The following is a 144179-nucleotide window of genomic DNA, read 5'->3' on the forward strand; positions in this document are numbered from 1 at the left end:
AAGGAGTACACAGTGCTCACAAACAAGGCTCTTTCATGTTCACATAGGCAGAACAAAAACAACAAAAAAAGAATCCCTGCAGCAACTAATTCTCTGTTCTCTCATGTTGAAACTTAGAAAAAGCAGAGTCAATATCAGAGAAGTCAATTCATAAAGAAATCTCCAAGTGTCCAGTGCTGCTCTTTGTTCATGGAGCTGATCAAAGCCCTTGGATGGAAGAGGGAGCAGGAGCTGTCAGGAAGCAATGCCCTGTTTCTCTGCTTTAACAGCAAAATAAATGAGCATATTCCACTTGTCCTGTCCAACAGCCATCCAGGTTCTCTTGTGTGACCCAGGGAGGCTCCTAAAAACCCACAATGGAAAGTTTTGTGTAGTGATTCCGTTTAGGTTTGGGTTTCCACTGTTAAAATCTGCTGGAATTGTACTGCATGGCACAACATAAATAAGTTCTGGTTCCCTTGCTGGACTGTGGTTCAACATGAAGAGGACACATTCACACTTGGCTCTGAAGAGCCTTTGCTTAATCAAAATTTCCTGTAAATAGATATTTCTTGTTTATTTATTTCATTTACAAATAAATAAATGAATAAATAAATATTTAAGTTTTCCTGTAACTGAAATTCCTGCATTGTTGGAGACTGCTCAGCCATTACAGATTTATTTAAGATCACTCATGTTTGTAATCTTATGTTTAAAACTCATCTTTTTCTCTGTATATCTTCTCCTTGACTTGCATGGAATCTACTTGTTTGTTGTTGCTCTGATTTCCCCTCCCAAATCAGAATGAGCAAGCCTTTAGAAGTTTATCACTGAGTAACAAACCACCTGTAAAATTTATACTCATGCTTTACATCTATGAATGGGCATATAAATGTAAAATATAAACTTATATTTTACATATTTATATATGTATGCATATATATGTATATATATGTATGCATATATATGTATATATGTGAATATATTAGATAGATAGATAGATAGATAGATAGATAAATAGATAGATAGATAGATAGATAGATAGATAGATAGATAGATACACATATTCATAAGGGTCTTGCCTAACACATTTTTAATAAATATTGTCTCCTTATAAAGAAAAAGACAAAAGGAAATACAAGAATATCCTCAAATTATTCTACCCAGCAAAGCGGCCACAAAATCATTAATATCCACCACAGGAACTATAAAAGCTGTTGCAATACCTCTGTCCACCAGACTGCCCTTAATTCCTGGGTGAAGTTTAGGAAAGAGGAATAAATGGAAAAAAAAAATCAAATTGGACAATATTGTTCATTAAGAGCGTGCTGGAGATAAAAACAAAATAACTTTTACACTGAGCTTTTCTTAGATAATGTTAAGCCTAGGCTTAGAATTAATTCTAGACCAGGTTCATAATTTTTTCTACAGTGTTTCACAATTACAGACACCTTTAAACATTAATAGATGACAGAGCCCCAGTGAGACATAAGAAATAGGCTTTTGGCTGTGCTGCTTGACACAGGCAGCCTGGCTCACTAAACAGGAAGCTGGGACAAAATGCCAGCCTCGCAGGGACATATGCAAGGAACAGCAACTGAGAGAACCAAAAGTTCTTCCTAATAAGATAAATAAAATAAAATTTAAAAAGTAAAATTAAATAAAATAAATAGTATTCCAATTTGTTTTTTGTTTTTTAATTTTATCAATTATTACTTTGCATGTCTGCAGCCCTGCATGAACTCTAAGGGCTCAGGGTGAAGGAAAATGTGCAATGTACAATCTCCTTGACTTTCCTCTCAAAGCTGAGATCTGAGCACCTGATTTAGGTACGTACATGAATCAGGGACAGAAAAAAAAAAAAAAAAAAAAAAACAACTTTGCAGTTTGGAATAATTTTTTGTGCTCTTATGGATCTGTTTTAAAAAACTTTCACGAACATCTGCCTAAGACATATGAAATGTATTTAATTGTACCAGCTGGGCTCTTTTCAATAAGAAATTGGAGCTAATCAAGTCTGCCATTATCTGCTGAAGATGCCAGAGGCTTCCTTGTTCTTTTATTCTTCCTTCTAAACTGGGAGAGGGTGACTGAATCTCCTTTGTATAATTTTCTGTTGCTGCCAGAATGTTTACAATTTATCCTTAATTAACCACAAAATGATTCTGTAATCAGTGGCAAAGTTCAAAACTGTAATAAGTAGGCTTTTTTGTGAGTGTATTTTTAAATTAATTCATTGTGGTTTGTTCTCAAGCCTTCTATGGTTTGCAGAAGTGGAAAAGCTGATAAATTTCAGCATAATCTGGAAGGGATGATGTACCAAATTACAGGGTCAGGGAATCATAGGATGGTTTGTGTTTCCCTGGAATTATTCCAAGCCAGGTTGGACAGGGCTTGGAGCAACCTGGGACAGTGGAAGGTGTCCCTGCCCATGGCAGAGGTGGCACTGGATAGCCTTTAAGGTCCCTCCCAACCCCAAACAATTCTGGGATTCTGTGATATTTCAAAGCATCAAGGGCATGTTTCTAAATCCATCAGAAATGCCCTAAATCTGTACACAGATATTTTAAATAGGGAACATTGTGGTCAGTGTTGAGAGCTCTGGCCAACAGCTGAGCACTGGGAAAAACAGAAAAGATGCACTATAGTGAAAACAGGACATTTTTGACAGATGCCAGGAATTAAACCTCCTGAACAGCTTTTTTTCATTCTCTGTATGAAGGTCTCTGGGCAGTGGATTAGTCAGGCTAGGACACAGCACCTGGAATTGGCTGACAATCATCCAGGTTGCTTTAAAACTAAAGCAAGCAATTATCAGATGTCTGTGTCAGTGTGAGTTTATATGAAAAATACTCAACATTTATTTCCTGAGATATAGTAATACATTTTGGCTGAACTAAACCATGATTGGTGCATTTTTTTTCTTACAGTTTTCTGTACTGTCAGAATGTTGAGTTTTATCTTCTTTTTGCCAGGGTTGGGATTAAATGCTCGAGATGGAATTTCTTGTTTGGTCTCAGATGTTTATTAGTTCTTATCTATGTTAGAGTCTCACAAACCATGAGTTCTATAGCACTTCACTCTAACAAACTAAAAATGGAGACCTATTTCTCTCTCTACAAGGCCTTTTAAGCATAAACTGTTCAGTTAAGAAATGACACCTAAATTATTTTTACTTTTAACCCAATAACCAACCACCCATGGCCCTCAGTGTGGACTTTTTTATCCAATTACACAAAACCACCCAAACCCATGGAGAAGAAGGTGAAGAAGAAGGTGAAGAAGAACGACCAGCCTTCACCCTAAGATCTCCATCTTGCTTTGTATATATTACTATATTCTAAAACCTTAAACTCCAAGTTTTTATGGGATATTACACACTTCTATTCAAACTCCACACCCATAATCCCAGTTCTATCCAATTTTGGAAGTCCTCTCCACGGCCTCATGTCAAATGCAGTTTTCTCTTGGAGGTCAGTGCCTGTCAGCACAGAAAGTCCAAAATTCTCAGCAATCAGGGTTCCAACATCAGAATCCTACAAACCAGTTATTATTCATAAGAGTCTAGGCAAATTCAGAGGATACAAAGCTGAGAGGTGCAGTCTATACAGTAGATGGAAGGGACAACATCCAGAGGGACCCTGACAGGATCCTGGGAAGTGGGTCTGTGCAAATGTAATGAAATTAGAAAGGTCTGGAGGCAGGTCCTGCATCTGGGCAATGACAGGGAAGGCTGAGGGATGCCAGGATTGGGAGCAGGTGGGCTGAGAGGGACTGGGGGTATTGGGGGGTGAAAAAGTGGCCACAACCCAGCAATATTCTCAGAACCCTCCTGCCCTGGGCTGAGCCCCCAGTGTGGGCAGCAGAAAAGGGGGAATTCTGCCTCTGTGCCCTACTCAGGTGAGACCCCACCTGCAGAGCTGCCCCAGCCCTCAAGCCCAGCACAGGAAGGATGTGGAGCTACTAAAGCATGCCCAGAGCAGGCCCACAGAAAGTGATCAGAGGGCTGGAATAGCTCTCCACAGGCTTTGAGCATCCTGATCCTGTGATAGATGTCCCTGCCCACGATAGGAGGGCTGGATTAGATGAACTTTGAAGCTTCCTTCCAACCCAACCATTCTGAAATTCTGTGATTCTAAACTTCTTCATTACTTGTGGTACTTTGTGCCATGACTTTTCTACCAAACTGCTGTGATGCTGCCCTTACTGAGCCCTATTTTCTCTCCCAGAACCCCAGAGTTCTTTCTTCCCTCACTTACACTAAATTTTATAGTGTCACAAACTCCAGCAAGGAATGTGGAACCACATGCAAGAAGTTTCAGATCTAAGTGTCTTTTTTTCTGTCTTGTTTCTATCTTTTTAAATATTTTTTCTCAGCAAGTTCTCCACAGCACCCAGCTGGTGTTGCCAGTGGCTTAGAAAACTGGAACTGTCTATGTATTCAAATGGGAATTGACAGGGGTAAATACTGAAGCAATCCAAATACATTCTTGAGACATATGGCATTATCAGCAAGCTTAATAAAAATAAAAGCATATTTTGAAAAAAACACCCAAACTGAAAGGACTGGCACATTAATAAAAAGGATAGCCCTTGGCAAGGGCAAGGTGTCTGATGCAACTCAGTAATGATATTCATGGGGTGTTTAATGAACCCTATGTTATTGTGATATAAGGAAAAAAGTACAGAAGTGTTAAATGGAGCTTGGGGCTGTTTTTCAGTTTTCTCCAAGCTTCAATTATTAGGAGTCTGGAAGGCTGAGGGGAGGAACAGCTAAAGGAGAAAGAGTTTAAACACTAAATGTAACAGAGTCAGCTGCAAAAAAAACCCCATAGTCTTGCACTGCCAAGATTTGGTTAGTGAACAGCTTGTTTTCTGTGGTTGCATTTCTAAAACTTCTCATAAACTATAAGGAATGGAATGTTGGAAAAACAGGATCACACTGGATGACACTTCCCAGATTACTCAGCACCATGACCAGTGCTTGGATGTGGGGAGTGCATGAAAAGTGCAGTGACACTCAGAGGACAGTTTTCCATGCCATGGGTAAGCACCTTCTCTTTAGAGACTATCCCAAGCTGGAAGGGCCCCCAAGGATCATGGAAGTGCAGCAGCCCTTCCCAGCACACACAAAAGCACAGCTGGCTGGGCTGTGCTGCTCCTGGTTAACCTCACTGCCTGGGTTCATATCCCTGCTCACACCCACAGCTTCCTCAGCCCCTGGAGCTGACTTTGATCCTGTCCAACATCAAATATCTATAAACTGGGCTCCTTTTCATCCAGTCTTCAACTTCAAATTTGAATATCTCCATATTCTGGTTCCCTCCTCCGCTAGTCCAGCCAGCTGGTGCAGTTGGGAGTTTGCTGATGAATCACACACATGGATGAACAGAGTGTGAACTTTCAAGAAATATTTAAAACTTGGAGTAGTTTCTCAAGTGTTGGAGGAGGTTTTCCTGGATATTAGGAAAAGGTTCTTCCCCACAGAGTGCTGGGCACTGCTCAGGCTCCCCAGGGAATGGGCAGAGTCAGAGCTCCAGGAGGGTTTGGACAATGCTCCCAGGAATGCACAGGGTGGGATTGTTGTGGGGTCTGTGCAGGGCCAGGAGCTGAACTGGATGAACTTGGTGGATCCCTTCCCACTCAGGAGATTCTGTTATTCTATGTCATTAACCAGAAATTCTCCCAAAGCAGATGTCCCTCCACATACCCTTTCATCCACATTTCCTTAGACAAGCACCTCTCTGTGCTGACAACTTCCAATTCCTTCAGCAGGAGCATCCTCCCTCTGCAGGCTCATCATATTTAATGTATTACACCTGCTATTCATAAATATTTTACTCTGTAGTAAACATCGGGAAGAAGAAAGCCCAGAGGAATCCTCTCCCAACCTGCAACTGCAAAAATTGCCATCTTTGCCTTGCTGCTGTGCCCTTATAGCTGGAACTCCATCCTGGAGTTAATAAGGGGGTTAAAATGTACAATTATTTCTAAACCTTTCTGTCCAGGTTACCAGCATATGCATTGTGTGTGCTGGTGTGGTTCTTTTCAGGAAAAAAATATACATACAATTTGTATTCTCTACAAATAAAATGCCACATTGTTGGGTAATAAAAAAGGATGCAGGGCCATTGAATTGAGCAGAGAGGTGTTGGCTCATGAGAACATGAGGACTCTGCTTTCCATTTTTTATACTGAAATAATGTTCAGAGGTCTGTTATAACAGATTATTTTCCATGATATTCCTCTGTGCTGTGCCTTGGGGGGGGAACTATCCAAACATGACTGTCTACTGTGGTTAATCTCCAGCCACTCTGCGCCTTAATCCTATTATTTTTCTACATGTTTTTCCCATTCATCCCATAATTTTGCATAAAGCACATTTGTCAGTTTATATGTCCATATGGAGTGTAAGGTTCAGTTTATGAAGAGGTTTCATTTTGAGATTTGCACATTACCCAACTTATCATGAAAGTATTTTTTCTTCCTGACAAATGTTAGATTGGAAAGATACATTATGCAGTGAAGTCCAGGGAAAAATGCCAAATCTGCGGGAATTTAGCATCATGAACATATAAAAGTGACTAAAAAATAACTGCAACATTTATAGTCCCAACTTGGAAGCAGGGAAATAAACTTTAACTTAGAACCAAACAGCTTCTGCCTTCAAGGAGCCTGACATTTGCATCCCTAATAGTCCCAAGATTTCTAACAGCAAATCCAAGCAGCCCTATCTGCACCCTGAAAAGTGAAGATATAAATACAGATACATACAGAAATATGTTTATATATTCATTACTCAGAAACAATTTTAACTGCTCAGAGCCCATGGCAAGATGAAATTTTTCCATGAGTATTTTAAAAGAGCTGCAAAATGTGGCATCACCGATGTAATGCTGACCTGTTTCATGCCTAATAATCAAATTTAAATAACCAGGCATTTCCTAAAAAGTATTTTCCTTAGAGCCTCTTAAATGCAGTAATGTGTCCAGCAGCAATAGAGATTATTACCCAGAAGAACTTGTGAAATATAGAAGGAAAATAAACCCCCAAATATTAAACTTTGGCAACAGCACCATAACTATCCAATTGATTTCACTAAGTATTTTTTAAAGTCTTGTTGCAATGATTTTTTTCAAAGATTTTTTTCCTGCTATTTTACTATGGAGACCCATTTTGTAAAATGAAGTGATGAAATTCTATGTTCATTTCCAATAAATTTTGGAGGGTAAATGATCTCAACTAAAATGAAGATTTGCTGTTTGTTTCAGGGTTCATTCTTGATGCAGTCCCTAGATGAGCTGAGGTTATATAATGTACATTTTACAGACAATCTCAGAATCACTGAGGCTGGAAAAACTCTCCAAGGCAACTGAGCCCAAGCTGTACGTGATCCCCACCGTGTCCCCAGCCCAGAGCTCTGAGTGCCACATCCAGGCCTTCCTGGGACACCTCCAGGGATGGGGACTCCAACACCTCCCTGGGCAGCCCCTGCCAAGGCCTGACCACCCTTTCCATGCAGAAATTCCTCCTGATGTCCAACCTGAGCCTCCCTGGCCCAGCCTGAGGGGAATTTCTCTGGGAAAAAATGCAGAGCTCTGAGCTGTGGGATCACATACCCCAGAATAATGGAATCATTAATATTGAGAAAAAAGCCTTCCAGATCATCAGGTGCAACCTTTGACCACATACACCCATGCCCACTAAACCATAACACAAAGTGCTATGTATACATGTTTTCTGGACACCTCCAGGCATGAGGACTCCAGCACTGCCCTGGGCAGTCCCTGACAATGCCTGATTTCTCCCTTCCATGCAGAAATGCCTCCTGATGTCCACCCTGAGCCTGCCCTGGCCCAGCCTGAGGCCGTTCCCTCTCCTCCTGTCCCTGTTCCTGGGAGCAGAACCCGATCCCCCGGCTGTCCCCTCCTGTCAGGAGCTGTGCAGAGCCACAAGGTCCCCCCTGAGCCTCCTTTGCTCCAGGCTGAGCCCCTTCCCAGCTCCCTCAGCCCCTCCTGGCGCTCCAGACCCTTCCCCAGCTCTGTTCCCTTCCCTGGACACGCTCCAGCCCCTCAAGGTCTCTCTGGCCACGAGGGCCAGAACTGGACCCAGCACTCGAGGGCCCTCAGCAGGGCCAGCACAGGGCACAGACACTGCCCTGGGCCCGTGCCCACACCAGGGCTGGCACAGCCCAGGGGCCACAGGCCTCTGCTCCACCTGGGCACACCTGGGCTCCTCTGTCCCCAACACCTCAGGCATTTCCAGCCACATTAAACATGTCCTCATTAGAAACACTCCAATTAGCCTTCAATGGGGATTAACACTGACTTTGGAGAAACACACAACCTGTGTCAGAGGAACTGCATGGGGAAAAACCAAGTGTGATTGTAAGATATAAAATATTGTGGCTGTTGGGAGTAAAATGGGGAGAGATCACCAGAGCCTGGCAAGAGGCACAGAGACATCTGCATAAAAACAATGTTAAACCAATCCTGAAGGTCCAAGGGAAGCCCATGGGGCATGCCATGAAGTGAAAGCTCAGAGGGAACAGGTACCCACAGACCTGTGAATAACTTGTAATGGTGAAGAGATGACTGCAGCAAAAAGCAAAAGGGAGAGGAAAAATTCCCCCTCTGTGAGAGTCTGGATATTTATGTTTAACACCCCAGATATTGAGTTCACATGGATGGTTACACCTCAAGTGTTTTGAAGTGCTGTCATACCCTCCACAGGGAAAGTAAATGAAAACCTGTGTGCATTAAAATCCTAAAGGTGTGTCCAGACCTTGCACTCCTCACCATGGAAGTTTATCCTCCAAAATGCCTACAGAGCTTTTCGAAAGTAGAACAAGAACGTTCAGATCAACATTAGATGACAAGGAGAAAATTAGTTTCAGAAATTAGATCCTTGGAAGAGTTCTGGACCAAGAAAATTTTTAATCAACTAAATATTTTCAATTTGACATGTAATTAAATGCTTTATTTCATTTGAGACCTAATTAACTTTTAAAAAAATCAATTAAAAATGAAAACACTACTTTAAAATGAAAGGGGATGTTTCATTCAGAAATGCTGAAACATTTCACATAAACTCCCTCTTCTCCTATATGAAATTAATGACTCAACTTTATCTGTGCTCATTGATATCTTTGTTCATGCAAAATATACATTTCAATGAACTTAATAATCTTCAAAAAGTTGTACTCCCCTCTGTAGAGGGTCACTCTAAGTCTTCTCAAGATATTTGTATTGTCTTTGCCCAAATTGCCTAAGTTATGTCACCATTACCTGGGACTGCATATAAAAAATAGTGCTCTAAAAGTTATTCAGATGTGACAAAATATTTGGGAAATAAACTCAAACCAATAGAAGTAGATTATATATTTTTTAAAAAATATATTAAATTATTTAAAGAATCATGAATCTTACTAAATTATCAAGAATCCTACTCCTATGCTGGCCCACACTCTCAAGTGAGGAAACACCTGTGAACCTGGAAAGTCTTGGATTTCATGTACCCATTTCTTGTCAAAATGGAAATTGTAAAAAGAAATTGAAATTAAGGATAATAAACTTGTGCTTATCTGGCACTGTAGGGAATCAGTCATTTATACTACCAGGCCCTCTGGCATAGAGTAGGAGAAAGGCAGCTAATTAACAGTGGTTGGTTATTAATCACACTTATTCACTCCATGAAGTGCTTGCACTACAAGTGCTTTTCTTGCTTGGAGAAGAGCAGCTGTATATAGTCCTGTGTATTCAAACAGACAGATGTTAGAAGGACCTTAATTTTCATACATTTGTCTGAAAAAAAGGTCTTATTGTTACAGTCTCAATATTTTACAGTCTCAATCTTAATGCTTCTTAAAAATAATGCTTCTGAAACACTTCTGAAAATAGAGCACACTTGAGCATTCCCAAGGATAGTACTTTATAAATTCATTATAAGTGCATTTAGAGGATAATACATGGAAAAACAAAGATAAAACTGTGATTGCTCTATATCCATCACTCAAGAGCGTGACATCACTCTTGGGATAGGCAGCTCATGAGAGGTTATCTCAACAGAGTGAGAAGTCAGACAAAATGGTAGAAATTAGTAGGGAAAGGCAAAAGTACAAAGCAACCTATGTTAATGCTGCTGCTGAGATCCAAGTGTATGTAAATTTTCCACGTTCCCACAAAATCCCTGCACTGCTGACATGGGAAGGCATCCCTGGAGGAGATCTAGAGCAAATACCTGGTCAGAAAGGACCAGAGCAGACTGCCCAGATTGTGTTCAGCAGGTCTCTGAATAGCACCATCACATACTCAGAGTGCCACAGGGTGCCCAGGGAAGTGATGGATTCACCATCCTTCAAAGTGTTCTGGAAATGAGTGGATGTGGCACTTGATACAATTAAGTGCCTGGTCAAAGGTTGGACTTGATCTTGGAGGTCTTTTTCAACCTAAATTATTCCATGATTTTGTCATTCTATAATCTGTGGATGGTGAATCCACGGCCTCTCTGGGTAGCCTATGTCAATGTTTGATCCCTCTCACGATGCCAAATATATAAATAATAATACTGAATTAAATTACTTAAATTTAAATAGTATTTCTGTTATTTCACTTTGGACACACTGCTGCCTCATGTACTGTCACTGGACCCCACTGAAAGAGCCTGACCTATCTTTTCTATACTTTTTTATTGGGTATTTATACACAAAAAGAGAGGAGTAAGACTCCCCTATCTTTCCTTTCCCTAGGTGGAGCAGTCCTAGGTCTCTGAGCATCTTCTTATCCTCAGCCCAAGACTCAGCATTCCTGATGGGATCTCACCAGTGCCAAACATGGAATCACAGACTGGTTCAGACTGGCAGGGCTCTCAGTGGCTCATGTGGTGCCACCTCCCTGTTCCAGCAGGGCCATCCCAGAGCACAGGGCACAGCAGAGTGTCCAGAGCTCCTGAACTCTGTGGTCACTGTGGTATTAGACAGACAGACAGACTTGTTTTCACCTCTCAAGGCCATTTCGATGTTCAGATGACTTCACAAACACTTTGCAGCATTAGGGATCATATTTGAGCCTAATTTAACCCATTTTTGAATTGCATCAGATGATGGCTATTCCATGGACACCCAGCTCACAGGCCAGGGCAAGAAATGAGGAATATCAAATTCCTACTGTACTAATGATCAGAAGAAAATAGCGCCTCCAAGACTGGGAAGTTATTACCTATTTTATGTTATGTTATTGACCTCATTAGACTCAAATCCCAAAAAATTATAACTGTCCGTGCAAATTGCAATTTTCCAATGTGTTATCTCCTTTCTTCTTCAGATTAAGTATTGTCTCCTTTAATACAATATAAATTTTGCAGGTGTACCCACTACTTAACTGATATCATTCCAAAATTTTACTTTAAAGTTTCATTGATTTAATGGTTTGTGGACCTGCAGCTCTCACCCTTGAAAGAACATTTGTTGTCAAAAATGCTCATATTTTAACATTATTTTGTTATAATATTGTAATAAAATATAATTGTGTAGAACAATTTCTTTTGATTTCACTTGATAGATGTGCTACTGCTGTGTGCCAGAGTAAACCCTAAGTCTAGAACTAAGCATTAACTTTTAAAATTGATAGCAGATGTAGGCAAACTTCATATAAGCAGAAACACAGCTGGAAATTAGTGGGAATGTGGCACACACATCCACAAGTCTGCCCTGGTGTTACTGTGCTGAACTCCACTGGGAAAAAGTGCTTCTAATAGCTTTAGAAAATTATGGAGTAAAAATTGAAGTTACAGTGGTTGAAATTTATCATGTTCTTAATATATCTATCCTTTTTTTTTTCTTTTTTCCTGAAGGCACACATACCCATAAATATTCACCCTTTGTTTTCAAAAAGAACTCAAATTCATTTAGCTTGACAGATCCTTCCAATGTATTTTAAAGTTTGTTAACACAACTCTGACATTCCTTAAGGAAATCTATTTAATCTTTCCACACACATATATTTTCTCCTGATTCATATCCATCTGCTCATCCAGTGAAACATGAGAATTTTTCTTAGTTAAAAGTTTAGTACTTTCAAGGTTTTGGCTGGCACAGCTCTATCCCTTAGCTGGGTGATGCCAGTTGAACCGTGCCCAGAAGAATTCTGTGACCTTTAACATAATGCAACTTCATAACCTCCACCATCTGCTACACAGAAGCCTAAATCACAGTGTAGGTGGAGAAAACAAAAAAGAAGTGGGTAAAGAGGTCTCAGAAATGTTAAACAGAAGGTTTTATTTGCAACTACACTGAAATTGTCTTGATTTGGATATATGGTGGTGGTCAGGAGCAGATTGTCTCCTGATTCTGAGAGGGTTATGTTGAGGATGAGTGGACAACTCTGGAGGTCAAATCATTGATGGTGAAGGCATCATTTTGGTTTCTATGATCACACAGGAATCTTTGAAGACTGACAAGTGCATGAGAGACAAGAACCACCTGACCAGGTGGGACAAAGATACCTTTGCCAGGTTAGCCCATATAGAAAGGAGATCTTGAAACCAGGAATTGGAGAATGAGCCAGCTCAGAGCCAGGAGAGGACAGACAAGCATGGGCAATATGAAGTGTTCCAGGCCAGGCTGGACAGGGCTTGGAGCAGCCTGATCTAGTGGAACCCCCCCCCATGGCAGGGGGTAGAACAGGATGAGCTTTAAAGGTCTTTTCCAAGCCAAGCAGTGAATCTGTGATTCCATGATTGTGGTGACTATGCTACAGACTTATTGACTGGGAAGAAGTAGATGAGCCCCTCATTTTTACAGGATTTCCGACGGGAATCTCAGGAAATTTAATAGTGGGAAGTGCTAGGTCATTCCAGTGGGGAGAAACAAATCCATGCTTTGCTGGGCACTGCATGTGTGGAAGGCAGCTTGGCTGCAGAGGAGGACCTGGGGGTCCTGGTGAACACCAAAGCTGAACATGTGCCTAAAGGGAGCCTTTGGGAAGAGCACAGTCAAGGGAAGTGTTCCTTCCACATCACACACCTCTGGGACACACAGCTGCAGATGTGTCCAGTGGTGGATAAGATGGACAAGGACTAAGCACGGTTACTCCAGCAAAGGACTTTATTCAATATTCCTTTGAGGAAACAACACAGGAAAATCTCCAGATATCTTTTCCAACCTCAACTCTCCTAAGATCCATGACATTCTGCCATGTTATTTTCCTTTTAGTGTGGTGGAAGCTTTCTCTGACCATGCAGGGGGTTAGAAATAAATGGCTGTTAAGGTCACTTCCAACCCAAACCACCTTGGGATTCTGAGATCAAAGTAGTTTCCAAAGTAGTATCTGATGTGGGAAAAAAACCTGAATATGCAAAATTTTGCAGGTGGAGAACCAAGCATTTTCTGATAAAAACCTATAAAGTGCTTGGTAACAACACTTGCAGGATAAAAGCATGTGAATGCTTTAAATATTTTGTTGAAACCATCTGTGAACCTCCAATACTTCCATTATATCAATTCTCTCAAACATAATAACTGTGAAGAATTACAATGAAATAAGCATCAAAGTGAGTCTTAAAATAAGAGCATTTTTGACAAGAAAATGTTCTTTCAAGGGTGAGAGCTGCAGGTCCACAAACCATTAAATCAATGAAACTTTAAAGTAAAATTTTGGAATGATATCAGTTAAGTAGTGGGTACAACTGCAAAATATATTTTGCATTCAGCTCAGTAATTACAGGACATCCATCACTTCTGAATCTTCTCACCAACAAATTGCATAAAGTTCTCTATATTCTCCAGCCTGTATTATTGTATTGCATCTTATTTCTCTCAGAGACAATTTATGTTGCTTCTCTCAAGGACGTGTTGCCAAGCCATTATTCACACATTTTGCTACTGTAAAAACAAGGATGTGCAGACAAGTCCTGCACTTCTTTCTGGAGGCAGCGAGATTGGGGCTAGATCTGAATTTATGGTGGTGCAAAGTTTATATTCTTGTGCCAGAGACTTTAAAAGCCTTGCACTTGGTCATCTCTGGAGCTGTTGGAAATTTCAGTGTTTTTTGAAAAATAAGCTCTTAGTCATCACAATTAACAAGGTGAATGTCTGCTCCAAGACTATAAGGAACCAATAAATCACAAAGATGAGTAAAGTCTTCTCCTCCAAAGGTTACAGTGTCAGTAAAAAAACTGAAAGTAAAAAATATGTAAAGAGTCATATAAACATCTGGCTCCAACATAAAATTTATTTTCAATTACAGTAATATAAACATTTTCTGGGTTATTGTCACACTACCCTTTCCAGTTGCATTTCTCCTACAGGGCAGAGACATTATCTTCCAGAACAAACAAAGGTGGGTGAAGCATTTGGAGTGCTGTTCTTCTGCTGTAGAATTTTAGAAACCAGACTATTGCATGATCTATTCTCACCTAGGTAAATAGCACTGTAAACAACAGTCACCTGTTCAAATGATAAGATTTCAAAACTATGGAAACCAGGAACATTTATCTGTCCAGGCTGTGGATTCCCCATTCCTGGAAGTGTCCAAGGTCAGGTTGGATGGGGCTTGGAGCAGCCTGGGATAGTGGAAGGTGTCCCTGCCCATGGCATGGGGTGGCACCGGATGGGCTTTAAGGGTCCTCCCAACCAAAGCATTCCAGGATTTTACAATCCTATTATTTATCCAATTTCTTTTTTTTTTTTTTCCTTCAAGTCAGTGGACTTAAAAACAGTGAGTAAAGCAAAAGAAAGAGAGTAAATTCATGGAACTGCCTAAACCCATCACAAAAAGTATAAAACCCATTCATGGCTGTAAAGCACTTGCTGTGGAAGCAAGACAGATCACTTCTTAACCCCTATAAACTTTTCAGGAACAATCAGGGACTGTCAAAGGAGTTGCAATTATTTACAAACCTGGGTGTTTTTCTCCTGCCATCAGTAAAATTTATGTAAGAGCTCCAAGCACTATTTCATTTTGATTGTCTTTGCCACTTTTACATTTTATACTCAAATAAAATATTGTTAATTCGATTTGAAAATGATGCAATGTCAGAGCAAGGTCTTTTACACCTGTTTCTTACTTTTTTTTTTTTTTTTTAACAGCTAGCAAACCCAAATACCTGCTACAGGTTCCCTACTTTGGTATATTGATTTTTGCTTAGCAGTGGTTGTGGTGGTGGGGTGACCTTGACTGGCTCCAGGATGCCCACATGTCCTCTGCTCTCAGCCACAGAAATATTTGCCCATATTTGCCCAAATTTGCAGAGAACATTTGCTAGAAGGCTTCAGTGATCATTAAGCTTTGCCGGCAAGACAAATTATAAAGTTTATGGGGTTTTTTTACCATTGTTTGTTCATAAAATTTCTATTTAAAAAATAAGACGTTAAGCAAAACTGCACTTTTCAGATTCAGGAAAATTAAAGATTACACTATACTTTTCAATCCACTTTTATTATTTTATTATTACTAGCTGGAAAGGTAATGCATCCCCAAAGTTTTACTAAAATACTTGACTTTCATCTTTTTATGGAAAATATATCCATGTCTACTGTTTTACCTTTCTCCTCTCTGCTGAAATAGGTATATTTTCTATTTAATTTGTATTAGCAATAAGCTCTCCATTAAAATCTAAGTTAAGCAAAGAATGAAAAGGTTCCCCTGTGTTCTGCTTTACTGACAGGTTTTACCTTAGCCCAATTTGTGTCAGATCAGCATAGTTTTATATAAGCAAGCTTTAATTACCTGAAATGCAAAATTAATAGTTTCCCCCAGTTGTAGAATAACTTAAACAAACATTTATTTATTTAGATCAAAGAAAGTAATTAAAGATATTTGGGAAAATTTTAATTATACAAAACATATTTGTATTTCTAACCCAAAGCCAATTAAATTGAATGCTGTTTAAAAATGCATTATTCTTGTTCAGGGAGTATATTAATCCTATAAGTTCCTGAAAAGCTTTAAAAAATTACTTTTCACTTTGTTTTCTAACTCAAAACCAGGAAACCACAATGAAGTAACCTCGTGGCTGCTGCTTTCATCTTTTGTCACACTTGCCCCTGAAGCCACCTGCTAAGGTACTCAGTGTTCTTAAAGGCATCCAAATGGTCACCAGGAGCTTTCAGGTCACCAGATAAAACTCTCAGGAAGGGTCCAGGTATAATTTTAAATGATAAACCCTGACCAATCATAAACCCAGCATTAATTTAAGGCTCCAGCATCTCCTCAGCTTATTGTGTTTTATCAAAAGTGGACATTTCCCAAGGGGTTGGAACCAGATGACATTTAAGGTCCCTTCCAACCCAAACCCTTCTGTGATTCTGTGACTTTTCATCTGTTACTTGGCTTAGTTGCTTCTTGTAGAATAGTGTCACCTGTGACATCCTTTGGCATGAATTCCAAAGGATCATCCTTTGGCATGAATTCCAAATTCCAGCACTTCCTTGTCATGGTGTGTTTGGCACTGGAACCATTTGTTCACAGCCACCCCTCTGGGTAGGAGGGGAGTTCAGAGGGGATGTTGGAGTGGAATTGTCATCAGGACTTAGACAGGAGCAAAATTTCCCTCTGAATCCCACATTGACTCCATCCTGTCTCCTGGAGCCCTTTTTAGAGTGGATTTCCCTTCTTTGGGATGCCCCTCTTATCACCAGTGCAACCCTCTTCCTAACACAACACTGACAAAGCATCACCCAACATTCCTTTCTTTTTTAAGAGCTTCTATTGCCTTTCTTGTGAGGAGTAGGAAGGGGAAGCTGGGTCTGTGGCTGTCCCAAGGAGGGAAGGGAAGCAAAAGAGAGTCTACAGAAAATAGCACAGAGGAAGAGGCATTCTTCTGCACATGGTGGGACTCAGGCAAGGGTTGGACCTGATGATCCTGAAGGTCTTTTACAAGTTTACCGATCCTGTGATTGTGTATTTCTGCACAGGAAACTTAAGGCTCTGATTCCAGCAAGAAACACCCAGCAATGCAAGCTCACAAGTTTCAGGGCAGGGGTAAAACATGGATTTCTCTGTGCTTGGGGCTGTTCAGTGGTTCAGGCTTTGTTCAGTTCAATCCCAGCAAGTCCTTTATTCAGGGTCAAATCCTGATTTCCCCAAGCATGGTGAATTGTGCCTTTCCCTGTGATCTGTTAGCTGGTGGATTAACATAAGGAATGAAAGGCTATTTGATATGAGGAAAGGTTCAGGAATCAAACAGGATCTTTCAGGTGCCTTGCAATAAACCATTCTGTGATTCCATGATTATATCTATGTGCATAATATTAAGGTTAATTCAAGAAAAAGGGACTCTGAAAGAATGCTCTAGGATAAAGACACAAAGTAATTAAATTTAAAAATACCCACACTGACCAAACAACTGCAATCTGCTTCATGTACAGCAAGAATTGTCTCTTTAGATTTTGCTATTTTGGGTACTTGCACACAACTTGGTGTGGATGCATTTCCCTTCACTTCTGTAGATTTTAATCTGTATTAGTGTGAAACTAATAGAGGAACCTGAAAGGCTCTGTTACAGAGAGACAAATGGATGTAACACCTTCCTATTTACCCAGAGCAGGCAGCTTGTGATTGAGGAGAGAATTGACTATTATGCTGTTCTGGCAAACATAAAGAGACATTTAAAAGGTATAACACCAGCTGCCCACAGAAATCCAACACAAGGCAGCACTTTTTCATCTGGTGTTGTACATCTGTTTTCAGTGGCTCATCCAGTGCAATCTCCTGCAGAGACAACCACACAAAGAGACAGAAATGGAGCATTAGTGGCAGGCAGAGTTCATCCTACTGCTTCTGAATAAGACACTGACAATGAACATTAATAGACCAAACCATCTCAGCCTGAGCTGAAAATACCATTTATGTAATTGGTTCCAGCACACTGTGAGAAATGAAGTTGCTGTATTAAAATTTAAAATAAAAAATGTCTTCTCCATGCAGAGGAAGAAGCTGTTTGGTATAGGGAATTTTTATACTATTGCTCCTTTCATTTTAGTATCTGTTCTAACATGAAAAATAAAGGACACCTTCAGGGATGGGAACTCCACCACCTCCCTGGGCAGCCCCTTCCAATCCCTGACCACCCTTTCTGTGAGGAAATTCCTCCTGGAAATTCCAACCTGAGCCTCCCCTGGTACCACTTGAGGCCGTTTCCTCTTGTCCAATCCTTCATTCCTTGGAAGTAGAGCCTGACCTCCACCTGGCTGCACCCTCCTTTCACCACTAGTAAAGCAAAAATTCAATACAGAGAAGAGCTCAGGTGGGCCATATAATTAAATTCTTTATTTGTAACACACTGTACCTGTTATGTCAAGTAACAGCTCCACAGTGCTCGCATTTAACTTCTGACATCCCAAGCTCCTCAAAGGCTTCCCTTACAACACTTTCTTTCCTAAATCAGGCCTATGAGAACTCCTTAAAAAGGATAAGCATTTGAGACAAGGACTACTTGACTGAGGAAACAAACCAAACCTAAAGCAAAGCAGAAATATGATAAATACTGAAATATTAGTTAATTTTCTTTGTTGTACTTCTGCCACCAAAGGTAAAAAAAGGAGAAGGTTTGGTGACAATCAAGAATGATTTAGCTTGCCTTCTAAAAAAGAATAGAAAAGTTCTTTAAGTATATCATACACTGGGCTAAAATGTATTTAATTTTCAATTACTAAAACAAAGCTGTTTTTCCCATAAATATGGTCTCTGGTTTGTATCTGTATAATTTGTTCTGTCGTGTTGTGCAGGCGCAGAGACACATGTCAACAGTGTATGACAAAACAATGCTAACAAACATTAAGAGTTTATGGAAAAGGAAATATATCATCATGGTTCTGCAACTTTTACCTTTTCCAGTAAAAACACAGTCCAATTTTCACAGTGGGAACTCAGCACATCCACACAATGCTGGAGCACTTTGTCCTTTAGAGCATCAATCAATGTACTTAAATGTTTTTCAGAGCAGAAATGGATTAGAATGCAAATTAAATTGAGTGAATTGGAGACACAATCCAAGTTAGTGGTCACATTACATCGGAGCAACAATTTAATATCATTTCTGCTCCTTCCTGAGTGCTTTTTATTAAGCTGTGTGACAGCTGGCACAGCTGGCCAGAGCTGCTCCTTGGCTGTTCATCCTCTCTGCCAACCACTAAGGCAGCAAGGAAAAAAAAAGCCTTTTCAGTGAATCAAAAAATTCTGAGCATTTGAGAGTTATTAATCTATTTCTTCACCTCAGAATCAATATTGTTCCCTATTTGAAAAGAAGAATAATGATAAAAAAGGCTTAGAGAGAAATTTTATCAATTATGACACTCATTTTCAAGGGTGATACTGGGACTTGAACAAATTAGCCCTAATGATCCTGTAGCCATACATGACAATGGGATTTACTTGGCTGCCTTGTTCAGGAGGCTTCAAAAGCTTTAGGATACTTCATGATCTTGAGAATGCTCAGGAAAAGGGAGGGAGGAGAGGGAGCTGAATTGTTGTTTACAAGGCTGGAAGATTTTCTGGTGTAGCACAGAATGAATAATCTTCTGAAGCAAAAAACAGTCTTATTTCTTCTGGGGTTTTTTCTTTTTCTTTTTTTTTCCCAGATAAATGTTCTAACTGCTGCAACATCCTTTTCCAGTGTATTTGTAGCCCTTTTTCAAACTGAAGCTATGAAAATCTTTTAGTATTTTTTTCCCAAACACAGGTGAAAGAGTGGGGAAGTCTGAGTTCAGCCACAATCACCTAAACCTGGCAAAACAAAACAGCCTGACATGGGGAGAGATGAGGAAAGGTCATTGGAACACTTTGTATTCAGAGCTGTTTTCCTCAGCTTCAAAGGAACAAAAGCAATCAAAATGATGCAAGGGAAGTTTTGAAGTGTAAAATCTGATGATTTTTAATGTAAGACCTATTTTAATATCAAAATCTAACCTGTTTCAATGCATAATTATTTCATGCTGTACTCTCATCAGTATTTAATTCATCAGAAGGGCTGACCCTTTCAGTCGGAGTACTAACAACTTTTATTCCCATCTTCCAATATTTAAATGAAAAGATTGATCTATTCAATCATCTGAACATTTTTTTCCTGGTGTTTTCCAGCTTGCAGCATAGCATCATACATTCCATTAGAGTTTTTATTTTATTTTATTATATTTTCAAGATAGGAATAAGCTGGGGTTTTAGGAGTGTTAGAACACACTTACCTGGTATCAACAGAAGTGAAGTAAACACAGAATCCCAGAATAGTTTTGGTTGGAAGGGACCTTAAACCCATCCCTTTTATATGCTCTGCCATGGGCAGGGACTTCTCCCACCATTCCATGTTCCTCCAAGTCCCATCCAACTTGGCCATCAAACATTTCCTTTGCTCCCTCACCACATGGCAAAGTTGTTCCCATTCTCCAAACTCTCCAGGGTTGGATCCAGTTTGGTTTCCAAGCCCCATGAAATGATTTCTCAGTGCTTTGCACCTGCACCACAAGTAAGATCATGGTTTCTGCTGTCCCAGATGTGCATTTGGCCTGGGAAAATAGATTTAAATCCTACATTTGGCCACATTGTGGCCCTCGCTTTGGCCAAAAACCTCTTTACCTCTGTTCTTTTCTGATTACAGACCTATAACTCACAAGATTCAGAATTCCAAACCTGTGCTGACTCACACTGATGAATGAGAAACTAAACATTATTTTTGAAAGGAAATAATGAAAAAGTTTGATTGCTGTGGTTTTGGTTTTATTGCCTCAATGAAAACATTTCTATTTTAGAAGGATTAAGGAAAGTAAGAGATTAGTATTAATTTCCTTCACCTCAATAAGTACATAATGAGATTACTTTTATTTCCATGAGCTGAGGAATTACGTGTGTCTTTTGGGTATGTTCCTTGACTTTCTGTTTGCAAAGCAAGTGGGAAGTAAAATCTAGATATTTTCCAACTCTATAAATTTATCTTTTTTACTACAGGGTAAAGAGAACCTTCTTTTAATATGTAAATGTCAAGAGCTATTCAATTAATATGGGCTTACCCTGAGGAAGGTGAGTTTCTACCAAACTGACAGTGAAAACTCATCCATGTATTTGTATTTAAAATGAACTTGAAGAAGGGTTTAGAATGAACTTATTTGAGATGACAGATGAGTTTTGTGAACTTATGAAAAACTTTAAAAATGTGGGGTTTGTGTATGTCTATGAATTGGGTGTGTAAGATAGTTTTGGTTTTGTATCAGCTGAAGTATAACATAATTAATTGCCTTTAAAACCATTCCTGTAAGTCTCCTGCACTGAGGAGAATGTATTTTTAATGCACTTGGAATCTTACACTTTTCACATTTTTCCCTGTGTATTTGGTACAAAGTATCTGAAAAACCTGCACAAATTATATTCTGTAAATGCAGCCACTGACTAGAGCATAGCATGACAATTAATACTCGTTAATTAGCTTTTCATTTGCTCTCAAACCCCTCACCAAGGAAGGGGTAATCCTCCTAATCCTCCTCCAACAGCCATGTCCTACCAATCCATCTTCTACAAAGTATGGCAGTGCTGCATTTTATTTCAGTATTCAAAGTAAAATTTACTTAAAAATCATCCAGAAGAGATTTTTCTACCTAGAGACTCTGCCCAATATCACTGCCTTTTATTACTCTGATCGTGTATAACTCTCAAAGCTCAGGAGATTCATGACCTCTACATTGCTCAAGTCTTCAAGTAACAAAATTTAATATGCCCCAATCTTCTCCCACATGCTTTCAAGAAATAACACACCAATAACTGACAAATTGAGATGTGCCAATTCTTTTCTCTATCATCAGGTTTTGCCACGTAACAGGGTCCTCTCACCATTGTTCTCTCACTGAAGTGGGACAATAGTTTTGTGAAACCATCACAACTTGTGCAAAAGGTTTTTGCCTTGATCTTCATAGACTCATAGATTAGTTTGAGTTGAAAGTGACCTTTTAGAAGTCTTGAGAGCATGGTGTTGGATCACAATGATATCCTTAAAGCACAGGAAAAATCTGTTATTTCATAGCCTTTTTTTTCTTTAAAAATTGTGTTTATTAAAATCCTGCATCATAGGACTTTAATATTTAAGACTATACTTTCCAAAAACTATGTTTATTATGCAACATATTACTATGTTCAGGATATTATTATTTTCAGTATGGAGTTATCCAGTATTTTATTCAGTATTGCCTTATACAGTTTCATTATATTTAGAATTATTATATTCAGTATGGAATAAAGAAAAAGTTCCTGGTATAGCTGATGTCAGCTTGATATAAAATACATTTGAATAGTGCTTGGATATTCCAAACTGGGCATTATTTGTGTAAAGTTACAGGGAGAAATGGAACAGCTCAACAAGTTTTACCTTAATTCCTGTGATAATCTCATTGCCAAAGGTGTGGCTTCTACATCACCATAATCCTTTTTTTCCCCAACACAACCTTGTTAGTCAATATGGAGCATAAAACTCAGAAATAGCAGCAAGTTAAAATGTTTGCCTGACTGCTAGAGTAAATTAGAGTAATTAATACAAAATTAGGACCTGTTGTATTGCTAGAGTTGAGAAGTATTTTTTTTTAATTACATTTCCTTGTGGAAAGGATGTATTGACTGAAATCTTGAAGCATTCCCAGAAAAAGTTGTGTTTTGCACAAAGAGGCGCCAGAAGAGGCAGGATTAAGCACTTAATTCTTTGTCACTGCATCTGTTCAACTCCCTTTGCTTGCAGAGCTCTCTTCAGGTGCTGAGGGCAACAGAAAATTCAGAACTCCTGGAATCTCCAGCAAAGAGCCCAAACCTGTGAGGCTCTGGATTAGTGTGATCACTGGTTAGGAGATGTAAACCCCCAAGGAGTGAGGGGTGAAATGGGCTTTGGGTGTTCCTTTGGGCTGTAGGGATGAACCCCAGCAGAAAGAGATTTTGGGGTCCAGTGAGACTCTTCCACACTGCACAATGCCAAGAGAGATTGATGACAGAACACGGAGTCAGGGTAGACCCCAGTTCAGTTCAAAAAGTTAAAAAAACTTATTTTTTATATTCCTAAACCGACCTTTATAAGAATGTTTGGGAACTGAAGCCTCTCTTCCCAAGTCCACGCTGGTTATTCTCTCTGTGAAAACCTGTAATTGGGGAATTATCCAAGGCTCTCCTCAGACTCACAGTAGGTAATGCCTCAGCTTCCTAAAGAAAGGAAAGGTAGAAGTTCCTTTAAAGTCAGAAACTCTGTTATTATTTTCTTTAAACTCAATAAAGTACTATGCTGAAAGGTTTTCTTGAAGCAAATTGAAAGAAGGCTCCTCCCAGGGCCTCAGCAGTTGAATAGCCTAATCTTTGACCTTTTATTTCAAGAAGAGCCTCAGTGTAGATTTTTCAGGAATAAATGAATCTCAAATTCACTGTGGTTATTTTTTTTTTTTTGGTCAGAAAACTACTCCTGTGCTTTAACATAGGTTGCAATTTGCTTCTTGAGGAAAAAGCAAAGCACATTACAAAACAACCACATATTTGAAATTATTTGTTTGGGGAATAACACATCATCTGTGCACAGCAGCACATTTCTGCACTCTTGATAAGTATGTGTGAAGTCCTTTAATCAGTGCACTTCACACATACTTTTGTTCAGGTCTACTTTAGATGGTTAAATAGGTAGTTTGGATTTTGGGTGGGTTGTTTTTTCTGTTTAGTGCATATTTTGTCGTAATCACTAGTGCTGGAATCCACTAGAAAAGGAAAATAAAATAAATTGCAGTATACTGAAAGCTTTTGCTATTGTAAATCTCCATTTATTTTTTTTTGCATAATAATTGTGCCTTTCATTCTGAGCTTTATACATCTCTAGGTGGTAAAAAAGAATGAGTAACGGAGGGAGGTTTTGTGGGGTTTTTTGAGGCTGCTGCTTCTGGCTAACTACAGGACATACACAGTTAAGTGAATTGGTAGATGTTGCCCTTTTCTGTTGCAACTTTAAAGAAAATAATTGAGAATCACAGCAGGGGAAGCCACAGTGGTTGGGCAGATAAGGGCACCCCTCAGAGCTAAAAGAGGAGCTGATGCCTGGCACTGTCTGTGATCCACCAAAGCAGAGAACCGTTGCACTCATAAATACAAAAGCATATAAAGTAGGATTAAAATATGAGCTCATAGTAATAATTACTAAAGTGACATCAGGACACAAATACAGCATAACTAGGGGATAAAATCTAGGGGTTTATTTTTACTTAATGGTTCAGTAAATATACTATTGCCATGTCCAGGAGACGGCCTTGTGTCTTACCTCAGCTATCCCTGCAGACCACTGCAGTCCTGACCTCTTGGGTTTGTTATTGGCTTGTTGTGTCAGATCTTCTTGTCACATCTCTTGGTACAACCTGCACTTCAATGGGGACAAAATCAGACACCTGAAAAATGCAGGCACGGAGTCAAAACAGAAGCTCAAAATGACAATAAGGTCAGTTAGGGGTTGCATTGAATAAATGATGTGGCCTCAAGCTGCACCAGGGAAGGTTTAGATTTAATATCAGGAAAAAAGTTCTTTACAGGAAGGGTTGCCAAGCATTCACACAGGCTGTCCTGGGTGGTGGTGGAGTCACCATCCCTGGACGTGTTAAAGAACATATGGATGTGACCCCTGAGGCCATGGGTTAGTGATGAATATGGTGTTGGTGCTGTTTGATGGCTGGACTTGATGACTGAAGTTCCTTTCCAACCTTAATGATTTTGTGGTTCCACCCTCTCATTGTAAAAGCAACCCTGAGGACTGCCAAAATGCTGCTTTTTAAGCATGCCAAGAAGGAGATAGAAGCAGCAACCCAAGAGCCAAAGAGCCCCTTAGTGCAGCTGCCCTGGACTGGGAAATCCATTCCCAGCAGGGTTGGGCACTACAGATCTGGGAAAGAGCATCCAAGCCTTGAGAACCATCTAAAATTGAATCCTCTTTTAAGGGAGACAATCTCAAATTGGGAAGGGAGGGAGAGGAAAATGTTCCCTTCAGTTTTGGGTTCCTTCCTCAGCAAGCCCTTGTGCCTGACGTGTCTGACCTCAGCACCCAAAGCCATTGGGAGGCAGCAGCGCTGACAGGGCCAGCTGGCTCTGGGAATTCTTTGAGGGGCTTTGTTCCTCCTTCCCCTTCCCAGAAATCCTGTGAGGAGAAAGCTTGGTCTGTCCCATGAAGATTTCCCAGCCTTCTTTCCCTGCTCATTGAGGACAGCCTTTAGCTGCCCATCCTCTCCCACACCACAGCACTCAAACTGTTGGCTCTGCAGTGTCCCTGGGAATATCTGTGATATCCTTTACCCTGCCTGATGCCATGCACTCCTCTTTCCAACCCAAAAAAGGTTTGTATTTGTAGAAAGAAAAGGCTTGGAATCCCTAATCTGAATTTATATAAATGAAAAAGCCAGGAATTAATGACTGAAGAATTTCAAGGAGCTTTGGGTTGGACCATTCACCCAATGAAAATCTTATACAGGGAAAGGTTTTTATTAATTTAGGGCCTCTTGCCATGAGGCTCAAAAGTCCCCTTCTAAAAACTCCTGAGATTAAATCTCTCTCCTGTCTTTACTTTCATATTAAAAAGCAGGATTCAAGTGCATGTTTTAAAAAACAAAGTGCTGTAAAATAAGCAAAATGGTTTGGCTGTAATAGAAACCTTTTCTCCAAAATCTAACACTCAAGACAAAGACTCTAACACACAAGACAAAAAGTAACAGACAGATCTCTCAGAATAGGGGTTCATTTAAGTTTCCAAAAGATGCTGTTGTGATGTAGGAGAAAAAAAGGGAAATGAGGAGCTAAAATGCAAAACCTAAGCTTTTGATCAGACATTTTTAATGATAAATTTATCTGAAAAAAGGTCTTGTGAAAAGCTGAAATTTTTCAGTGACTGGCTTTGAAGTGTGGTGAATCATTGAAAAGAGAAAAAAATATGGAAATATATGTACAAAATAATTAATTGGTGCTGGGTATTTTGTAGAGATTTGTTCAGATGGAAGCAATAATTACAAGTGAATGCATATGAAAATCTTTATATTTATTATAAAGGAAGGGAGATGGGGGTGACAATGTTATCCAATGTTTAAATAAATTAAAATAAGGCTTAAAACCATGTAAAGATGGAAAACAAAGAATGAAAGTCTGAAATAACAATCACATTCTGCAGCTGATTAGGAAAACCTAGTTCACAAATTAAGCATTGTGACTTACAGGATCAAGAAGTTGAAAAATTGACTGTGATTGATGCAGTCCTTAATTAAGACAAATATTGTTCCATGTTAGAAAAAGCTTCCATTTCCTAAATAAAAGTCTTGCAGCCCCAGTGGAATAGAAGTTTTTAAAAACCTGTAAATAACATTGGCTTGGAGCCACCTGGGCTGGTGGAAGGTGACCCTGCCCATGGCAGGGGTGGCACTGGATGGGCTTTGAGGGCTCTCCCAACCCAAACTAATCTGAGATTCTCAGATTATTTATTTTCTTTCCCTCCTCTTCCAAATAACACAGCCCAACTTCTGCTGTATCAGCATAACTTCCCAGGCCCATATGGATTTAGCTCAAGCTTAACTTTAAGCCTCTGTACTGATTTTAATGCTGTTTTGGCAGGCTGAGGACAGTGGCATGTTGATTTTTTTTCCCAAGAGACACAAAATGATGGCATTTAAGCTGTACCACCTGTAATCAGAATGAAAATTCCTTCTGTTTCTGTTTGTGCCTGTTGTCCTTTGTCACTAGGCAATTTAAACTTCATGGAAAGAAACTGGTTTGGGCTCAGAATTAGGAACCTCTTTATAAAAACAAGTCAAACTTCTCACAAAAATACCTGATGAGATTTTATTATCAAAACAGATTAAACACAACTTGGCTTAGATGTGAATCCATGGAACCATCTTTTCAGGGGGTAGAGAGGAATAGTTAAAACAATAATGAGGAACATTATGAGTTTATTCAGCTGTTTCAATTTCTTAATTAGATGTCATAGTTGATTGCAGTAGGTTCAGGATGTTCTGTGTTCTCCACACTAAAACTTCTGATGAAACAATCATTTTAATTATCTTTTTCTGCATTGCTGCTCTGATTTCTGTGCAAAGTTATTGGACATAAAGCCAATTTTAAAGATAGAGATAACTCAATTTACAGATATGTGTGTGTGTAGAATTGATTTGATTTCCAAAATGACTACAGTTACAGAGAGATGTCCTGACAAATACCTCAAAGTCTCAGTGTATCTAGAATGCAGCCAAAACTTCTTCCACCCTCTCCCTATGAAACTGGAATTGCACAGACTCTTCCTCCACATCTAAATAATTTCAACTTGTGCAAGAAACAAAGCTTTGTTTGTCATGATCAACAGCATCTATGAACCTCCTCGTTTCTCCCACTATAACTGATTAATAAAATAAACTAATTTAAATAAACAAATCAAATATTTTAAATAAAATAATTTAAAATAAGAGTGGGGTGAATTCTTTTCCCTCTTCTACTAGTCCTGAAAGTTGTAAAGGAGTTCTTTTCTTTTCACCCTCTTTCCCATGAGCTGTCATCTTTTCCTGATGTGTAATAGTCAGGAATGTGATACCCAAGCAGAAGGTTTGAAATTCAGCCTACATTTATGCTAAATGGCAGTTTCAGCCCAGTGAAAATAAAGCAGCTTCACACTGAATCTATCAGAATTCTGCCTAATGTGTCAGTCCTGCCTTTAAAGGGAATTCACAGGAAGTTCCTCATATCCTGGAAATCCAAACTGGAGAAAAGGTAGTGGGGATTTGCTTCCAGACATTCCAGAGAAAGATATTTAATTTCCCTTTTACATGGAAGAGATGCTCCAGTGAGCTGAACCCAGAATTCAGAGCAGAGCCAGGAGCTGCAAATCGGGTGCAATGGAGGTGCCCAAAATTCACATTAAAAACCTGATGTCATTGTAAACCAAAGGAAATGTGTCAGAGCCAATATATTCAGCTTTGACTTTCCTCCATGATTAAAATAATTGCAGTTTTAGAAGAGATAAATATGTGGAATAGGCCTTTTTCATTTCAATTGTAGCATTTTATCTTGAAAAAGTGAGTGTTTGTTCAGGGAGCATGACAACAAATTGTGAGGATGATCTTGATCTTACTCTGCTGAAACAAAGGAAATCAAAGATACACATTTAATCAATCCTGAAAAATCGAACTAACAAAATTTGAACAGCAAACAAAATAGAATGAAAGTTGAAGACATGTTTGTGACTCCAAAAATAATACATAAAAAGCTATTTAGGAAACAAATTTCATTCCATGTGAAACACTGCAGTTTGAAATTTCTGAAAAACAAAATCTGAATTTTTCAAAATTCAATGGATAGTCCAAATTGATCCAGTACCATTGAAAATCTCATTACATAAAATAACAAATAGGGCTTTATAAATATGTCAGCATTTTCATGGGCACATTTAATTGTCAAATTTTTTGTACATATAAAGTTTTTTAGACATATAAAGTCTTTTTGGAAATTAATCTTTATGCATATAAAATGTCAAAATTTTAATAGTGCTATACATCATCTGCCATCAGTATAATAAAATATAGCTTTTTATACTGATGAACAATCTAAATGAAAGATGAGCCAGACTATTTTTATTGCCAAATTTTTGAAAAGAAACAAAGGAAACGACATTTTTGAATATTCCTTTTATATTTGTTAAAGCAGTCCTAGTTCCTAAAATTTTTTTGGTTTTCATGAAATTCCATTTTCAAACTGAATCTTTTGGGGTTTTTTAAGCTATGCTTTTGTGATCAGACTATACATTTACCACCATGGACAAGTTATTCCAAATGCAACCTGTTGATGCCTGCATATTCAATTTAAGTAGCAAATATCACTGTCAGATTGTCCCAGTCAACAAATTGGGTGGGTTACACTTATTTCTCTACACAATAAATAAATAAATAAATAAATAAATAAATAAATAAATAAATAAATAAATAAAGTTGTAATCTGATTTAGCCTTGGGTGATAAAGAACTGAAGTAAATAAATAGGTGTTGAGTCAGGGCTCTTTTCAGTGCTTCAGATTCATCCAATTACCCTCCTGTAGTGCAGTTCATGATTGAAGTGTTTTATTTTGATTATTTTAAAACAAAAATAGGGAAACTCATTAAACTACCGGAACCCCAAACTGAGCCTGTGGAGCTGAGCATGCGAAACTTCAGAAACAGAGCATCTGTGGCATGGAGCAGAGAATATTTTAGATATTTGATATTGTAAGGCTTTACAAGTCTTATAACACCTAATCAATTTGCTGAATCTTCTGAACAAGAAGTTTTTGGGGGAGATTCTCAAAGCCAGTGAAAGTCAAACTCTGCTCAGCACCAACTGGTTTTAGGTTCCTTCTTCTGCTTGTTCCTTGTGAAGATTGCTGTCCTATTTTTCACTCCAAAGACCTGTATTCCTTTAATGTAGATATTTCATCTTCCTCAATTGCTATGTGATCTCTCAGGCTAAGATCAATTGGAAAAGTAGCATAGAAAAAATGAGAAAGTTATTGCATTGAAAATTTTCATTGAAGAAAAAAAAAAGGGAAGCAAAAATTGGGTGCTGAGGCTTCAATCCATGGGATACCTAAAGAAAATTGTTCTGCACATTGGCCCCATTGGTCTGCACATCCAAAGCTTTCAATATTAATATAATCATTATGCCCTTCTCACACTGAGGAAAGTGAGCTGCAACTTCTGCAAAAATAATCTTCTCAAGGAAATCTATTTTCTCTTTATTTAGTTACTTATTCAATGATCATGATGATGATTTGGTGATTTATTTTCCCAATTAGCAATCTCTCTTTAGAAAGAGACATGAAACCCATTGTAGTAGGCAATGAGGACTTCAGTTTGCTCTGTGGAGAAAATGTTCCTCTTTCTCAACTTCTAGTGACTTTTTAAGAGGGTCTTTTTATTATATTAACCATTGCACATTTTCATTTTACATATATATATTAACATAGTCATGTTGCTGAATTCTTGTATTCTGTGAAATCTTGTGATGAGGACCATTGTCTCTTTCTGTTACACTTCACTATTTCTTTTTTTTAAAAATAAATTATTTTTCTTTCTCTTTTTTACTTTTCATCTCATTGAAAATCTCCTGTGACCAACTTACAGTCAATTATTTTTTGTTTGTCCTGATCTTCTTAATTGCTAAACAACCCATGAATAGAGCATGGCACAGAGATCCTTCAAAATGCCAAATAAGTAGCTTGTGAAAATTAATAAATGCCCTATTGTTGGAACCCTAGAATTTTGGTGAAGAATTTTAAACTTTCTGTGTTAAAAAACACAAACCCTCAAAAAACCACTACATTTAACCTGAAGCCCTAGAGAAACCTTCCAAAATTAGGGTTAAAATTATAAGTGTGCAATTTAAATAGAAGTGTGCAATGTCACATAACAAAAAAATTAGAATTTAAAGTTTTAGAATATAGTAATATATATATGCAACACAATAGAGATTTTAAGACAGAGAGTAATCCTTCTTCACCTTCTTTTTCATGGTATAATTAATTTATATTAAAAAAAAATTTATATATAATAAAAATTTCATATAATTAAACAGAAAAGTCCACATTATGAAACACAAGTAATTAGTTATTAAGTTAAAAGCAAAAATAATTTAATTATCATTTATTAATGAAATAGTTTTCTCCTCTAAAGACCTTTTAGAAATAAATAAGAAACCATTTTATAACCTATTAGTGATATTTTCCTGTCATGCAAACCATGTCATTGTCCAAAAGGAATATACCTTGAGGAGTAAAGGAATAAATTGTTAACCTATTTATATTAATTAGGGTTTTATTACTAAAAGCTATTGCTAAGCCAAACCAAAAGCAGTGTTTCAAATATCGTGTGCCTCTACATATGGAACACATGATATACAAGACATATGGAAGAGTTTTTGTAGAATTTCTGTCAGAAATATTAAAATTAATGGATTTACAGGGATGTTTTTCAACCTATTATTGCCACTATATGTGGCTCTAGTCAGTGTCACAGGGTTTTACCTACATCCATATTTATCTGGAAAGCTAATCTGCTTTGATTTATCATTTTAAGCAGTTTAAAATATTGCCTCCTAAAGCTTTTAACATTTCTGTGAACAAAAGCATTAACTTTTCCTCTAAAGCTGTAATGATTTATCATGTAAGTCTGCTTGTGACTCTATTATCCCCTTGATATATGAAGGAGGTGCACCTTAAAATCCCATTAATACCCTGTGCCATTGATAAAATAGAGTCTTTGAGCTTACAAATCACTGCAAGTAAAAACAATTGTGCTCCACAGTCTCACTCTGGGAAATCTCATTGTGTTGTGCTCCACCAGAAGTGCTGAGCAAACAAGAAGCAACGCAAGTTTTGCACTGTAAGAAAGGGCAGAAATCCCCCAGGACTGGGCACACTTGATACCAGGGTTTTCCTCTTGGAATTGAATCCTGCAGCACTAACTCTGCTGTGTGATTCAACTGGAATGAATTTATTGTTCTATTCAATAACCATTGCTTTGATCCAATTCTGCCACAGATAAAATAACAGCTGGGATATTTCTGGAGATGTGCAGACAGCTCTGACTCATCAGTAATCTTCTGCTCTTGGGTATCTGTGAAGAAAAGTCCTGTGAAAGGACTTTTGAAAATCACTGAAACACTGATGAACTTTCCTGAATAAATGAGCAAACACAAATATGAAGTATTAAAGTAAAGAAAAACAAACAAGCACATAAAGGGGCAGGGTTGAAGCAACCTGGGCTAATACCAAGTGTTTTGTTTTATTTTTTAAATCATTCCTACCAATTTATGATTGATTGTGGTGTCCTATCTTCTTTTCTGCCAGGATTGGGATTAAATGCATGAGATGGTATTTCTTGTTGGGACTCAGATGCTTATTAGTTCTTATCCATGTTACAGTCTCACAAACCATGAGTTCTACAGCGCTTCACTCTAACAAACTAAAAATGTTGACCTATCTCTGTACAAGGCTTTTTAAGGATAAACTGTCAAATTGAGAAATGATACCTAAATTATTTTTACTTTTAACCCAATAACCAACCACCTATGGCCCCATTATGGACTTTTTTTATCCAATTACACAAAACCACCCAAACCCATGGAGAAGAAGGTGAAGAAAAAGGTGAAGAAGGACCAGCCCCCACTCTAAAAGCTCTATCTTGCTTTATATATATTACTACATTCTAAAACCTTTAACTTTCAATTTTCTACCATATGATATTCCATACTTCTATTCAAACTCCACACCCATAATCCCAGTTCTATCATTCCATTCTGGAAGTCTTCTCCATGGCCTCAGGTCAAATGCAGTGTTCCCTTGGGAGTCAGTGCCTGTCAGCACAGAAAGTCTAAAATTCTCAGTAACCAGGGTTCCAACAATTGATCATCAATCATTCAGCAAAAAAGGATTTGCCTCTCTTTTCTCATATTGCATCCCACAGGTACTCACACACCCATCCTCCCCCATCTCCAGAGGTTTCCCTGTTCCTGCTGGGAATAACCCAGGCCCTCCTGAGGCACACAGCCCACCCCAGGAGCTGCTCCATCCCTGTGCTGGGTTTGACCCTTGCAGGACACCAACTGATGCCCTATCACTTACCTCCTTACCAGGACTGGGGGAGAGGGAATAAGACTTGAAGAAAGCCCTCCTGGGTCAAGATAAAGACAGTTGAATAAAGCCAAACCTGCGAGGGATGACAAAGAGTGGTGGCAGTTGCCATGACAGCAGCCATCCTTCTCTTGGTGCTTCAGTGCAACCCATCTTGAGCTGCTGAAAAGATCCCTGCTCGAGTATCTCCTCTCTCACTGCTGGAAGCTCCACTCCTCCTGAACTCTTGTCTCCAGGCACAAAAGGCTGGGAGGCCTTGGAAACAAGCCCCAGAGCTTAGAAGGCATTTACTATCTCTGGCTTCTGGCTCTAAATCACCCTCCCTGCTCCCAGCAAGCCAATACTTCCCTTGTTCATTCTTCTGCTGATGATGGAGAAGTACCAGCTCTTCTTGCCCTTGAAACCCTTACAAATTCCAGCTCCAGCTGATCTCTGGCTTTTCTAGTGTTATTCTTTTATATCCATGGATTTCTTGCCCTCCTCTGATATCTGTCCTCACATCCATCTCCTGTACACCTGCCTTCCATCAGAGCTCAGCCTGCACTCCCTGCTCCCCCAAGCCAGACTTGGGGCACAGATACTTGACTGGGATGCAGCAAAAATCCCAGGTTTTGAGTCCATTTGCTAAAAATTGTCTAAAGTGTCTAAAATCAAAGCCATTTTTCACTGGAGGAAAATATTCTTCAACCACTTTCTTGCCATGCAAAAATAATTCACTTCCAAACTTCACTAAGGACCAAAACCCACAAGTTAAATTTCAGTCCACAGTGGAACTTTTCTATTCTAATGAATACTTTTAAATCCTGTTAATTTTGCCATGGGTATTTCCAAAGCTCACAAGGAAATAACAGCTGAAACCTTGGCAATCCAGGAGGTGGAAGGAGCAACTCTAACAAACAGATGCAGAGAAAGGGGTTGAGGTCTTACAATCCCCTTATTCCTCAAACATCACTAAAATGACCCAAACCAAAAAGGTGCCTTGTTTTGGTTCCCAATTACATGTTTTATGTTTATAACAGTACTGCATTTCAGCATTTTTCATTAAATTTGGAACATTGACTTCATTTGGAGACCTTTCAAGCCTTTCACTCAGTTATCCATCAACCTTTACTACATTGAGCTGTCAGGCAAAGCATGTAATGACTAAACTTTTCAAAAAAACAGATGTTAATGGCTCTTGACAGGGAAATATTTTCTTACCACAAAATTATGAGATACCTTTAGGGCTGTTAGTGAGACATAAACAGCATTCATCAAACTTAATTCCTTTCTCATTGGAAGCAGGAGCTGTGCAGGTTGCTCCCTTTCTCTCCTTAGAACAGCTCCATGTAAATGCAGGCTGCTGGTAAAAATATGAAATGGGGGGGAAAATAACTTTAATAATGAAAATTAAGGCTAAACGAGATTTTGGTTGGAGGGATGGTGTGGTTTCTTTTGGTTGGATTTTGTTTTTGTGCAAGTGTTTTATTTTACCACTGGAATATCTCACCTAATGAAATTTAAGTGTGGTGGAGCTCTTAAATGAAGAATGAAAGTTTTCCTTACAGACTTGCTCTTGCTTCCCCACAGTTTATCATTCTTGGTATTGCTCCCTTTCATAGTTGAAAAATACACAAATCCCTTTACTCTAAATATCACTGGGTAGAGTCCTTAGATCTGCTTATTATGCAGGAAGTCAGATGACAAAATCAGAGGTTGAGTCAGTTTAAAAGTGAGAAAATACAATTTTGTACCTACACAGGAATTTCCCTAAATAAACACAGCTTCTCTCCTTAAAGGGGGAAAAAAATAGAGATTTTACAAACAAAGAACAAAGGATAAATTATATTCTACCTCTAGTATCAGGACTACTGCATTCCTGGGAAATTTATTAGTTTGTGATTTAGAGAAAATCAAGTTAGATTTTTTTTTTTTAGTGATTGTTACCAATTTATGATTGATCATTACTGAGCAAGTTCAGTGTCTCAGTTTTGCCAGCTGAACAGACTAAATGGGGCTATCCATTCTAGCACACTCCTACTGAAATATTAAAGCTTCCTGGGATGATTTGAGAATTATTATGTTTATTATGTGCAAGGCAGGAGTGATGTATAAACTAAGATGTTGCAATCACCTTTTTCTGATGCAGTATAATTTCAGTTCTGAACAGACTAAATGTATTTCAACAAAAGCTTTCATTTCTTCCAATCAAGATAGGTTGTGCTAATTAGCTGCCATAATGAACAGAGGCAAGCACAGAGTCACAGCATCCCTGAGGAAAATGAGAGAACCCCATTCCATTCCTATCTGTCTCTCCCTAAGATAAATGAGTGACATATTTTCGAGGTGGTCATTGTAATCCTAATAATAACTTAATGTATTTTGCCTTCTTTATAATACCTATAGGTATTTTTGAACAGAAATGCAATATCAAATGTGCTTTTTCAGTTTTTAATCCTCTCACAAGAAGTGCCCTTTGTTACAAGCCTACTTTTGGAATTTCAATTCTGACTGTAAAGAATTTCAATAGATTCCACCTCTGCTCCCTTTTGCAGGCACAATTCCCTTTCAAGCAGGTGTGGAAGGAAGGTATTTTCACGATCTAAGCTGACAGAGAAAGTGGATTCTTCTTCACTGCCACTTCATTGTGCTTTAAGGTCTCTCTTCTAAAGTGAGGAAAACATTTAATTACAGAAAGGTTTTCCCCTACATGATGGTGGGAAAAGAAGTTCTGAATCCCAGAGCAACAGGATCCAGATGTAATTTAGTGTGGTATGGATTCTACCATTAATATCCAAATTCTTGCCCCAGCTTCTCTTCCAGGATGTTTTACATTATCAGTGGGCAGTCCATAAAGTTTCTTTCAGTTTTATCCTGTGAGCACTGGACAGTTCTTGGTTTTAGACCTCAGATTAACATTACTTAGTCCTTTGCAGTAACTTCACCCAGGCAAAGCTGGCAGCAGAAACTCTGGGGCTCAGAATCTCCATTTTATTTAGGCATCCAAACCTCATTATTTGAGAATTTAAAAAAAAAAAAAAACCAAAAAAACCCCACCAAAATTTCATATAATAATCCTATACCACCACCAGTTTCATTTTCTTTGAAATAATTTTTATTATTGGCCATACAACAGCACAAGCTGATGAAAGAACACAATATTTCCCAAAGAGAACCAGGCTTTAGAGAACTTGCTATGACACCTTCCTGCACAACTTCCTATGAATAATAAAATAGAATGTGTTCGCACAAGGCTTAACAAATGGTGACACAGAGCTGAAAATGAGGCAGGGTGTGAGTAATGACAGGCCTATGTCAGCAGTAGCAAGCAACTATAATCTGGAACAGCATATGCAGAATTAATTGAAATTCAATTATCTGCATTAAAATGCCTCCTAGGAACAATGGAGAAAGATATGATATTTAAAAAGAAGAAAATTATCCATATGTGGTTTTTAGAAAACAAGGAGGCTGCATAAATAATGAGAAATGAGCAGCTAGATCATTATACAACTGTGCTTCACTGAGAGGCTTTTCCTGGTAGGATTTTGTCTTTTCTAACCAGCCTTTCTCTTAGAGGAAAAATTTTTGTCTCTTCTGATTTGACAGACACTGTCATCTTCAGTAAAAGAAAAGAAAATATCAGAGCTCTATTGAATATTACACAGTGTGAAGAATTTCATGGGTTTTCCTACATATTCATGGACAAAATTGTTCATCAGTATTTATGTAGTTAAATAACTTTTAATTTGAACATAACAGCTCAGGAAGAGAATTTTTATTTTAATTGAAAAATAGGACTGATTTATGATCTTTCATTGCTACTTTCCTGGGGTTTTTTTCCTTTTCCACTGTGACAATACAGAAGTCCTTTATTTAACTACATAAACACTGATGAACAGATTTCCCAAATGCCAATGACCAGTGAGACAGAGGCAAATGGGAGAGGCAGAGGAGCAGCCAACAGTATTTTGGGGAGTCTTTCTGGCAACATAAATATCTCAAACATAAGTGTTTGAGATATTTAGGACCATTATATTTAGTATTTTCTCACACTTGGATTAAAAGCTACATCCAAATCTGCACTGGATGAGTAAATACATTTTGCATACATCTGCTGTGGAGTCTGGGGTCCTTTCACTGCACAACCAGGATACATAACTCAATCTACATTCCACTGATTTCTAGATAAGAAGAATCAGTTTGGTCCAAAGAGCAAAGAATAACTGACAGAAGTGTTGATATCTGATAGTTCTTGGAAAATGAGTCATAATATCTGTTTCCTAAATGACATTTGGGTAACTCGGCTGTAACATAGACAGCTTCCTCATATGCAAGATAAGAAAAGGAGAAACAAAATGCTGTTCATAAAGTGGTCCAAAACGAATTTAATATTTCAAGTTTGAACCCCTTCTCTGTGCAGATGGACAATATATTTTACATACATATATATATTTATGCCTGTGTGTACACACTTGTGTCTGTATATACCAGGGATTTTCCATTATCCAAAGCAGATGCACAAGTTAAATGTTCCATGTTTGCAAGAATTCTACAAAATAAAATTCTCCTGCAGCATCAGGAGGTCTTTTAAATACACATTCTAGAAGGCATTCATGGTTAATTTTAGGCAGAAACATTAAACCTTCTTATGGAAACAGAATTAGTAATTAGTAGGAAACAGTGAAGACTGAGATTCTTTATATCTTTCTATTCAAAGTCCATTAACAGCTTAAGCTTATTTTCTAAATTCAAAGTAATGCAAATATTTCAATAAGCAATGAAGTCTGAATGCATTAAAGTAAAATCACATCTGTTTTCTACAAATCTTAGTGAATAGACTTTGCCAAAAGGAAAAAAAATAGGAATAAAGAAAAAAGGGAAGAAAACTTGCTGCCTTCTGCCTTTTCCAATTAATGTAAATGCAGGAGGTAATGATTTGTACAGGAACTTAGGTGAGCAATCATTGTGAAGCACTGAGCTCCTCCCTGCCTGCAAATGTGAGCGGCTTGTGCCACAAGGACTGAACAAAACTGCTTTTAAACAAAAAGCAAACTCAACTTTTATAGATTTGTAGAACACTGATTTGTAGAACACAGGTACTGATTTGAAAAATAAGCCTCAGCCTCCAGTCTGTTATTCCTGAAGAACAGGAGGACAGGAATTTTTTGGCAATGAGCATCAAGCAGGTTGTACAGTAAATATTCCAGAAGCTCTACTGGTCGTGTTAAGGCTCTGTCTTATAATAATTTAAAATCTTCCTATGGCTTCCCTGTTTGCAGCTCACAGCATGAGTAAAAATCATTTTTGTAGCTGTAAGTTTAACAGAGAAACTTTAAAAACTCCAAGAATTTAAGTCCTTTTTCTCACCTTTCATTCAATGCTACTCCTGTTTGTTTTGTTTGAGAAATTTTTAAAATATACTTCATGGGAAATATACAGACGCCTGAAATTGGAAATTTTTGCAATTTTACTTAGAGACACAGAAAATAATGCTTTCCAGAGCAGGTGTGTGAACTTTTAAAATTGCAGTGATTTAGGAAATACACAAGTACAGTTATTTTAGAAAATATTTTATATTTTAACTTTACAAACTATTGTATAGTTTATCAAGCAAACAGTGCCTGAAGATGCTGGAAGAAACACTTCTTCCTGAGAAGTGCCTCTTGAATTTATACTTACCAGAAAGCTCTTTGGGAGTTCATAATTAAATCACAATTATTGGAATTACATACAGCTTGTGGAAAAAGATTTTCCTCAAAATGTCCACAAGAACTGTTTCTTTGCGAAGACTCAAACTGTAAGGGCTGCTACACAGAAAGTGAAACCTCAGGAAATGACCCACACCAAAATCTTTTCCTGTGAAAAACAGATATTTCACTTATAGAATAATAATAGATGAGGGACCTGGAAGAATTCTGAAGCTGGAATGAATTGTGAAGGAAGAACAAAGTGCAGAATGTCAGCAGACACAGCAATCATGTCTGATTTTGGATGTGGCAAAAAGCACAGAGTATAAAAGTGAATTTGGATTAAGTGATCAATGTGTGAGGCCCTGGAGTGCAAAGTTGTTTGGTTGGTTTTTTTTCTGGATACAATTAATATTTAATAAAAGAAGTCATCAGATAAACCAAACAATAAGAGGCTTCTCAGCAAGATCTGTTTGCTGCCAGGAAGATGTGGAGAATTTCCATTCCTTCTGTCTGGCACATTTGTTTAAATGCAAATATAATTGGCTCTATAGCCAGATGGAATCCTGCTGTCCAAATCTGTGGAATTGCTTTCCCACATCGCCCTTGCCTCTTTCAATCAGTGTAACAGAAACATATTGATACTTTTTTTTTTCCTCGTTTTTTTTTGAGTCTGTTTTCTTTATTGATGAAAGATTAATTAGGAAAGGCACGGGAGAGAAGGGAGCTAGCCTTTTCTGCACCACCATTGAGTTAAACCCTGCTTTGGAATGAAAGGAGTGTTCCCTGAGAGTTTTTTGTCCTGGTTGGAAAGGTATTTGTAGAAGCATGACTCACTTCTCTGGCCCCTGGCTGTCACTAATCCCCTTCATGAGGATGACCAGGAAGGCTGACAGCTAATCGATTATTTACTTAGTCCTTAACTTGTTGTGCTCTGAGGAATTTAGCGCGTCAATCAGTGAAAGATGATGCACTCCCAGCCTCCATTTACCCACCTCGACAGACTCAGAGCCCTCAGTCCGTGCAGGGCTGCTCTGAAAGCCCTGATCACAGACCTTGACATGTTTTTAGGGGGAAAGAAATGGATTATGAGACTGAACACATTTTAAGTGTAAATCCAGAAAGTTTCTAACTTGTAACGTGCTTTTATTACTCATTTTCTGTTATATCATGTCTTCCCTTCCTCACGAAAAGGGATGAAAGCAATTAGCACACCCCTGTAATCACCATGCAGCAAATTAATATCAGAGATGTCCAGGCTGACCTTCCTCTCCTTTCAGAGTTTCTTTTATTCATGCAGTTTACACTGAAGTAATGCTCTAAATAGTATTGTTAAAAAACACAGAGAGCTTTTCTTAAAACATCTGTGTTTACTCTAAATAAAAACCATTTTCTGTAAGTTTGCAAGCACCCCTGGGAAAGCTGGGGGCCCACAGGATTCCCACGCCTGCAGTGCTTCAGATGCATCAGGCACTGGGTGATGTGCTCAGTGGTTCAGGGGTCACAGTGACAGTGCACAGTGTTGGCTGGACTGGATAAAGTGAAAAGAGTATTCTTGATGGTTGGAAGATTCTAACTTCAGTTTTGTCTTAGAATTTTTTTTGCGTGCATACCTAAAAAAAAATTAATTTTTTTTTTTTTCAACCAGAGGTCCAGCAAAAAGCTAATTACAAAAATTTAGAAAGATGTAGTTATCTCAGTGCAATTTTAGAACTCCCTGGAAGTTTCTAAAGCTTTAGAAGTTTTAGAGTTCCTTCTTGTTTAAAAGCACTGTGCTACTTCAGGTGTGTTTTTTCAATATTTTAAATTAACTCACTCCATGTCTGCTTGTAAAGCTCTGCACAGAGGGTTGCACAGGTCTCTGGGGACTGTAATTGTCAATAATTCAATATTATCAATCCATGGAGCCTGCAGACAGCCTGAGCTCCAGCCAGTACCAGGGGAGTTCACACTCCTGGGGGTAAGGTAAGGACTAAAGTCAGGCTCCTGAACTTTGGGAAAACAAACTCCAGCTCTTCAAGGAGATGGGAAATGCAATGCCCTGGGAGGCTGTCCTCAGGGACAGGGTATGGTATTTGCTGGGAATGCCCCAACAAAGGCAGGAATAATGTACCTGACTCCATGTTCTCAGAAGGTTAATTTATTACTTTATAATACTATATTATATTAAGAGATGTTATACTATACTATACTAAAGAATCCAGAAGGGATACTTACTTAATGCTAAAAAGATAATATTAAAAATTCATGACTCTTCCCAAAGTCCCTGATTGGCCAAAGAGTGAAAACAACTCACAGCAGAATCCAATGAAACAATCACCTGTAGGTAAACAATCTCCAACCACATTCCAATGGAACAAAACACAGAAGAAGCAAATGAGATTAGAATTGTTTTCCTTTTCTCCGAGGCTTCTCACATTCCCAGGAAAAAAATCCTGGGTGAATGGAGTTTTTCAGAGGATGTGAATGCTACAACAGGACAGTAAAACAGAGCTGGCAGATTTTTAGAAATTTTCCCTGGAAGGCCAGAGCCAGTGATCCCTGGGAGCAAGAAAGGGGCAGGGAGGGCAGGAGCCCAGGAGGGCTGAGAAGGGACCTGCTGGGGACACCAAAGGGACAGGAACAAATGCACAGGCAGTGAGAACATGGACAGGGGACCTGGGAAGAGTCCAGGGATAAAATTTGGATGTGTGGGGAGGGGCTGAGGAAGGCAAAGCTGGAACTGAACCTGGTAAGGGACACAAAGAGTAACAGGAAGGTCTCCTTCAGGTCTGGTAACCAGGAAACGAAGGTTAAAGAAGGTGTTTCCTCTTGAGAAAAAAAGGCTGGGAAACTGGTAAAAATGGATGAGGAGAAGGCTGAGGAGCGCAACAAATTTTGTGTTTCGGTCTTCAATGGCAACCTCTGTTTCCACACCTCTGGAGTGGCTGGGCAGCAGGATGGGGGCTCAGGGAGCAAAGTCCCTCCCACTGTAAGTAAAGATCAGGTTCATGAGCACCTGAGAAACCTGAGCATCCATAAGTATCTGCAACCTGATGAGATACATCCTAAAGTCCTAAGGGAATTTTTCTTTACTATCTCTCCTCATCAGTACAAATCCAAACCATCTCCCACCCAGAGAACAGGACAGGATCATGACCAATTCAAGTGCTTAACTTCACTGGAAATCTTTGGCACTTTGTAAGAAGAAAATACCAATATTTTACACTCATTCAGATTTGAGAATCAGGCTTTGATAACATGAATGTCTTTCTGCCTGTCAGGTTATAAAAAGTTAAGCCTTTGGCAATGCAATGAGGTACAAGCCCTCATCAATTAAATTTCATCGCCTCACTGACTGTCTGAGGTGTGTTTTGTTTGCTTGTATCACTGCAAAATAATCAGCCAAACAACCAAATGAATGCCAGCCCAATGTGTGAGAGGATTCATGAGAGGAAAAATTTGGTTAAAACTTCAAATAAATGTGATTTTATTCCTCTACTCAGTAATGTCAGTGGCTTTTCTTCTTGGAGTTTTCAGTGAATTGATTATTACTATTTTTGGGAAACAACAGATAGGACAGCTTAGCACTGACCTCATATCACTGTCAGTGTTGCTGTACTAATGACACTAAGTAATGTTCATAATTAAGAGGAAAATATAGTACTCAGTAAAATTTTGAAACCTAACAAAAAAAACCAAAAAAACCCAAACAATGGCACCAGCAGCCATGAGAAGTGGGGACGGGAAAAATATGACCTAAACTGAATAAGTTACTCACTGATGTACATAACATTTATATAGTTTCTGAGCAACCTGGGCTAGTGGAAGGTGTCCCTGCCCATAGTGGGATGGTGGAAAAGGATAATCCTTAAGGTTCCTTCCAACCCAACCCATTATGTGTTTCCTTGCATTTCACAATCACCATGATTGTCAGAGCTGCTGTAGACAAGACTTTATAACCAAACCTTAATGGATCATCTGTCTCAAACACAGACAATGTTACTGTCCCCACACCTAGCCCACAAAGAGGATGAAGAGTGGGAAGATGGAGTGGGGTGAAGGAATTCCAGACAAATAATACAAGACATGGTTACAGTTATGTGTATGTAGAAGCTTGATCCACAGGAGGAAATCGTCCCTTCTGACCCTGAGGTCAGTGGCTCCGATGGTCCTTCCAACCCCAAAGTCTTTAGAATTGATTGCTTGAGCAGGTAAAGATCAGAAAATATTTTTATCTAACTCATACCACCCCTGGAAGTGTTCAACACACATGTGGATGTGGCACTTGAGGACATGGGCTAGTGGAGGTGCTGGCTGATGGTTGGACTGGGTGATCTCAGAGGTGTTTTCCACCCTTAATGGTTCTGTGATTCCATGATCCCCTAGCAGATGGAGCATGAATGAATTTCAAACAACTTGCCTTGATCTGCCAAGTTCCAGAACACAGAGGTTGTTCTCTTGATGATGATCCCAGGAATTCTGGGGGATTTTGTTGTTTTAGGCTATTTTTTACATCCCTCAAAGCTGTCTGGTGTGGAACAGCTGAAAGTGGGATAAAGGATGAGCCACAGGACTCAAGATGAATCCTGGTCCTGCCTGGTGTACCCGGAAATCACTGCAGATTTTCTCCAGATTTTAGGGCTCTGAAATGAGAAGCACTTGATCAGACATGAGAAATGCCCATTGTTTGTGCAGTAAGAGATTGAGACCCAGGCAAGGTGTGACAACCAGGAGCATTTTCCTCTCACATCATGGCCAAGAACTCTTAGATGTGGATATTTTCTGTCTGTACATGTGCGTCTGTGGCTGTGTGTTCACGCATGTAGACTTATCTAGCATCAGATGGCACCCAGAATTATTCTAGATTTTGGTAATTGTGTAAACCTCAGCTCTTTTCAGTTCCCATAGCAACAGGACACTGCACTGAGATAGGAGTAGTCTTCCCTTGATCTGATTTTGATCAGCTCTTTCTGTTGCAGATTAATATCAAATTGGAAGTCAATAATAAATGAAAATACTTTTGAAAGCAGCAGCCAGGAATGTGAACAATGTGAGGGGCAGGAAGAATTAATCCATTCAGCTCTCAGCTGCTTCTGCTAGGACACAGACCAGTACAGAGAGAAAACTACTGGGTTTTTAATGGAAACTCAGTGTAGATCAGCTTTCAGGAGCATTTCAGTGCAGAATCAGTCATTTAAAGTGCAAGAAGGATAAACTACAGTCTCCTCTTAAGGTCTTCACTCCCAGTTTTTAATCAGACATTGCTTAACTCATCTAAAGGATCTGGTGATTAGAGGTGACTAAATCCCCTACACACATTGTCATCTCTTGGACACAAAGCCGCACTTACAGACTATTCACAAAAAAAAGCCAACAGCCTGCAAGGAAAAGTGAAAGGGCAAATGCAATGAAACTAAGGAGGACTTACACAAAAATATATTGTTCTTGATCATGAATGACAAAATTCCAGAATGGTTTGGGTTGGAAAGGACCTTGTAGATCATCATGTTCCACTTCCTGCTCTGTGCAAGGACATGTTCTTTGGTTGGTCCAAGATGATGGCACCTTCTGCCTATTTAAAAATGGTTCAAAACATGTTATAATGTCAAAACTGTAAAACTACAATGGAAGAAATTAATTTCATTTAATCTGGGAGAAAAAAATGCTTCTGTGACTTTGTAGACAGCATATCTAAAAAAACCCAGGGAAATTCTTATTTGGAAAAGTCATATTTGTCATGAAAGATTACAACCAAATAGGCAAGGAATAAACAACTCCACCAGCCCCATTACTACAAGGCCTCCCTTAACAAATATTCTTTTCCTTTTGGAAATTCTGACTACCCAGTAGACAAAGCTTTTGCTCACATGCTGCTGTTCTGATTACAAAACTCCTGGTGCACCACGCACACACAGACATTAAATACAACTTATGCCTTCCCACAGCTCTTTTTCTTAGCATGAATCCCCAGTGACTTCAACAGAAAAGCTCCAATAGAAATAAATGCAGTGATCTTAATTTAGCCTTAAATTTCAAGGATGTGTGTGGTTGTATGTGTTACTTCTATAAATATCAATGAGCTCTCTGTGAAAACAAGAGTCAGAGAATTCCAACTTAGACTAGCAGCCTTTCCTTTTGAATATATAATCATTCATTTTTCTACCAGAATGACTTTAAACTCTAATTTTTAAAGTTCAGGGTTTCTGTTCATAAAGAGATCTGTTAAAATATATTCTCTCCAAAAAGCCAGTGCTGTACCCTGATAATGGGAAAAAGACAGCACATACCTAAAGATCTGTATGCTGACTCAAGTCATACAATACAACAATAATAAGAAGAAAACTGAGAAAATTTAAAAAATAAACAATCCTGAGCCTACTTTTTTACATTGGAGGCAGCCTACACATGGAAAACTCTAGTGCAGGGCATTGTCTCTAGGCAGGGGTTTGGAAGATGTCTCACATCAGATGTAGCTTGTGGGCCACTTTTATTGGCCCCTTGCAATGTGCTTTGCCAAGAAATGTGAGACTCAAAGAGCTCTGTAAATTCATTAATCTCATAGAGCAATTAGTGTAAAATCTAGTGAGTGCTAAATGATTGCAAATGAATTAGTTGCAACATAAGATTTAATTTTCAGTTGTGTGCTTATTTATTTATGTGACATTGCAAACTTTACGAGGCAAATACAAATATTTAGACCCTGATCCTGCAACTACCATGAAAGAAACAGGTTTTTTTTCTTCACTTTCCTATCAAAACTGGAAGTTTCTGATTGACCAGTCAGGAGCTACATGGAAGAAGAACGGGTTACTACTCTAGAGTGGCTGGGTTGCATGATCAGAGGGATGGAGCAGAGGAAAGGCTGGGATAATTGGGAATGCTCAGCCTGGAGAAGCTTTGGGATGAACTCACTGTGACATTCCAGTGCCTGAAGGAGCTGACAGGAACCATGGAAGGAGACAATTTACATGGGATGGAGGGACAGGACACAGGGAATGGCTTCCCGCTGCCACAGGGCAGGGTTAGATGGGATATTGGGAGGGAATTCTTCCCTGTAAGGGGCAGGCCCTGGCACAGGGTGCCCAGAGAAGCTGTGGCTGCCCCTGGATCCCTGGCAGTGTCCAAGGCCAGGCTGGATGGGTCTTGGAGCAACCTGGGTTAATGGAAGGTGCCCCTGCCCACCTTCCACTATCCCAGGGCTGTCCATCTGGGAATAAAATTAAAAAAAAAATTACCTATCCTGTTTAAATATTTGAACATAGAGTTTGGGAATCTTTGGTGCCTTTCCAGATCCACATGACCTCCTCTGCAGTCTGAGAGAATTATCCTGAAAAGTTTTGGGTTGTTTTTTTTTTTTTTTTTTGAAATCTCTCTGACTTTGGTGACTAATCTTCACAGCTCTGAGCCCACTACCATCCCATTCCTCATTTCCCTCCCTTCCTTCTGTAGGCCTTATTCCAGTAGAAATGATTGATTTTATAAAGTGCCTTGGTTCTTGGATTCTCAGCAGAGAAGATCCCACAGTGTCAACCACTAACACACATAATTGGATCTGTTATTGTCCCTCACATTTTCTCCTAATTTCCATTCAGAAGAATGAATATATAATTTGACTGTTCTTTTAACCTAGAATAACATTTTTAAAAAATGTTGACTGGAGAAAATTCTTAGCTGATGTAAATTGATTTATTAAAAATTAATTGAAGGAAATAAGTTCATCCTTAGCAATAAAATTTTTATCACTTTTTTGGGGAGAAAACAGGTAGGTGTCCCTTTTAATTGAGAAAGTACATTCAATTACTGGTTGAATATGTTAGTTTTACCTCATAATTCATTAATCAGAGCCACTATGCCAAATTAATTGTAAAGAAGGAATGAAGCATTAACATTTAAACACCTATTATACTATTCTTAAAATAGTTTAAGTGGCTGTATTAAACTAACACAGCAATGTTTAAATCAACAATTCCTGTCTTTTAAGTTCAGCTGGCTCCATCCATCCTACCAGCAAGATAATTAAGCACTGGTGCTTTTGCCTGTTGGCTACTAATAGATTAGAATGAGCAGCAAACACAACCAGAGAAATAGCTCAATATATTCTTTTAATAGGTATATTTTGAAGCTGAAGAGATAATTAGAGGGATATAATTGAAAAAAATCCTTAAAAATCCCTGAAATCTTCTTAAATATCTAGCTCAAAACATGTAGAATTTGTTCCTATGCTTTATTTATTTATTTTTCTCATTTTGCTCTTACCAAGCTTCCCCTGGGGTTGTTTCAAGTACTCGTATTATCTTAAGTCTATTAAAGTAAAGCTGAAATGCCCTGTGATTTTTTCCCCTTTACATTCTTTTGAAGAACCCATTTCTTGTCTTGCAGCTATTGAATTGAATGAAAAGACTACATTATGTACCAATCATGTTTTAACATCTGAAAGTGCAGTTTACATTTACTCCTAAGCCTGGGAAGGTAGAGAAGAACAAAACTACGTGCTCAGATTTTAAGATCTGTGTGGTTCTGACTTATTGCTTGAGAAATCATTTCTGGCACTGCTTAAATGAACATTTTACATTAACTGGCTACACTGATGTGATTCCCATTAAAAAAAAAAAAAAAAAAAGAAGTTAGTAAAAAGAAACAAGAAAAGAAGACCTAAAGGTTGTCCAGGTTCATAAACAGGTTAAAATATTGCAGCCTCTGTAGTTTCCTGTAGGAAAACATGAGTAGTTCTCTGCCCTTGTACCACTTTAACAAGAAAACCCAGGGTGCAAAACACTTGAGTGGTATATGAAATTTTCACTCCAATTTGTGCTCATACTCTTCATTTTGAATAAGGGAAAAGTGTCAGAAAGAAAGGGACAGTGACAGAATTGAATGGAGTGTCACCTACAGGCCACAGCACCATAAAACCTCTCAATGACTGGAAGCAGTAAATGTTAAATCCAGAATTGCCACGTGATTTGGCAGAGACTCAGCCCTGGGAGCCAGGGTCAGGCTGAGGGTTAATACAGACAACAATTCCTGCAGAAACCTTAGAAGGCACCAGGATATTGTGGTTTTATAAAGCTGATCAAAACAAAACATCAGCAATAAGTGAAGGCTTAATATTTCAGGCAGCCTTCCCTTCCCTTCCCTTCCCTTCCCTTCCCTTCCCTTCCCTTCCCTTCCCTTCCCTTCCCTTCCCTTCCCTTCCCTTCCCTTCCCTTCCCTTCCCTTCCCTTCCCTTCCCTTCCCTTCCCTTCCCTTCCCTTCCCTTCCCTTCCCTTCCCTTCCCTCTTTTCTCCCTTTTGCAGGGACCACGTTTTACCTTCTCCAGCTCCTCAAAATGGACCTTTTTTTTGGCTGGAGCACCTGTCCAGTTTTAGCTTTGCTGCCAGGCACCCACCTGTTGTGTTGCGCTAAATAGTTTATTTAGTTGAAATAAGATGAAAAACCCCTGGGTCAAGATAAAGGTGGGGAGATAACTTACCAATTACCTTCACGGGCAAAACTGACTTATTTAAGGGAAACTAATACAACTAATTGCCAATTAAAATAAGGTTGGTTAGTGAAAAGTAAATTAAAAGCCCACCTTCATTCCCAGCTCTTCTGCATCCTCCCCAAACAGCACAGAGGGGATGGAGAATGGGGAGCTCTGGCTGGTCCATGATAATTTACCTCTGTCCCTACTTCCTCCTTGCCCTGTCCCCTTGTGAGTGCCCCTGAGCTGAAATCCTGCAGGATACCCCTACAGAGACAGACCTGGGGTCTCTTTCACAAAATTCAGGGTAAACTCTGCTCCAGCACCTGGAAAATCTTCTCCCCCTCCTTTTCTGATCTTCATGTCTGCATTTTGTATCTCACTTTTCCCCCTTCACTCCTCACTGCCTGTGCAAGTGTTTTCCCCCCCTCTTAAATATATTTTCACAGCAGAGCAGCCCTATACTCATCCCCCTGTCCTCCAGAAATCCTGGCCACTGACATCACTGACAACAGCTCTTTATCCAATTACAATCCCTGATAGGAGCTTCTTTATCTTCTTAAGAAAGGAATTAGCCAAACAATTAGCAGTTTAGATGGTAAGAGTTGGAGGTTATAGCCATAATGAAGTTCTGGGGCTTGAGAGAGCAGCTAGAGGAATAAATTCAGATTATTTGTACCTGGCAGAGCAGGCATAGCTGGCAGCACGGCAAAAAAAAAAAAAAAATTAAAAAAAGATTCTTTCAGATCAGTTTAAATAATTCTGGACAGGAATTATTGTATGTATACGCCTGCTTTTGTCTGGGTAATGAAGTGATTGTTTTAGAAAAAGATAAAGAATAAAAATAACTTCTGGGACTTATAAACAGTGCAAATGGTGAATTAAAATTTCACTTTTTATTTCTGGATGATAAAAAAGTATTCCATTATATTGGTAGTCTGTACTCTTTTAATAGAAGGAGAATTGCAAGCTTTGTATCTGTTACGGTGTGTCTGAATTAACAAAACCAACTGGTACCTCCCTTAAATAATTTGGAGTTTGCCCTGTGTCCACACACAAAAGTGTTTGATGTGTTTGATAGAGAGGCCAAGCCTGGCTCAGCTTCTGCTCACAACTTCCACAGGTAAAGTTCTGAGTGGCAGGAACTCAGTTTTTATGCTGAAAATCTGCCTTTGGGGGGGGGGGGGGGGTGGGGTTGTGGCACAAATGTGGTTTTCAAACAGTTCATTTTATTATGAGAACTGAAACTGCTCTGGTGACTGTGGGGACATTTCAGGATGGTCTCTACAACCAACAGCAGCAGCTGTAAAAGTCACTCTGCATGCAACCAAAGCAGAGACATGTGACACCAATAAATTGCTATTAGACAAAATATAATCCATATATTTGGGCTCAGAACAAAGTAATAAGCGCAGTAACATGGTGTAACCAGGGACTGTAAATAGGGCTGGCAAATCCAGACACAAAATGAGCAATGTGACCTCTGAGACAGCAACAAATAGGAGAAAGGCACCTGATAAAAGCTGCCAGGCTAATGAAAAGACGAGCATAAGGGGCTGCAAAAAGGCAGAATTTCCCCCTAAAGAGACAACAAGGATGTTTGGTAAAGCCAGAAAATCGAATTAATATGAGGAAGAGATGAAGTTTCACTTTAGGTGATTTGGGCAGAAACATAAAAATATCATAACAAAGAAAAAAAATTGAAGAAAATAAAAAGGTTCACTTTGGTTTCAGCTTCTCTCCTCACAGAGCTCTTCAGGCTTAAGTGACCAAGAACCTTGGAGGACTGCGTCCATCTCCACCATTTCTATGACAGTGCCTACAGATAATTTAAAAGCAGCTTTTGAAGACCAGCAGCTCTGTATTTGTAGAGCTGATATAATGTGTAAGAACAAACAACTGGTTGGGAAATTTATTGTCCGTTAAGGGATTTAATGAAGTTTAATATTTTTTTATTTTAAAACTAGCTTGATTATCAGTTTTCTAAACACCTCCACCATGACCATTTCAAATTCCCTAATCAATAGGTAATGATCCACCATTTCTATGGCACCAGCTCCATGGTAGCAGTGTCTACAGATAATTTAAAAGCAGTTTTTGAAGACCAGCAGCTCTGTATTTGCAGAGGTGATGGCGAATAATGTGTAACAACAAACAACTGGTTAAGAAATTTATTGTCCATGAAGAAATTTAATGACATTCATTTTTTTTAAATTTTAAAACTAGTTTGATTATCAGTTTTCTAAACACCTCCATCATGACTATTTCAAATTCCCTAATCAATAGGCAATGCATTCACACAAGCACATATAGATTGCAACATTAACATGGATTTTGCTGTAGGTAAGGGCTTTGAGCTCTGACAGGACCACTTTTTACAAAATATCTGGATTTCTCTTGGCCAAGACGGATTGCTGAGCTTTCTTGGGTAAAGACTGGGATAATTACTCTAAGCTGAATGGTGATGGAGCCTTTGTGCAATAAATGCTGCTCTACAGAATAAATTGAAGAGTTTTACACTGAAGCTCCCCAGCAAACACCAGGGTAGCTGTAGTGCAGCAGCTCAGTGGTCATTTAGACAGAATCTGCTTTTTCAGCAGTGGGCAGAAACATGTTCAGAGGGGAAAACACAAGAAAAAGGCAATGGTACACACTCCTCTGAATATATTGTCCCAGCCCCTGACCAAAGTTGTTCAGGAGAGAAAACATGTCATTAACCACCTGTCCTAACCCCCCAGTTCTTTGCTCTCCAATATTCCTTCACAGTTTTCCCTTCCATTTGACCCCACACTGTTCTGTGGTAACAAATCCCACAGTTCCCATAAATCCCTTGCCAAAGCTGGGGTTTGTTAGCCTTGAGCTGCCTGCGCCACCATCCCCAGGGATCCTCCTGGGAGGAACATGGAATGATTCCTTTCCCTCCTGCTACATCAGTCTCTTTTCTGCACATTCCTCATCCCTGGAAGCCATTCCTGAACTCTGCTATGCTCCTGATCTCTCACAGAGACTTTACAAGCCCTATCTCTTCTATTAGATGAGGCAGTTTTGTAGAATAAATTAAACATATTGTCCAGTGCTACAGATGGTGGAATAAAGTGGTAGATGCTGACAGCCAGCAAATGTGTCATGGTTTAATGAGAATGGGGAATTTGGGCAAAGGGGGCACTTGCTGATTTTTTCTAACCTTAACAACTCCATGATTCCTTGACTGTATGAATCTAAGGATGGTTTGCCATTTAGGAGGTTTATTAATTTGGGCTGAAGTAATTGACATGCTCATGTAACTTCCCAGGAAGAAAAATGTACCATTGTCCAGCAGGAAAATACTGTGTATTATCAGACTGCTTTATTTGGATGATTACAGAAACAATTTCAAAAGATTAGGGCCATGGGTAGACTTGAAGTGGATTGAAACGTCACTGGTTGCACACCATAATTTCTGTGGATTAAATTTATACTTGTTATTCTTATTCTGGTAGGATTTGCTCAGATTGAATATGAGTATTGCAGATTCTGGGAATTATCTGTAGAGACTGAGCAGGAGCAAAATCCACTTCATAGTTGCTGAAACCAATCCAATTAGTGCAAAGTAACCTGCACTCATTTCTGTGCATCCAAGTAAAATATTCACTATAAATGAGTGAGTTTGGGTTTGTTTCATGTATTTTCCACCTGTATGAACACAAATAATGCAGATTTGTCCACAAACATTGTTTAGAAATCAGTGGCAGAAATTCATTCCATACAATGATGAAATCACAAAATATCCCCAGCTGGAAGGGACCCACAAGAACCACGGAGTCCAACTCTTGGCTCTGCAAATATTTGTTACCAGCAGCTCAGTAGACATGTGCCAGTGGACTTTCAGAACTGCACTTGGGCTGATTCTTTACTATTATTATTATTATTATTATTATTATTATTATTAATAATAATAATAATAATAATCATCATCATCATCATCTTCAAATCTCACCTTGTTGATAAATAACTTCTCCTCACCACCAAATGATGCATAAAAATGTTCAGTTGCCCATGTGGCTCCCATGAATTAATTAATGAATAAATAGTTATCAATATCACACACAGTTTTATTCCAACTTTTAGAAGCAAGAAATAAATGCACTTTCCTGTAGGTGGACTTGGTGCTGTGTTCAGAAACAGGCTAATTTTAGATAATTAATTTCTAGAGTAATTTTAATCTTGGAGAGCAGATCTGGTAGCAGAGTTGGTTTTTTTAGTGTAAAATTCAGAAGCAGTGAGTGCTGTAAAGAAGCTTTAAGTCATATACTTTCCAGGACTTGGCTCTGGAAGTTTGAAGCCTGTTTGAACTTCATACACCAGGCAAACATTTTAATTTTGAAGAGGGCTATATATTGGGAATTACATCATTTAATCTGTGAGAAAAACTTCTTCTTGAAATTAATATAGCCAGATTGTTTCACCATATGTTTCTCCTAAATTCCCCCAAGTATTCCAGGAGCCAACCAAACTTTAGCATATTTTAGCTTGTTTATCTTTAGCTGCAGAACTGAGCTGGCCAGCAAGAGATGTGTGTTGTTTAATTACCTGAACACGAAGCAGTTCTTGACTAAAGTGTGCAATATAGCAGCAGTCTGGTGCTTTTTAGGAGGATTTTTGGGTATCTCTTCCTTGGGAAGGCTTTTTTTACTGGAATATATTGTTTATAGGTGATGCTAAAGAGCGCATTGTTCATGACTGCTTCCCATATACACTCCCTGCCAACCTGAGGTTTTTTAAATTGTCCATTTTCAATGGACATGGGCAATGGAAAAGCACTTAATGAGTTTAAATTTGCCACTGAGAGGGAAATCTATGAAGAGGAATTGGTAGAGAATTAATTTAACCAGCCCCTTAAACAACCAGCCCTGAAAATAACTGAGCTGTAAGGTGCCAATACCAACCTTACACTACACTTTTAATTTAGCTGCATAGCAGCAATTATTCTCTTTTAACTCCCAGGGCCTGGGAAATGGAGAGGTGCAGCAATAATTCATGGCACTTGTTTTTTTTCCTTGATAAAGAGGCAGAATTTGTGCTGTGGGGTAATACAACAGGGTTTTGCAGTTCAAGTGACTGAATATTGCTTTTCAGAACAGGGTTACACTTCAGCAAAGTCTGATTGCAGTCAAACTTCATGAAAATGGGTAGATACAGATGTAATGCATGAGTATGCCTAATTTCAGTTCTTTTGGATACAGGCAGGAGAGATAAAGGGGGAAATGACCAATTTCTGGATATTTAAAAAGTAGCTGACACTTGCAAAATTATGTTCGACATTACCTCAGAATAATCATTAATTTGCCTGGGACTCCTCAATCAAAACAGTACCTCTAAATCATATCAGGCCTTGCAATTTCACCAATATTGCTTGAAATAAATAAATAAAATGGAAAACAAGCACAATCTAACTTATTTGACAGCCTAGCTGACTATACTGAATAGCAAGATCATGCAAACCACTGCTTCTTTGCTCCAATTAAAGTGATTGATAGAGATTGAACAACTGAAAATGCACAAGACCTGGCAAAATCTAATTAGCTAAAACCAGAAAAAGTATTACACTGTGAGCATATCTGGGCAAATAATTGATTTAGAGGAAAAACTGTGTGTTGGGTGGAAGAATGAGGACAGGCTTCGATCAATCACTGAAATTTAAAATAATTTCTTTTGATAATTGTGGTGAAAGAAAAGATAAGAAGTTGATCCTTAGAAGGCTGAAAACCATCTGACATTCTCCAAGGTAATTTTTTTAAAAATTATTTTTTCTTGCTTAAATACAAATTAAAAGGTGGGATTATAAATGTAGTGACATACTGGGAGAGCTTTTACAGAGATGTCCAACCATACAAAATATACCCTTTATTTTAGAAGGTTGTGTTTTGTTTTTGTTTTTGTTTTTGTTTTTTTATTTACAATAGAGCTAAAACTGAAAACTTTCAAGGTTTTCAGACATCAGCAATTAATTTTAGTAGTTGCATTCCTAATACCCCAAAGAGGGTTCCAGTTTGAGGATGCAGGGATGGGGTTAGGAAAGCTAAAGTCCTGAGTTGAATTTGGAAAGGAATGTGAAGGGAACAAAAAGGACTTCTAAAGGGATGTGAGCAGCAAAAGAAAGATTAGGAAAAAATTAGGTCCATTGGTCAGTGGTGCAAGGAATCATTCAGTGATCCTCAAAAAAACAAAACTCCAAAGACATAAAATACAGATAATTGTATTAGGATCATTTCCTACTCTCTTCCAAACACTTGGTTTTTGTTTAAGCTGCTGCAAACTAAATAAGCATGGAATTTAACACTTTTTTTTTCTTTAGGTGGTGGTGGTTTGGTTTTTTTTCCTTTCCCAAATGTCAGCAGTAAAAAGAGATGGATGAGAGAAATGAGTGCCACAGTTGAGAGGAATAACAAGGACCAGCATCACTTTGGCTGTTACAGTGTTTTATATATATATTTTTTTCCTTTTATGTAGATTGGTATTTCACAAGCCTTTAATAGATTTAGAAATTCCTCTGCAACAGCAACCCCTAAGTTACAATTTCAAGATTCCAGGCCCTTCAGGCCTGAGGAATTGAACTGGAAGTGTTGTGAGGATGGTGCCTCCCCTGGGATTCCTGTCTCATCAGCTAGCGAGCAGAGCAAAATCTCTGCACTGCATTGATGTGTCTATTTCTGTCTGTCTTGATCAAATATGTGTAAAAGTTTCCCACTGAAGTTATTTCAGGTTTAATCAATCATCAGGAAGTTGTTTCCCCCAGTGCTTGCTCATGAGAACGCCCTGTGTGATTATTCCTCCCCTGGAGGGAAGGACACAGATCCTGCTTTGGGAGCACACAGGGATGAGCTGCAGCTTTCCAGGATCCACATTTGTGGAAGTGCCACTCACCTGGATGTGGGCAGTCCCAGTGGCCTGAGCCTGGCCTAACTGGTCATCTGGTCAAGCCTAAAGCATTGTCACGGACGTATTTTATGAAAAATACTTTTGCCAGGATTTTTTCTCCCGAGAAGCTGAGAAGCCCCAGAGGAAAAGAAAAACAATAATTATCTGCTGCTGTGGAATGCAACAGGTGAATCTTTGATTGGTCCATGTGAGTTGTTTCTACTTGATGACCAATCACAGGTCCAGCTGTGTTGGGACTCTGGTCTATCACACGACTTTATTATCATTCCATTCCCTTCCTTACTGGCCTTCTGATGAAATCCTTTCTTTTTCTACAGTGTAGTCACTCCCAGGTGTGACAGCCTGGACAGAACTCCCAGAGCAGGAGGAGCTGTCAAACACAAGAGAGGTGAGGTGTTCTGGGGCATTGAGCAAAGAGAAACTTCCCCAAATCTCCCAAAATATATGGGATGATATTGGAACCCTGTAGCAATCAATGGCAATACACCTCCCCCTCTTTTTTTTTTTCTTTCTCAGTCGAGAAATCTCTCGGGTGTGAATTTTTTAGATGGGTTTATTTAGGTCTAATACAGATTTCCAGTTCTTTCCACTCTGTTGCTCTCTCTGAATATCTAATGAATAATGCAATATAAATTAAATTGATGACTGGATGTTGCAGTGGGGCTTGACAAGTGCTTCTTGAAGTTTACAGGCATCCACATATCTTGGCTCCTCATCTGCAGCAGCTCTGAGTGGTGTTAGAGGAAGACGAGGAGAAAAATTAGCTGTATTAAAAAAAAAATGAAGAAAACTTTTCAAGTCTAGTTTAAAAAGTAATTTTGACACCCTCTCAGCTCAATAATAATTTCTCACCTTCTCTTTCCATCATGTGCAGTTTGCTCCACTCCCTTCTGCACAAGGGAATCTGGGTTTCCTTTAAACTGATGCTGATTTATGTAAAAAAATATTTTATTAATTTAGTAATCTTTATGCCAGCCTTTCAAAATGCAAACAGAGCTGTCCTCTGGGAAATCCACTCAGCTGCCTTGGGGCTGAAATGCACTGCTTTATAATGTCAAACGGTGGCACCAGGGTGAATTTCTTTGTGAGCTGAGATGCACTGCTCCAGAGTATCATACCTACAGCCATAATTTTAATGATAATTTATTGCTCCTGAGAAGGGGAAAAGGAGGTCAGATGTGTATATTGGTTCAGCAAGCACGTGCTGTTACTCATTCCCTTGCTCAGCCTCTGCAGAGATGATGGAGAGGAAAAATGAAGCATAATGCATTCTCAAGGTTGCCAGGAGCAACTAATGCTTCCAAATTGGTATTCATGTTTTATTATATCTTAAATTTCAGCACCTTAAAAACAATAAAGGAAATTGCATTTTCACAAAGAGTCTTCCTTCAGGGAATGTACTTCAAGTTTACTGCCTTTTTTCTGATGTCTTTGTCCGTGTCTTATGAACTTCCACTTTCAGGGAGAATCTATACATCTCTAAATCTATATATTTATCTATATATATATACCTCCAACCTGCCCTTGGACTCTTCCAGGCATGGGGCAGCCCCAGAATTTACCTGAAATTTGCCTCTTTTTGGAGACATAAATAACCAAATACTTTCCCCCAGAGCAAAAGCCAGAAGGAAGGAAGAAAAAGGCATTTGTTCACCATTGTTATTATACAACTACAGAAGTGTTTTTAATGAAAAAAATGTCATTAGCAATGAATGGATCCAATACAGATCCTCTCAAATGAAAATATGACAGGGCAAACTCTTAAAGTCTAATTTCTTTCTACTGAACATGGAACTGTCACACTGGCATGAAGAATATTAGACTGAGTACAAAAGAAATGGAAATGAATGGCTGGAAAAAAAAGAAGTAATATCTTTGAAGTTCAGAATTTCTTATCATTCCAGGGAGTTATTGCAATTTACATTGACTGTGGTAGGTTATTAATAAAAAATACATTGATCAGAAAACTTTTGTATATTATGAATATTCGAATAATTTTTCTTCACAGAGGCAACAACTTATTCAAAGCAAAGAGCTTGTCAGATGAAAGCTCAAGAAACCATCCCTATTCTCTTATTACATGTTCTTACAGCTTTCTGTACAAAAAAAGAAATAATAATAGTGAAGTGTTGCTGAACTGGTGTTTGATTGTAAAAGGAAAATAAGAGTTCTGGCATCCACCTGAACCACAGTGCCCTGCACAGAGACATTTCACAGCACAATCACAGAAGTGAAGTGCAAAGAACCCAAACTTAAACCCAAAAATCTGATTGAAAGCCCCAAAATTATTTATCATTTCTGCCCATTTCATTACCATAAATCCAAACAAAGTCCATTACTTCCCTCTGAGTTACCACCACTCCCTATTCCCCTTCTAATAAAATTTGGTAGGAGAGCTGAATACCTACTTGATGAATCCCAGTAATTATTTCTAATTATTTCTACATTTGTGACACTGGAAATGTTGGTTTTATTTGGTGGTTCACAAGAAATAATCCCTTTTTTCTACCTGAAAAACACTTCATTCTTTGTTTCCATCCACTAGGTAATACAAATTTCTAGGATTATTTAAAATTTTATTGTATTTTACTTAGTATGTTATAAAAATAATTGTTCTTAAAGTTGGTAAAAAATTAAGAAAAAAGATTAAAATGTCTTAAAATATAGAGAAAGAATATATAAAGATTATAGAAGGAAAGAATATATAAAGAAAGAATAAAATGTTCTGTTATCCATAACATGTTATTTGAGAACACTGAGATGCCATTAATAATTTTTCAGAAGGTTGAAAATGCATAAAACCCTACTGAACAGTGGCTTTAAAAGAAACCTTATCTAGTTTTTGTCACCTGTGCAGATTTTTGCATTACTTGCTGAAAGGTCTATAAAGCAAAACCAAAGGGTGAGGACTGTAAATGCTGTATTAAAAAATGATATAAAGTGATGCCTGTGAATTCACAACTTCTGTTATAGAAAAAGTTAGTTCTAGGGGTTTTTTTAACTTGAACTTTTGCTATCAATACCACTCAATTTACCTTTAAAATTTGAAAAGAGCAATCTCCTTTTCCTGTTACTTCTCACTGTGTTCCCAGTGCACATTTCCTCTGCACTCTAAGCTGTAATCTGCCTTTCATCTTCCAAACACCACTTACATTTCAGATGCCCTCTGCACAAAGGTACAAATACCCCAAATTCAGCAACATTTGGGTTCCTCAGTGTGGTGTTATGAGGGTCCCCAGGACACGAGGTGAGAGATGAGAATTTGACTCCATGTTCTCAGAAGGCTGATTTGATATATTATATTATATTATATTATATTATATTATATTATATTATATTATATTATATTATATTATATTATATTATATTATATTATATTATATTATATTATATTATATTATATTATATTATTAAATGCTATACTAAAGATATACTAAACTATAGAGAAAGGATGCATCAGAAGGCTTAACAAGAATGATAATGAAAGCTCCTGACTGACACCTCAGAGTCTGACACAACCGATGATGATTGATCATTAATTAAAACAATTCACATGGAACCAATCAAAGATTCACTTGTTGGATAAACAACCTCCAGACCACATTCCAAAGCAGCAAAACACAAGTGAAGCAAATCAGATAATTATTGTTTTCATTTTTTTCTGAGGCTTTTCAGCTTCCCAGAAGAAATCCTGGCAAAGGGATTTTTCAGAAAATATCATGGTAACACCTTGGGTTCTTCCAAGCTGCAGATCTTTCACTGTTTGTCATTTTTATGTCTTCACTGTTGATTAAATTTGCATTATTACCCTCAAAAGAAGCATTTCAGTGCTGACCTTCACATGCTGCTTTGGTGAGTGAGCCTCAGCTTCTGCTCAGTGGAATTATTTCATCAGGATTTTTCCCTCCTGGTACTTCTCTCATCATTTTTCTGTTGCCTCCCATTCCTCCCCTCTTGCATTGCACCTGAGCATCTTTTCCCTGCCCTGTTTTTGCTCTCTGCCCTGCCCTGCCCTTCCTGTTTGGAGATTCCTTCCTGCTGGCAGCCAGGTGGGAATGATGCTGGGAGCTGATGGGTGGGGCTGGGTCAGGGGATGAGCAATTCACACTTCCAACAGGAGTGGTCACAGAATAAAAGAGCCTTTTCTATTTTACAGGTTTAGTAACCAAGGATATTTCCATTACTTCCCTCAGCAGAGCCTCCTGGCCTTTTCCTAACAGCAGGTTTTATTTTGTTTTGGGTCTATTTTTATTTATTTTCTATTTATTTATTATTTTTATTTCTTTATTTTAAAAACTTTATTTTAAAAAATTATTTATTTAAAAAATTATTTATTTTAATTAAATTTTGTTTTATTTTAATTTTATTTTTAAGGTTTTTATTTATTTTAATTTATTTTTATTTTATTTTAAAGTTTTAAATTTATTTATTTTAATTGAATTTTAATTTATTTTTATTCTTTTTTTTTTTTCTATTGTTTGCAACCCAGATGTCTTCAGATCAGGAAGTCTCGGCATAACCAGGAACTTTCTCTGTGACTGTAAATAGTTTTTAGTTCCCCTCTTCACTTTCTAAGGAGCTGAGATAATTTCATGTTTCTCCTTTCCAGTCTGTCAGCTGTTTGCACTGACAGTTCTTCAAGACAGATATTATCCTTCAATATTATTATTATTATTATTATTAATGATAATGATATTGTTTTTGTTGTTATTATTATTTTAAAATGTAATGAAAACTGGCTGCTGCTATCAATTGCGATCAGAAATGTTATAGAAATCCAAATGAACTGCATTTTTCACTAAACTCCTCTGTCTCCAAATTATGAAAGTGGATATTTATGATCTCAAAATTTAAGCAAAACATAATAAAATTTAAAAATAACAACACCCAACTTTACTATACCCAGGTCACTCAAAATCCAACCCATTTTTCTTTCTCCATTAATTTCACATGGCTGTTGAGAAATGTTTCATTTCATTCCAAGTGGTGTCATCAGCCCTGTGGGGAGCCCTTATCACTCCCAAGAACTGGCAGTGTTTGTCATCCAAAGCCAGTAGGGAAAAATAATAACTAAGGTCACCTGAAGCAGTTTTTGTTTTCCAGAAATCTCTATCCTTCCCCAGTGAGGTTCAAACTGGGGTGTTCTTTTCCTTTCCAGGTGATCTGTTTCCAAAATTGTTCTGCACAAAGTGACAATCCCCACAGAAATCTAGAAATACAACACAAAATAATTGTAAGATCTGACCAGATCCCCTTCATTTTGTACTTGTTACAGCTTCAGTGATGAAATTAAAAATCACAAGTGAGGCACAGGAGCTGGATTTGCACAGGGAAATTGTTTAATTAATAGAACTGGTGCCACATCCCAGTTCTGATGCTGCTTAAAATTAGGTAAGCCCCAGAGCCAATAAATGGGATTTGAGTGGTGTCAAAAGATTTGGTGGACTTCCTTTGGTTGGTTGAAAGTTGCTGGACTTCCTTTCATCTCATCTGTATTTTTATTGTCTTCTTATACAAGTCAGAGAAAACTCTGTGCAGGAAATTGGGTGAGAATAAATCAAAGCTCTGTTAATCAGGAAGCATCCAGTTGACTTAAATGTGATTAGGGCTAGGTCTTAGCATCTCTTAATTTTAGTCTTACAAATTCCCTCTAGCAAATTAGAAAAAGAATTATTAGTTACTATTCAAAATTCAACTGAGTTTATTAAAAACTCAGCTGGGCATCACCCTTAGGATCCTGATCTAGTGTTGGAACTGCTCTGGTTTGGAGCAGGTGGTTTGAACAGATGATTATCAGAGGTTTTTCTTAAAAAATATATCAAGAAAACCCCCCAACTCTCCAGAAAAATATACTACAACTAATTCTTATTACTCAAACATTTTCCACACTTTCATAAGAAGAAATAGATTTGGTCTCTTAGGAGTAGCAGTTCCTATCTTACATTATGACACTTTTCCCTTCTTTTTGGAATTTCTCCATCTGGGCCCTAATTGAGGTTTCATGCTCATGCTAATCAAAGCAGCAGGATGCAGCAGATCTTTCAGTTTCCTTTTCTTTCAGAGATGCTACAGCCATGAAATTTTGACTTTGCCTTTTGGCATGTTGCAAGACTTACAAAGTGTCAGTAAACAGACTGGCATTAAATATGGGCAAAGAATTAACCTTGGATGACCTTGGATGGGCAGAATTAAGCTTATCTGCCCTGGTCAGGGCAGATATTGCTGGCTTATTGCAACTAGGGAAAGAATAAATGGTGAAAACTTCATTTCTTTTGGGCAACGGGGACCCAGTGCAGTTTTAGCCCCTGTAGGCGCCCATGGATGCACTTGGAGCTCTGTGTGCAGAGACACTGAGTAAATCTTGTTGTAATTACTGCCAGTGCTCCCACCTGCCCCTCAGTGCGCAGAATACTGAATTAACTCCTTAATTCCACTTTGAATTCTCCTCTCCTCTCCTCTCCTCTCCTCTCCTCTCCTCTCCTCTCCTCTCCTCTCCTCTCCTCTCCTCTCCTCTCCTCTCCTCTCCTCTCCTCTCCTCTCCTCTCCTCTCCTCTCCTCTCCTCTCCTCTCCTCTCCTCTCCTCTCCTCTCCTCTCCTCTCCTCTCCTCTCCTCTCCTCTCCTCTCCTCTCCTCTCCTCTCCTTCCTCTTTTGTCAGGGACTACCCCTGAAGCAAGAGGACAGTCCTGCAATTTGTTTTTATTGAGGTACACACCCACATAACTTAATGAGTCATAATTAGGTTTTACCATCAGCTTTACACTAATGAACATGATGAACAGGAAATTCCTCCTCCTCTCAGAGCAAATATTAGTCAGATTAGTCAATTATTAGTCAGATCATTATGTGGATGAAGTGTTGGGAGCTCTTCCTGTGCTGGCAAGTGGTTATTGGGAATTATGGACTGATTTTCACCATCCCTTAACACTTTTATCTCTGCAAGAAGTCTTAACTTGGATTTCCCACAGTACATGTGAGTCTCACACAGATGGAAGGGGAGGGAAATAATTCAGTGGCATTTTTTGGAGCACAGCCATAAGATCACACAAAAGACAGTTGGAAGAACTTGTTTCTCTGTTGTTGTGCTTTAAATTACAGGCACAGTGCTTTTACTATTTCTCACTATGAATAGGATCCTCTTCTATCCAGAAAGACATTTAAATTTTTTAATGTGCTTTTAGATTTTAGGATTTTTAGAGAAAATGTGAACATTGTAATGAAAAATACTTGTAAACACATACCTAGGAAGAGTTTCTTTTTATTACCATTATCTGAAGCAGAATAAATAAATATTTTTCCATGACTATTTAACATATTGTCAGCACACCCTTATTATCAAGACCCATATTTCATTTCACAGTTCTCTATGTTTTTCAGTAGTCACTGACAAATTGTGAGAAGAAAAGCAAAAATAGTATTTTGGAAAATCTGTATAATTTTACATGCCCCAGCAGAGAAAGAAAGAAACAAGTAATTATGATCTAGGTGGGAATAAAATGTTGACTTTAAAAAAAAATGTTCTATGACTGTGCTCAAGTCCTTCAGTTAATCCAATCTCCAGATGTTTCCATAGTCTGAACTTGGAATAAAAGTAACATAAACTTCTTAATTACCCTTTCCTAATGATAACATTTGTCCTCACAGCTTGTGCTAGATTAGTCCCCAAAACAAAGCTGAAACTTTTCTACCTGCTAGGGCAGAAAATTTGAGGAAAGAAGGTATTTTAGCTAGATGGGGTGTCCACAAGCAGGTTGGGATGGTGTTTATGGTCGGACTCCAGAGCCCAGGGTACACAGGACCTTTTGGACAGCAGATGGAACCAATCCAGTGAAGGAGATGATGAAAAAGGTAGATTTTTCTTTGCCATTCCTACTGGCAGAATTGGACATTCTGAGGAACAATTCAGTCACTGAATTGTTAATATATTTCTCAAATTACCTGAAGTCAAAGGAACAGCTCTGTGATCACGTCCCAGTCTTCCATGAGATGGGAGCTGCTGCTGCTTCATTTCAGTGAGTTTCACCCAAATCAGTGATTTACAACTTTAGGTTAATCTCAGAAAGGAAACATTGCACCATTTTACATGCTGGCATGCTTCCCAGCTTTGGATAAACCTGTTTACAGTGCTGAAATATCCAGGACAGATGGATGCAAGACTTTGTTCTGCACTGCTTTCCTTGAGGAACCCAGGGAGCAGCTCTGCTCTCTGTAACCTTGATGACTGAGCTGACACAGAGATTCTCTCAGGTTTTACAGCTCAGCCCTCCAGAACCTCACTCACTTTCCCCAGCAGACTGGGAACAAGCTCCTGGGTTGAGATAAAAAAAAAAGTCTCATAGGTAAATCAGAACCAGCACATGCAAGCCAAGCAAAATAAGGAATTAATTTCCTGCTTCCCATCAGTAGATATACAGACCAGTAATCTGCGAACATCCAGAACACTTTTTTTCCCCTAAGGTTTTGTAAAAATAAAGTGTTTTCTGAACACTTCCAGGGCTGGTGACTCCACCACCACCCTGGGGAAAGGGAAGTGGTGGAGTCTCTCTGTGTCATTCTTCCACCTGCTTTGCAGTACGATTTAATTCTCAGTCTACATGCTTTGAAATTAGTAAAAGGATGAAATGAAAAGTGATGAAAGAAATTATTTAGAAAGTAGAAATCAGGAGAGGATTTTAGGAGAACTCTACTATTATTATATAGAATTTTCTGCTGCAGAAGATAACCAGAAATAAAAGGGAAGGAGCAAAACATCCACGGTTGTGATTGCTGCAGCTTGATTGCAAAACCAAACGTGCAGTATCAATGGAACAAAGAAAGCAGGTTGCAAAGGCTTGTACTCTGATTTGGAATGATATTTCAAGAAATAAACAGTTTCATGAGAAGCACTGATAGTTGGGTGGTGTGTGTCCTACCTGCCCGTGTCACCAGGTCACTGTGCTGGGGCTGGACAATGCCCTCTGCCAATGTCACTGCAGAGCCCGGCTGCAGGGCAGCTCCCAGAGAGGTGTCAGGGACTCAGGGATTCCTCTTCTTCCTGAGGGTCATCCTTGAGATGGAGGGCACAGCCCAGGTATTGATGGGGCACAGCAGTTAAACACCCCTTGGAGGAATTAGCTTATTAACCTTGTGTCCTGGCTAAGTCCCAATTCCAGCAATTAAAAATTCGCCCTCTGAAATTCTCTCTGCAGATTTGATGCAGCTCATGATTAATAAGTTCCTGCCATAAACTGTGTTTCTGGTTTAACTGAGAAATGTTTAAGGGCAGTTGTGTTTCACTCCAGGGATGAAGAAGTTTTTTTTAGGAGGCACAGCATCTGCTGTTTAAATAGAAAACACTAACATGAACATCACCTTCACTCACAGGAAAATCAGAGAGGCTGGAAAATTTTTAAGAACACTTTTACCACATAAACTTGAAAAAAACAACAGAGGCAATTTAGAAGCAACTAAAGTTTAATTAAAGAATACTGGAGTTTAAACTAAAAAAATAATTTGCATTTCTAAAATCATCTCTTTTTAAAATCTCAGAACCATAAAAATCAGCAGAATTAAAAGAACAGCTTGGGAATAAGGTGTCAGATTCACAGAATCATGGAATATCCCCACAGGGATCTTCCATCCAACCCCTGACCCTGGCCAGGACACCCCAACAATCCCACCCTGAGCTGAGCTGGTCCTTCACATAAAAGGATCCCTCTGATTGTGTTTTCTTTCCTTACACCTACTGCTGTATTTTAACATAATGAGAGGAAAGGAGAGACAGGAGACCAGAGCAGCTATGTCCCAGGCTGATCATTATGAAGTTATTTGAAAATCATATTGGAACATTCTTATTTATGAAATTTCTATTTATATACCAGTTTTACTGCAGGAAAGGGTTTTAGGTTATGTGAATGTCATATTTTATTAAGTACTACACTCTGAATTTATTTCTAATTCCTCTCTCCATTAAATTAAACAGGGCACATGGTTATAACTTTAATTTCTTAATTTTATGAGAATTACCCAAGCAACATCTGGGCTCTGAAACAATTTAGTAATTCAGTGGTTTATTGCAGAATAACAACAGATTCCTCAAATTTGGGGCAATTTTTATTAAAATTTGCTCCATCCTCACCTACAGTGTTTGGTAAAAAATAGGAATTTTGAATTTATCCTTTCAGGCTTTCTGAGCATACTTGCCTTCTTCTTATAAAACATCCTCAGAATACTTAAAAACCTCAGGAGAAAAAAAACCCCATAAATCTGTATTCTGGGTTACAGAAACTGTGGTGGATTGGCTGATCTTTCAAGAAGAGCATGAAGGGACTGCTAATCAAATGTGCCTCAAGGCAGGAAACTCTAAAATATTAAAGCTGGTTTATTCAGGGTGTCTCAACTCTTTAATTTGACTTTGACTGGTAGTATCTTTAAAAGTTTTATTTAACCAAAGCATTAACAAAACATCCATTATTATCTGGGTCTGTAGAATTGAAATATATTTGAAAATTTGGAAAAAAAAAAAAGGAGTAATTTATTGAATCTAATCTGCCCAGTGCTGGAATAAAGATGTGAATGTTCTCAGTGTCTGCTGTGTGCTGCTGTTGGGGGTGCAGGTCTGGGAAGATCATCAGTATTAAACCAGGAAACAAATGAGTGGTTCACTCACATTTATTTTCAAAATATCAAGTGAGCATTTAGCTAAATAGGTTCACATATATAAATGTCATCTCCAGGCACCAAAACAATCCTGGAATTTTATTTTTGAATTGTTGCACACGCTGAGATTCTGCCATGTAACGTCTCCTTTGAGGTGCAAGCTCTTTCCAGAGCACATTTTAATTTCTCTGCTCCTTTCTACCCAGCCCTCCCTGCTCAGGAATGAATTTCTCTGCCCCACAGCTCTGCCTAGTTCATTTTGCCTGTTTTCATCCTCTGGACTTTGCTCATGACTGTACTGACGAGAGATTTTTCTCTCTATCATCAGTTTCTCTTGGAGGGGTCTGTAAACCTCCGAGTTTATCCATCAATATAAATCCATCATATAATAATATCCATCCTATAAATCAAACTATAAAAATAATTTTAAACCTTAAAACTTCAGAAAAAAATTTTCAACATCTATATTTTTTACCCCAACTTACCTCAACAATAACCCTAAGACAATTAAACCTCTTTGTTTTCTCTTGAATTAGTAAGATTTCCCCAGGTGTTTTTACTGTGGCACATTTTCCAGAAATGCTGCTTTTGGGTGATTTTTCAACTCTGTTGCTGATTTGTAAAGAGCTAAGGATGCAGTTTGTGTACCCAAAATGATCATCTCAGTCCTGTGTGGAATCCAAGAGCCAAACTGAGTGAAGTCTCGTGCTCAGAGCTTCTGCTCAGCCAGTTATCCATCACATTTTACATTTACATGTCATTGCCTCTGCATTCCAAGGCACTCTCCCTTTCTCCCTGTGCTCCATTCCCACACTTTCCCCCTCTCAGATGTGCAATATTCTGCTACCTCTGGCAGCCAGGAAGGTCCCTGGAGCTCCTGCTTTAGAGACAGATCCCCATCCCCTTTCTCCTGAGCACCAATAATTCTGCATTTTGCACACACTGCTGCCATCAGAATTTTGAATTATCCTGTTTGGAGCAGCCTGGTCCTTTAACAGTCTCTAATGTAAAGATGTAATGGAGGTGGCTGTGCTAAAAACATCCGAGAACTCCTCTTGTGATTGCCAATTCCAAACCCTCTAAGCACTCATGAGCATAACATTATCTCCTCATCCCAGTCAATTTTCTCCCTGAATATTTACTGAATACTAAATTCATACCCAAGTCAGTGATTGAGAAAGTAAAGGAAGAAGCAGGACATAATCCATATTTTATTTCTCCTTGTTATTGGATTCCTGTGTTACACAGACAACTGGAAACTTCACCCAAGGAGTGGGTTGATAGAAATTGTGTGTTACTTCTTCTAAGTGATACCCTCAGAGTGAATTTCCCATTGATTTTGGGGCATTTTGCACAGGAAACACACAGTGATTTGATATTTGAAACTCTCCAGCTATTTTGTAGCATTTTGGTTCACCAGTCAACCAAATTTACAGTGAAAGTGGGGTCTTCATTGCAAAAAGATCATTTTTCCTAGGTTTCATAAAACAACTTCTAGTGACCCACCTATCAGTTGTCCCAGGTTTTCCTTGGCAAAATATGTGGCTTGAATGAACCAGAATTAATCAGAATAATACTTGATTATTGCAGGTGAAGCATGCAGATTTTCTGTTTGCATAATTACACTGCTGATGATTGCTTAGCAGTGATGTAGTTTAGGTAAAATATCCTAAATTTTCCCAGTAAAGCAACCTAACCTAAAACATTTGTAATTCTAGCGGTCATAAATATTGCTGCTGTCACATCTCCTAAATATCTGCCCCTGTTTATGGCAAGGGGTTGGAACTAGGTGACCTAAAGGTCCCTTCCAACCCAAGCCACTCTGATTCTATGAAATAAATTATCCTATGCTGTTATTTTTGAGCTTAAATTGTGTTTGAAATGAAGAAACACATCTCAACCCAAAGAATCAGCATGAAAATTACACCAGAAGCTGAAAAGATGATAGAAGACAGACAGATAGTTTCTAAACCATTATCCTTCAACTTATATACTGAATATCAAATAATTTTTCCCAAAAGTATCAGCAAAATATCTTGAGGGACATATGAAGTGTTGCTTCAGCTCTTTACCCCCAAATTTAATTTATCTTCTGCAGTGTCCAGCTCATCTCCTTTTAGTGTGCTTTGTAGCCTAGTTAAAATTTCTTTGATTACTCCCATCACCAAATAGATGAGGAATATTCCCCAGGACTTTTAACAGAGTAGCTCACAAAGTGGAGGCTATGGAATAAAAATAGGGGTGATATAATTAGCCATGCTATTTTAATGGAATACCTGTCAAAGTCGTAATATAAAATTCTCATTTAGCAAAGCCATCCTTAAATTGTTTCCTTTCTGGGTAATTTTTCTGATTCCAGTCCCACTCTCCTGACTGGAAGAAGTTTCTGCCTCTGGGAATTTTGCTGTGGTCCCTGAGTCTTGATGTCAGTGGCATCTCTCACTAATTTCTGACTGCAGTCACTATTTTCTATTGAATAATAAGCAAACCTTCAGTTTAATAAATTCTAAACTCTTTTTTTCCCTTTTTTTTGGTCACAGCTATTTGACATTTTGCAGTGTACCTTGAATATACAGAAAAATGTACCTTCCTTACAGCCTACATCTGCATAGAAAAATGCATTGCACAATACCTGACCAGGTTTATTTGTAAGTGTTCTCTGAAACCAAGCAGGGTTAATTAAACACCTTGGGATGCCAGCTGGCTGAGACTGAGTGATTCTCTTCATTTGCTTCTGTAATATTAATTCATGCATCTAAATTATTCATTTATTTATACATATATATATATATATATATAAGTTTGCACTTCTATATGCTTGTAGTATATGTTCATAGCCACAGTTGAATGGGAATGTTTTATGCATAGCTTTATTTCCTTCTGCATTGCATATTAACAACTTTTCTCAGCTCTCTCCTCTCTCATTCCACCCTCACTGGTGCCATTTAATCTATAGGATGTCTGGATCATGGAAATTGTCTTCATTATACACCTGTGGAAAGAACATTTCAGTTGTGTTAGCAACAAATGATGAAAATTTCAGTACTTGCAGCACAAAATACTCCTTCACTGCTGCATTTTCCCTTTATACAAATTCTAAGTTGAAGAGTAAGAATTAGCTGCTGGGAAAGAATAGAAAAAAGTCTCTGAAATGTAATAAAGAATATATAACTCTATATCATAAAGACAATATAGCCAAGATGAGGAGGGATCTGCCTCTCTGGTACTGCTTTTTGAAGTTTTCTCACAATACTCCTCAAAGAGAAGAGGTCCTTTAATTTTTTTTTTTTCTGTTTTTTAATTTAAAATCTTTGTTATTATCAGAAAGCAAATAAACCTCCTACTGGTCAGGAATTTATTATTTGAAATTCTTGTCAGGATTTTTTTTGGCAAGTTTTATTAGAGAGGGAGGGAGGGAGGGAGGGAGGGAGGAAGGAAGGAAGTGGCGGAAGGAAGGAAGGAAGTGGCAGAAGGAAGTGGCGGAAGGAAGTGGCGGAAGGAAGTGGCGGAAGTGGCGGAAGTGGCGGAAGTGGCGGAAGTGGTGGAAGGAAGGAAGTGGCGGAAGTGGCGGAAGGAAGTGTCGGAAGGAAGTGGCGGAAGGAAGTGGCGGAAGGAAGGAAGGAAGGAAGTGTCGGAAGGAAGGAAGTGTCGGAAGGAAGGAAGTGTCGGAAGGAAGTGTCGGAAGGAAGTGTCGGAAGGAAGTGTCGGAAGGAAGTGTCGGAAGGAAGGAAGGAAGGAAGGAAGGAAGGAAGGAAGGAAGGAAGGAAGGAAGGAAGGAAGGAAGGAAGGAAGGAAGGAAGTGTCAGAAGGAAGGAAGGAAGGAAGTGTCGGAAGTGTCGGAAGGAAGTGTCGGAAGGAAGTGTCGGAAGTGGCGGAAGGAAGTGTCGGAAGGAAGGAAGGAAGTGGCGGAAGGAAGGAAGGAAGGAAGGAAGTGGCGGAAGGAAGGAAGGAAGTGGCGGAAGGAAGTGGCGGAAGGAAGTGGCGGAAGGAAGTGGCGGAAGGAAGTGGCGGAAGGAAGGAAGGAAGTGGCGGAAGGAAGGAAGGAAGGAAGGAAGGAAGGAAGGAAGGAAGGAAGGAAGGAAGGAAGGAAGGAAGGAAGGAAGGAAGTGGCGGAAGGAAGTGGCGGAAGGAAGTGGCGGAAGGAAGTGGCGGAAGGAAGGAAGTGGCGGAAGGAAGGAAGTGGCGGAAGGAAGGAAGTGGCGGAAGGAAGGAAGGAAGGAAGTGGCGGAAGGAAGGAAGGAAGTGGTGGAAGGAAGGAAGTGGCGGAAGGAAGGAAGTGGCGGAAGGAAGGAAGTGGCGGAAGGAAGGAAGTGGCGGAAGGAAGGAAGTGGCGGAAGGAAGGAAGGAAGGAAGGAAGGAAGGAAGGAAGGAAGGAAGGAAGGAAGGAAGTGGCGGAAGGAAGTGGCGGAAGGAAGTGGCGGAAGGAAGTGGCGGAAGGAAGTGGCGGAAGGAAGTGGCGGAAGGAAGGAAGGAAGGAAGGAAGGAAGGAAGGAAGGAAGGAAGGAAGGAAGGAAGGAAGGAAGGAAGTGGCGGAAGGAAGGAAGGAAGTGGCGGAAGGAAGGAAGTGGCGGAAGGAAGTGGCGGAAGGAAGTGGCGGAAGGAAGTGGCGGAAGGAAGTGGCGGAAGGAAGTGGCGGAAGGAAGTGGCGGAAGGAAGTGGCGGAAGGAAGGAAGGAAGGAAGGAAGGAAGGAAGGAAGGAAGGAAGGAAGGAAGGAAGGAAGGAAGGAAGGAAGGAAGGAAGGAAGGAAGTCTGTATTGAACAGAATATTTCTGACTAGCAATGCTGTAGGGTAAGGAACATAAAAAGGGAAAAAGAAGAGGGATTCCTAGGAAGAAATTTCAACTGTAAAATGATTATTTACTGTTCTTTTGCATGGCTGTGCCCTTCCTGCCTTCCTTCCTACATTCACTCTTCCACTCCTTTGGCTCCCAAAGTGACCTCCCACCAGGACAAGGACAAGTGTTGGAAGCTGCCAGCACACCCAGGTCCTTCACAAGGAGCAGCATGATGCTCTTCCTCACTCTGCACACCTTTAGGGTTAATTTTGAAGCTAAAATGTCCAACTCCTTGACCTTTCTTCATTCACCTGCAATCCTGCATAACAGCAGAATTTGGGATGTGCAGAGTGCCCTAAGCATGCTGATTACAGGATCTCTGCCCACTTTTTTACCTCTAAAACCTTTTTGCTCAGCTCCTGGGTCAACATTTCTTTTTCTGACCTTTTGTAGACCTGAGATCTCCAGAGCCAGTCTGAGCCCCATTTTTAATCACCCCATCCCTGTGCTTTTCTCCATACCATCTTGTGTTTTCATTTCCAACCCTCCCTCAGTCCCACTGTGATTATACTCCTTACCCTACAGCATTCTCCTAGCCATAAATACTCTGTCCAATTAATTACTAATTTCTTTTCACTTCTATGTAAATCAAAAATTGTGGTTTAGCCAAAGAACCATGAGCAAAACAAGGAAGGTAGAGCTACAGAGTCTCTTAAAATTGACTGCCAATGACAACACTAATTACTTTTCTACAGGGTACAAATATGACCAGGAAACAAGCAGAGATGAGGGGGTTAAGGAGAAATAATCCTTGGACTAGTGGGAATAGGCCAAATGTAGGAGCAGATGCATAAAGAGTTGATGTTACTGTTCCTCAGTGGGAATGGCAGATCATTTTTGGTGATTACACAGGAAATCCTACAGGAAATGGGCAGTTCCAGGCAACAGATATTAAAAAAAACCCCCAAAAATCTCAGAAAATGAATTAGAAAAAGTAATTGAATGCATGTATGTAACATATAATTTTTTACTATTTTCAGGTTTCTATTTAGCTGGAAGGTATTTCTTTTAATACAAACTTTTCTTATTAGTGCTGCAAGAATGAGCTGATATTTGCAACACTTCTGGTTTCATGGGTGTAATGACCTGTTTTTAGAAGGTTGGATGATCACACTATTAAGCATTTAGGTCTCCATCCATTTCCAGTATTACAAGAACTTTTTTTTCACAGTCTAACTGAGGAATATTGGTTGATCTGCACTTGGTAACAGATGACAGCTTGCTAATTAGAATTGTTCCCAAAAAAATTCCATCTCACTGAACAGGTGACCTGCACTTATTAAACATTTCTCTGTTGATTTGAAAAATAACCACGATCATTTAAGCATGATTGTACAGAGCTATTTCCAACACTTTATTTTCCACAACTGATGCTTGTAAGTGCTAAGAAAAATTAGGAAAGACCATTAGCAAGACAAGCTGGACAGACAGAGCAAATAGCTCTGTACACCAACGAGCTGAAAAACTTCTGGCTGAGTAATTCTCAATGTGTTTCCATCTAATACTTGAGGGTTGGGGGAGGAATTGACTTTTGAGGAAGACATCACACACATCCCTGTGCATTTTGAACACTCAGAAGGCAGCCATCACATGTCAGCAAAAGAAATTCCAGTATTGGAGGAGAAATCTTAAAATATCAAAGCATTCTTCTATTATTTATTATGTTGTTTTTATTATTAAATTTATTAATCAGCAACTTGAGTATTTTATTATTATACTTGTATATTATTGTATTAGAATTTAATTATAAACTATATTATATATATATTACATAATATATTATACCAATAGATATAAACAATATTATACTGATTCAATATATATTATTCATATATACTCAATATATATGAATATATATTCAATATCTTAATAATGTATATTCAATAATATTATATAGAAATAAAAATACTATTATGTTAATAATATTTTATATAATATTATATTACAATATATAAATAATTAATAACAATATATTAATAGTATTATATCTAATATTACTATTATATATGTTATATTAGCATTTCGTATTATATAATATTAATATATTTTCTATAATGTAATGTAGTAAGATTATACATTATTAATGTAGAATAATATATAGAAATTATATATAGTATTTATATATTATAGATTCTATAACATTGCATTACATTGTATAATATAATGACACATTATTATATTGTTATACATATATATGTATACATTATATATGTGTATATATATATACATACATTATTTATGTATATTATATACATTATATATGTATATTTTTATATTATTATCCTTCTCTACTTTTACAAATATATAGAAAGGCAACTTCTAAAAACAGATACATAGTCCACTAGCAAATCATGTAGAAAAATGTAGAAATCGTATAGAAAAATTGACTGTTCAGCAATAACAAAAACATCTCTGTGTTAAGCACAAAACCCAAAACAGCCCTTGGGAAGAAAATGAACCCCAGCCCAGCCCAAACCCAGCATGTTCCATCCCTTATTCCCCCCATTTATGTCCCATTCAGCGCCCACACTATTCAATACCCCATTACTCTCCCTGCCCTTCCCTTCCTCACTATTACTGCCCAGCTATCCTTCCCTCAGTTTACAGCCCACTCCTGAAAGTGTCCATAAACTGCCTACACCGTGCCTGTAGAATTAATTCACTCCCTGCCTCTGAGCTCCATCTGTTCTGGGGCTCACTCAGGACAGGAATCCTGAGTCCAGTCAAACCCAGCACAGCACCTGGCCATTCAATAATGGGATTTTTTCCTCAGGTGCTGCACTTTACTCTCTGAAAACCTCAGCAGTACCAGTGATAAACAGCTCCTGTGTGGACCAGAAAGTCTCATTCCAAGGCTCAGCAGCTGCAAGATGTTGTCATTGCCTCCTGTTATTTTCCCCATGCAAGTTGCCACTTCATCACTTGTGGGACCCAGACAAGAGATATTTGTGTTGCTTCTCAGTACTCAGTTTCCAGAATAAACATTTGAATAATCCCATTAGAGAATCTGCTGCAGCACCACTGCTGCTTGCCGTTTTAAACTTGTCACAATGAAAGTTTTCCAGGAGCAGGGTTAGCTCTTGGCAAAACATGCAGTAACAATATATGCACAGTCCTCCAGAAATTAGCATCCATTTCTGATTCTGAAGGTGTTTTTTGACTTGCCTTTCAGCAAGAGTCCCAGGTTAAAATGCTTGTTTTGTTTCAGTACTCTTTTTTTCCTTATTTTTTTTTTTTTCAGAGTGTCAGGCTAAATACAAATCTGATTTGGATTCTTTTTGAGGGTGCTTTGTTATTTTGATAGATCTCCAGCAGTACCAAAGCACATTTTCATCACAGCCAACTGCTTCAGCTCAAGCTTGATAGATTAGAACCAACTGCCCAACAGTGTCACTGTGCCAGAGGTGCGCCCAAATCCCAGAATCCACAATCACTGAGGTTAGAAAAGTCCTCCAGGACCATCAACTCCAAGCTGTGCCTGATCCCCACCGTGTCCCCAGCCCAGAGCTCTGAGTGCCACATCCAGGTCTTTCCGGGACACCTCCAGGGACTCCAACACCTCCCTGGGCAGCCTCTGCCAATACCTGACCACCCTTTCCATGCAGAAATTCCTCCTGGTGTCCAACATGAAATGATACAATACATACAATAAGCTACATTTATTTTTAAATCCTTCTCACAGAAATATTTTGGATACCAATATTAAAATAACACAAGGAGTGTCTTTTAGGGTGTTTTTTCCCCTCCAGCAATATCCAGGTCTTCTCTTTTGCTGTGAAAATGGACTCTGAGGCTGACCTGAACTCCTGACTTGGCTTCTTTCTGCGGAAAAGTTGCAAACTCACAAGATTTCAGTGTCCCTGAAATCTTCAGTTTCAGTCCCCTGTTCAATCTGAGGCCTGAACAAGAAGCTTCAAGGCCAGGTTGGAAGATGTCCCTGCCCATGGCAGGGGTGGGATGGGATGGACTTAAGATGCCTTCCAACCCAAACCATTCTGGGATCCTCTGATTCCATGATAATTCCAGTCACCCCTACAAAGCCAGTATTGAGGTCACTTTCAAAGACATCTTATCTCCCCATATGTTCCAAAAGCAGAGCTCTATTTGTCCTGAAATATCAGCAAGATAATCCAATTAGCAATATTCTGAAAGTGATGTGAGACATAATTTCCATGACTTCATTTTAACAACCAATGCATTTAAGAAATGAAGTAGTCAAGGTTTGTCAAAATACTTTTTTATTATACTAATGATAAATTTGGATATTTAAAAATACTGCAGAAATAGAAGCACCTTTTGCTACTAGTTTTATTTGACAATTTATAAAATGTGGATTTGGTGTCTCTGATGTTTCCATTTAAAAGAAAACATTGATCAAGCTTCCATTCTGAGGACCTGAGAGAACAAAATAAGAAACATCTCCAAGGAGAAAATTGCTCCAGCTTCTCATTGAACAAACAAATTTGGTGCTGGCATGGCTGATTTTTAAGCCAAAAAAAAATGGTGGTGCAGTAAGGAAGGCTTTGAAGAGAGGAAATATTAAGATCAGGGTTGGAAAACAATTTCAGAGAAATTTTCAGTTTTCAGACAACACAGCCATGAGAAACAGAACAGCCAAAAAATGCTGTAAATGGAGAGTGAGTGATCATCCAAAAGCACCTGTCATCTAATGTCTTATTTGAACTCAACATGAGGGAAAAAATAACATGTTCCAGCCATATAGTTATGTTATTAGTATCACATTGGTACCTGTCTGTCAGCAGCTGTCCTAGAAAAGTGACATTTTAAAACAAAAAGCCAGACAGGTTAAAGATAAAGGTGCAGCAAAGAGATGTTGTTTGTTTTCCAGAGACTTATTATGGAGAGGAAAATAAATAAATAAAGATACTGCCAGCAGTTGCAGCAGATAAATGCTGGAGAGACACCAAATGACTGCCAGATTGGAAAATTAATGCTGTGTACTGAGAGGAAAACTTCGGTTTTGATCATCAGAGTCAGCTGCTGCTCTGAGCCCACAAGGATGTCCTCAAACCTCAGCTGGAGGGTCGTGCAAAAGCTCCACGTAGCTTCTTGAGGCACTAGATGGCAGAATCTTCTAATTAGTTCAGTGTCATTTGTTATTTGATCACCTCTGGAAGCAAACCTGGTTCTCAGCTAGAGAGCAGTGCAGCAAATCATGCAGCAAACCACAAATCTTTGCTACTCAATCCACTCCTGGGTTTTCAGCACTTTGTAGTTTTTTCCCATGTATTCCTTCAAAATATTGTAATGTGTATGTAATGTAAAATATGTAAATGACTTTTAAGCAAGCACATGGAGCTGCACTAGTAACTGGTTCCCATTTTCAAATTACTCAGAAGCCAAATTTTAAGTCTTTATAAGAATTGTTCTCCAATACACACTGACATTTGGTGGTTGTTCCAGTAGCTGCTCCAGAAGTGCTCAGAACTTTCTGAGGTGGCCAACAATGGAATTTACCAAAAACCCAAAATCCCTAAGCAAAACATGTTTGTTTCTAATGGGTTTGCATTTTTGAGGTAATGTGACAGTGAAAACAAGTCCATTTGTCCACATGGGTAGGAAATAGGCAGAGCTTTCCTCAGCTCTTGTAGTAGTGGTACCAGCTGAGTTTCACAAAATTCCAGAATGCTTTGGAAGGGGTTGGGTTTGGTTTTTAGCCCATCCAGTGCCACAGGCAGGGATAGCTCCACTAGCCCAGGTTGCTCCAAGCCCCATCCAGCCTGGCCTTGGACACTTCCAGGGATCCAGGGGCAGCCACAGCTTCTCTGGGCACCCTGTGCCCACCCTCGCAGGGAACAATTCCTTCCCTATATCCCACCTAACCCTGCTGTTGTCATTTTGAAGCCCTTCACTGGGTAAATAATGCTACTCCATGTTGTAAAGTCTTCTGTGCCCTAAGGGATGTGCCAAAGTCACACAACCCAACTCCATAGGGGCAGAAATTCACCCCCAAATTTTCCCAGTGCCAGAGCAGACACTCAGTTGGTTGAGTGGGTGTTTATCCTGCTCCTTCCAATATGGCCATGGAAAAATAAGTCAAGTTACAAATTGTGTAGGTTGCATCATACATTTGCAATCAAAAGACCTTACTGTGGCAAGAATCCAGTTAAAAGCAAAAGCAGAGGATGTGCACTGAGCCAGGAGGGAGAGTGGTGACACCAAGGAATTTTGAAACCAATTTTTGAAACCAAGGAATTTTGAAACTAAGAAACTTTGAGAAGCACACAGAGAGAAGGGCAGACAAAGCAATGAGTGAAGAAGCCCAGTGTGATTGCTGCAGGATCCTCAGTGGCACAGACGAGGGCTGCCCAATGCAGCAGAAAGTCCATTGACTCCATTTATTAATTTTTAATAAATGATTCAGCAGTGTTCACAACACAATGAGCATTTCGGGTTGGCAGCTGCAATATTTTTCAGGATGCCACGAAACATCACTGAGAAGCCTCATGTGGCTTTTGCATCTCATCTACTTGTGGCCTTTCTAAGCAGCTGATTGACAATTTATTGGAGAACATGGCTGAAATAATGAGATTTCCAACAATTCTAGGTAATAGAAATTGTTGTTTTGTTTATTAAGTTTTTTTAAGCCTTCTAATGTTTATATTTTTGTAACGAACTTTCTCATGCACTTTATGTAAATAATTTATTGTTTTGCATTATTTTGTGGAGGAAGAGAAATTTGATAGACTGTTGGTTTTTCTAGTGTCATTGGAGAGTTGACACTTTCATTCTCCAATCGACTGTCATTTTTAGAAATCTATAAATGTTAAAATCAGAAATGGAACTTTTCTCTTTTTCTGCCTTAGAGAGTTGCGTGTCCACATAATTTTGTTTTGTGTCCTATAGTGTCAAAAAATTCCTTGCAATTTTTTGCTAGGTGCTGGAGTTTCTCTGTTGAATGCAGAGATGAAATTTAGGACACTACAGACCAGCTTTGTCCATCCCACAGTTTATTGCTACCTAAGTGGGAGTTTCTCTCCTCTTACTTTCCCCTCTATGTCAGCAACAATCTGCACAATCAGTACAACTTGCTGGACTGGTAAAAAATAAAACCTGACCTGGCAAAATTAGATCATTGGATTATCAAACTGAATCAGCTCCAAGAAAAAGGTCAGAGAGGGAAGTGGCAGCCAAGAGATGAAGGTGAAAGGAGTGTCCATTCTGGAGGGGGAATGTGCTGGATTAGCACAAGGGCATTTTCACTGGAATGGCTATTTTATGTAAAAGCAGGAGACTCCAGACTCTGATTATACATGAACTCTTGAATCTGCAGTTCCCGTACTCCCCGCTACTTCTGCAAACTTTCTGGGAGACTCAAGTAACCAAATAACCCCAGTATTTTGATATTTGCACAGATTTTGTAATACTCCTTAAAAGTTTGGATCGTACTATTATTTTTCCGCTTTAATTCTGTTTTTGAAACACAGCAGGAATTCCAGAGTGCAGTGTTAGCATTTCCAAGGAGAATTAAATGTGGTGTGAGAGGATTTAGTGACAGGGGACGCAGACATGGTGCTCAGCACCTCCTTTGCCTTCAGCCAGGGCCAGAAAGGTCTCAGATCCCTAAGATTGGTGAAGGATTCAAGGGGAAGATTTAGCAGCAATGAATGGAGGGAGACTTGGGGTTTACTTGAGACATCTTAACCCATGGAAGTAAATGGGATCCCCTGGGCTGCATCTGGGGTCAGTGAGAGACCTGGAAATTCTCCTTTCAATACTGTTCTTGATAGGCTGGGAAGATCAGGGGAGGTCCTTCACCAGCAAAGAGAAGGAAGAGTCACCTTTAAAACAGATCAAAGGACATTCAGGGAGCTGTGAGAGGGTCAGTCCCACCTTGGTCCTTGGGACATCCAGGAGCAAACCCTCATGGAAATGTTCCTGGACACAAGGCAGAGAAGAAAGGGACTGGGAGCAGCCAACATGGACTTGTCAAGATAAATCAGGCCTGATAAACCTGATTGCTTTATAGGATAAAAAGGTTTGGTTAGAGGAGGAAGGAAGATCACGGGGCAATTGGAGCACTGTGGTGTGCTGAGAGAACCAAGAGCTCAGGCCAGCTTTAAACTTTAAACTTTAAACTTTAAACTTTAAACTTTAAACTTTAAACTTTAAACTTTAAACTTTAAACTTTAAACTTTAAACTTTAAACTTTAAGACTAAATAATTTAATACTTGATGATTTAAAGCACATTTAGTTTGACTGGTTGGTCCTCATGTTTATTCATTACCAGTACTTTGAGTGATTAATCAACATCACTCTGCAGACAAAGCTGTTACTCCTTAACCTTTTAAAAGCCCCAACACCACAGAGCTGGGGTGGGCAGCACAGATCCCAGCTGTTAGGAAGGATGAAAGTTTGACAAAAATATCACAGGTCTGCATGCTTGGCAGAAAGAGTTTTGAATGTAGAATCTCAAGAAAGAATATAAATGAAAGCAAATTTTGATATAGAAGAAAAGAATTGCTGAGCCAGTCTTACTGGCTAATCAAAAAGGCAAAGGGTGTGTTAGTTAGAAGGGGTTTTTTATGCCTTAGAGCAAAGGATAAACCCACCCCAAACAAGAAGATGTTTTTACCAAGCAGGAAGATAGCACAGGCAAACAAGTCAGCAGATGCTGCAAGTAGAAAAAAGGTCTCAGAATTTTCCACTGCACGAAAACTGAAAAACAACTTCTAGCTTAAATTGTAATGTACTAACTTTTAGTGATTGGAGAACAGTAACATGAATATGGTAATTATAGCAGTTATGATAGGCTATAGATAAAAGTTAAGGTATAGATTGGTTCTGCTGTATTAAGATGCTCAGCAAAGAAAAGTATATAATGCATTGTAACCAAAAGAAAAGTATATAATGCATTGTAACCAAAATTAAGGGTCTCCAGGCCTGCCTGCAGCTGGAGCTGACAATAAACTGCATTTTGCAGACCTGCCTGGAGTCCCGCATTCCTCATTCAGGCTCTTACACCAACAGCTCTGGCTGGAGTGAGTGCTGGAGGTCAAGGTCTGACCTTGACTTTGATGAGGTGTGAGAGCTCTTGGATGGAGAACTCAGAATTGCAACAGGCTGCTGGAGTTCTTGTCCCCCACTCCCTCATCTTTTTATGTCATTCATGCTTTTATCTTCCCTTAAAGTGTTGCATTGACTGCTCCTTTCACTGCTGATTTTCTATTTGCTTTTGGCAGCCGGGTCTCTTGGGTGGGATGTTCTGCCTCTTTGCTTATCTTGTTCTTTATCTCGTAGCTGCTTGTTTTCCAGCTGCCCCTTGGGTGCACCTGCACACACCTCTGCTCCTCTGCTTGTTCCACTACTCACACAAGTATTTGAAATATTCCCACATTTTGTCTGGCTTTGCCATAACATTTACAAAGTGCTGCTACGCTGTAATAAATTGGTATGCTAATATTTGGCTCCAAGGCAAAGTAGTATTAATTATATCCTGATTGATGAACTTCTAATTTATATGTGGCTGCTGCTCTGGCTCTGTGCAATGCAGTGTTTGAAAATTATTGTGTAGAAGCCCATGGGTGCAGAACAATTCCACCTTATTCTAAAAATAGAGATGATTATTCCCAAAATATTCTGATACAAATACCAAACAGGGTGTGTTCAGATCCCTGTGTTTTGGCCAATACCTTGAACTACAGATTATGGATCTGGAAAATTTGGCTCCAGACCACAGTAGCAGACAGATACAGTCATAATTCAGTTATAATTTCAGCTATAATTTTGATAATTTCATTATAATGCCTGCCCATGGTGTGGAGGGGTCTCTGCCCATGGTGGGGGTTTGGAACTAGAAGATCTTTCAGTTCCTTTCCAACCCAAACCAATCATTCCATGATTTTATTTGGAAACTCAAGTGGCATTGATATAGATAATTTGATAAAATAACATAATGTTACAGGTATTGAATGGTATTAGATTTTGGGTAATAGAAAGCTACAGTCCTGCTGCCTTTATTGACTGAAATGTTGGCAAGTCTCATTATTTTATCACCAATTTTCACATCTGTTGTTTTGTCCTTAAGTCACCAAATACTGCATTAGATGGCTATGTGTAAGGTTCCTCTCTTTAAAAATTAAAAATAAGAATGTCCAACATTCACTGTTACAAAATCCAAACTAGAAGGTGACAAAAGGGCCTCCATACCTCCCTCAATCTATTTTGGTTCCTGGAAGTGGCCATGGAGGTGTGGTGGGTGCCCATGGGACATTCTTCATCCTGGCAGTTGGTCTTGGAACCTCAAAATGAGAATTATATCTCTCACAGACTAGTCCATCATTAGTCCTGTCACCCCAGGCCCTTGAAAATCTTTCTCCTAGGCTGAATAAAAATGACCACGAATATTATTCTAAAACAGCATTATTTGAACAACACATAAATACTTCCCCTCTTCAAATGTTTCCTCATTAACTTCAGATTAATGGCAGAAGGTCACTCTGGAGGGGAGAAACCTGGTCTGGTAGAATGTTTTCTTGCCCATGGCAGGGGTGGAAAGAGAGGAGTTTTAAGGTCCCTTCCAACCCAAACCATTCTGGGATTCTCTGATTCTATACTTTTATATATATATATATATATATATATATATATATATATATATATATATATATATAGTTAAAAAATTGAGATTTCCAGGCTAGATCTGCAGACAGAGAAAGCTTTCATTTTCTTCTTATAATGCAGACAAAGGGATGAGATAAAAAATTTTTCCCATCTTCAGAGGAGAAGAAAATGTCTCTTCTTCCTTTCATGGCTTCTTGGTACTCATTTTAAACGTATTCATGGGAAATAAGCAAAGAGGTGAAAGATTACTAAATGTATATCCATTTTATTATAACTTCTGGAACACATTATTGCCTTCTGAATTGTGGAATAACAGGCAATCAGAAGAAGGAAAAAAGAAAAAATAAAGGAGGGGGAAAGCAAGGAAAAGACAGTCTGTTTTAAAATAGCAGGATAAGATAAACGGGAGAGCCTCCAGTTATAAAGAGGATGAAGATTTTGCAGAGCTGTTCCAGTCCTGTTTCCACATTTGTAGAAAAGTGTTTCTGTGTCCCCAAAGCTCAGAGTGGGTTATGAAGGAGTCCTAAAGCAGCAGGAAATTGGAGGTACCCAGACCCCAGGGTGTGACCGTGTTCACAGGGGTCTCAGGTTGAGGGAAGAGATGAGGATCTGACTCCATGTTTCAGAAGGCTGATTTATTATTTTATAATATATATTACATTAAAACTATACTAAAAGAATAGAAGAAAGGATTTCATCAGAAGGCTAGCTAAGAATAGAATAGACAAGAATGATAACAAAGGCTTGTGTCTCGGACTCTCTGTCCAAGCCAGCTGACTGTGACTGGCCATTAATTAGAAACAACCACATGAGACCAATCCCAGATGCACCTGTTGCATTCCACAGCAGCAGATAACCATTGTTTACATTTTGTTCCTGAGGCCTCTCTCAGCTTCTCAGGAGGAAAAAATCCTAAGGAAAGGATTTTTCATAAAAGATGTCAGTGACACCCAGGGGGATGCACGCTCAGTCAAATTTGGCAATTCCTCCTGTGCCCAAGCACCCATATTTTGGGGATGTAGAGAAGTGCTTTTTCCACTAACAGGGAAGACATTAACAAACCCAGCACTGCAAGAACAGCACTTCCCTGCCCTGCTTCTCCTAAAACCAGGGGGAAATGTGACTGGGAGAGCCTTTGGAGCCTTCTGTGCTTAGAAAGCAGCTTGGAAGGAGCTATGCTGTGGTTGGAAGCTGCACAAAGGTCCCGTGTAAACACCAGGCCAGGTGAGCTGTGCTGGGCATCCCAGTGCAGCAGGGAGGGCAGGGGGAGCATCTGAAGCACTGGGGAAGAGTTGCTCCAGCCACAGCATCCAGAAAAGCCCCATCCTGTGGGTGTTGGGAGAAAAATACCATTAAATATTCAGCAGTGGTGCTGGCAGTGATACTCCGGGAGAATTGGGAGCACGGACTTTGCCGCTGCGACAGATGATTGCCTTGCTCTTTCAGGCAAAATAACAAAATATTTTGTCAGATCAGGTTCACAGAAACATATTGGTGACTGCACACAGAGCCACGGGGTCTCGTTTAATAAACACTGAGGCTCTAATTGGCAGTTCTCAAGTACAGACTGCACCAGTGGCCACTGGAGGGCTCAAACGCAGCTCAGGAATTGTTATCCCAGGCCCTGGCTGTGCTCAGCCACCAAGGAGGAGACCTAAATGTCATCACACACCTGGGAGTGAAATTTTTGGGGATTTAGTCTCAAGCATTGTCATAGCATTGTAGGGATGGGGTGGATATTAAGTTGCCCTAAAATATAATTTACATATTTCTCTTTCAAGCTCCCTTTTGCTGAAGAATATAAACTTCTCTTCCTAATCCCCATCCCTAGAGCATCACCTCCACATCCCTGGAAGTGTCGAAGGACAGGTTGGACAGGGTTTGGAGCATCCTGGGACAGTGGGAGGTGTCACTGTCCATGGCAGGGGTGGCACTGGATGGGCTTTGAGGTCCCTTCCCACCCAAACCGTTCTGGGATTCCATGAGAATGCCACCATTGTTAATTTCTTTCTTGAAAGATTTTCAATAAGAATCTTTTCATTTTTCCTAGTCTAAACCTGTTAAAGGAAAAATAAAGGCAAATATTAACACGTGGCAGTTCTCCCATTTTCACACCAGAGCAGAGCAAGAAGCAATGACACCAAAGTCACCAAAGAAGTCTGGTTTCTGTTAAACACCATCATTACAAATTGGTACTTTATTCTTTTATTTCTGGACTGTCAGAAAGTCTGGACAAAGTATGAATTTAAGAGGAAGAGGTTAATTAAGTAGATATTTAATAGTCTTGTGACATGAAGGAGATATGTCTTACCTAGCTCTTATAAAATAATATCTCATGCATTTTTACATGAAAAGAAGTGAAAGGTACTAACAGATTTTTCTGGGAATTGCTGTCACCTCTGGGTTATTAATCACCTTTATAAAGCCACACTCCAGATAACTGTTTGGATGAAGTTAAACAAGTCCATTTGGGAAGCACATTGACAGTATCAGTTAAAAATGTCATCAGCTGCTGAGGCTGGTGATATCTGCAGTGCCAAACCAGGTTATATTCAACACTGGGAGCTAAAAGGGCCTTACTCAGACGGGAATCCACCACACCGAAAAATACTTGGAAAGTGAGAAGGATGAAATTCTCCATGCTGAGTTGAAATTTTAAATATTCAATTTGAAATACAAAAATAAAATATTAGCTTAGAGGGAGAACTTTTTTTTCTTTTTCATTTTTTTTTTCGTTTTCTTTCTTTTTTCTTTTTCTTTTTCTTTTTCTTTTTCTTTTTCTTTTTCTTTTTCTTTTTCTTTTTCTTTTTCTTTTTCTTTTTCTTTTTCTTTTTCTTTTTCTTTTTCTTTTTCTTTTTCCTTTTTTTTTTATCTTTCTTTCCCCTTCCCCTTCCCATTCAAACCTTTATCATTAATTTTAACAACAATTATTAAGTAATGTTCATTCATTCACTTGTGTAAATATGTGCTTATGTGCAAAACAGAGATAGAAACCTGCATCCATACATATATGTTAAAAATATTTTATGTTTGTGAGTATTTGTAACCTTTAAATATAAATATATAGGGAAAGAGATATTCTGGGGGGTCCTTGAAGTCCTTGGGAGCACCTGGGGCACAGCCATGGCCAATATCAGGATTGGGACAAGGCTCCCTTGGGGTCATTGTCTTGCTCTGTCTGTTCAATTTTCAAGTTATTAAACACTGAGGTTATTCTACTCCTCAGCTCCTTACTTGTGCCTGCAGCCGGCAATGAAAGTCAGAAAAAATTAATCAAAAGAGATGTTTAACTGACTCCTTTAGTCCTTTTTCCAATGAGAAATTAATTGGGCAGGCACTTCTTTAAAGAGCAAGATCAAAGATGCTGAGTGCTGCAATCATGAAATCCTTCCAGTAACGCAATTGATAAAGTGCCAAGATATTTCTTGCCATGCCAATCACACACTCACACCTCCCAAACCTACCCAAAGAGACAAGCAGGAAAAACAAAAAAAAAAAAAAAACACATAATACACAAGTCAAAATAAAAAGGAGAAAAAATCCCAAACCTAATCCAGAATGCAGAGATACAAAAATTGGAAAGGATTAATCTGGCAGGAATCTTTCTAAAAACAAATTAAACCATCTATGTCAAAATGTGAACTGTTCAAAAATAATAACAAAATATCAGGGAAGGAAAAATAGAAAAGGTTTTCAGGAATGAATTTATTTGGATGTCCATAGTAATTGCATGGGTATGGAAAAATATCAGCATGCCCCATCCTAAGTGGGAAGAGAATGTGCCCAAAAGTGCTGAAAATATGAGGATACAGTGGCATAGCTGATAGAACAGTAAAGGGAATATAAAAAATTTAAAAGGGCTTAAGGTGAATAGTTGGTTCTATCAGTGGGAGGCATTTTCTTGTTTTCCAAAATACAAATTTATATTTTATGCCCCTTTGCCTCCACACAAATCCTTTATTTAAAACATTAGAGCCACCTTACATTTGCTTGGAGATGGAGACACAACCTTTTAGTGCATCTGTCTCAAATAAAAAACAGGGGTTAAAGCCATGGCATCTATGAAAATTAAAGTCAATCAAATTTAATAATGAAATCTATGAAAAAAGTGTTTTCCAAATGTGCTTCAGTGTTTAGCCAAAAAAAACCCCATCAAAAATATGCTAAGAGTTTCTGGTTCTGGGTAAAAATATATTTGAAATTGCTATTTGGTTAAAATTACAATAAGATTAATAAAAACGGTGAAGTTCTTTACCATATGTTTTGCTGGTTATATATCATGAGGTTCCTGATTAATAATTTTTCCATAAATTATTTTTTTCCTAGGGTAAAAAAATCCCACTTTGCTATTTTCTTGTTTCACTTCCAGTTGTGAATTGTATCATTTGCTCCACAGTGTGGATTGGAAACTTTGTCTGGCAGTGTATTACTAAATCAAAGTTGATTCATAATTAAAACAAGTATTAACAACTGCTGCCACATAACTCAGCCCATTACATTTCTTCCCTGAAAGAAAATAAAAGTCATGTCATGCATTGTTTATTCTTGAAAGGGAAAAATTTATTACACTCACAGTCTTCCCTTGTAATAGCTTTTAGAGCAAATAACTTTATTTTCATCTCATTTTTGTAGTGGAAACTGAAGTTCCATATGCATTTTCAGTGACAGCAATATGAAATATCCTGAGGCATTTTTCCAGTCCTGTTTTGCGGTGCAGTTCTGTTGGAGTTTAAATGTATGGGTCAGGTTTTGCCCAGTTTAGAATCAACATAAAGAGGATAAATAAAATACCAAAATTCTATTTAAAAAATTGGTTTTGGCTTAAGCAATTATCCTTGTTTATAATTTGAGAGCTAAAATAGTCAGAAAATAATTTGAGGGTTAAAATAGCCAGAAAATAATGCTTTTAATTATCACAAGCTGAGCTTTGTACCATTAACTGGATAGTAGGGATTTTTTTTTTTTTGTATTCCATCAATTATACAAATACATTACATTAAAAAATACTTGTGCTCTCCTCCAAAACATTTGGATACATTTCCCTTTTTTGTAACCTATAATGTTTATTCAGGATATTTAATCTTGATGATTTTACCTCTTCATTTTAAAATACGGTTTAAATGCATAGTCTATGAACAATTTTTCAAGTCTGTGGTTCCCCGTTTTTGCTTATGCTTCTGGGAATATGAAAAGATTATCAATCACAGAATATCTGAGCTGGAATCACAGAATATCTGAGCTGGAAGGAACCCACAGGGATCATGGAGTGAAACTCCTGGTCCTGCACAGGACACTCCAGCAATCCCACCCTGTGCAGAAGAATTATCTCATTTTGCATAGAATTATCTCAATTTTGCATAGAATTTATTTCCATATAAAGGAATCCATTTGAAATTCCAGGATGTGGAATCTGCTGGCAGGGGATGAGGGGAAAATGTCCATTTCTGAATGGAATATCTACTGAACTGTGGATACATTAAACCTCACCAAAGCACAAGATTTTGTATCCCTGGTCATTTTGAACTTGTGTTCTCATTAGACTCAAGCTTTGCTTCTAATAATTTTATAGCTGAGTCAGGTTTTTAACAATAACATTTAATATCTATTCAATCATATTGAATATATGTAATATTTCTCATCATTCTCTTTGTTTAAAACATTAGTATTTCCTGAAATATGTCTGCATAAGCTCCCAAAGGCAGTTCTGGTGTTGCTGTTCAGAAATATGACTTTAAAGTGCAGATTGACCACTCAAGTACAGAATGAGAACTTAAAAACTGTCAGCCTAAGTGATGGAAGATGGAATGTGCTTTTCCCTGTGTTAAATCCTCATCAGCTTCTACCTGGATAAACAGGAGCCAAGTTAAAGAGAGCTGCACTTACAAGAACATCTTGTGCTTAAGCTCAGTGAAAACCATCCTGACCTTGACTAATGGGCTTTATCGTCTCATAAAATACTCTCCTCAAATTAAAAAGAGGGAAAAATGTAGTCAGCACAGCAACTTCTCCAAGTCAGAAAATCTCTAACTGGGAATTCTTATACTGATATTCTCCCCTCTCTGAAATCATAGGAAAATGTGAGCAGGAGGGGCTGGATTTGAAATGCGTTGGATGAAAGGCATGCCAGTTCTCTTGAATCTAGGAAAATTCAAAGAGCCAAATAAATCAGGATTAGAGGAGAAGCAGGGGGTAAAATCCATGTGTGTGGCAGCATGAGGGTATTGCTGAAGGAGTAAGAGGCTATAAAGGCATGAAAAAAAACCCATAATTATGTCTCTTCTAGACAGAAGCTTTAGAGGATTTGTGCCTTTCCATTCTATTGGCATCATAGCAACTGCATGGAGATCGTACTAACGGAAAAGTGGGAGGGAAAGCACTGGTTAAATGGCAAAAATCCAAATTAAATTTGTGTACAAAAACTTTGGTGGAACATGTTCGTTCACAATTTGGATGATTCTCCCCAGTCACTCACACACCATCCCCTGAATCACAGAACTCCATGGAGTTCCTGAAATGGGAAACTGCTGCATTCCCTCTTTTCTGAGTTCCAGACTCCCACTGTGACCCAGTAGCTGTGGCAGTGGTTTCTGTGTGATCTGCAGCCTGAGGTTTGTTCCATGAGCTGCCAGGACTGACCCAAGGTGCTGCTGAGCGAGAATAACCCACAGCCTGTGGATTATTCCTCTGGGAATGCAGCTCCATCTCCTCAGGCCAATGAAGAATTTCCAGGGAAGCCACAGGAAACAGCTGAGATGGCTTCAGTATCTGGATTTCCTTCAGTTTCTTTGAAATTGAAGTGAATTTCCTTCAATTTCTCAACAAGAACAAAATTTATCAGACTTTGAACAAACAGAGCCCAAGTTTCAGATCCCAAGCAAGTTATTTTTTCTTTGGAATTTGAAGCAGAACAGTCCACACACTTTACTTAGCTGAAAAACCCAGTTAGCATCTCTTCCCTTAAATCATTTCATTAATTGAAAGTGCTCAAAGCAGAAACATCACACCTGGTAAATCTTGTGACAGATTCACCATGCAAGAAATAGGGTACTCAAAGAATTTGGGGTGAATTGAAGGTTTATTAAAAGTTATTTCACCCAACACTGAAGGTAACTCCCAGTATCTCACATTCACCCTCACTCGTAACTCAGCTCTTTCTGAAAGACAAAGCATGACTCAAGATTTTGAAATTAAGACACATTTTCTGATCATTTTCACATTAAAAATACAGCATTATTTTCTCTAATATTATATAAAAATATTGTACTCTATGTACTCCATTATGGGGCTTTTTTCTCAACTGACACAGCATGGAAATTAATAACATTTTCAGATATCTATTAGTAGAAAAGACATAAAGAAACCTCTAAGCATGGATTAACAGAATTAAAAGAGTAATTTTTCAGATTTTTGCCATGATGAGGACTGAGATATTTGTGTCAACAGCGGCACAAAATAATTCTGTAAACATCCCAAAGAATCACTTCCTGACTTTTTTTTAAGAAGTTATTTTGCACAGGGGTGTTTGTGAAAATACAGGGAGACTGTAGAAGCCATGAGTCTAATTTCTAATTTCATTTGAGCGTTTCTAATTTCATTTTAGCTGCCCTAAAGACAGTGGGAAGTAGAGCTTCTGTTTCCTTGGTGTCTCTGGCACTTGGAGTCAGGAGAATCATGAAATGGAGCAGTTCTGAGCTCAGATATTGTTTGTTTCTGGTTTTGTTTTAGTCTTACCAGAACACAATCAATAATGGTGAGGAAAAAAAATAGTTTTCTCCAAAATATCAATTTCCACTCTGTTTAAAGCTTCTTTCTTGAAGATAAAAAAAAAAAAATAATCTTGATTTGTGTTAAATTATAAGAATTTTAGAAGTTTTTCTTGGCATAATACATGTAAAGGAAACAAAAGTTAATAATCGTGTGAAAAAGGAAAAAGGAGATCCAGCCAGCTGCAAGATGCTGCCTTTTCCCCTTTTTTCCCTGTAAATTAGAAGGGAATAAAGAAGTGTCATTTAGAAGTGAAGTGTCATTTCCTTCTACCTGCCTCTGGCCACATCCCCACCCAGGGCTCTGCCCCAGGCAAGGCCACTGATGTGCTGGGGAGGTTTCTTCTAAAAATTCCATTCAAAATTATTGAAGCAAATTTATTGGAGTAAAGATGCTTGCAGCAATCTCTGACAAATATATATTTGTGTTTTTCTCTTAACTTTATTCAACATAAATAAATCAATTTGCATAATTCCAGTACAGTGTGGACAAACTGCTGATCCTTGGACATCAAATGATTTACTGACTTAATAATTTTTCTTTAGGTCGTCTGAGTTTTTCAGTGTCAGGTTTTCCATATCCTGTGCATCAGATATTTCATAAAGAATGTGGATTACACTTCATGCCTAATTTCAGACTTAAACAGAAAATTAAATAAAATCATAACTCAAGTCTGTCCCAAAGAAACAGTTGCACACAGGAAAAATCCTCAGGATAGCTTAAGGGACAATTTCATGAGAAATTTTGCAGCAGTAAACAAGTGTGGAACAAAAGTCTGTCTTGAATTCCTTAAGATCAAAATGACGACAAAAAGTGACTAAAGTAATAGTGATTTTACAAAGATTTCTCAATCTAAGACATCAAACAAAATTTAATGAAAGATTTGTGAATTAAGAGCTCGAAAACTGAAGTTGGGTGGTTTAACTCTTCTGTTATTGTCTGCAGCAGAACCAGGAGGAACATGGCATTCCCAATCATGGATACAAAATAATCAGGGAAAAGAATTAGGGAGGATTCCAGGGTGCCCAGAGAAGCTGTGGCTGCCCCTGGATCCCTGGCAGTACCCAAAGCCAGGTTGGATGGGGCTTGGAACAACCTGGGTTGGTGGAAGGTGTCCCTGCCCATGGCAGGGGTGTCACTGGATGGGCTTTGAGGTCCCTTCCAACCCAAACCATCCTGGAATTCCATGATTCCATCCTGGCTTTAAAATACAACATGGTGCCAACCCAACCAGATGAAAACTGCAGATGAAAGAACTCATGGTGTTGTTATTATGAAATAAGCAAAAGCACAAGGATGCACAGTCTTTATCATCCATTATTTAAAAAGAGAGAGACCCACTTACAATAATTAATTTATCTAAGAAAGCACCATCAGAAGCCATTTAACCCAAAGTCTCAGAAGAAATCCTCATGCTTTTATTGATGTGTGCAGAGACACCCCGAACCTCATCTTGCCTAAGAACAGGTCAGGATCAGTTTGCCATTCTCAAGCAAATTAAACTTTTAAAGAACTTTGATGTCCTCCTTTCCTCATATTAGCAGAGTTCTCTCCAAAGGCTGCCCAGTTCTCCTTTCATCCCCTGCCTTTGATACTAGACCAGTCAAAGCTGAGTAGAGGATCTGTTTGGATTTTTCTTTTCCTGCTATTTTTGCAGTGAAGTTTCTCTGATGGGTAAATAACACTGGGAGTGACCCAGAGACACAAAGAGTCTGGGGAGAGGAAGAGAAAGAACTGGAAAGTGGTGGATTGCAGGGAGGACTGAGTATGAGGTAAATGACATTCTGAGGGGGCAAAATGAGCTCCCCTGCCTCCATCAGCCACTCAGGACATGCAGAACTGGGGTGGGAAGGGATAAAATAAATGTCTCTAAAGCAGTGGAGGACAGCCAGAGCCACACACCTTCATCTATCTCATCTATCTCATACCAAAATCCTAAAATATAAAATGAATCTGACTTCAGGTTTGTATTTATCACCTCCAATTCTTCTCACATGCTGAATTATTCCTTCATTAACATGACAAAGAACGTTGGATAAGGAGAACTAATTTTCATTTCGGAATTTCCAGGAGGGACATTGGTTACTGCCACATCCCACAGGGACATAATACACATTTTCTTGTCTTAAATTAGTTTTGTGATAACAGGAAAACACCAGAATCAATCTTATACAGCAAATTGAAATAATGACACAGGGAAAATAAAGTCCATAAATTAAGAACAAGAGAAAAAGTGCTGAGTTACAGATTTGGGGCAATTTTTGTGGGCTCTGGTTGAGTTTCCATTCAGCCCATTCAGGCTTCTGTAAAAAATGTTCTCTTAATAACTGTGGATCACTTTCTACATGACAGATGCATTTTTAAAATCTATTAAACCTCCTCTCCACTAAGGAAGTTTTTTTTTTGCCTAAAGGAAAAAGGAAATGAGCAAACTGCAGCCTTTTCTGTAGTAACACAAAATTGTGCTTTAATGGGAAAATGTTATTCTAATAACCATCTATGAAATGAGGTAATATACATTTGGGTTTCAGTTTCATGAAGGCTTTGATGATTGAATTAAATATAAAAATTGCAATATAATTGCAACATATTTCTATTTATTAGTTGAAATGTATGCAGTATCAGAAGCAATGAAATATTTTTAAGACAGAGAAAAAAAATAAATAATGAAAGATAAACCACTCTTCCATGAAATCCCTAAAATTTCAGTTAACTTGTAATTACCTCTAACAACATTCATATTAAGTATAATTTTGAATTACTCTGCATCAGAGGCTTTAATGACAATTTTGATTCTCTATGAGGGAGTGCAGCTTAAAGTTTTTGAATGTCAAGTATCAACAAGTCCTAAATTTCCCCCCGGTTAGCCCTTCCTAAAGAATGATGGGTGTCTCAAAATATTCCAGTTAATGACAGAAGGAAAAGATGCTATGAATTTAAAAAATAATAATAATAACAAAAATATCTGTGATTTTAGGAAGGAAATTGATAGGGTTGGGCTCTGATCAAGCTGATGAAGGGAAGGTGCCCATGGCATGGGTGGGAATAAGATGAACTTTAAGGTCCCTTCTAACCCACACCATCCTGGGATACTGGGATTTTATGACTCTAAAATAATTTTACTGCAATTAAAGTAAAAAATTATCTTCTTAGATGTTTTTATTATTAAATATTATGCTGCCTTAAATTATTTTATAATATTAAATCTTCATTTGCAGCTTTAAAGCCATAATTATTTTAATCTATTAAATAGTTATTTTTAAATATTTATTATGTTATTTTAAAATATTAAAACTTTATTATCAAAAAATATTCTGCATCAAGTATGTTTGAAAGTAGAAAATTTTGTTTGCACCTGTCTGCAAACAATAGAATAAATCCAGACAGAAGTGAATGTGTATTTCCGTTGAACACCAGAGTTTTGAAGGCTCTTGTTTTACAATCTGCTGGAATATGGAATTTTCAAACAGGTAGGAGAAAGTTTGTGAACGTGTCTGTAAATTAAAACATTGTTGGGACTGCTGATTGTGTTTTTAGGCTACAAATTTAGGCTGCAAGTTTGAAATTAATGACATTAGAAGTCCTTCCCTGTCAAAAAGTTGGTGTAAATGGTATCACTTTGGTGGCTTCCCAGAAAAGGTAATTTTTTTGGCTATTGTCCTAAATTTGTGGGTGGGTTCCCAAAGAGTATAACCCTCAGATTATAATCTCCAGCGAAAATTAAACATTCAAATTTCCTGTTTCTCTTGGGTGCCATTGATACTGATGGGGGTGTTGGTTACCCAAATAATGTTAAATTGTGTCCTTTAAGCAGGTCCTACCCAATTCTCTTCTTCCAGTTTCTCTGATAAACACTGAAGATTTATTATAAAATAAATAATAATAAAGTAATAATTTGCTACAGGACATTCAGGAAATCCAGAAGCAGAGAGAGAGTGGCCCTTAAAGCCACATAACAATTTTAGTTGTCTTTCTAAAATTAGTAATTGTTTGGTTTAATTGTGCTTTGCTTGCCAGACTTTGTGAAAAGTCCTGTTTGCCTGTTAAAATTTTAATTTAACCTTGGTTACCAGTTAATAGATAGCAGCTATTTCTTGTGAGAAAATCTACAGTTTTCCAGTCTGTTGTTTTGCTAAAATAGGTCTTCTAATGCCTAAAATGCCATGGTAAGCAAACATGAAGTGCTTAATAAAAACAAAATCTCAGGTAAAAAACAGAAAGTGAACTGAAGACTCAACTTTAAAAATTCATTTGAGTATTGAATATATAATTCTGGAGTTAAATATTTATTTATAGTGGAGGAAACCACATGATTACTTTAAATATACTTTGGAGATGAAAAATTATTTCCCAAGGAGAATTTCAGGGTGCAGCCCATGAGAGGATGAAGGAAATAATTCTTCTCTGGTCTGCACTTGCTGAGAAAGACAATGTACTTTAATGCTTTAGCCACGAAATCACCTCTCTAGATGATGCTTGTAAACCCTGGAGATTATCCATATGAAATGGCTGAGCAGCCACGAACAGATTTGAAATCTTTAAATCTGTGTCAAACCCTGTTCCTTGGAGGATTTCAGGACTGATCTTTTTCCCAGCTCTTCTGAGGAATTTTCCTGACATCATCTCTTCTGGACTCAACTCCTTTTTTTTCCTGCCTCTTATAAAACAGAGGGATTTTGTCTAGTTTTTAAGAAACTGCTGGAGGTCAGAAATATAAAATCGTCTGGGGAGTCAAAAGAATAAATTATGACAACAGTTTTTAAATACTATCTTTGATCCAGATTACAAGACCTTATCCTAGGATAAAGAAGCTACAAGGGTCAAGCCCTTAAATTTGCTAAAATTGGTTAAATGTAGTGGTTATTTTCAAACACTGGTTGTGTTTCTGACCTGTCACCTCTTCCACATCCAGAAGCAAGGCTGGCCTGTTAACAGAGCACAAAACCTAATTAACCTGCCCAATTAACCAGGCTAAGATGTAAATGATTTTCCTTGAATCTATGTCCTCCTACAAAGCTATTCTCAATAATATTCTTGTCCTTACATCCTGGGACAGAAATAATTTGACATCTGGCTCTTGAGGATGTGCTGAATAAGTACAAATAACAAATAACAGTAGCAGGAAATGTTCCTGTGAAGGTGTCCAGAAATGTGAGGATGTAATCTAGACAGAGCCCAGAAAAGCAGGGGTTAAATCATCTGTACATCCAGTACAAAGCCTCCTTTAACCAGTTAGTGCATGATCTCCATTAAAAAATTGGATTAGTAAGGTTTGCTACCCCATAAACAAGAGGTGCAGGAGGGGGAGGGTGATAACTTCATGCAGATGCTTTGCTAAATTCCTGGTATCTAAGGGAAAAGATGTTAATTAAATTTTAAATAAACAATTAATTTATTATTCCTTAAAGGAGGAAAATCATGTTGTATGGAGCAAAGAGATGTAACAGGGCTGGTAGGGGAACTGGTCTGAGGAGGAATTAGCACTTCCCAGTCATCTGCAGTTCAGCTCCACAGCCTTGGGATCATCAGGAATTCTATTGCAGTGCTCATCTCCACACATCAGTAGGCAAATAACAGCAAAATCGTATTTCAGGTTGAGATGTTTGGAAATGTATTCCAAAATTTAGGTTTTGATGGTGTGGTTAATAGATAGTGTGCTTTAAAGTTTTTCTCATGCCTAGAATTACTTTAAATGTAATTTTAAACTTTTTAATTGATTTTTTTAAGATTGAAATAAAATTTCAATGTGAAGATGTGCATAAAATTATCATGAGAAATTGTATAATATACTGAAAACTATAACTAGAAAGGAATTTGCTTATTTATTTAATTTACTTTGATTTTATAAAGCATTTCATATATCTAATACATTAGGCTTTGCTCAAAAACATTTGCAAGCCGATTTTGCCAGAAGATTTATAGTGCTCTACTCCTCTGGTATTCAGTGATTGTCATGGAAAGCAGAATAAATACATTCTAAGTTATTCTGTAACTTAGGAGAATTTCCTCCCCTTCACCTGTGAAAAATAAAAAACTGACTGAGTTCTATTCTAATGCAGAAATGTCTGTCAGGTGTGTGCAGTCATACAGAAAACACAGAATAGAATCAAAAACTCATGGAATGGTTTGGGTTGGAAGGGACCTTAAAGCCCATCCAGTGCCACCCCTTGCCACAGGCAGGAATACCTTCCACTGTCTTAGGCTGCTCCAAGCTCCATCCATGAAAGTAAACATATTTATTTAAGGAACTACTTTCTCCTGAGTGATTATGAGTCAATCTTGCACCTGAAGTAGCTGCAATTAAATTATTTTAAAATATTTAAACTTTATTATTTAAGAAAAAAAAGAAAGACAACTAAGATTTTTGTTTGTGGGGTTTTTAATCTTTTATGCATCAAAACGAATTTGTTACTGCCAAAAGAAGAAATACAGGTGCTTTATTGCATTCATTAGAGTATTAAGGTGGGTAAGACTGATAACCAGCCAAAAATAATTCTGTGGGCACTGGTGATAACTGAACCTGGCAATAGCTCACAGTTCTTGTGGAAGAGCAAGATTTCTATGATTTAGAGTTGTAATAAATAAGAATCCTGCTCTAACAATTGTGCCAGGATTAGCATGGAATCATGGAATGGACTGGGCTAGAAAGACTAAAAATCATCTCAGTTCCACCCCTGCCATGGGCAGGGGCACCTTCCACTGTCCCAGGATGCTCCAAGCTCCATCCAGCCTGGCCTTGGACACTGCCAGGGATCCAGGGGCAGCCACAGCTTCTCTGGGCACCCTGTGCCAGGGCCTGCCACCCTCACAGGGAACAATTCCTTCCCAATATTCCATCTGACCTGCAACAGACACCCCAGAGCCTGCGAGAATGGGCAGGTCCCAGTGCTAGTGCTTTGAGAAGTTTTTTGGAATTGAAATTTTGGAATTTCTTGTTCACGACTTGCTTATATATTTACACAAGGATACTGTGTTTATTCGTTAGAAAGAGGAGCAATTTTGCTGGAATAAACTGAAGAGGCCAGCTTGGCCATGGCATTTTAAACCTTGGTGAAAAACAAGCCTTCAAAGAACCTTCTGTCTAAAGACTCTCTCAAAGTCTCAAAGTGTCAAGGTCTCAAAGAACTTCCTTCAAATTGTGCAAATTGTCCCTGCCCATGGAATGAGATGAGCTTTGAGGTCCTTTCCATCCCAAAATATTCTGTGGTTCTCTGCCCACTCTGGTGAGTTTTATTCCCAGCTAAGCAGGGAAAACATCCCCTGTCAGATGAGTAGAAAATGTCTCCACCAGAAATCAAAATGTCTCTACCAGAAATCAATCAATCAATCAATCAATCAATCAATGTCATACCCCTATTTAAAGAATAGGGGCATGAAAATTTAATTTAACGTTCATTAAATGTATCTGTTGATGCAAAACACTCATTGAATTGATAAAATGAAATCATTTCCCTATAATTCCATTTATTGTCATTACTGTTGGAAAAACTTGACTTCCAGTGGGAGAATTTTGTGCTTTTCCTCTGGTCCCTCATCCAACATCCTGTGGGTGTTGAGCAGTCAGGAATCAGTCAGGAATAATGCAAATATTGGCTTGCATTGTGAGCTCTGTGTCCATGGGGGATTTATTATTTATTATTTATTTCCAGAGCCTGCTGTGCATTGTTCTGTCTCCCCCAAGCACCACTCAAAGGACATTTGGACATTTTCTAGTGAAGTTTTATAGTGTGCTTGAAACTCTCCCAGCTTTCTAAAACAGAACCAAGGACATGGCTTGCAATGTTGTGCTCCTTAAGGTCAGGTTTGTGAATGGGACAAGGGTTAAATTGACTTTTTGGAGCTCTTCCAGCACAATCTGCTGTTTTCTGCCTTCTGCATGACACAGCAGGTGGCAAGGCTTGTGTTCACCTTTTGTATCACATCTTGTAAGAGTGGAAGGAGCTTTATTTTTAACTGTGTCAGCTGCACAGCCCAATCCGTAAGTCACTGGGACACATCAGACTCAAACACACAGGATTTCTTTTTCAGATGCCTTGGTTATACCTGTTTATGTGCAGAAATTTCTGCCCCCTGTTTCCAGAAATGACCAATCTTTAAAATAAATCAATCCTCTTTCTCCCCATAAAAAAACCTTCAACAAGCAAAATCTTGTCTCCCTAACAGCAGCCACAGAAAAACAAAAGACCATTTTTGGTCTAAAAATGCTGAAATTCAACTTGAGTTACTCCATCTGTTTCTGATAGAAGCTGAGATTTGATTTCATGGGATTCAAGATTAAGCCCTCCTTATTAATAATTTTATAAAATGTCAGAAGGTTTAAGTGGTCTTTAGGTATTGTGCTGCTTTATTTTGCCTATATAAATCACTAAATTATTTTTAAATATGTTAAATTTTTTTAAATATATAATTTTTTTTAAAATAACTTGTGTATAGATATGTTTAACTTACCTCAGCCAGAGAAAGGCAACTTTGAACTTGCCCCATTCTCCACAGACTAATGCAGAGACAGGGAATAAAAAAGCTCTCTTGCATAATGCATGTGACACCAGCAACTAAAGTTCAAATTAAAGGGTTTGAAACAAGTATATATTCCATATATGCTATGCTTAAATCCATATTTGTGTCACAGTTTAACATATATCTCCAAAAGCAAGAAAGAATGGGCTCCTTTGTAAATTTTACTTCTGGTAATGAGTAAAAATGGTGGTTAGGGAGATAGAGGTTCCCTAGGTCTTAATCCTCTTTATAAATGTTAATTTTGTAAATGTTTAAATGAGTCAATCAAAGCATTTCTGTTAAAATTTAAACACAGAGGGAGTATTTACAGACAGGAGAAATGGGAGAGGGTAAGCACCAACTTTGTTGTTATTTAGGAGCTTTATAATGTTTCTAAAGACCAGTTCCTCTCTTCCTGATATCTGTTTTTAGTGACATCAACGTCCTCCATCATTCCCAAATCAATTTATGCTCTGAGAGCAGTAAAACCATGGAAAAAACATGAAATCAGGTCTCTGCAGGGATGATCCCCTCAGAAAGGCTCTGCAGGTGACACTTCTGTCACTCTAGAGACACCAGGGGACAGCTGCTTTGGGTCTTTGCTCTTTTGCTTTGCTGCATGAATCCAATGGACTCTGAAAATGAGGAGATCTACCCTAAAAAATTAAATTTTTATGAAGCAGGAACCACCTGACAAAGAGGAACTTTGCCAAACACTTGGACTTCTCATGGATTACACTTATGGGCTCTACGGAAAAAAATCCAGTGAAGCACCACTGACTTTTCTGGAATCCTCAAGGTCTTTAGAGGTCATTATTCACTGAAAAACTTACCCAAATATTGCCAGTTTATTGTCATGTCATATTCCCTTGCCACTTTTTAAGATACTAATTACAGGCTCTCATTTATTACACAGAATATATATATATTTTTTTAATAGGATGTTCCAGTAAGTGATGTAAAGAGGTTGCAATTCATATAAGGGCACTGCTTGCTTTTTCTCCATGGAAAATAGAGAAAACAAAAGAAGTTACATAAGGATTTTATCAGTTAAAATAATCAGATTTTGCACTCAGTGTTAAACAAGACAATGGACAGTTAATAAATGATCTCATATTAAATCTATATTTGGAGTCTTACTGAAACAATCTCATTTCTCTACAAATACAAGAACTGCCACTGCTCTGTGTTTAAATCTGTCTGATCTACCAAAATAAATCCATTTCCAACCAGTCAAGCAAGATGAATCCCTGTGTAGTAATCCATTCAAGCATGCAGATAACATCCATTATTTGATAGCAGCTTCTGGAACATTGGCTTCCAAAAGAAGGCATGCACTGACAAGATAAATAAAGTACAAATTCACCAGTTTTAATTCCCTAAAAATAAAGCTGTTTGCAGGAAATCACTAATTTTCCCAAAGGTGACAAAAATTCACCTTGTATAGAAATTACAGGTGGGTGTAAAGAGACAAGAATGTGAAATCCCACAAATAACTTTCAAAGTTAGCTCTTTAATCAGAATCATGAAATTTTGGATTGTAATTTTTGTAGGTGTGTTTTGGTTACTTAAATTTCTTGCATTGGCTGTTGTCCTGGAACCACAGGATATTAAATGCCATAGAATCACCCACAGAAATTCGTTGTTGTACTCCTGAAAAGTGAATGTCCTGTGCTTTGCAGCAGATAACAGGGAATAATTAGCACAAGAGTCTCTGGAAATTTTCCTGTGTGAACCCATCACCCACAAATTGTTACCAACCACACCCCATAACCACAGGATCAGGTGTTCATGGCAACCCACTGGATTTTAAATCCCTGCCTCTGGTGCTACAAACTCATGTAAATGTCCTAATTACTAAACTATTAATGAGCTATGCCAGTTTGTGGCTTATCAGCATATGCAATGAGATAAAGATGATTATCTGTGAGTGCTGCCACCCGATAAACAGGATAAAAATGGGGCTTTGAGTGTCACATTCCTCCCCAGGGACCTCCTTCAGATCAAACAGCACCAGCCATTTTTGTCAATAGCTCCACCACATCTTCATTGGATGAGTCTCTTCCTTGTGCTCAGCTACGCTGGAGGAATTTTGGGGAAGCAAAGGGAAGACATTTAATGATTTTGAGGCGAAGAAGATGAATAGTTTTGTCATTATCTATTGATTGAACACATAGCTATGAACTATTCAAATGTTAATTTCATTGCTGTGAAATTAGGAGAAGCTCAGCAAACATCCATTTTAAGATGCTGGTGTAGAAAATGCCAATATCTGCAAAAAAATGACATATCCCATATATATATTTACATATTTATATAGTATCTTTATATTTTTATTTATGTACAAGGGGGTAAGGAATCTATGCCTTCAGTTCAACTCTTTTCCTTGATAAGATATAATATCATTTATAATGTGTATAATATAATATATCTATTCTACTGTCTGAGCAGCAAATTCATTAAGCAAAACACATACTGACTATGGATGATAAAGAATATCTTCCACAAAACTTAAGTATTAGAACAAGTAAAATAAAATTTAAAAAATAAACCTAAATGAAGCAGTTGTGCACCACAATAAATTTGGATTCTTTGACCATCTCATTGAGTCCCTGTCATGATAAAGCCTGACAAACCAACCCATCCCATTTTTCTGGAGGAAGACCAAAGGGTAGACACTAGGACAGAGACAACAACAACAACAAAATTTTTATCTTCTTTTATATAGGAAGGCTTTTTCCATAATGATTTTCATTGTGTTAGTAATGAGATTTTCTGTACTGATAGGATCATTTGGACTATTAAAACATTTAGACTATTAAAGCATTATTAGACTGTTAAAACATTAATCAGAATAACCATAAATTTTTCATTTTGAGGTGTGTGTCTGCTGTGTTCCTTCTGCCTGTGACAATCTTTCACGTGTAAGGTTTCATTTCACCACGAGCTTGGGAGGAAATAACAGAGCTGCTGCTACCAAAGTTCGTCTGTATAAGACACAAACCAATCTTCCCCAAGGATTAGGAACCATGTGGGTCTTTGAAGGTCCAGTCAGTCACTGGAGACCAAATTCACAGCAGATCTCTAGGGGAACATCAGGTCCAAACCCTCTGTGATGTCTCCTTTCAGTGCTGCTGCTCTCCCTTGTGATATTTCAGAGAAAGCTGGGACAATGCCCAGATGAGAATCATCTCTGCTGTTTACAAAAAAACATTCTGAGCAACAGAGGGAGAATGCTGAATTCCATTCCCAATAGATAGGAAACCTGTGATATTTCAGTGTGGCGCTTCTGATTCCAAGCCAGATTTTATTTCTGATAGAGCCAGCTCAGAGAGAAATACAACTCCCCATAAGCATTTGCCAAAAATATTTGTGAGTGACAGAGACCATCATGATGTTAAATCTGGCATAAATATCTCAACAAAATCCTGTTGTGCCTTGCTGGTTTTTACTTAGGAAAGTACCAAAGTCTCTGTAAGGTGTTTCAGTATTGAGTGTAGGAGAGACTATGGGCAGTGGTGAGAAACTGCAGGAAGCTCTGGTGATCCTGAACATCTTGTCAAGATTAATCTGAATTTAGACATGTGTTCAGCATAATCAGAGAAGGAAAAAGCCTCATTTTCACACTCAGGACAAGTTAGGGAAAAAAAATAGAGACATGGCCTTTGGGCTGGACTGGACAGCTCCAACATTACCTTTTTATGAAGCAATTTGATGTTTTACCACTGTCACTTCCATTGGTGTGACACCAGACTCATCTCCGAAGACCTGATGCTCTCAGAACTTTCTTCAGCACTGTTGCACCCTTGTATCCCCCCTCAGAAAGGTCAAAAACCTCCAGAAACCCCATTTCAAGCTTAATTTGCAGTGATTTCTCCTTGCTGCCACTGTCTCAGCTCCCTTCATGGCGAGCTGACACCAGCCAGGCACAGTCTGGCAGCTGGAAATTCAGTGATCATCCTCACAAATTTTTGAACCAAAGAATTTCATCGAGAGAGCCTTGGAATAAAATACCTGCTGCACACAGATGATGAGATAACGAATACAATGATTATTTTTCTAAAACGAAGCACTTTCGTGACGAACTACTTAGTTTTATGAAGTTCACAGAAGCCTGAAATTAAACACTGAAAAAGCTGAGGAAAAACAACAATCAAAAACTCAGGCACCTGAATGCTCTTTCAGCTTTGGAAGAGTTTTGAGACCAAGGTCATCTCATCAGAATTATTTTCCTGCTATTAATTATAAGGATCTCTGCCTAAAAGTACTGTCTGAGCCTTCATAATTTTATTCAGCTGTGATATTATTTTATCAACAATAAGGATTAAAATACCATATAACTACCAGATAAAAATACATCCAATCATTATCTTGCAAAAAGGCAATTTCACAGAGATATTGTCCATAGAAATGTACACTTTTTATCATCCTATTCTTAATCAGAACATTTTTTTTAGGTGTCCCTGGATCCCTGGAAGTGTCCAAGGCCAGGCTGGATGGGGCTTGGAGCAACCTGGGATAGTAGAAGGTATCCCTGCCCATGGCTGGGGCTGGAATTAAGGGGATAAGAGGATTAAGGTCCCTTCCAATCCAAGGGAATTTCTGGGATTCTGAAATAGTCATGCTCAATTAAAAATGCTCAGTGGGAGAGAAGGGAAAAGAAGTAGGGTACAAAGAGATGGGCACAATGATAAGGCATATATCACAACCAGGACTAAGGAACCCTGCCAAGGATATTCCAAAGAAAGTGAAGATAATAAAATAAAATAAAATAAAATAAAATGAAATAAAATAAAATAAAATAAAATAAAATAAAATTAAATTAAATTAAATTAAATTAAATTAAATTAAATTAAATTAAATTAAATTAAATTAAATTAAAATAACATCAGGACTATGGTTTACAAACTAAGGGAATCTGTATCTCAAATGCACTGGAAGACAAAGCTCAAACTGCTTCTTTTACTTGTCATTTAATAGGCAAGTTCACACTTAGAAAGGAAGCACCCACAGTGCCAAGGAAGTGATGGGATTCTTTATTTTCCTTTGCCTGTCCATCTCGAGAAAGCAGGATTTTCCATTGAACATGAACCTGTGAATTTGTATTGGATACAGATATACTCCTTTTTAAAGCTTCTCATGCACAATCCTCTGTTTTCCCACTTTTCTAAATGATTTTGTTCAAATACACAAATTTGAATTAACAGATCAGGCTTTTGTGAATGTCTCATCAAAGTTCTTTGTTGTTTGTTCCCCAGCTTTGAGACTGACAAAGATTGCTCACCCTCCCTGCATGCTCAACCACCTGGATGCTTCAAAATAATTTTTGATTTACAGGACATCAGAAGTCTTCAGGCATTTCAAGCCTGAACATGACAATAGATTTCAGAACTCTGTTTTCCAGCCAGGCTCTGACAAGGCATCTTGACAGGAACAGAGAGAATGAAGAAAACCCCAGAAATCTGGCATTAATACATCAGAATTCTGCTTTGTTGTGTACAAATCCGTCCCTAGACTGGGACTTTAAAATGTGCCTCTGTGCGGCAATAAATAAATAAATGTTTATATATCTGTCGTTGGGGAATTAAACACTGCAAAGAAAGGGGGGTTTCACAAGTTTCTATATCTAACAGGCAAATGGGAAGTAGATATTGAATAGCAAAATCTTCAGATTGCATTTTCAGGATTATCCCAGTTATGAAGGAAAAGAATGTTGTCATTAAGTCACAAGTTCTAATGTAGCAATATTGATGAAAATGGGTATATATATTATATAGAATAACAGAATAATTAAGGTTGGCAAAGGCCTCCTAGACCATTAAGTTCAACCTGTGATCTCTCTACAGAACCTTCCTACCCTCCAGCAGATCCATATCCCACCAACCTGTGTTACCTGTGACCTTACTTATATGCACATGCAGTGTCCTGAAATCAGAGCTATTAACACTTTAAAAATTCATCATTACTGCAATTTTGAAGAAATTTCTTTTTCCTTGCCATTTCTAACTTCCAATATACCTTCAATATCCAAAAATATTTTAATTCCAGAATAAACATCACAGTGTGTCATGGTAGCAACTCATAAATGTGACCATGAATTCCCAGAAATGTTTAATGTCTTTAGTAGTAGACATTTTTTGCCAGACCTCATGCAGTTTTGTCTATTTAATGCAGCTCAACTGACACAAATCAGAGGAGAAGTGAGATAATTTGAAGATCTGATTCAGGAGAACCTGTCATCAATCAATCTGGTTCCTGAGGTGGTTTTGAGGAGAGCTGTTAACAGAATGAGCAATCTCAACATTTTCTTTATGCTGGTTTTATTCTGCCCATTGATTTTGTATCAGAGGGAGCACAACAAAGACTTGCTCATGTGTAACAATGGTGTTTCTGTCAGGCAGCAGTGATGGGCACAAACTTCACAAGTGAAGGGCACAGCACATGTGGAAATGCGATCTCAATTTTAAATTACTCAAGTATTTCAACTTTGAGAGTTGCCTGAAATTAATACACTCAGCAGATATAAATGCCCAGAAGCATTTTAGGAGTTTCTTATAGAAACCAACAGCAGAATCATTCTTGTTAGATTCCTGCTGGAAAAGAAAATGGGATGAAAGGAAAACCTCCCGAGCTTAATTGGAAAGGATTAATTTTGTGACAGATACTTAAAGACAGAGAATTTGGAGAAAATGCTTCTCAAAAATGTTGTTCTGAAGCTGGTGTTATACCAGTTCTTTCTTTCAATGCAGGAGCTTACTCAGGAACTCGTGTTCAAATCCTGGATTTAGCTCTGGCAAGTTTGACATTTCCAAGAACTCTTTAATGTGTGACAAATCTTCCCAGTGCTTCATTACAGAGCCTTGCCTTTGACAGGCATTGCTTCTGTAACTACATCAAACTGGATTTCTTTTTTCCCTTTTGGGTGGAAGAACCAAGCAATAAGGACAACAGGTGGTATGTCAGAAATTTGTTACATTAAAATGCCTTTCAAGACAATCTAAAATTTACTTTAATTATTATCTTCTAAGAGAAGAAAAAATCCTCAGCAAATGGTCATGCTGGAATACAGGAATAAAAGCAATTTTTGCTGAAAAGTCTGTCTCACTATTCAGACTTGTAAATAACCAGTAATCAGGAAAATTAATCAATTAATTGATGGAAAATTTGCAAAGAAAACCCGTAGACAAAAATAATCCGGACATCTGTTTTAGAAGCCATCAAAAACTGAGCAGGTCTTTCCATAACCCTCTGACCTAACATGTCTCAGATGAGCTGAGACAGTGTGAATGCTGAAATAAAGCTTCCTGGGGTGGCTGTGAGGCAAAGGCAACTCCACAGCAATAAGAGAGGAAACTAAATAAGGAGGAAAATAAATAAATAATATGGACAACTGCATCAAGTATAGATGAGGTAGGTAAAAAAATATGAATGTGCCACTGGAGAAAATAATGCAGTCTGGATTTTGGTTTTTCAACTCAGACATTCTATTAGGAAAAAAAAAAACCTCAGAGCATGCATCTACTTTTATTTTTTTCCTCATTTCTTATGCTCCAGCACATTACAATGCAATAAAAACTATAGCAGATTTTAGGAACACTGAAGATGATGGAGTCATAGAATCCTGGAATGGTTTGGGTGGGAAGGGACCTGGAAGCTCATCCCATCCCAACCACTGCTATGGGCAGGGACACCTTCCACTATCCCTGGTTGCTCCAAGCCCCATCCAACCTGGCCTTGGACACTGCCAGGGATCCAGGGGAAGCCACAGCTTCTCTGGGCACCCTGTGCCAGGGCCTGCCACCCTCACAGGGAACAATTCCTTCCCAGTGTCTAATAAAAACCAATCCTCTTTCACTTTGAAGCCATTCAGATGGGCTGACTGAGCATTACAGATTAATTCCATTACATGCTAAGGATGAAATCAGTATTGGTCTTGACAGGGACACATTTCATCCCAACATCCTTCTCTCAGACCATTTTTACCTTTCCTTGATGCCTTGTGTAGGCTGGCCTAGAACAGAGGCTGGACAGAGTTAAAGAATAAAGTAGGGATTTATTAAAAGGTCTCAATGGATCCACCTTGGGCAGCACAAGAGCCCATCCAGGGCTGCCCTCAAGATGAACCAAAATGGTCACAAAATGCACAACTGGTCACAGGGTCTCTCACTTTTACCAGTTCTGCTCCATTTGCATATTGGAGTTAATTGTCCAATTCTAGCTTTAGCCCATCCAGTCCCATCCTTCTTATTTTTCTCTCTTCATTATTCCATTGTTGGTGCTCTTGGGCCTGAGATTTGGATCATTTGTCCATGGTGCCCAGCTAGAGCAGGAATTGTTTTGTCTCCCTGTTTTGTGCAGAGAGCTCACCATCCCCTAATATGAAGCCCAGACCCACACATTAAAGCAGCACAGAATCTGAAAAATATAAAAGCTAAAACCTGGGCATCACCTTGGATCATCATAGAGAGCTCAGGAACATCTGATTGCTAGTCCAATCTTCATGCCATTTGAATATGTTTTACAAAAAAAAAATATATTTATGAATCTTATACATATAAATTTCTAAATTCATATGACGACCGATCAGGTCATTGTTAGGAAATAAAACTGATTCTTAGTAATGTAGAACTGGAAATTCTCTTTCTGGGTAAATGTTGTGAAATTATGGTTAATGCCCTAGAATATTTAGGGAAATTTAAAATTTGAAATGGCTTGTGGGATTAAGGGCTTTAGAGGAATGGGTTTTGCTCTTTTGCAGAGGGTTAAATAGATTTCCTTTTTTCTCTCTGTTGAGCTGCAGCACCAGATTTAGAAAGAAATTCTGTATTGAGAGACACCTTGGAAATTTATTCCCTTTTCCATGGAATCATAGAATGGTTTGGGTGGGAAGACACCTTAATCTCATCCCACCCCTACTAAGGGCAAGGACACCTTCCTCTTGAACACTTCCAGGGATGTGGGGCAGTCCCAAACTCATCCAAGGTTTGTTTCAGTGATCTTTGGATGAAGATACAAATGTATGAGGTTTGGAAATCTGGGGTAACACAAGCAAGTCCCAAGAATGCAAGCAGTGTTTATGAATTCACAACACCAAAACACAGAAATGACCTTTTATGCTTGGTATTAACCTGCAGAAACACATCTGACACCCAAGATGACTCATTTTTATGCTTGCTAGTGAAAAATACATAAAATTCAATTCAACAGTGAAAAGAATATGTGTTAATAAAATAATGTTGTATAGGGTTTACTGAAGGACAGAGGACAAAACAAATCTAAACATCTTTCTGCAACAAATATAGATTAAAGCTAAACTGAGTACAGAGTCCTCCCTTCTCAGCTTCCACAGTGTTCTGATAAATTCAAATTCAAGTAGAAGAGATTCTCACCCTTTATCATGCATTAATAATGTTATTATTAGTAGACACATGGTCTGGTTAACCACTTCTGGAAAAGGACCTACATGACCTTGACTTTCAATGGTGTTGAGGAAAATGGGAGATTGTGCCTTCCGTGTTTGCTGGGAAGACTAAAATTTTAGCTGTTGAATTTAGAAGTCTACTTTAAATCTCCAAATTCATCTGATCCATTAGTCAGGCACCTCAGGAGGATGGCAAACTTACTGATTCAGATGATTTTGTGTTCCTGTGCTACATCTGGATTCTGTGCTGTAGTAACAGAGAAAAAATAAAAAGCCAAATAAAAATCTCTTCTGCAGTTAAAAGTGCTTGTAAAAATCAGTGTTTCACTTGCCATGTGTTGTGCTGTCCTCTAACACAGAGGTCAACAGCTCAGCCAAGTGTGAATTCCAGGGGATTTTTAGCACTGGTTTTTCCACAGAAAGACATTTCACCACCACATATTTTTTATGTTTGGCAGTTTTCTAATTCAAGCCTCTTTGCAGACACAAAAAGCTCAGTTAAATCTGAAATAGCTGAAGGACAGAACAACGCAGGAGCAGTAATAAGACTCTGCTGTTTTGCTCTAACTTTCAACAAGGCTTGCATAATGTTCAAGTTTATGAATTTCTGTGTGTGAAGTAAGATTAATACTTTTGCAGCATACTTTTAATTTTTTACCCTTCACTTTCATTTAATTTAAAAAAGCCCAGGGTTATAATTTCTCCAACATGCTACAGCTTGCTGTACAAATTCCCTCCCCAAAACAGCCTTCAGCCAATCCTGGAAAAACTCTAATTAAATTCAGCAAGAGGAACAATGAGCAAATATAAATGATAATTTTAAATGAAATCCGGATTAGCGTGTCAGCAAAAGAAATTCAGTTCAGGTCAGAAAAACTGTCAAAACAGTGCAAGGATTAGAACTTATTCTGCAGGAAATAAGATAGAACTTTAAAGATCAGCTAATTAAAGTTTCCACTTGCCTTGCTTGGCACATTTTCTGGCAGAGGGTTTAAATACATGTCATGGCCCTGTGTGATCCACTGGTTTGTAATTGACTTGTCCAGCCTCTCCTGGCTCCAGCTCTACTCCCTGTCTGTGGTCAAGGGGCTGCATTTCAGCTCAGACACATCAAGAACTGAAAATGCCACAATTTAAGTAATTAAATAGTTACTGAATATTTTTTTTGCCTACAGCAAAACACATCCTGGTCCTTGCAGAGAGCAATTATCTTACGATACATCGATTAAGTGGTCTGAATGTGTCATAATTAGTTGGTATTACCTGAAAAAAGAAAGGTCAATATTCTTATTCTCCCTTAAATGTGGATTTCCATTGGCAGCAAGGTTAAAGGGAGAAGGCAATTAAATACTTGGCTTCTTGCAGGGTAATTGAAGAATTACAAATGGATTATTGTTGAAATCCTGGGGTTGAGTAATTCAGGTTTCACCAGCGAGCAGCAGCTTACTGGTAGCACCCATTTACAAACAATCTTGGAGCTTCCTCTAGCAAAGAGATTTTAAAAACCCAGGCAAACAAAAAAGGAAATGTAGTCAATGATTTTAGCAGAAAATCCTGTCAAGAAACAGGAGCCAGAAGAGCTGGATTTGATGAAAAACTGATATTAACACATCATCCCCTCATTGATACATCAGAGAGTCATGAACCTTGGCTTGGTCGGTTCCATTTGAGGTGCAATATTATATATTTAAGGTACATCAACCTCCTAGGAATATATTTTCGGGATCACTAAGAAGCCCTCAGGGATGGAGTTTTGCTCTGCTGTGGGGAACTTCCAGTGCTCTGAGGCCTTGACAGGGGGAGTGGGATGTTCATGGCACCTTCTTCCTCTTTGCCAGGAGGAGGATGTTTATATTCTTGGGATCTCCTTGGTTTTTACACACCTTTTCCCTGCAGAGCCTGTCAGCATGCTCCTGCTCTTCCTTTGATCCCTATTTTCCAGCTGTTCTCTCCTGCTCCCTTTGAAAGTGGTTTTACCTGCAGGATGTGAGGTTTTATCCCTGTAACAACCACAGATTGACTGTTGTGATTGGAGTGAGACTCCTGGGATCTCTACATGTCTACAAAACCTTCCTCACAACTATTTATTCTGGATGGCAAAGACAATTCAATTCACATGGAAAAATTACTTTTAGCTCTGTGAACTAAAGCAAAACTGCACCAAAATGTTCATTGCTAAACAGCTGTTATCAAACCTGACAAATATAAAATACTCTCAGTCTAAGACAAAACCAGAAAAGTCCCAAAAACCTGTGGTATGTACAAAGCCTCAGGTTTTTTATTACTAAAGGGAAAAATCTTTTGTGAGATGATAGATATGATAGTGTTGACAGATTATTATCTAAGATTGTTGAGAGGATCATTCCTTTTAGTCATCATGGCAATAAAAGGAGATGTTGCTATTGCACTCTTTATTATTAAAATATTAGTTTTAGTCTATCTCATTGCAATGCAATGAGTGCAGCCACCATCTGGAGCTTCACTGCAACAGCTGCTCTAAAGGATGGAAATTCCATCCCATTTCTATCAGAAAAAGGTAATGAACAACGTGGACATGTGAAAACGCATTTCCCACTCTTGTGGCATAACAGGGAGAAAGATGCTGGTTTATTTACTAGTCCAGCTTTCCAGACAGAACATTTCACTCCTTTGGCAAAGCAAATTCAGTTTGTAATTTCCCTTTGTAACACTGTCAGTCTGTTCCTACTCAAGAAAAGAAAATCATGTCCATGAAGATAAAAAATTCTTTTTTTCCCCTTAAGATAAAGGGGAAACACACATTCCTTCTTTTGAGGGAGGGGATTCCCCCTCTCCATTCTGCTCTGGTGAGACCCCACCTGCAGTGCAGTCTCAGTTCTGGTGTCCCAAACATAATAAAGACAAGGAAATGTCGGAGCAAGTCCAGAGGAGCCATGAATGGCTCTGGAGCACCTCCCCTATGGATCCAGGCTGGGAGAGCTGGGAATGTTCAGCCTGGAGAGGAGAAGGTTGTGTGGAGACCCCACAGAACCTTCCAGGGTCTGCAGGGGCTGCAGGGAACTGGAGAGGGACAACTCATCAGGAACTGGAGGGACAGGGCAAGGGAGAACGGCTTCAAACTGACAGAGGGCAGGGCTGGATGGGCTATTGGGAAGGAATTGTTCCCTGTGAGGGTGGTGAGGCCCTGGCACAGGGTGCCCAGAGAAGCTGTGGCTGCCCCTGGATCCCTGGCAGTGTCCAAGGCCAGGCTGGATGGGGCTTGGAGCAACCTGGGACAGTGGGAAGTGTCCCTGCCCACGGCAGGGTTGGCCCTGGATGATCTGGAAGGTCCCTTCCCACCCAAACCATTTTGAGATTCTCTGATTCTGAATCTTCACCTCAGCCAGCCCCCAGGGACCCAGTGCCAGACACAGGGAGTCCTGGATGTGGAAATCCTCCTGTTGATTAGGAGTGGATGTTGTTACGATCTTGCACTGACCCCATTACATAAAACAAAGTCATGAGGAGAAGCAAAGAACAGAATCTGAATGTCAAACCTCTCATGTGAGGGTTTGTGCAGAAGCCCCATAACCCAAAGGCCTTTTTTTCAGAGGGGTTTATGACATCCTTGGGAAGGAAATCCATCCTTTAGAGGTGGGCTATTTCATTAATCCTTAAAGCAGGATGCTGTTAAAACAACTACTCCATCAATAGTGCTCCTTTGTCATTGTATTTCAAAGAGGACGCCAAGGGAAAGAAGAAATACAGTTGCAAGTAACCATATTTGAAGTTTTGAAAGGGTGGTTTGTTTTTTTGGGGTTTTTTGGTTTTTTGTTTTTGGTGTTTTTTTTTTTCAATCAAAAAATATTTTGTTAGAAAATGCACTTGCTTTCTAAATTATCATGCATATGTTGTCTGCAAGAAAAATGTGGTGAGCACAATAAATGACACGTCTCAAAGCTGTTGACTGATGAAGACAATGATCTCCCTAAGTTAATTCAGGTCTGGTTTAGTTTCCAGAATCCACAACAACAACAACAACAAAAACCCCATTAACCAAGAACACCCAAATCAAAGCCCACCCAAAACATTTCTTCCTGATCAGTACAACAGAAAGAATCTATCTTTTAGACAGTTAAATTGTTTTAGAGAAAGGGAAAAACACAAGTGTAAAATATTTCCACGTTTTCCAGCAAAATTATTTTTCCTGTGTATTTTAGGAGAAAATGGCATTGCTTTCCCCTGACATTTATTCACTATTTCAATCTCTTTAGAGCTCCTGGAACAGGAATTGCTTCCATTTCAGAATTTATGAAAAACTTTCAATTCCTTTCATGGGATGGATGCAATGCTTATTGTTCCATCTGTCCATTTGTAGGGTGGGAGAAATAATTTTCTACCAATAGTGCAGACCATTAACTTTGACTTCATATTTCTTTGAGTCCAATATTCTGTGTGCAACTGAACCATATGTTCTTGAAACACTTATTCTGAAGACACTGAAATGAAAAATTCCTATTATGCTTCTCTTGTTCCCTGTTTCCTTTATAAATCACTTTTGCTTTTATGAATGTCTGGACCTTTCCAAATCCCCAGCACAGTTGCAGTTTGAATCCATCTTCCCTGAGCTTCCATCCCTGGTTTTCACTGTGACTTTTTCTGCTAAATTATTTTTTCTAAAATATCTGTTAATGGAAAGGGTTTGACTTCCTGATTTAGTTGCACTTCAGTCTTCTTTTAGAAAAGCTGAATAGGTCATATTCTTTAAATCTCCTATGTTACAGGTCATTTTTTCCAACACTCTTTTCTTTGCATTGCAAAGATTGTATTTGTAGATGATATTTCAACATCAAGTGAGCCAATCCTACATTTCAGCTGAAAATTACCCATTAAGTTCTATCCTTTCTCACTCTCCTGTAGGGACACATGGATAAAACTATTTTTCCTGTCAAACCATTCAAAATCAGACAAGAAGGCTCACACTGCTTTTCATACAAAGCCATCTACACATTTGAGTTATGGTTCTATGACTGTGATTCCATGACTTTGCAAGTGATCCTGCACTTTTACTCCTACTCATATATTTTTTGTGTATCAAAAGGAGAGATTCTATATATCTGTGTATATGACCACAGAGCATATTTGGTTTTTATCTTTATGCTGTATAAAAATTATTTTAAAAACCTCAGTCATTAGGAGTTACTCTATTTGGTCCTGGTCTCATTAAAAAGTATTTATTTTAGCACATCTAAGCCAAGCAAGGAAGAATTCATTGCACAGCAAAAAGGATTTAAAAAAAAACCCATATTTTACTAAGTTAATACTTAATAACACAGCAGGAAAGTCAGTCTGAAATATTTGAAGGTCACGATGCTTCCCTAAGACATGATGCTCCTTGAGGCAAGGTTCCCATGAACTCTTGCTCCAGATTTTGGGAGGAAATCCATAATTGTTGCAATATTATCCCTGTCCCTGGCAGCACAGGGGATTGTGCATCCTCAGACATCAGAATCCAGAGCAAAGTGGGGACTAATTTCCTCTGCCCTTTCAGATCACAGTGTCAGGGGATGATAAAGGTTGGGAAGAGCCTCTGGAAATCTCCGTCCAGTCCCTGCTCTGCACAGGGCCAGGGGATCTCAGCTTGCTCACTCCAGTTTGGAGCATCTCCAAGTCAGGAAATTCAACAACCCCCTGGCAATTTCTGCTGGTGTTTGAAGCCTTTTCAGGCTTTTCACTCTGTGATTATTGCAGAGGTTAAGCCATATTTTCTGTGTGGTACACAAATCCACAAAGGACTCTGTGGAGCAGCAATTTCGGTGCCACCTGACACTGGGCCAAGCCAGGGTCTCCCAAGCCAGGCAAGACTGCTCTGTTTTGTTTTCCAAGACCTTCACAAAGAATTATAATCACAGGAAACAAAGTTTCTAGGGATTGTTAGTGGTCCTTTACTCCAATTTCCCATTGCAAACCCATATCAGCTGTGCACAAGTTCTTTGTTACATTTTCCCAAATGGTCTTGCAAGACTTCCTAATAAAATACTTCAAACTAAAATAAATCACCTAGAATTTGTCTCCAGACTGACCTGAACATGATGCTTTGCACAATAAGCAATGCCAAAGCAGGGTACTCCCAGAATCCCAGACTGGTTTGGGATGGAAGCGACCTTCAGTTGATTTTGTTCCACCCCCTGCCATGGGCAGGGACATCCTTGCCCACAATGCTGACACTGGGCTTATTTATGTCTTCCTAGAGGTATAAATAACATTAACCTCTGTATCCATTAAAGTAAATTAGATAATGTGATGTTAAAATCATTTTTGTAACATTTTCATATCTACAGAAAAGTACATATTTTTTAGACAAATTAATTTATCTGTGGAGCACTCTGTGTTGCATTCTTTAATGGAAAGTGTAATTTTCCCACTTTCTGTTTCTCCCTATGACAGGCAGGTATCTTGTTCAGGGCCCTAGAATTGTTCCTGGCCAGGCTGGATGGGGTTTGGAGCAATCTGATCTAGTGGAAGGTGTCCCTGCCAATGGCAGGGGGTGGCACTGGATGGGCTTTGATGTCCCTCCAACCCAACCCAGTCAGGGATTCTAAAATATAAAAAAGAACACACCAATATTCATAGATATTCAGGAAATTTTAGTGACCCTATGTAAAAACTGAGCCAGTATTTCTGGAGTATCATCTGCTGAGACAGAAATGTCACATTTCATGAAGAAAGAGGGTTTGGGAGACACTCTTTGCACTCAAGTGGAGTATGGCCAAGGCTCTTCCCACTCCCCCCTGGAGTTTTTGTGCTTTTATTCTACTTAGAATTTCCTTACACACACACACCTTATCAGAGGATTTACATATTTATAGAATTGTTAGAATTTTCCACATGAAACAAACCAACCCAAACTCACTGTTTTGGAAATCCCAAATCCAGACTAAGTGTAAGCCTAAAAATGGGCATGAGCTGAAAGTGCAGTGAAACATCCACCAATTTTAATTCTAAAAATCAAGATTCAGCTTTTGAACTTGAAACCTTCTACCACATTTCCTCATTACTATTTCGTCCCTTTCCTCATCTCCCACCTCCAAATTCCCCAAAGCCATATTTACATTCTTCAACCAAGACAAATGCTAATATTTATAGTGGTATTTACATATTTACAAGTAGGCAAAGTCTAATGACATAGAAAGACTCTTTGCTCTGAAAAATCTTTGGTAGGTTGTTAAAGCAAAAAAAACCCCTTACATTTCCAGTCAAGCACAAGAAAGAAGAAAATCATCAATTTATATTCATATTTAGGCTACATGAATCATAAAACGTGCTTTAATATGCTGCATGTTATAAACAGCTTTTTAAAGCAGTTTTCTTGTTTGCAATAGTGTTTGTCATTTCTCAAGGTGTTTATTGACTGAAACAGACCTTCATGGAAAAGAAGTATTAAATTTTCAATTTTTTTTATATTTAAAGGAGCAAAATTTTGGTTTATTTAACTGGTAAACCATTAGGAAATACTAATTGCTGAGCTTCAGATTTAAACACCAAGTGTTTGTGTACTCAGTTTGGGTGACCATCTGACCTACAAAAGCATTTTTCTTTTAGATTTCTTTGTATGTTAAAATTATTCTCATGTCATTCCAACCCCTGCCATGGGCAGAGAACTTTCCACCAAGACCAGGTCTTCCCTGGGCAAACTGTGCCAATGCCTCAGCTGAGTAAATGAATTCCTAAATAGTCATTGAAATTCTAAATTTAACAGCTACTACAAAAAATAATGTCAGCTTGGTTTTGTTTTTTCTTTCTTTTTTTTTTTTTTAATTTAGAATGAGTGTTATACATTAAGATAATATTTTATTTATCTAACTTAACAATTATTGAAAGAAGAGCATCAGAACCAGAGCAATTCATCATGTGGGGCTGCAGGTCTGACCACAACTGAAGTCCTTATGCCAAAACCACTCTATTCTACTCATAGATAAACAACACAAATTAATTCAATTTTTAAGCTTTCAAATTAGCACTCTAACATGTAAATAAATATTTATGAGCAGGTAGCTACCTCTGTCCAATCCATGATCACAAAATAATGCTCTGGGGTGAAGATCTGACAGCAATCCTTGGGAACTGGTGTTGCTCCTCCCAGCTGCCAATGAAAACACACAGCACTTCCTAAACCTGTGAAGTTTTGGGCAAATTCGTGGGAGGCTGTGGTGAAATCTGCCTTCCTAGAACGATAATATTCTTGCAATCTTAAAATCAATGCAATTTGGGATAATTTTGTGCTCCTAAAAGGAGAAAGTACTGCAAAGAATGGCAATAAACAAAATTAATTCTGTTACATCCCCTAATTGCTCCCTGGAGATACTCCCACCTTCATCTGTCCTGACATTGCCATAAAACTTGGTGTTCTGTGGAAGCTGATCCCAAAGGAGCACTTTTTCCCATACCAATATTGGTATAATATGTAAATATATTCATATGGAGGGGTTGACCTGGGCTGGCTGCCAGAGCCCACCCAGCTGCTTTCCTGATCTCCCTCCTCAACAGGTCAGGGGAGAAAATGAGATGAAAAACCTCATGGATGGTGATTAAAAAAAAAAAGACAACAAAAACAAACAAGGAGGTCACTTACTAATTATAGCCACAGGCAAAACAGACTCAACTTGGGGAAAATAATTAAATTGATCACCAACTAAAATACGGTTGGATAAAGAAAGCAAAATCAGTTTAGAACAACACCTTCCACCACCCACACTCTCCAGATGGGCAATGGGGGGTCATGGTCAATCCATAATAGCCCCTCTCTGCTGCTCCTGCCTCCTTACACTTCAGTAATTTTAGAAAGGATTCCCAAGAAGTACACCTAGAAATTTCATGGGAAGCACGCCCTCACACAAGTCCAAGGGGAATTAACTGGTGCTTCTAGGAGTGATGTAACACTTATTAAAATACAATGCAGTCCTCAGGGCAAGCTGCTCCCAGGTTCCCTGCACTTCAGAACAAGACTGACTTGAATTTTATAATAGAACTGGAAAGAAATACAAACAAAAATGGATTACTGACAACAAAACCCAAACAAATAGTACAGATACGTTCAACTTCTACAGGACAGCAATCAATAGGGCTTGGGGAAGAAAATTATTCTGATGCTTTTCAGGAACAGGACAAGAAGAAACACTAAATTGGTGAACGTGATTAGGATAAGAAACTGAAAGTTCTTATTAAGTTTCTGGAAACACTGTTGTGAGTGGTGCTGTTTGTTTTGCTGTTATTTTTGTTTGTTATTTTGCTGTTACATTAGTCTGTGTAAAATAACAATCCTGAAATATCGGGGGAGACTAAATAAAGCACTTTGCATCTATTTCTTCTCGCTGCAAGAGATTGGATGTTCCTTCAGTTGTGAAAGTTGAACTACTTTTTGCTCTTCGTGCAGATATTTGGGTAAATAATATGTACTTAACTACCAACCCTTACTTCCAATTTGCCCACTTATATCCCTGTCAATCTCCAAAAAGGCATTTCATAATTTTTATATGCTGAGAGATAAAATAATAATCTCACTTAGCACTGAAAATTACTTCAATTTTCACTCACTGGATGACCAAGCCCCTCACCTCCTTGGATCTGAAACTTCTGGGGACACCAGCATGGAATCATGGAACAGCCTGGGCTGGAGGGGACCTCAAAGACCACCTGGTTCCAACCCCAGCACCTCTAGGACAGGGAAGCTTTATTCTTCCACCTGTTTTCTTCCCTTCACATAAATTTTAGTTAAGGAGTATAACTTTAATCCCTAAAAATCAAATGTGCTTAAATCTTAGCAGATCAAGCTCCTCAAATGTTTTCAGCATTATGCAATTAGTTTGGATAGAATTTCACCTTGGACAAAGGAATCTAAAAGGAAACTGAGGAATCTCAAAGGTTCTCTCAGGTGCATTTGAAGAGAAGTCAATGCATAATTTTAATGTAGAAATTAATAAACCAGAGTCTTAGGCAAAAATCTGCATGTTTTTTTTTTTTAACTGCTAATTTTTATATGCTCTGAAGATTAAAATGACTATAACTCAGACTAGTTTAATGACCACTCAATCAAGAGAGGTCACTGACTTTTAAGTCAACCTTGGGAATGAAGAACAGAATATCTGAGCCTTGTTTTACATCTGCCTAGAAAATTAATGATGCATTAAAACTTAATGTCAGTGGAGTCCATCACCCCTCATAAATGGTCCATCTCCATGTGTCAGTGTGTACATTAAAACGATGTGTCTTGGAGTAAATGAGAGAGGGATCAAAAATTAACCCCATCCTCTGTGTAATTACTGTGAGGTGGTGGTTGGAATAAGCACTCTGACTTCTGACAGTGATGGAGATACTTCCCCACCACAGACCTCTAGCTGGGATTGAGCTCCACATGGAGGACCAAAGTCACCCCACGAAGCTCTGCTGGCATCAGCATGAGTCAGACCTCATTAGGGTCCTATAAAAGCTCATTAGAAGGTCAAATGAAAGAGTGTTGAGAAGTGGCAAAAATTACTTTTCCTTCTGTAGTATTTGTTCCACATGTCAAGAACTCATAGCACTCCCCTCTTGAAGTGAACAGCAGCAAACATAAGGGTTGATTGCTATGAAGGGCTTTCCTTTGAAATGCAAAATCTCTGCACAGTCTGAGCACATCATCTGTTACCCGAGGCAAGGGTGTCTCTCAGCCTAGTCAGTACAAAGCATCCTGAGCCCTGACTCTCCCTCATGGCCAGTGTTGGGAGAGAAGGGTGGAGCTCACCCTGCTTAGTTTAAAACATAAAAGAGAAAACCCCAAAAGTTTCCAGCAAACAGAACTGCTTGGTAAACAAAGGTTCCTCTCAGGTGGTTAGGAAGCCAGAATAACTGAATTTTTTTAGTGCAGACTGTCCAAGATACTTGTAAGGAGGAATCATGGAATCACAGAATATCCTGAGTGGGAAGGAACCCACAGGATCATCAAGTCCAACCCCTGTCCCTTTCCAGACACCCCAACAATCCCACCCTGTGCATCCCTGGCAGCATTGTCCAAACCCTCCTGGAGCTCTGGCAGCCTGGGGCTGTGCCCATTCCCTGGGGAGCCTGGGCAGTGCCAGCACCCTCTGGGGAAGAACCTTTCCCTGAGCTCCAGCCTGACCCTGCCCTGGCACAGCTCCAGCAATTCACTGGGTCCTGTCCCTGGTCACCAGAGAGGGGAGATCAATCCCTGCCCGTCCTTGAGAAAACCATTGAATACAACACTAAATTCCTTCTAGAAAGCATGAGGAAGCTGCCCAGAAGGATTAAAGGATTGCACACATCCTTGGAAGAATGCAAACACAAACACAGCAGTAACTAATTCTGAATTTAGCTCCACATCCTATATGAAAAATCCTGTGAAACAACCCAGCAACAGAAACTGTGACACTAACATGGCAGATATTACTAAAGATTTCTTTCAGACCTTTTCAGAGCACCTTTTTGAAGTGAAATACTTTGAAACAAGACATAGTTTGATGTGAATTGTCTTTAAGAGGAGTAGAAAATCTTTCCCAGAGGACTTCCAATAACACCTTCTGACCTTTTCAAATGTATTTCAGGCTAGTAGTCCCAATCTATGGCTCTAAAATCCTTTGCTGATGGGGGAAATGGGAAAGCAATAACTGACATCAGCTGAGATTCTGTTACTTCCTCAGTTTTGTTGCCCACGGGCTGCTGGTATCAGGCACTCCGGCCTGCAACAGTAAGAAAGTATCACTGCTGTAATTTAATTCATTAGAGAAGCTTTATGGTCGATCATCCAGCCCTTTGCTTCTGCTTAAAAACATCCCTTTCTGACTGCAGAGGTGAATTAACTGGAGAGGAACGTGGGGGTTTTATTTCCAGGGGGCTGCCATCCCTCGGAGCACTGCGGAAGACGGAGCGAGCCTGGGGACAGTGATTCAGTGCTCTCCACATCCCTCACCCCACTCCATGCAGCCCAGGCAGAAATTCCATTACAGCTAAATGGAAATCAATTACACTTTTCATAGGCTAACTGCAAGTCAATGGTTTTAAAGGATGGAAATCCAAAGTTCACTGCAAGTTTCTTATTAACCGAAGAAATCATTCAAAAGCAACCCAAGCCCTGGATATTTGGGGAGTTAATAGTTGGAAAAAAGCTCAATACATTCAGTTAACAATTGAGGGGAGAGAAGCCTCATTTATTAGGTAAGTCAGAAACTTCAGAGGTTAAATTATAGAGTCATAACCATTTTTGTCCCACATATGCACATTCTTCTGCAAACCATGGAGGAATCACAGAATTGTAAACATTGGAAAAGACCTTTACAATCATCAAGTCCAACCATAAAACCAGCACCACCACCATGTTCACCACTAAACCACATCCTCAAGGGCCAAATCCACATGGTTTTTGAATACTTTCAAGGATGGCAACTCTGGCACTCCCTAGGGCATCTTTTTCCAATACCTTACAAACCAAAGGTGTTTTAGGAGCCTTTTTACTGAAGTAAACTGAAAAGGAGCCATTTATCAGTCTGCAAGTGACCTACACAGATATTTTTAGGGATTGCAGTTGGATATCTGGCATCCCCTTCCTTCATCCCTGTGTGTCTGCTCAGCTTTAGTAACTGATCCTGCTCCTCTTGAATTTTCATTGTGTTGTGTTGCCTTTGAAAAACAATTACCTTCTAAGTGTTGCTGGCTTTTGCTTTAGCTTTGCAAATAAATGTGCTGGTAGCTGCTAAATGAAGTGCTAGAAGTAAAAACTATCAGAAATTATTGCTCTCTTTGCAAAATGAAGTCTGCTTCTAATGCAAAGAATCTCTGGTACCCAAAATAAAAACCTCTAGAGCTTAATCGTAGAAAATCTGTTTCGGTTAATATTGAATTATTGACCTTCTCACAGAAGTACTGCTAGTTCAGGCAATTTCTGTACCAGCAAGGAAGTTTAGCATTAAAAATAAACCCAATTGAAAAAAGGTTGACTGTGGAATTTTGCACGTTTGTGATTTCCAAGTATGAGCATAATATTTATTGCAAAATTCCACAGACAATCCCATAAACCATTGCCCAACAGCCATTGCATCCATACCTATAATGCCCTAAGTGCTTAAAATAAATGTAATTATGGCCAAATGTTTGGGTTTTCCTCACACTTGTACTCTGCTCCATTAGATTTCCAATAGTTTCCTCCCACAGCTGGCAGGATGGATGGGAACCATTCATGGGAACAGGGGTGAGGAGAAGAGAAATTTCCCATTGAGAAAAACCCTCACACATTGTTCAAGATGAATAAATCATGAAATCGAAGCATAAATCCTATGTTAATGTTACATATTCACATGTATATTATGAATAATTTACTGTGACCAGCTCAGTCCTTCTGTATCCTTTCTCCAGGGAAACTTGGTGAGATGGGGAAAAGAATTCACCTGTTCCTAAATCCAGTTGTCTCTAACATGAATCTTTAAACTGTATTCACAAAAGGCCAGATCTCAAATTTTAAAAGTTTTATTTAAATTTTAAAGGCCAGGCTTTTTAACTATCACAGCAGGTTCCTTGTAAAACAGGTATTGTCATTACTAATTATTTTTTTCCTGTATCATTGCAGCTAATTTTTCTAGCAAGTTTTCCTTACAATGCTGTTTAACATAATTTTCAAATCCTCATATAAACCCAGATGGCATTTAAGTCTAGATGGATATGTTTGTTATGTAGCTTTCAAAAAGATAGGATTGCCTGCAAAATAAAATATTAGAAGGACATATTATGCAGTTTTGCTTGCAAATCCCTACTGGATCCTAGCTTTATGTTCTCTTCTCCTTAAAAATACTATTTCAATGTTCCAAAAGAAATACCACCCTCCTTTGGGTTTTTTTGATACCTTAAAATGTCTCTACTTGCAAGTCTCAATGAAGCTGCCAATTTTCCATAGATTTTTCTCAATCATTAAGCTCAAGGCTATCAGAAGTGTGTATATTGTTGCACCCTAACACTGGATCAATGTCACATCCTCCATGTAATTGTATATCATTTTCCTATAAATATCCATCAGTTTTTGTTGCAGGCTTAACTTATGCAATTTTAATTTATGTTTTTTGTTTTTTTTTTTGTAAACAAGCTTATTATTCTGAGCCTTTAAATTGATCTGGGTTTAAGTAATTGCTGTGCTACATTCCACCTTTAACCTCTTCACTGTACAAAACCACTAATGAAATTTTTGTGAAAAAAATTTTCCATGATTAACCATAAATAGTCAAATAATGTCATGCATAGGAAATGCCTCAAAACTCTTAATGAATATTTTTCTTTATTCTCAGCCAAGAGTGTGAGGTGATATTACCTGTTCTTTACCTCTGTCCCAGAAGCTAAAAATCTTTTGTCACTTAAAAAGTTGTCCTTTGCACTTTATCTCAAGCCTCTTTTAGAGCATTAGAATTTTTAACTAGATGGAACATTCACACTGAGTCAGGAAACGAAGAAAAAAGACAAAGTTGTGATAAACAGAGCAATAATTAGAACAAAAACCTGACACTGGCTGAACAAATTAATACCAGAAAATAAAAGTTTGTGGCTTTGAAATGGTTTCTCAGCAATTTAACTTATTCATGGTACTGTATGTCGTGATTATGTGCATGCTAAACAATTTTTATAATAAACCAACGATACTGATACAAATATAAAATAGCAAATAGAAAATAGTTACCAAAGTATGATATCTGTAATAAATTATATTTGAGATATTAGCATATAAATATATATATGTAATTAATATAATATAATGTAATGTAATGTAATGTAATATAATGTAATATAATATAATTAGTTACATAATATAATATATATAATAATTATATTGTAGATAATATATATTATTTATATTTAGAATATATATTTTTATTACTTTGTAATGAACTGGTTATTTTTAGTGAACTTTTCAAGATATATCTCCCACTACATTGTGATAACTAAAAACTAGCTTTATGATTACAAACAGACAACTTAAAGTCTGTTTTTAAAATACAGAGGCCATCAAGAATATGATCAAAATGTGTTGGGAGCAGCCTTTCAAGTCCACAGACAGGGATATACTGAATCCTCAAGAGCTTGAACAAAAATCAGAATTTTCCAATGCTTTCAGTCACATAAATGTTACAGCTGGGTAGAAGCAGCTTTAGGGCATGGGATGACAGGAGGTGTTTGCAACCTCTTGGAGATGCCAAGATCAATAGCACAGGCAGCAAGAACACAAGAATTACCCTCTGATGATTAAATTGAAATACACCTTCACTCACTGCACTTGATCTGCTCTAGTCTATCTGCAATCCCTAAAAATTTTTAGTCTGTTATTGTGCTCTGGAGGGTTGGCTCTGATCTGAGTGCAGCATCTGTGGGAGCATCAAAATATTGAATCCATTTAATCAAGAGGGCTTTTGGAGCCTTAGAGAAATCCAAAATAAATATCATCTCTGTGTTCAGTGTTGGTTCCCTGTGCTTCCTCCACTAAAACAGGCTTGGTTCTTGCCAAAAACACATTTCACATGGTGGTGGAGACTTAAACTTGCTGGGGAAATGTTTACAGAGAGAAAAGTATTGTGGCAGAAGGACCTAGAGTATTCCCAGGCCTTCAGAAAATTTCTGTCACAGGTTTTAATGCTGGAAGGGAACATTAGGATCATCTATCACATTATGTGCCCCCATGGATTCTTGCAGCAAATCTCAAACCTCTCAAATAGACAATCATTCTCAATCACTGAGACTACTACAACCCTAAGTTCGTCTTTCAAATTTAAAGTTCTTGCTGTTTATTCACCTTTAGAAATTTTCATCCAATTCCTCCAGCTAAGCTGAGTAATTCTAGTTTCTGGGCATTATATTTCATATCATTTCCCATCAAAAATCCCCTCTCTGAGCCAGGAACTGATCAAATAATTCCTAGTAATACCTTAGATACAGAAAATAAGTCTATATGGTCTGTTCTTTTTTCAGCTTCCAATTTTTTAGTTTCTTAGGAAAATGGAAAAAATGTTGGCCCTGTAATAGAGTGAATAATTAGGTTATTAATTAATAGACTGGTTAACAGTTAGTTGAATAATACTTCACCAAATAGAATTTCCCAGATCATAAGTATATTAAGAACAATTAGCAGAGGGTTTGCAATATTATTAAAACAAGATAGACCAACTTAATTCCTAAGATAACCCAGGTATTGAATTCCATGGATAAATAACATTGGTGTTAGACTCTACTCTAAACATTAAGGTTGTCTAATATTTATCTTTCTCTACACTGTGCTCAGTGGAGAGAAGATTCAAATTGATCTCACTCATTTTCCATTTGTTCATAACTTAGAGAATCTTGTTACTACAGGCAAAAGAATATCAATCTTCTCTTTGTAGGCTTTCCTTTCTGTCCTTAGACCCAGAGAAATACACTTGATTTCAAAGTCACTCAGAACATAAGCACACTGTTCTCATGGCAATGAAATACTCATTTACAGAAATAAAACTAATTCCTAAATGCTGCTTTATTATTCAGTGTTCTCCTCTGTTATACTCTCATGCTGTTCATGGGTGAAGTGAATTGTCACACATACTACAGAGATTTAAATTGAAATTTAATTATAATTTGTCAAAAAAAGCTTTTATTAGGAAGAAAAAAAAGAGCAAGAATAATTCTTTTTTTTTAATGATATGAATTTTAAATGGTGTGCAAGGACTGTAAACAAACTGTTAGTAGGGACTGCTGATTTATAGAAGGATTGACAGAGAATTTTATCTGAACAGCATCCAGAGTCTATGCTGAGAGAATTCTCAGGGCCCAGACTACAACCACTGCACAACCTCAGAAACAGACAATTTGTCTCTCACTTCCACATCAATTGGCATTATCTGCCAATTAATGAAATTAATATACAAAGAACCAAGGTGGGTGTAACCCTGAATTCAAAACTTTCATTCTCTCTTTATTCTACTCATAAAGCAAAAACCTTCATGGTTATCTTAAACAACTGCTTCCCCAAAGTGGATCCTCACAGAATACAGTTCCTGATTGATGGACTGGTTTCATACCAGTGGGATTAGGAGGCTTCTGCTTCTCCTAAATGTCATATTCTGCTTTTCTGAACTGCAGCTCAATGCCAAGACATGAAGACCACATGCTCTGAGTGAGTGGTCATCACAATTTCAACCCTTTTACAATGAGAGTATCTTGTTCCTGTGCTTGAAACTGCAGCAGATCATGGGAACAGGACAGTAAGAACTCTGATCAGTGATGCTTAACTCTAAATTTTAGTTATTTGAACAAAACCACTGCAACTTGGGCAAATGTCAGCTGGCTTTCAGTTTTTAGTGTATGTGGGTTCTCAGCCTCTGAGTGAGGCCACACAGCAGTCTTCTTTCCAGAAATTTAACAGAAGATAAAACCAGCATAGAAGACAAAAACTGCAAGTCCACCCCAAATCTGGTTGAAAAATGGTGTCAATGGAAATCCTCCAGAATAAGTTTCCAAAGTCCTCCAGGAACTGAGTTTTGAAATAGCAAGGCTGTTGTCTTTCTGTCCTTCAGAGTGCTATCAAAATGACAGTTCTGTGAATGGCATAAGCATAGTTTTAACTATTTCAGAATGACCCTCCCTCTGTGCTGCTCTGATCACAAAGGTCTGGGGGTTAAGACAGGATTATTCTAAACACAGGTCCACTAAAGTAAAACTAAATTTGGTACTCTCTTGGTCTGTTTACCTAAAGTTGTTCCTGGATCAAAACATGTTCCAGGAGGCAAATAGAAGTGGAGAAGCTCAGTTATTCTAGGAAAGTGTCCCTGTCCATGACAGGAGGTAGAAAAAAGATGATCTATAAGGCTTCTTCCAACTGAAACCCCTCTGTGATTCCATAAAATACTGATCAAAGAAAAGCTTACCTCCTACTGTGAAGGCATGAAAGGACCAGAATGAGTGTGGAAGTAGGACCACTGAAGGAGCCATTTTCTTCCAATGAGATGGATCTTCTGGTTCAGGGAGCAGCCAAGGTCTCAGGTGTGCGAGGAGGATCTGCCACAGAGTCCACGCTCGGCAGTGTGGATGTGCAGCGATAACTGTGCTGAGCTCTTTCTACTTCAACCTTTAGCCTCGAGCAAAGAAAGAGTCAAGAGGAATCAGAGGCGCCTCCCCAACATCTGCAAAGATAAGTGAGGCCTTTGTGCCTCTTTCAAGAGCCCAAGGCCATAGTGGCTCTTCCTCTTCAAGGAAGGCATTTCACAGATCTGAGCCGCAAAGCTCGGAGCCGAGCCCAGGCTTTCTTCCCACCCCTGGCAACGATTAACCTTTTCCGTCAGATCTCCCAAGGCAAGATGAAAGATCCCTAAAGATCAGAACTCCAGCAAGAGAGTGTGACCCGCTCTATTAAGGGCTTTAAACATTAAGACCAAGACCTTGAACCCCATCAAAACACCAACAAGCAGTTTGCGCACACTAGAACAGCAGGAAGGATCAAAAAGAGCCAGCCCAAACTTTGTAGGAATTGCCCTGCTTTGTCCTGCATGAGCTGGAGGTAATTGCAGAGTATTTTAGCAGCACAGAGCATCTTTGAAGTAGTTTGGTGGTGATCTGACAAAGACATGTAATAAATTTATGTCAAAGGAGCAGGAGTGCTGCAAGCTGGAGATGCTGTAAGGCTGGAAAAGAGACCAGGCTGAGTGGAGCTTCCTCTGGATCCTTCTGTAGCCCAATAGCACCCCACACCTTCTGCTGGAAAACGCAGGAGAGCTGCCTGTCCCCTCTGGGAATGGTCTCTCTAAATCCCCACATTTATTTGGCTGTGGTTGGTTACAACCATAGTTTAGGCCCTTCACAACTCAAATGTGATGAAAAGAATCACCGAGAATAAGCTATAGAGGAAGGAAACCACTGTTATCCTAAATAACCATTTATGGGGTGACAGTTTGAAGATGATGAGGGACAGGACCCAGGGAATGGCTGCAGCTATTCCAGGGCAGGGTCAGGCTGGAGATCAGGAAAGGTTCTTCTCCAGAGGGTGCTGGGCACTGCCCAGGCTCCCCAGAGAATGGGCACAGCCCCAAGGCTGCCAGAGCTCCAGGAGGGTTTGGACAATGCTCCCAGGGATGCACAGGGTGGGATTATTGGGGTGTCAGGAGCTGGATTGGATGATCCTGGACAGGATATTCCATGATTCAATCTGTAAGCAAGTCAATGTATATTAAAAGATTCAATCACGGGGAAGCAATCCTGCAATGACAACTGAACTATTAAGAACAACAAGGATACTATGAAATATTGAATTCTATACCTAATATAACCTGTTCATTAGGACTACTATATACTCAAAGTGATATAAACATTAGCTGAGTCCAACTGATTAAGAGCACCTCTAAAATATAATGGTGTTTGCTACATGAATCCCAGTGTGGTCCAAGTAAATTACTTATGGAAATATCCAAGTAACTGTCAAGTTGTGAACTTTTCCTCCTGGAGGTGTGCTGGGCTGTGACCACACCTGGGCAAGAAGAAGTCTCCTTGGAGGCTGTGGAATTGAGTTTCCATTGTTTAACATGTTGTCCCAGGGGAAATGCGTGCTGGAGCTGAAGTGTTTCTGTGTGACAAATACATTTCAGCTGAACATTATTCACAGCTTTGTCAACACTTCTCCCAAGTGTTTGAAGAAGTTATTTAAGAACTCCAGGAGTTGGAAAAAAAAATGTTTATTTGAAACATAATGGATGTGTGGAGAAGAAAATCAAAAGTAGTGTAGATGACAGATTTTTTTTATAGCTATGGAATGAATAATGTTTTAATCCTTTGCACAAGAGAACAGGTGAGGGAACAAAATAAATCTCTTAAAGGTCACAGGTGGTGCTTTGTCTTCATAATAAAAAAAGTTGAGCTTCACAGTTTATAGAGTCTTTTTTCTGCTTTTTTCTGCTGCCTATAATAAGACCTACAGGCTTATTACTCTCCTCTTAGTGTTATTTAAACAGGCCAGGAAACCATTTTCTTAGTCAGCTTTAAACATATTGAACTGTTTTGTGGCTGTTTTGTGGCTCCTGGCCCTGGAATAATGAAGTTTTCAGCAGCAGTAATATCAATACTTTTGCAATAGTTTCTTTTGTTTGTCTGGAACAAAAGAAACCAACAAAACCAGAGAAAAACAAAAGTTTTTCTGCTGCTTAAAATGTGAGTATTAAAGTCATCAGCTACAGGTGTTCTAATTAAGGAAATAAAGAAAAATTGATGAAGAAATGGCAGTGTCCAGGACACCAGTGGTTTGAAAATGCTTGACAACATTGCAATGGTTCATGATCAAAGGGAAAACAAAAGCCTAGAGAGAAAACACAGAATTTCAGCCCTAAAACCACCACTGGAAAATGTATATACTAAGTCAGAGTTTCTCAGTGAGGCAATACATTTCTTTGATTTTTCTGGCAGAGAAAAAACACTGAAAAAGTATTTAGAAAGTAAATATGACTTTTTTTTTTGTTAAGTTAGAGTGAACAAATAAACAGATCCATCATGTGAAAATTGTTGTTTTTCCTGACTTACTGGTAACATTCCAAAACTTCAAGAATTTGAATTTATAAAACCTGCAATTCTAAATTGGGATTAATTACATCCCAAGGTGTAATTTCAACTTCCTGAAAATTATTTGCAGGTGGGTGTAGTTTTGGAGCCTTCTTCAATGTTTTGTGCACTTTGACAACATTAAAAGCTGAATTTTGGCCCTCTAATTCAGGTATTGAAGAGCTGCCTTTGAGTTAATAAATGGTGTTTCTCATAAAGCCTCTCTCTACTTAGAAATATTATTTAATATGTTCTGGTGATTAGGCTACAACAACTCATGTTTGATGCTTTTGAGGATTCAAGAATGAGTGGCTTAGTTGGAGAGCATAACTGGGAAAGTTGTATTTGCTAAAACATCTATTAAGACCCTGAATGCAAAAGAACATTATATATATATACACATATATATATATATACATATATATATGCATATATGTATATATGTATGTAAAGGGAAAAGACATAAATATTTAATTATACTCAAGTATTTTTTGCTTATAGCAAAGCTCTTCCTCTCCAACACTCTTGACAATAATAAATCTTTAAAAATTACCAGATTTTCTGTTTTAACTTGGGGCAAAGAACATGGGAACTTGGGATATTCAGCACATAACTAAGTGGGCATTAATGGGATATAAGTTTGAGCAATAAATTTATTTACAACGGCATCTAAAGCCCTGTTTTAAACCCTGAGGCACTCCAGAGCTGGAAGAACCTTCTAGGCCTGCAGAACACAACCAACTGTTTCTTTCAGGCCCATAAAAGCAGAGATTTTTCTTTCTTTTTCCTTTTTCCTCCTGTCTTTTATAACCTAAGTCCTTTACTGTGTTTCAAAGCCAGGTTCATTTGTAGTAAAACACCCACTTGACATTTGTAAGACTCTTGCCACTGATTTCCTGGGAACAAGGTTGATTTCCAAGCACTTCTATCATGAGAACATAGGCTGTAAAGCCCCAATAATTTTAGAAAGCTCCTTAAGTAACTAGTTTAAATTACTACTAAATTCTTTAGATAAGAGTTTGTTTTGCAGGGAAAATTGGAAGGCATTACTGGATTCAAGGCATTGACCTCAGCTAGATTTTCCAAATAAAAGATATATATATACATTCTGTTCCAAGAATTCTGAGAACACACCTTTCATTTTGCTTCTGCATCTGTATTTCTATTTTCAAAGTTGCTTTTTAAAAAGAAGGACTTTGCCAACTCTAAATTTAAGTGAAGATTTTTTTCAGAATGAATTTTCATCCTTAGATATTCATCACTGCATAGAATACTTTGCCTGGAAGGAACTGCACTCCTGACTGAAGTTTATTATGGTGTCAAGGGCCAAAGAAAGAGTAAAAAACAAAAGTGAAAAAACAAGCAGGGAACTCATTATCTCATTTCAGAGTTAAAAGAGGCTGAAACACTGAGCCAGCAGTGGTCCCACATGGAAGTGTTGTCACTAAGTGGGGCTTCAAGAGGGTGTCCAAATCAGATAATTTAAAAAGTCTGCTTTAAAATCCATCATCATTATCTGTCTTCATTTTTGGGGGTGTTTTGAAATCTAAACCTGTACAAGTGATGGAGCAGCTTCACCTATTTTAGGGGACTGAGCTGTTCCCAAGTGGCTCAGAGCAGTGGAGCAGTGCTGAAGCAGGAACTTGTTTCCTGCAAAAAAACAGCATCAGCCTGAGCAAAAGGCAGTGAATATTCGCCTTCCTTGCACCAAGGCATGGGCACACTGAAATAGTGCAGCTGGCAGTGATACAAAATGCCTTTAGCAACACTTTTTGTGAAAGGAAGACACTCTGAGCTTAACTCTATACATTCACATTAATATCTGCAGCCACAAAGGGGTCAGCAGAGCTCTGTGGTACAGTGGCACAGAAAGAGCAGTTGAAAACACTTGGAAACAGTAGAATCAGCAAGATAAAAATAGGGAATTGAGAAACAGGAAAGCTGTGTGCTGGGACTAGGTAATTCTACAGAATAAGCAAGAAAAGAGCCTGGTGAAACCAGAAAAAGTCCAGGTCTCAAAAATAATTTCAACTCTGTCAAGGGCAGATGAGATTATCCCCTTTTCTTTTGGGAGAAGGGTAAAAAACACCAGCAATGGGAAAGGAAAACTGGGGAGGTTATAGGAGTTTGATTCTAGCTCCTGCTCTCCAGCTGATTCTGCCACATTCAGGCATTCCAGCAATGTCTTCTGCTGGGACAGAACTCTCCAAACTGATGTCAAAATCTGCTGCTTTCCTGTCATTTTTCCTGTTCATGGGTCTGTATTCCACGTGCTTTATTGGTTGGTGTTGCTCAAGGCCAGGTTGGCCAGGGCTTGGAGCAACCTGGGAAGGCGGAAGGCGACCCTGCCCATGGAAATGGGTGGGACTGGATGGGCTTTGGGTACCCTTCTAACCCAAACCAGTGTGAGACTGGGATCCAGTCAATGGTGCAGTCTGTGCCCAAAACATACCTGAAACAGCTGCAAAAGGCTCATCCCATGGGGGATTTATCCTTCTGCAGAACTGGAACTCACATCATGGGGAACTTATCCTTCTACCAGCACTGGAACTCCCAGCACAGCCACAGGGGAGATGGTGCCACAGTCCCCCACCACAGGTGAGGTGTCCCCACAGCAACTCCTGCTCCCTATGGCATCAGAGGAATAACTGCAAAGGCATTTGCTCTTGGCTTCTCCTTCAGAGAGGGTGTACAGCACAGATTGCTCCTTTGGAAAACCCAGCAAACATGGGATATGGCAGGATACTCTAACAATTTATCAAACCCCAGAAAGACACCTCTTGTCAGAACATGCCCTTTTCTGACTTAGAGATGGGGCAACTAAGAGGTGCTTTAAAAACTTTTAGTCCATTTTCAGTCTCATGAGAAGGGTGAGACAATACAGATGTTATAATTCACAGCATGACAATCAGAAGCCAACTATTTGTAAATTACAATACATTAAAAATGTTTCTTAACCTATCAACTTTAACCATATCATACTATAAATACCTTAAAACCAATCATCTAAAGTTATTCCTCATAAATCTTACTACAATACATCTTCCATAGTTCTATTTCTCCAAGATATCTAGTCTTTTTTACAAAACCATCCTTTAAATCTTGTTTCTAATTCAATTTCTCTCTCAACAGTATCTATCCTACTCCATTACATTTCTGAGTCAACACTTCTCATCTCAAAGTTTACATACAAATGCACTCTATGTAAACCTTCTCTCAAACTTTAAAATTTTTCTATAAATCCATTTGCCACAACCTCTCTCTCAAGCAAGTAGAATGATACCTGTGCTCAAACAAAGCACTTAAAGATAAATTTTCACTCAATTGCTCTCAAGTGCCCAAGCCAGAAAAGATAGAAAGTGAAGTGGCCTCAGGCAACCAGGACTCCCTTGGTTTACCTTTGCAGTCATCACAAGAAATCACTCTGCTATTCTAGAAATGTAAAAATATTGCATTCGGATTAAACAAATAGCCCTGACAGCATAAGACAAATCATGTTTGTTTGGCCCATGTAATTAGGACAGTGAGAAATGAGCTATTTACACTGATAATCTCAGGCTGTTATCAGTAAGATTAATTTGTCTGCAGAGACATTCCCAGGTGACCCCAAGATCCTGTGCTATATTGATGCTACACTTTGGAGATTTATGAATTGAGAGAGTTATTAAAAATATTGCAAACACTTTTAGATTAATTGGAACAAAAGAAGACAACAGAAATTAAACTTAAGGATTTTGTTGTAAATTTGTTCCCTACAGTCCAATGTCAACTTTGGGAATTTGGCTCAGACCTGTGAATTGAAGAAGCATTCCCTGGATCTTACTGCAATTTTCAATCCAGCAGCCACCCCTGAAATGCTGTTATTAGCATTCCCAGAAGAGCCTCCAGAGCAGGACCAGGCTCAAGAACGCATTTAGCAGCAGATGCAATAATAGCAAGTTTATTGCCCTGAGGAGGCAGCTCTTGTACATTATATATATATATTTTTTTTGGACACTGACTTGTGACTTATTTGATAATCACTCTATTTGTTGGCCTTATGAGACACAGAGAATGACTGCAACTGTTTACTGACTGTTTGCCTCCACTTTTCTTGTTGGCATTTCAGAACTTAAAGCATTTGCTCAGGGCTAATTGGCTAATGCTTGTTCAAACTGACTCTTGCTTTCAATCCCCTCCCAAAGAAAGAACTCAGGGCAGCTATCAGAGAATTATGTTATTAGTTTTCTCTTCTACATGTGTGGGATCTCAGCACCTCAGGATGGAGGTGCAGAGAGGCCGAGACCACCCTTGGGGGGCTCGGGAATCCTGGAATGTTGCCAGAAGTGTCTGGTGGCAGGATTTTGATCCTACACAGGAGATGAGACCTGTATGAAGACTGGGAGGAATTCACTGGGTGAATGGTGAAGGGATAAGTTAGTTAAAGTGTAAAACACAGGGTTTAGGATTTTGGTACAGGGGGGTCTAAAGAAGTAAGATGGAGGAATTGGGGCGTGTCCTGTCCTTCTTCTTCTTCTTCTTGGCCTCCATCTTCTGTGGTGGTGGTGGCACTTTGGGATTGGTCATTACTAAAAGTGCACCAGTTAATAAGGGTAGAAGGTATTGGAGTGAAATGAAAAATATTGTACACGTAACTTAGGGTATAAAGATAAGTGACCGCCCGGGGGCTTCGGCAGTGTGCCCATGGCTGACTTGCTGTGCAGACCTCTGTTGGGCTGAAAGAAAATCTTTTAGATAAACAATTAATAAACACCAAGACCGAGACAAGATCAGAAGTCTCTCCTCGTCCTTTGAAGCGTCGGCTCTCCAAGGCCATTCCCTGGGCCTTTCCAGGCCACCAGAACAGCAACACAGAAAACCTTACAAGCGGCGTCCCTGAAATAGCTCAGGACATAAATCAGCAGCGAAAAGAAGAACGCCAGAAAACCTTACATACATGATTCTCACAAGAGCTCTTTATCCTCCCTGCCTCCTTTCCTCCTCTTGCTGCTGTTGTTTGTGCACCTCACCCAGCTTCAGTGGATGAGGTCAGCATGTGTCCAGATGGAGAATTAAACTATTTAGTGAATCCTGCAAAGCTGCACAATATTTCATTCCAGTCTCAAGACAATAATGTTGAGATTTGAGTTCTATTAAAAGGACCTACTGGTTTTCTCTCAGGACATTATGGAACACAGTTGTGACTCCATGTTGATCGACAAAATCTTACAAAACTTTTTATAACAATGTTTTCTAGTTCCCCACAGGAGGTATTCTTCAGACAGGCGTCCCTCATTATTTTTTCTCCTATTTCTCAATGTCACCAAATTTACAAGATCAGGAAAAAAAAACCACAAAAAATCCCTGTTTTTTGTTCTCCACAGAATCCCAGAAGGATTTGGGTTGAGAGGAACCTTACAGCCCATCCAGTGCCACCTTCTGCTATGGACAGGGACACCTTCCACTGTCCCAGGCTGCTCCAAGCCCGATCCAGCCTGGCCTGTGACACTGCCAGGGATCCAGGGGCAGCCACAGCTTCTCTGGGCACCCTGTGCCAGGGCCTGCCCACCCTCACAGGGAACAATTCTAACCCTGCCCTCTGGCAGTTTGAAGCCATTCCCTGTGTCCTGGCACTGCTTGCATAGGTGCCATTTTGAGAGAGAGATTCTTTGCTTGCACTTGGTGTTGATTTTCTTTTTTTCTTGGCAGTCATTTCCCCTCCAAAAATTTGGTCTGAGTCTTCACGTATGCAAAAAGTAACCAAAAATAAAAGTTCCCCCACTAGAGCTTGTGCAAGCCTGGGGTCTACACTGGAAATCCTACTATTGGTAGATTCAGGTGGGAAAATGTAGGGGGACACAGTATGGGTAAGTGAAGGTGGTATAGAACGTAATCTTATCCCCTAAACAGTTGCAGCTGAGCCAATTACTAAGGATTAGGAGCAGGCCTGATGTTAACAGGCCACAGGTGCAGCCAATAAGAGTGCTATAAAAGAGTGGATTGGTTGGCTGATGGGAACAGGAGTCAGTTGGCTGCTGTAAGGACAAGGAAGAGTCAGTGCCTAGAGGAGCTGCCTACAAGAAACATCAAGGAGGTATGAAACTCTAGCAATGGGGAACCTTTATAATATAATGATAACAGCAAAATACAGGAAAGAGTTCCCCCAGAAAGTCCAGTTCCTACAAATATTTGGTGTCATCAGGGTGGCCTTTTATCTAACACCACATTTCAGCACAATAAGAGATGTACTTCAGCCAACATGGGAAGAGGAAGCAGATAATCAGAATTTTAAGGTATTTGCCAAAGAGACTGACCCCTCCCCCCCCCCCCCTTTACCATTAATGAGTTCCTTTAAAGCTTACCCCATGTCTCCAACTGGCAATATATACTAAGGAAATAACATTTAAAACCCTTCCAATAGAGTGAAAACGCACTGTTAGAACAAATACTACAAATACACCAACCTGTATGATGAGGTGATTTCTGCTTTGTGGGAGCTTTAATTTATCTGCTCTAGGTGACAATTATCAAGCAGAAATCAAAGCTATTATTCTTTTAATCTAATCAGCTATGGTCTAGTTTACTTCCAGATGTATCCTATTGACTAAAAAAGAAAGCTCTAATAATTCACAGTTTCTCTGGGATCAGTTTGTCATAATTTGATTAATTCCCTCCTCATCTTCTTCTTGCTTTCTAATGTTATAAATCAGCCTAATCAAATTATTGTCACTTTCTCCATACAGGCAGAAAAAAGACAGATTGTCTTTGCTGTCAGCAGTTGGCAGAAGTCTGAAATACAAAGTTTGTTAAAACTTGGGGACAAGCAAAAAGTACAGACTCAAAAAAAATGTAGATTCCTTCCAGTGCTTCATAGACAAGCTATACATTAATCATTCATACAATGCCATCTCCTTCTTATGCTCTGTCTTACTTAAAAGCAGGAGTTTTGAATCAAATTTATCACTGTAAATAACCAGAGCGGGGGGAAAAGAAGAGGAGATTTCTGCAAAAGCAGTGATTCATGAGGGAAAATTTGATTTTTGTTTGATATGTCTTGTCTGAATCTCTTTTAAATTTCTCAGCCTGGAGGCCATATTTCATTTTTTTTGTTATCCAGTGTTTGTCTGGAGCAGCCCATAGGGCTGAAGTGGAGGAAACATTGAATTCCAGTGTTCTTCCCCCAATCAAAACCTCATTTCCTTGGGAAATTATTCTCCTTGGAAATGCCTTTGGCCCTCATAATATCCATGTGCAGTTTTTGCTAACAATCACATCTTCCCTCATGTTATAACCTCAAGCTACTCTAGTGATTAATCTGGTTAATTTAAGTGTGGAGAACATGCTTAGGTCGAACTTCTGATTTTACTGACTTTCCTAAAAACTTTTCTAAAGAGCAAATGCAACTAATTAAGAATCTTCTTGCTGCCAATATTACATAATGAAACTAAATCACAGAATTATATAGTAACTGGGAATAATCTAATTCTGAGAATGTCGTGATTTATTTTCCCCAAAATGAGAGGGAATAAGGGACAGAAACCTCACCTGGAGTAGTTTTCTAGCTATAGACTCATTTTGAAAATGACAAAATAAGCTTGGAACAGATTGTATAAAAGAGAAGGAAAATAATTTAGTTTTATCTAAGTGTCATTATGATTGGCTTAAAGCTCACAAAAAGCAAGAATTAGAGGAATTGCAGTGAAGTCTATAATATCATTAAATGAAAATACAGTCTGATGAAAGCTCAGGATTGATGAGTGGCGGGAAACCTTTGCATAGAATGAGAAGAAAGTCTGTGTACATAGGAACAAAATAATATAAACTTGTGCAAAATGTCTTGATTCACTTACAGAACATCTTTGCTCCTGTCCTTCCTCCAATTGTGGTTCTTGTACTGGAATGTTGCAGCTCTGGGTAGGCATTTAGAAAAGTGCCACACTTGCCCAGCCATTAGGTTTTTAAATAAAATTAAAACTTTTATTCTCACATTAAAGCAGTGGGAGATGAGCCTGGACCAGACTGCCCAGTACAACTGCACCAGAAAGGGAAAAATCCAAGTAAATGGATTTCACAATCCAGGAAAATGGGGCTGACCCAACCCAACTGCAGCATTAGGGACTCTTCTGTTCTCCTTAGTGACAAAGAGGGCAGGAAAGTGGATTTAATCTCTTCTGGTTTTGGTGATATCAGGTAAAGTCACACTGCCAGTGCAGCACTGGGAATCAAAAGGCTTTCCAAGTGATCAATGCTGATATTTTATCAACAGCTCCTTGGCCCCTTGTCCTCACCAGACACATCCTCTGCTATGACTGCTGCAGAATTCCCAATCAATTGAAGAATTCACAGGTGTCAGGAGTCTCCCTCTTCTCTTCTTCATGGAGAGAGAACAGAAAGTTTGAGTGATCTTCCCTTGTCAATTTTTCTGCCAAATCACTCCAGAACTCTATCTATCTGGATTTCTTAATTTCTCCATTCTCCATCCTAAATTCCACAACAAAAAACAATTGTGTGAAGGATTCCAAAGGCTAGTTCATGGTGAGTAACACCATATTCATTTTTGAATTGAGCTACTTACAGATGTAAATGTTTCACAGCAATATTCAGAGAAAAAAATCCCAAATAACAACAGAAAACACTGGAAAATGAGCTGGGAAGATCAGGTGAAATTTAAAACTGGCGGCTGAACTCTTGTTCCCTGTGGCAAATATTTCCCCCATCACATTCTCTGCAAATATATATTTTTACAGGCTTCTTTTTATATTAAAAAAATTTAAAGGGAAAAAGAAAAATTAAATGTAGAATTAATAACATTCAACCAGCTTTCTTGAGCCCTGACACTTAGAAAGTCAATCCCATCTAGTCTAAGCCACAGAAAAGGTGATATATAGATGAAATGAAGGTCTACTCATGAAATGAGACTCAGGGTGCCTAATTAAAGCTCCACAAGATGAAGGGAAGAATGACAAAAAACCCATCAATGATTACTAAAATAATGAAACTTCTGTGGGTGAAATGAGAAAGTTGCTTCACACCAGCCCACAGAAAATAAAGGAGTATCAGGGCTTGCACTGCTTGGATGAACTCAGACAGGGGATCATTTCCAGCACATCTATGAGAAACAGTGGGAAACAGCTGTCTCATTTGCAGGCCTCTCAGATGTCAAGCAGCCTCATGACTTCAATCAGAGATTTCCTCTTTTAATAGTCTTCCTGCTTCACAAATGGGAGGTGCTGCTCCTGGACTTGTATCACCAGGGAAATTAGAGATGGCTGTGATGGAAGGATATAAAAGAATGTCTGATCAGGCCAATTTCCAGCTCCAAACTTCACTGGGTTCATTCACTCAGAAGGCACTTCCTGCTAACTGTTAAATGTTAATTAAGATTGGGACTACAAGTGTAAAACCAGTGGCTTTCAAGCCCCACTAATTCTAACCCAGCTCTGACTACACAGCATTTTGGAGGCAATGCTGAATTGTTGGTGACATGAGAGGGAAATGAAACCCAAGAAAAGCAAGTGATGAAAAAGAAAACAATTGCTCACCTCCAAAATGCCCCTGAGTGATGGCAACACCCAGCAGCCTCCAGCTACCCAGTTTTATTTATGAGCAGGATGTCAGGGTTGGGTGGGTGTCACAGACATCTTTTATGGAAAATCCTTTCCTTATGATTTTTCTTCTTTAGAAGCTGAGAAGCTTCAAAAACAAAATGTAAACATTGATTATCTGCTGCTGTGGAATGAAACAGGTAAATCTGTGATTAGTCTCATAAAGTTATTTCTAATTAATGGCTAATCACAGTCAGCTAGCTTAAACTCTTTGTCCAAGACAGAAGCTTTTGTTATCATTCCTTTCTATTTTTAGCTTAGCTAACCTTCTGATAAAACTTTTTCTTCTAGTTTTTGGTATAGTTTTATTGTAATATATATCATACAATAATAAATCAAGCCTTCTGAAATATGAAGTCAAATCCTTTGTCTCTTCCCTCATCCAAGAACCCCTGTGAACACCATCACAGGTGGGATCAGCTGTCCTGTCTGTGTCCCTTCCCAAATCCTGGTGCACCCCTAGCGTCTCTCTGGGAGGGTGAGGAGGAGTAAATGCTGTGTGAGCACAGATCAGCAACCACTGGAATGCCAGGGTGGTGCCAGCACCATTTTCTGCATTATTTGCACAATTTCAGAGCACAGCCCCATGCAGGCTGCCTTGGCGAAGGTGAACTCCATCCCAACTAAAAGCAGGACTTGCTCATGGTCCTGGGGGTTGAGAAGGTCATGCTGGAATTCCCAACTTCTTCCTCCAAATTCAACTTCTTCCTTCTCCTACCTTCCCTGTTTGAGTTCCTACTGACTGAAAACAGGAGGATCCCAGCAGGATGCCGTCTCCTCTAAATAATCCTAAGGTTTTTTTCTCTTTTTTTTCCCCTTGCTGTTTATTTTTTTAGGTGTTCAGGAGGATGCATTCTATTTGTAATCACTTGTGCTCATGTTCTCCTTACTAAAATGAACACACCACAGCCTATCCCAAGTTGTTTGTGATGATCCCTGTCACTGGGATGGGGCATTGTCACAGACATTTTTTATGAAAAATCCTTTCCTTAGGATTTTTCCTCCTGAGAAGCCTCAGGAACAAAATGTAAACAATGGTTATCTGCTGCTGTGGAACGCAACAGGTGCATCTGTGATTGGTCTCATGTGGTTGCTTCTAATTAATGGCCAATCACAGTCAGCTGGCTTGGACTTTCTGTCAGAGACACAAGCCTTTGTTATCATTCTTTCTTTTTCTATTCTTAGCTAGCTAGAAAGCTAGCTTTCTGATGAAATCCTTTCTTCTATTCTTTTAGTATAGTTTTAATATAATATATACCACAAAATAATAAATCAGCCTTCTGAAACATGGAGTCAGATCCTCATCTCTTCCCTCATCCTCGGACCCCTGTGAACACTGTCACAGGGCATAGTCCCAGAAAGAGATGTCTGGCAATGTCCCCAGTACAATTTATTAAGTTTATGAGTGTGCCCAAAGTTTTAAATCCTTTTTGTTTCCCTCTCTTATGTATATTTTTGCCTGAGAAATACTCCCAAAACTTCCCTCAGAGGTAAGACAAACATGAATGACAGCCCTAATAAGTTATTGGATGTATTATGTGGTCACAGCCATGAAATCCCTTCTTCAGCTTTCCTCCCTTGCAATACCGTATTATTCTCTGTAATAATTAAATTATATAATTTATAGGTTATATAATTAAATATATATAACGTATTTTTTTCTTGGCCTGAATGGCCTAGAGACTAAGCAGGACCTACAGCTCTCTGTGACCTAAGATACCACTAAAAAACCAACTAAATTAGGTGTATTGAAAATTATGAAGGAATTTTCCTAAGAATTCAGAGAGTGATGACAATAATAGGTGTTTCTCTACCATGAATAAACCTTAATTTAGTCTATTATAGCTGAAGATGAACAAACAAAACTATCAAACTGAAATTAAACCTTTTCCCTCTACTATTTTAAGGGAGATAACTGGGATATGAGGCAGGGAAAGATTTTTGATGTACTCAAATATCAAACCCTAAATAATAAAAGGTGAAGAACTCTCTACCAGCTATTATTTTCCAGATTTTTCTCTCATTTACCCTTTTTGTCTCATTTAAGCTCATTTACTACACTCTACATTGAAAAAAAATTCTCTGCTCCCCATCTGCTCTGTTCTCCTGATTTGTTCCCTTTTTCACCCCCAGGAATTTAATTCGCACCAGGAGCTCACAAAGCACAACCTCACAAACTTATTTTCATCAAATGGAAAACTAAGCAAACAAATTCATGAGGGCCACAATTCCTTGACTCCATGGATAAGTAAGAGATCTTTATAAAGTCATAAAATGTTTCCTGGGTAGCTTCTTAAAATAGCAACTTTCAGAGAGAACAAATGAAATCCTGTGATTGTCTCATCCCCACATGTTTAGCAGAAGCTGAAGGATATTTAGCTGATGCCAATGGTTTGAAAAGGGAATGTTTAAATTAGGTGCAGCTTTGAGTCTGACAGGGAACAAATATAAAATATGTGTGTTTGAAGTAGATGGAAGTACACAAATTGTTGCAGACAGGAGAGCGGCAACAGGGATGCTCAACGCATAATATAAAATCAGGAACTGGTTTGGGCTTGAAGGGAACTTAAAAATGATCTTTTTTCACCCCATGCCATGGGCAGGGACACCTTCCAATAGCCCAGCTTGCTTCAAACCCTTTCCAACCTGGCCTTGGACACATCCAGGGGCAGCCACAACTTCTTTGGGTTCCCCTTGCCAGGGCCTCTCCACCCTCATAAGAAAGAATTCCAGCACTGCAAACGTATTTGATCCACTTTTCTTAAAGCCCTTGTAAGAGTTGCTGCAAGCTTTTGCTCCAGTAGGTAATATTTTCACTTCAACCAACAGAGATCTGGGAAATGAAATAAAGCATCAATGCAGCTCGTTCCTGAAATAGTCACAAAATTGTCATATTTCTAACTTGACAGAAACTGCACTTTCTACTCTATAGACTGTTTCAATCTTCAAAAAGTTCCTTCAATTTAGGAGAAAGATTTGTGGCAAAGGAGTTCTCAGGAACTGCACATTTGAAGTAGTGATGAGTAATCTTCGACATTTGGACTCAGAGTTCTAAAAACTCCTTTTTGCTGAAGGGAGCCAGGAGTGGGGAGAGGACTGCTCAATGAAAATGTCAGAGGCTGTGTTCTCCTGGAGGCCTGTCTGAATGCTGACAAAGTCCTTTTCCAATTTCCTTTAAAATGGATTTGGGAAACGTTTATTAGTTCTTCCTGAAGTGCCTGTAATTACTTTGTCTGTGCTGCTCAGTCTGGGCCTGCAGGCTGCTTTGCACAGACATCTCCTGTCCTCCTGTGCCGTGTGCTCTGACAGTGGATATTAACTCTCCCAGAGAGGAAAAAGTTCAGCTCTAATTTGGGATCCTAATCCATGCAAATTTGCTGCAGCTGATGTTGAGAACTCCTTCAGAGCAGGTTTTACAAGAGTAGTAATGGATGTTCAGTGTTACACAGATTTACTTATAATTTTATTTATATCACAGAATCATTTAGGTTTGAAATAATTGAATCCAAGTTGTGCCCGATCCCCACCTTGTCACCACCCCAGAGCACTGAGTGCCACATCCAGGTGCACGTGGGACACCTCCAGGGATGGGGACTCCAACACCTCCCTGGCAATGTTTAACAGCCCTTTCCATGGAGAAATTCCTCCTGGTGTCCAAGCTGAGCCTCCCCTGGCAGAGCTTGGGGTCATGTCCTCTTGTCCCATCACTGGTTCACTGGGCGCAGAGCCCAGCCCAGCTCCAAAGTCCCTAAGTGTCATGGACATATTTTATGAAACATCCTTTTGCTAGGATTTTTTCTCCTGAGAAGCTGAGAGGCCTCAGAAATTAAATGTAAACAATAATTATCTGCTGCTGTGGAATGCAACAGGTGCATCTGTGATTGGTCTCATGTGGTTGTTTTTAATTAATGGCCAACCACAGTCCGGCTGTCTCCCACTGTCTCGGTCAGTCACAAGATTTTATTATTATTCCATTGCTTTCCTTGCTAGCCTTCTGACGAAATCCTTTCTCTATTCTTTAGTATAGTTTTAATATATAATTTTCTTTTAATATAATATATATCATAAAATAATAAATCAGCCTTTTGAAACATGGAGTCAAGATTCTCATCTCTTCTCTCATCCAGGGACCCCTGCAAACACCACCATACTTGAGGCCCTGGTATAAAAATTTCCTGATATAAAAATGGATATTCTTTGTGGACTCTGATAACCTTATAAACCCTGTGGTGGAAGAGCTCTTAAAGCAAACATCACTCTTCAGTAGTGTGGGTTTTATGGAGTAAGAGTACACTGCTTTTGAAGCAACTCTTCATCATCCCCACTTAGCCATTCAGTCCATTTTCTTTAGGTCTGGGAACACACAAGAATTCAGTTCCTTTTTAGAAAAATTCCTCACCAGAAGATGCTCTTCAGAAGGATTTTTAGGCAATAACTGGAATTCAATCTACAGGATCAGATTAGAGCCAGTCTAACCCCAAATCCTTCAAATTCTGTGTCTCTCCCTGCTCTGCAGTTCAGATCTGTTCCTGATGTAGTGTTTGGTGAAACAGACACAGCTGTACATCCAAACTGGGGCTTCATATGCTGCAGAAATATTTCTGCACCAGCCTGAAATAAAACTACACCCCAAGGTTCATGGGTGAGAAACCTCATCTGGCCTTGAGAAATTTTATCAGGATTTTCCAGTCTCCATGTTAAAATAACAGACACAGGGCAATTTTAGGAATAATATCTGCAATGGGATTGATTTCCCTGATGGTTTTGGGGTCTTCAATTTCTTTCCTTGCCTATAAGAACTATACAGAAAATCTTCTTTTCAAGAAAACACCTCATTTGTTGTCCTTAATCAGCTTCAATACAAATATTCATATGTTTTAAAATGTTACGTTATAATAAGTTCTCTTAGGCACAAAAGATATTAAAAGAAATTTTAAACCTCAAGTCCCAGACTCTGTTAATTTTCTGTCAGCAACTAAAACCGTTTTCTAGTGGCAAATTTAATCAATATGCTATAATACTCTTTTGAGCTGTCATTTAAATGTTTGTCACAAATTATCTCTGTGAAATGGCCCAGAGATTGCAGAGCAGGTATTTTTACTGCTGGTATCTACAGACCAATATCCTGAGAGAATAACCCAGAATAGCATCAAGTTTTAGGCAAAAGCTGATTTACTTTGTGAATTTATTTTGTGAATTTACTTTGTGGTTCCTTTTAGTGTAATTCCAGATATAATATTCCTTCTGAACACTGAGCATTAATTTATTTAAAAATACAATGAATATCAAGATATTTATTTCCCTTGTGATTTTTTTAAGTATATCCAACTTTCAGTCAAAAATCCAACCTGCATTGATTAGAGGAAATAGGAGTTTTCTAGGGTCAAGACTGCTTGAAAATTACTATTTCATTGTTCTGGATCTGTTTGGTTGAGATAAATAAGATAGTTAAAAAACCCAGCTTCAATTCTTCTTGACCACCTTAAGAAAAAATAAAATGCTGAAAGCATATAAAACTTTGCAATATTTTCATTTTCTATTCCACAATAACCCTGAGTTATTTTCTGTAATGAAACTTGAAAGCACAGTGCTGATAATGTTTCCGAAATGAGACTTTCCCAGAATTATTAAATTGGAAACAAAAGCAAAAAGTAATTCAGCAGAGATCAGCTTTTCTGTGGTTTTTGAACATCTTCTTACCTTAAGTTCATGAGCAGGCATGCAATGAAAAAGTACCATTTTTGTATTATATTTTCCTAATTTTCTGGAAGCACAGTCTGCAAACCAGACAACAAGTTCAGGTGTTTGCCATTTGGTTTGGAACTGATTTCTGCACATCTCAGCCTAAGAAATTTAGAGAAGAAATGTTATTCTTTTTCATAAACCAGCTCTTTTAAGAGGGCAATTTCCCACAGCCATAAAACTTCCCTAAAATCATCCATATAAACTTTGAAAGACCTCAGTGACTGAAATTTATCTGTTTACTTTGCTGCTGGGGCTTAAAAATCATTAATCCATCCCCTATCCCCCAAAGAAAGGTGTTGCAATAGAGCAGTTTGAATTTGGGGCTATTTTTCCTTTTTTTAAAAAATCAAATATTTTAAATACTTTTGAGACCTCAGAAATGCACTGGCTCAAGGATCAGCATCTCCTGTCACTTCAGAATAATTAAAGAAAACATTATCTAGGAAGGAAAGGTCAAATGGACAGATTATAGCTTCATACCCCTGAGCTGATTTTTGAAAATTTAGGAAATTGAGGAAGATTTTTTCTGCATAAAGATGAGTTCTGTATATGAGAAAACATTAAAAGGAAGTGGTTTAGATCATCTAATTTTCAATGTGCATCTGGATTCTCCTTAAATTTATCTAATAAGGTTCTGTTGCATTAAGATTTTCCAGACTGATTTTTATTCCTTCTCAATTAAACATAAGAGACCAATTATAAACAGGCTTGTGTGTCGTAATCACCACATCTTTCCAGTGGAGTGCTAGGAAATTACATGGATTTAGAGTCTCCCAGAGGAGCACATAGCTGTCAAACAACAATTGACTGCCAGAGCAATAACCTAATTCCATTATTGGCAGAAGGGATAATGTGGATTTTTACTTTATCCAATTCCACATTTATGATACCCAGTCTGGAGAACCACCTTGGTTCAAGTCAGGCACCTATTTAGATCAATCTTGTGCCAATCAGACTCAGATCGGGAGTTCTGACTCTGCAGGATTTAGGAACATTTATTGTTGTCAAGCATTTACTGTTATCAATAATTTCCTGAATTATGGAAGCAGCAAATTTGGCAGCAGGACAAAGAGGTACCAAATACCCTTGTTATCCATTTTTCATTTCAAATAGGTCTGGAAAAACACATTCAACAATTACTGAAACAAAAAAACCCACATGTACTGAAAAAAAAATTGAGAATTGGAGTTTTTGAGTAACTTAGCAGTTTAAAGACTCTAAGCAATTAAAAGGAATAATTTGACCAACAATTACAGTGTTTTAACTTGAATTTACTGAGAATTTTGATCATAGCAATTTGTTAGCCTTGTTTCCTAGATTCCCAGAATGTTTTTGTGGAATTTTTAATGAACCAGCTGATCCTATCACAAATATAAGGAAAAGGAGGAAAAATAGAGTCAAAGAATAATAAAGGTTGGAAAAGATTTTTAGGATGACCAAGTCCAACCATCAACCCAGCATTGTGTTCCCCTCTAAGCCATGTCCTCAAGTGCCACATCTACAGGGGTTTTGAGCTCTTAAATAAATAATTCAATTCTAGCTCTTGAAAAGACACCAGAAAATTTTTTCCAAAGATCCCATAATGCTCCATAATTCTGTTGAGACTGTGCCAGACTTACAGAGATGTTCAAGAACCTTCTTTTGGTAGGAATCACACAATAAGGTCTCTTAAAAAACCAAATTCCTTGCCTCAGTGTGGCCAAAGGAAACTTCTTGGTGCAGGAGGTTTTAAGAACATGCTCCATGTAGGAACTGTGCATGAATTTTCCTCCTGCGCAGCAGAAAATTTTCACAGCAATTTCTGCAGCTCATAGTATGACATGGACAGTTTCCTAATGTTTATCCTTTTCCACATAGTCAGATTTTCAACTTACAAAATATCCCTCAGGGAGAAAAAAAAAATATTGTTTAAGAAAAAAATAACATTAGGTGCAAAGTATAAGTCAAAAATCAATAGAAAGTCCTA

The sequence above is a fragment of the Ammospiza caudacuta genome, chromosome 7 (assembly GCF_027887145.1).
Source record: "Ammospiza caudacuta isolate bAmmCau1 chromosome 7, bAmmCau1.pri, whole genome shotgun sequence".
In the NCBI taxonomy this organism is placed as follows: Eukaryota; Metazoa; Chordata; class Aves; order Passeriformes; family Passerellidae; genus Ammospiza; species Ammospiza caudacuta.